The following is a 144,179-nucleotide window of genomic DNA, read 5'->3' as shown; positions in this document are numbered from 1 at the left end:
ATTTAGCTCTTTTTCTGCCAAAAAGCCCTAATCTAAAATAAAACCCACCCAATAAACCCTTAAAAAGACCTAACACTAACCCCCGAAGATCCACTTACAGTTTTTGAAGACCCAACATCCATCCTCAACGAAGCCGGCAGAAGTCCTCAATGAAGCGGCAGAAGTCTTCATCCAACCGGGCAGAAGTCTTCATCCAGACGGCATCTTCTATCTTCATCCATCCGGCGCGGAGCGGGTCCATCTTCAAGACATCCGGCGCGGAGCATCCTCTTCTTACGACGACTCTTCCAGAATGAAGGTTCCTTTAAATGACGTCCCTTGAATTCCGAATGGCTGATAGAATTCTATAGAATATTTAGCGCAACTTGAGACCTGAAGTAAAGTGTAAAAATCACAAAACACAGCACAAACATATCAATATAAAGCATTACACACATAGAAACAATTTTTAATAATAATATAATATACATATTTAGTGTTTGACTGGAAAGGGCTCCAATATATATACTGTGTGTGTGTTGTGTGTATATATATATATATATATATATATATATATATATATATATATATATATATATTAAAACAAAAAAGAAACCCTGTAAAAGAGAAAACTATCAAGACATAATCATCACCTCACAAGTAGAATAACCTATCCAGCACAATAATAATATGGAATTCAAATATTATTTAGGATAATAAGCTATACTTAAAGAATATGTTTATATACAATTAAATAGGGAGCTCCTCAACCAAGAACTATTCACAAAATGTAGCTTAAATAAACAGTACTAGCTATAAATATGTAAATAACAAAATGGCAACTACATGCCAAAAAAGGGACAGTGCTGATCAGACTTGTCTGGTGAATTTTACCGGCATGCCTAAAAATGAAATAAGTAGGCATGCATGCATTGAAGTAGTCAGTCAAATTGTCACTTAATAACAGTTCCAGCTTTATGTTAAGCAAACAGATTACTGTTAAGTGCTGTATTAGTGATGATGTCCAGACAGGCTGATTTTAGTATATGCCATGTGTGTTTGTTAGTACTGTAGTAAGCAAAAAGCCGTATAAGTTAGAAAACAATTCACGGTCAGTTGTTACTTTTTAACATTCCTGGTTAGCAGTATGAATCCCAGCAAGACTGCAATTAGCTAAATTTGTGTACAGGTTCATAACAAAATTTCTTCCCAGTAAGGTTTAAACAGATTCCGACTTTTACTTCTGAACACCCTAATGTTTCCCCTTTACTAATGCAAATCGCCCGACAAGGGCTGCAGGAAAATCATAGTGGTCAAAGGATGACTTGAGTAGTGTAGATGTAAACTTGGAATGCGGGACATAATACATATCACAGTGGTCTGTCCAGGTGCAGAAAATTTTTCCTCAATTGCTGAGTTGTGCAACGTTACTGTTTTACCTTGAAGCAAATTTGAAGTGTGTGGGCTCCCAGTCGAGCATCCATTTGACTCATGCTCAGGAAAAAGAGTCAATCTTTTCATTTCTTTTTGAGAGTAGCATGTTTTACCCTTAGCTAAGTGCATTTCACCCTTTCAGGCTTGGGTTTCTTCCGACTTGAGTTCATAGTGACATAATGGAGGAATCTCCCTTTGGTAGGCAGTTTTAGTCAAACTCCTCCTTCTTCTGGTTTTTAAGTCTTCAGTTACCGGCTTTTATATTCAGGTGAAATAATTCAATTAATACTAAACAATTTATTTTCCTATAATAACAACATGGTTTGGCTTCTAAAAAAAATTATGCTTAACTGATAAATTTCTTTCTTTCCGGATATGGAGAGTCCTCAACGTCATTCAATTACTAGTGGGAATATTACTCCTGGCCAGCAGGAGGAGGCAAAGAGCACCACAGCAAAGCTGTTAAGTGTCACTCCCCTACCCATAATCCCCAGTCATTCAACCGAAGGAAAATTGAAAAGAATAACATAAAGGTGTAGAGGTGCCTGAGGTTTAGTAAAAAATAACTTTCATAATAAAGGGTGGGGTCGTAGATTCTCCATATCCAGTAAGAAAGAAATGTATCAGATAAGCATATATTTTGTTTTCTTTCCTAAGATATGGAGAGTCCACAACCTCATTCAATTACTAGTGGGAACCAATACCCAAGCTAGAGAACACAGAATGAACAGGGAGGGAGAACAAGACAGGCAGACCTAAACAGAAGGAACCACCACTTGAAGAACCTTTCTCCCAAAAGAGGCCTCAGCCAAGGCAAAAGTATCAAATTTGGAAAAAGTATGCAGAGAGGACCAAGTTGCGGCCTTGCAAATCTGTTCCACAGAAGCTTCATTTTTGAAAGCCCAGGAAGTGGAGACAGCCCTAGTGGAATGAGCTGTAATTCTCTCAGGAGGCTACTGTCCAACAGTCTCATAAGCAAAACGAAGTATACTTCTCAACCTGAGGGAAAGAGAAGTAGCAGTAGCCTTTTGACCCTTACGCTTTCCTGAGAAACAAACAGAGCAGAAGACTGGTGAAAATCCTTAGTTGCCTGTAGGTAGAATTTTAGAGCACGCACAACATCCAAGTTGTGCAACAGATATTCTTTATGAGAAGAAGGATTGGGACAGAGAGAAGAAACAACAATTTCCTGATTAATATTTCTATCTGAAACCACTTCAGGAAGAAACCCCAATTTAGTACGAAGAACCGCCTTAAATGCATGAAAGATAAGGTAAGGCGAATCACACTGCAAGCCGAGAGTTCCGAAACTCACCGAGTAGAAGAGATAGCAATAAGAAACAAAACCTTCAAAGATAGCAACTTAATATCTATGGAATGCATTGGCTCAAATGGAGCCTGCTGCAAAACTTTAAGAATAAGATTAAGGCTCCAAGGAGGAGCAACAGGTTTAAAGACAGGCCTGATTCTCACCAGGGACTGACAAAAAGATTGAACATATGGCACATCTGCCAGATGCTTGTGTAACAAAATAGATAATGTAGAAATCTGACCTTTCAGAGAACTGATGGACAACCCTTTCTCCAGACCTTCCTGGAGAAAAGACAAAATCCTAGGAATCCTGACCCTACTCCAAGAGTAGCCCTTAGATTCACACCAATAAAAGGTATTTACACCATACCTTAAGGTAAATTTTTCGAGTAACAGGCTTGCAAGCCTGGATCATGGTCAAAATGACTGACTTAGAAAATCCATGCTTAGCCAGAACTAAGCATTCAATCTCCAAGCAGTCAGCTTCAGAGAAACGAGATTTGGATGGAGGAATGGACCTTGAGTTAGAAGGTCCTTCCTCAGAGGTAACCTTTAAGGTGGCCAAGATGACATCTTCAATAGGTCTGCATACCAGATCCTGCAAGGCCATGCAGGAGCTATTAGAATTACCGATGCTCTCTCCTGTTTGATACGAGCAATAACTTGTGGAAGGAGCGCAAACAGAGTAAAGAGGTATGCTAGTCTAGACCGAAATCCCAAGGAACTGACAGAGCATCTATTATAGAGGCCTGAGGATATCTTGACCTTGAACCGTACCTTGGAAGCTTGGCGTTCTGCCAAGACACCTTTAGATCAAACTCCGGCACCCCCCATTTGAGGGTTAACCTGGAGAACACCTACGGATGGAGAGGCCGCTCCCCGGGATTAAATGTCTGTCTGCTCAGGAAACTCGCTTCCCAGTTGTCCACTTCAATAATGTGGATGGCAGATAGACAACAATTGTGAGCTTCTGCCGACTGAATAATCCATGCCACCTCCTTCATGGCTAAGGAACTCCAAGCGAGTTTCTCCCTGGTGGTTGATGTAAGCCACTGAGGTGATGATGTTTGACTGAAACCTGATAAACCGGGCTAAGGACAATTGAGGCCAATCCATCATAGCATTGTAAATTGCTCTCAACTCCAAGATGTTTATGGGGAGAGCAGACTCCTCCAGAGTCTATAGTATCTGCGCCTTTAATGAGTCACAGACTGCTCCCCAGCCTAGAAGGCTGGTGTCCGTGGTCACAAACACCCAGGAAGGTCTCCAGCAGCATGAGCCCTGAGACAGATGGTCCTGAGAAATCCACCATGGGAGAAAGTCTCTTGTCGACTGGTCTAGATCTATCTTCTGAGACAGATCTGATTGGTCTCCATTCCATTGCCTGAGCATGCATAATTGCAGAGCTCTTGAATGGAATTGAGCAAAGGGAATTATGTCCATGGAAGCAATCATCAGACCAATTACCTCTATGCATTGAGCCACTGTTGGCCGAACAGTAGACTGAAAAGAGAGGCAAGAGGAGAGAATTTTGGATTTTCTAACCTCCGCCAGAAAAATTTTCATAGATAGGGAATCTATTATGGTCCCTAAGGAAACTACCCTTGTAGCTGGAACAAGGCAACTCTTTTCCAGATTTACTTTCCAACCATGGGAACATAGAAAAGACAAGATCTCTGTATGAGAGTTTGCTTGTTGAAAAGATAACGCCTGAACCAATATGTCATCCAGGTATGGCTCCACTGCAATTTCCTGAGACCTGATCACTGCCCCCATAACCTTTGAGAAAATTCTGGAAGCTGAGGCAAGGCCAAACAGAAGAGCCACAAACAAAGTGTTCGTCTAGAAAGGCGAATCTCAGGAATTTGTGATGATCCCTGTGGACGGGAACATGAAGGTCTATGGTCGACATGAACTGACCCTCTTGGACCAAAGGAAGAATGGAACGAATGGTTTCCATTTTGAAGAACGGTACCCTGAGAAATTTGTTGAGGCACTTTAGGTCTAAAATGAGACAAAAAGTTTCCTCTTTTTTGGGAACCACAAACAGATTTGAATAGAATCCTAGTCCCTGTTCCCTTACTGGAACAATCACTCCCGGGGAGGAAAGGTCCTGAACGCAGTTCAAGAATACCTCTCTTTTTACCTGGTCTGCAGATAATCTTGAAAAACGGAATCTGCCCCTGGGAGGGAAAGTTTTGAATTCTATTTTGTAACCCTGAGATACTATGTCCACAGCCCATGGATCTGGGACATCTCGTCTCCATGCTTGACAAAACAGGGAAAGTCTGCCCCCCACTTGATCCAATCCCAGACCGGGGTACAACCCTTTATGCTGACTTCGACTCAGTTGAGGGTTTCTTTGATTGCTTCCCCCTATTCCAAGACTGATTGGACTTCCATGAAGACTTGGGGGACCATTTATCAAGCTCCGTATCGAGACCGCTGCTTCATAACAGGTCTGCCTGCTCTGAGGCCGTGGACAGAAATCAACCCGATCGAATACGATCGGGTTGATTGACACCTCCTGCTAGCGGCCGAATCTGCAGGGGTGGCATTGCACGAGCAGTTCACAAGAACTGCTGGTGCAATGATAAATGCCGACAGTGTATGCTGTCAGCATTTATTGCTGTGCAGCGGACATGATACGCTACACCGTATCATGTCCGCTCAGACTATGATAAATATACCCCTTGGACTGCTCCAACTTGGAAGAGGGAGAGGAAGACTTTTGACCTTTAAAATTACGAAGGGAACGAAAATTACTTTGATGTCCTTTTAGTCTGTTCTTCTTGTCTTGCGGTAGAAAAGACCCTTTTCCACCCGTAATATCAGAAATTATTTCTGCCAGTCCAGGTCCGAACAAGGTCTTACCATTGTAAGGAAGTGCCAGAAGCTTGGACTTAGAGGTAACATCTGCTGACCAAGATTTTAGCCACAATGCCCTGCGGGCTAAGACAGTGAAGCCAGACATCTTGGCTCCCAGTCTAATAACTTGCATGTTAGCATCAGAAATAAAGGAATTGGCTAGTTTGAGAGTCTTAATCCTATCTTGTATCTCCTCCAACGGAGTCTCTACTAAAATTGATTAAGACAAGGCGTTGCACCAATAAGATGCCGCTCTTGCTACTGTGGCAATACAAAGTGCAGGTTGCCATTGAAGACCTTGATTAACATACATCTTCTTCAAATAAGCTTCCCGCTTTTTGTCCATGGAATCCTTAATAAAGGAGCAGCTATCCTCTATAGGGATCATAGTTTTCTTAGCCAGAGTAGAAATAGCCTTTCTACTTTAGGCACCGTGAGCCAAGAATCTTTAATGGAGTCAGCAACAGGAAACATCTTTTTAAATACGGGAGACAGGGTGAAAGGAATCCCTGGCTTCTCCCATTCCTGTGAAATAATCTCCATCACATCTGGGACAGGAAAAACTTCAACAGAGGAAGGAACATGATAGTATTTTTTAAGTTTACTAGACTCTTAGGGTTGACAACAACAGAAGTATCAGAGTTGTCCAAAGTAGCCAATATCTCCTTTAATAGTACACAAAGATGTTCAAGCTTAAATCTGAAGTTTACTTCTTCAGTAGCAGATGAAGGAATAGAACTGTCCAAATCTGAGATTTCACCCTCAGAAGCTACTGACGTATCCTCCTCATCAGACTTATGAGGGAGGGCAACCTGCTTAGTAGTAGGTGGAACAGGAACCTTACTATCTGAATGTCTAATTTTCCTCTTGTGTTTTCCCAGCATAGGAAAAGCAGATAATGCCACAAATACCACAGAAGATACCTGTGCAGCAAAATATGCAGGCAAATAAACTCCTTCGGGAGGCTGAGAGGAACTGCAGAGCACTGTATGTGATGCCATAGATGCTTGGGACGTTTGAGGAGAAAGCTGTGGCATTGCCTGAGCAGCATCATCCTGAGAGACATTGGGCTCAGAGGGCAACAATTTATCTTTAAATTGAAGTGTTCTAGCTAAGCATGCAGCACAGAATTGCATAGGAAAAACAATTTGTGCCTCTATGCATAATAAGCATTTGTCAAAAGACACAGAGTCTTGGTCCATGTCCATAATACTAAATAAAAATTGTAGAATTTTTTTTAAATACACTGTGACTTTAAGAATTTTTAATACCCCAGCCGCTTAACGTTATGCAAAAATTATTTAAAATAATAAACCAATCAGGTCCCCTACACCTCAGACAGGCTGAGGTGCCTTACCTTATCACTTATACACAATTTGGCTGCCAGAAGTCTCTAAAACGAACGTATAGTAGATAGACACTGAAGAGACTGATATTTAATGACTCCGCTCTGTGAATATCCAACAGCAGAGAGAAGGCACATGACTGGCAGTGAGAGGAAACAATGCAGCAAGTAAAAGTCGCGCGTTTCCCTCTGCCTACAACACCAGAGCTTAATTTACCCAAACGCTCAAGCAGTCTGTCAGTTAGCCTGTTCTAGCTAAGCAAGCAAAGAAAACCAACTGCCAAATTTTAAGTTTATACATAAATCCCTGTATAAAACATAAGCCACACACACAAACTAATAAAGTGTTTCAACGAAATTAGACCAAAAAAGGAAACACGTCCCAATAAAGGGAAGATTAACCCTTAGGGGCCTATCAAGCTCCGTATGGAGCTTGATGCCCGTGATTCTGGAGAGCCTGCATACTCACCAGAAACAGCAGTTATGAAGCAGCGGTCACAAAGACCGCTGCTCCATAACCTGTCCGTCTGCTCTGAGCAGGCGGACAGACATCGCCGGAAATCAACCCGATCAAGTACGATCGGGTTGATTGACACTCCCCTGCTGGCCGCGGCGTTGCTGAATACGGAGATCAGGTCCGCCAGACTTTGTTAAATAGGGGCCCTAGTCTCAACATACATAATGTGCCCGACCACTGCCAAAGAAAATCCTGTATAAAGAATTTTAAAAATGTTCCATCTACTGCAGATGATATACTCTTCTGAAGTACAAGTCTCCAAGACCTAGAAGACAAAAGCACTTACCTGCAGTCTAGCTGTCCGGCAGGAAGACAGCTCACAAGGCGTGAAAGGACACATACTCCTTACAGAGACCTGTAGAAAAAGAAAGAACAGAGTAACCAACTCTGGCTTTCTGTACCATGGGCAGCAAAGTGTTAGGAAACAAAGCAAGGACTACCTCACAACTTCCTAACTGCTTAAAAAGCCACCACTACTCTACTGAAGAATTTGACGTGGACTCAGCTAAACCCAAATCCTTGCTTGCAGGGAAAAGCACCCAAAAAGGGAATTAATTTCTTCAGACACCAAACTTCACCTCTTCCATTGACAGAGGCAAAGAGAATGACTGGGGATTATGGGTAGGGGAGTGACACTTAACAGCTTTGCTGTGGTGCTCTTTGCCTCCTCCTGCTGGCCAGGAGTGATATTCCCACTAGTAATTGAATGACGTCGTAGACTCTCCATATCTTAGGAAAGAAATACACATTTATCCTTTATAGGTAAATTTCATGTATTATATTAGTACAACTTTACAAATATGAAAAGCATCATAGTAACTTAAACAGCTTGTTTGAGCATGCATACATAAGCATATGGGATTATAGATACAGTTAATTGGATGGGGATAGGTTGAACAGTATTTCTTTAGTAAAAAATTAATTTTAAGGAAAAAAGTAAGCAGAGGGATGAATGGGAAAAAATATATATATGTATGTGTGTATCTGATAGTTATAGGGATGTATTGTATTAACATAATTATATATATATATATATATATATATATATATATATATATATATATATATATAATATGTGTGTGTGTATATATATATATATATATATAAGTAGTAATAGTATGGAGGTTATGTCAAACTTTTTTGACAGGTGGACACGCCCCTTTCTCCTCCCCTAAACCCGCCCCTTTCCACTCCCACTTTTACGCCCCTTTTTGATATCAATTTGATATAAAATTGATATAAAAAGGGATTTTGATACGAATTTGATATAAAATCGATATTAAAGAAGTGTTTTTAATACGTATTTGATATAAAATTGATATTAAATAGTTTTTTTTTATTAGGATTTGGATTAAAAGGTTATAAGAGGTTATTAAGCTTATTTTGATATGGTTGATTAGGAGCTTTATAAAAGACTATAAAGTTTATTTAATTTAAAAAAGGTATAAAGTATACTTTGATATTGTATTCTATTAAAAGGGGGTATAAAATCTTAATATATATATCCTCTATAATGTTCAATAGGTTTAATAAGGCATGTCAGGACTTGTCTTTTGCCAGAAATTCTAACATTATGTTAGGGCCGTGTCTTTTAACCAAAAACAATGAGGCGTGCCAGGACTTATCTTTTTGTCACAAAAATGTTATGTGGCATGTTAGGACATGTATTTTACTCAAAACAGACTAATATCTCACACGTATTTCGTAAAAATCATATAAATCAATCATTTATGAAATAGCTGTATACTGCCTAAAGAATGGAGTCTGCTAACGTCAATCGTGGACTTGTATTAAGAGAATTATATCATAATCCTATAAACCCCGGGTCATTAGGCGGTGTTGAAAATCTGTACAAAGCAGCTAAAAAATATGGATTCAACAGAAAAAAAATTGTAAAATTTTTAAATCAGCAAGATGTTTATACGCTACATAAACCAGCCAGACGTATTTTTGAAAGAAATAAAATATATGCATCTTCTTTAGATATACAATGGCAAGCTGACCTGGTGTCCATGATAGATTACCATAAATATAATGACGGTATAAAGTATATTCTAACCGTTATAGATTGTTTTTCTAAATACGCTTGGGGCGTTGGATTACATAATAAAACTGGACCAAGCATCGCAAAGGGTTTTGAAACAATATTCAAAGATGGTCGTGTACCTATGAAAATACAGACTGATAAAGGCAAAGAATTTTTAAATGGAACAGTACAGAAGTTATTGAAAAAATTAAAAATTCAACATTTTGTCGCAAACAACTGTGTTAAAGCAGCAATCGTAGAACGATTTAACCGTACTTTAAAGACTAGAATGTGGCGCTATTTTACACATCACAACACACACAGATATATAAATATATTGAACAAATTAATTCATAGTTATAATAATACATACCACAGAACCATACGTTGTAAACCGGTAGAAGTGACGCAAGAAAATTCACTCGTCGTCTGGAAAAATATTTACAGTTCCTCTCCAAAAACTAAAAAGGTTAAACCTGTTTTAAAAATCGGTGACCACGTCAGGATTTCGAAACATAAGAACACGTTCACAAAAGGTTATGAGCAAAATTTCACAGATGAAATTTTTATAATTGAAGGTCTGAATACAAGAGGATTTAAACCTCTTTACAAAGTGAAAGATTTAGCTGATGAGTCTATCGAAGGTAGCTTTTACCCCGAAGAACTTCAAAAAATAACACAAGATAAAAAACGAATTTACAAAATTGAAAAAATCTTAAAACAGAAAAGTTTTAGGAGAAAGGAGTACGTTTATGTTAAATGGAAGGGCTATCCGGATAAATTTAACAGCTGGATACCCAAAAGTCAGTTAACCGCTATATAGAATAATGGAAGCATCACCATTTTACTTAACGTTACCTAGTAACGCATCGTACAACATTTTTCCTGCAAATAAGATATCTAGTTTTACAACAAAGTTAGCTAAACCCATTATATTAAAAGGAGAATGGGAAGTGGCTCTAACGGAGATACAATACCCCCATACGTGGGACACCCTAGATGCCGCTGATTCTAGAATAATTGTTACGTCACCAAACAATGTAACTACGCCGTTAGCCATAAAAGCAGGCTATTATAAAGATATAAACGATTTAATAAAAACTATCAATGAAAAATTAGTATCTCTCCAAGCCATTAACGTAGATGTAAAGCTTAAATACGACGAACTGGGTAGAGCTGTGCGTATCTTAGGTAACTCTACCATCTCAACCTCAGAAAAGTTGGCGCATATATTGGGGATTAACAATCAAGGAGTAAAGAATGATGGTGGCAAAATATATAGCGATATAAATGCCGGCTTCTACACACTCTTTATCTATACAGACATCATAGAACATCAACGTGTGGGTGACGGATATGTACCATTACTAAGAACAGTAGAAATTACAGGTGGCAATAATGAAATCATCACTCAACGGTACACCAAGCCAGACTACATACCTGTAAACAATCATCATTTTGACCGTATAACAATTGAAATTAAGAACGATCAGAACAAGAACGTGGGATTTAAATACGGAAAGGCAATCATTAAGCTACACTTTAGGCAGCGCAAGAACAACTTTTATTAAAAGAATGGTGGCTGTTAAGGTTTATGGTGACCCGGCGGTTTACAGTAATTATTATAGGACACAAGCTGGTAATGGTCTACCAGGTTTTCACGGTAGTTCGTATATGTACGGCCGTGGATTAGGCGGTATATTTCGTAATCTTTTTAGGATGGCTGTCCCACTTTTTCGACGTGGACTAGATATAGTAAAACCGCATATGAAAACAGCGGCACAAGGTATAGCAAAGGATGTTGTGGGGCGTGTTTCAACTGCTGTTATGAATAAAATGAATAGCGGGCCACAAGAGGGATCTGGTGTTGTTTATAGCAGTAACAAGAGAAAACCAAAAAGGAAGCGTCGAGCTACGTTTCCACCAATTTCATCACAATTCATAAGCAAAAAGGTGATACACAGGCCCAAAAAGAAACAGAAAACATCAAGACGCTCAGTGGATGACATCTTTTAGAAATACTGATCAAAATATGGCTTTCATACACAACGGATCATTAGAATGTACCAAATCAGAACTCAACATATTTCAAATACAGCCGACACAAACGGGTATAGAAAAATCACTGTATGTCGAAATACAGCCACTCACAGCTATAACTGAAAATGCACCCCTGGAATTTTATATAGCAGGAAGCGGCGATCATTATTTTGACCTGAACAACACTTTGATGTATATAACCTGTAAAATAGTCAAACAAGACAATACAGCTCCGCCTGCTGGAGCACGCGTTAGCCTCATCAACTATCCACTAGCCACGCTGTTTAACCAAGTCGATGTTACATTAGGAGACAGACTCATCTCACAATCAAATAACCTATACGCATACCGGTCGTACATTGAAACAATTCTCAACTACAGCACAGATGCTTTATCCACGCAATTTACAGCAGGATTGTTTTATAAAGATGCAGCAGGGTTACACGATAATTGTGAGTTAGATGGTGATAATAGTGGTTTTGTAAAGAGAGGACGTATGTTAGAGCGTGGTAAAACTATTGAATTGCTAGGTCATCTACATAGTGATCTGTTTTTCCAAGAAAAATTGTTATTGAATGGACTCGATCTGAAAATAAAACTTATAAGGAATAAAGATGCTTTTTCTATTATGAGCGCTGAAGCAGAACAGTATAAAGTTCAAATCTTAAACGCCTCTCTTTTTGTCAAAAGAGTACAGATATCCCCGGCTGTACGCATAGGACATGCGCAAGGACTCCTAACAGGAAATGCAAAATACGCTCTGGACAGAGTCGGTTTAAAGGTCTATTCCGTGGCCGCCGGCTCGCGTGTCTGCAATCAGGAAAATTTATTTCTTGGACAACTACCAAAAACCGTCGTTATTGGATTTGTTGATAACGACGCTTTCTCTGGCGCTTATGACAAGAACCCCTTATGTTTCAAACATAACTATGTGAATTGTGCAGCCTTGTATCTGGATGGTGAACAAATACCAACAAAACCTTTTCAACCAGACTTTGAAAATGGAAATGCTATACGTGAATACATATCATTAGTCAACATCGCTGGTAAACAAAATTCTGATGCTGGAATACTCATTAATAGAGAAGAGTATGTACGTGGTTACACACTTTTTGCCTTTGATTTGTCACCGGACCAAGAGTGTGGTTCACACTACTCTCTTATACGCAGTGGTAATCTCAGAGCTGAAATCCGATTTTCAAGACCACTTGAAAGAACAATTAATATGATTATTTATAGTGTATTTGATAATATTATTGAAATTAATCAAAGAAGAGAAGTCTTGTACGACTATCTATAAACAAAGATGAACACTTTGGAAATAACAAGAATCCTAACCAGAGATCCTTATACACGTTCAGTCTTTGACGGTGTATACCCGTGTGATTTATTACCAAAACAAAGACTAAGAAATAGACCTATAGGTTTTATTATTAACACCGACCCTTCCACACGTGCTGGTGAACATTGGGTAGCAATTTATTTTGATCAAAGGGGTGTTGGGTATTTTTTTGATTCGTATGGAATCTCACCGTACAACAACGTATTTCCTAAATCATTTTTAAATTTTTTAAAAAGGAATACAACTCGAATAGTATTTCAGACTAAACAGATACAAGATACATTCTCTGTGGTGTGTGGTCAATATTGTATTTTTTTATGCATTGTATGTCTAAGGGTATGAGTTTTGATAAAGTACTCAATTTCTTTTCATCAGACTTAAAAAAGAATGATAAAATAGTCTCGCAATATGTACGACGTTGTAAATTAAATTTGAGAATTAATCCTTTTTGCAATGAATATGTACAAACTTGTAGGAGTTGTTATAACAAAACATGTACGGGCTTGTAAATTTTGCTATAACAAATTATTATTGCAACTCTTGTAATGAATGTTATAATCCAAGTATGTATTTAATGTGTATTCATTTTTAAATAAACACAGACACTTTTTTCACAAACAAAATACTTTAAGCTTTATTAACAATTAAGATAAAAAAATCCATAATGAATATTACATCACAATGTATAAAATCATGTATTTTCCATGTATTAATAAATTTTCATTATTTTACATATTTGTTATGGTGTCATTTTTTTTTTTATATAAACATGGATACATTTTAAGCTTTACAAACTCAACCATGTTGAAGGATTAAAAAGCGATTTAGGTCTTTTCTTCTGCATCAGGTAACCCTGAGGTGTAAATAGCCCCCTGGTGGGTGTTGTAGGTAATGGTAAAATATCATGTTGCGGTAGTGTCTCTGGTAAATGGGTAACATCCCTAATCTCCATTTTTAGATGATCAAAGGTATCCCGGTTTCTAACATTACCAACAACAGACGTTGGAATATTCAGTTCAGCCATAGCTTTCATAAAAGTCTCCCAACCTTGCGGTGTTTTGCGCATGGTCACGTTGTGACTTTGTGTAGCGCAACGTACTAAGTCTAGTATGTTTGAACCAATGATTCTTTGGTTCTTGTAAATAAACTCCCCATTATCATTCCAACTAGTTATATCTTTGGCTTGTGCCATTTTAGAAAGAAGTAGTTCAGCATTTTTCTTAAACCGGTCATGCACATTGTTAACAACCTCATGAAATATTCTATCACCTTTTTCAAAGGATGCATCAGTTGTGTTATGATCGGTGCGTATAGATTCTCCCGGGGGCATTAATAGTGTTAACACAGATTTTTCTCTAGCGTCTTGCTTTGCATACACCAAATATTTCTGTAATACGGCGTTGTACTTTTTTATTTTCACATCCTCTGGTAAATCAAAATTATTTAATATTTCACCTATTTCAGCATCCAAACGGTTTGTCACAGCCCTGCGAATGTCTACCTCATTTTGTTGTGGTTGTTGTAAACGGTCCAACTGTTGTTTTGGGACAAGATACATTTTCTGTGCACTCTCCATCAGCTCTTAGTAAAGAGGGATGTAAGTATAGGAAGAGCAAATCCTAAAAGAGGCGCTAAAAATCCACCCCTCTGTGTCACCAAAATCTTCTTTTTACCCAGAGCAACAGCTTTATTACTAAGTGTTTTTATAATTTTACGCCACTTTTTAAGGTGTCCTTTCTGTTGCTGTGTCAAAGGTAATCTACCTTTAAGAATGTTTAGGGCTATTTCACATATAGAGGCTATTAAATCATTAGAGGCATCGCGTAAAATAGTCTTTCTTTGTTGAGGTGTTGCACGTCTTAAGGTTTTTAAAACCTGCCAGTTACGGATTAGTCTGCTAGACATGTTTACACGCCGCTAATGGTTGACAATGTATGACTAATAAATTAAAATGTACCCTTTTTAAATCAGATTTTTTTTAATTTTTTTTTTAAAATGTATGCGGCGGGTATATCAGGTGGAAAGAGACCGGTTCTTAACCGGTACTCATCGGGTGTAGCGGTTCTTAAGTCTACTAATAAATAACCATATGGTAATCGAGTGGCATCTTCAAAAGCTTCTAAAAAGAAATGTGACTTACCCGGGTACATTTGTTTTGCCAAAGTGTTGATTTGTAACTTATCCCGTGGGCTTTTAAAGAGAACCATATAGTTTGTGTTTAGTGTGATAGTTCTGTTTTTTTTACCCTGGCAAAACACATTTTGTACAAGATACATAATACTTAGATTTCTGTGGTGTACGTATTTTGTAAAAGCTTTTTCAATTTCACAACTATCACTGGCAACCTCCATCAGATCATCAACAATTGTTAAATTAATTTTACTAGGTGGAAATAAATCATCATCGACAAATGTATTTGGTAGACCCTCTATAAATTTTATATATGGAAAAGACTTTAAAAGTTCATCATACAATCTCTGCCAACAGGCATAAAACCAAACAATATTATCAGGTCTGTGGGACAGAAGCGTGTCAGAGTGATGTAACAGCTGTCTAACAAAATAACTTTTTCCAGAATTTGAAGGACCGGCTAAAATACAGGAAAAGGGGTGTTGCAAACGTGTGTCCATGATTCTCAATTAGTAACCAAAAGGTAGCGTTGTAAAGTCCTGTGATAATAGTCTCTTTGTGTAAACACACTTTTGTGTTTTCCTCAGCGGGCGTGTCTCAATTTGCCAGTATTGCTTGTTTCTGACAATAGACTTCTGCTCTATAAAAAGTTTCTTTTGTGTGTCTACACGAGAATTTGAAGGGTAATCCAACACTAGATCTTTTAAACTCTCAAAATTGATTATGTTGGTGTTAGCAGAGTTCAGAGTTATACCCTTTACTTTTAAATTCGTTTTTCCATTATTCAGTTTGTACCCGTAAGTTTTGGGGCCGGCAGATACAAACTCTGTGATGTGTGTACCTGATGGTAGTTCGCTAGTTAATTCACCTAAATAGTCACCTAAAGTTGGATTCCTATCACCTTCCTTGCTAACAAAAATGACAGAGTCTGTGTCGTGGTAGAGACACCTCTCCTGCAGTCCATCCAAAACTCTGTACAATTCAAGTCTGGCATAAGCTGTAGTAAAACAAGCGATAAAGATGTTAGTATTGTTGTTAACTGTATAACGTTCTTTAGAGTACTTCCAGCTAAGCATAGCTGTTTCATCATCTAGGAAATGTAAAGCAGAGACTTCATAATAAGGTAGAAAAACATACTTGAATAACTCATCAGGGTCTGTCACTATTCTGGTGTTGGGTAAATTACTCCTTTGACCAAATTTGCCCCACAAAGAATTAAGAAACAATTTAGAGATCTGTCTTTTTGCAGGATTTACCGCTATCTGATCGGAACGCAATTCTACATCCTCTTTTTCTTTGTAATCTCTAATGTATTGTTTTTTTTTATCATCATCTGTACACCAATCCGGATACCCAGAGGCTTCCTGTTTATCTCTCAGATGTAACTTAATGTAATCTTCAAACAAGGTCTTTTTGTAGTTGTCAAAATGCCAAATTTCATAGATTTTAGAAATTTTGTACCCCTTTTCTACAGCTACCTGAATTTCATTCGTACACCATGTACCCGTCAGCGCACGCTGTTCATCGCCATGTTCGCACTGCGTCGTGTTGTTATCGGTGGCGCAGGTCAGACATAGCGGGAACATGAGTTTACCATTTAATTTCAAAGGTAGAACAGGAAAAAACAAACCTCTGGGTGGAATCATTTGTACTTTAGCAATACCAAAGTAAAAATTAATGTTCCTGAAATTCTCATAAATGATTCGTGGATGACCCACGGGGTAAGCTTTTGTCTTGTTTACAAATGGGTATAAACTGGTAAAATCATAGTAGTGTATGCTTTCACCCGGCTCTGTTTTGTGGTACAATTTAATGGCATTTGTGCGCCCACCATAAAGAGCGTCTCTGGGATCCAGGGGTTTTGGCAACTGCTTTTCAATGAGAAAAGCATGTAGTTCGGTGTCTGAGGATAACATATCTGTCCACTCGTGTTCCCAAAGCTCGCGGACCTCAAAACCGCATGACAGTAAGAAGTATTTTTTAATGAGATGTTTGTAATATAATTGTCCGTAGGTGGTACCTGTGACATTGTTTACATCATTTTCGTTGTAACAAACAGGACAACCGTGGTAAAAACATCCCTGAAATTCAAATGCCGTAGGGATGTTATTTATCACGCTGTAACCGTCCAAATAGTATTTACCCACTTTTCGTTCACCCCTATGTAAAGCGTGTTGTATGTTAATATTTTCCTTATGTGAGATGTACAGAAGCCACTGTATGGAGGATGTAGAGTACCGTTTTTGTGTCTTGTGGTAATTATCACAGGGGACTATAGCGATGGTGTTTTCAGGTAAAAAGTTGAACCGGTACATAGTCATGCATACAGATGCTAGTGTAGTGAGTTGGAAAGGGTCAATACAGTTCACAACAAAATCCTGCTCACCATTTTCTTTGTAAATAACATCTTCTTTGAGCGTCATATCCATGACGCTGTTTCTAAAACATACACAAGCCAATCTTAAAACCTCTACATCCTGCTTACAATATGTTTTAAGTTCATTCTGAAAATCAAATGTTTTATGCTTGTTCTCATCGTACCATTTCAAAAAATCTGATTTCTCTTCAGGCATCATGTATTCAACACCGTACTGATCTACGTCGGGCATAGGGCCTGTATAGTTCTGATTCTCAATTGTGTTAAAAAAATGAGGAAAAACATAATTTATGTAAGAACTTACCTGATAAATTCATTTCTTTCATATTAACAAGAGTCCATGAGCTAGTGACGTATGGGATATACATTCCTACCAGGAGGGGCAAAGTTTCCCAAACCTTAAAATGCCTATAAATACACCCCTCACCACACCCACAAATCAGTTTAACGAATAGCCAAGAAGTGGGGTGATAAGAAAAAAAGTGCGAAGCATATAAAATAAGGAATTGGAATAATTGTGCTTTATACAAAAAAATCATAACCACCACAAAAAAGGGTGGGCCTCATGGACTCTTGTTAATATGAAAGAAATGAATTTATCAGGTAAGTTCTTACATAAATTATGTTTTCTTTCATGTAATTAACAAGAGTCCATGAGCTAGTGACGTATGGGATAATGACTACCCAAGATGTGGATCTTTCCACACAAGAGTCACTAGAGAGGGAGGGATAAAATAAAGACAGCCAATTCCTGCTGAAAATAATCCACACCCAAAATAAAGTTTAACAAAAAACATAAGCAGAAGATTCAAACTGAAACCGCTGCCTGAAGAACTTTTCTACCAAAAACTGCTTCAGAAGAAGAAAATACATCAAAATGGTAGAATTTAGTAAAAGTATGCAAAGAGGACCAAGTTGCTGCTTTGCAGATCTGGTCAACCGAAGCTTCATTCCTAAACGCCCAGGAAGTAGATACTGACCTAGTAGAATGAGCTGTAATTCTCTGAGGCGGAATTTTACCCGACTCAACATAGGCAAGATGAATTAAAGATTTCAACCAAGATGCCAAAGAAATGGCAGAAGCTTTCTGGCCTTTCCTAGAACCGGAAAAGATAACAAATAGACTAGAAGTCTTACGGAAAGATTTCGTAGCTTCAACATAATATTTCAAAGCTCTAACAACATCCAAAGAATGCAACGATTCCTCCTTAGAATTCTTAGGATTAGGACATAATGAAGGAACCACAATTTCTCTACTAATGTTGTTGGAATTCACAACTTTAGGTAAAAATTCAAAAGAAGTTCGCAACACCGCCTTATCCTGATGAAAAATCAGAAAAGGAGACTCACAAGAAAGAGCAGATAATTCAGAAACTCTTCTAGCAGAAGAGATGGCCAAAAGGAACAAAACTTTCCAAGAAAGTAATTTAATGTCCAATGAATGCATAGGTTCAAACGGAGGAGCTTGAAGAGCTCCCAGAACCAAATTCAAACTCCAAGGAGGAGAAATTGACTTAATGACAGGTTTTATACGAACCAAAGCTTGTACAAAACAATGAATATCAGGAAGAATAGCAATCTTTCTGTGAAAAAGAACAGAAAGAGCGGAGATTTGTCCTTTCAAAGAACTTGCGGACAAACCCTTATCTAAACCATCCTGAAGAAACTGTAAAATTCTCGGTATTCTAAAAGAATGCCAAGAAAAATGATGAGAAAGACACCAAGAAATATAAGTCTTCCAGACTCTATAATATATCTCTCGAGATACAGATTTACGAGCCTGTAACATAGTATTAATCACGGAGTCAGAGAAACCTCTTTGACCAAGAATCAAGCGTTCAATCTCCATACCTTTAAATTTAAGGATTTCAGATCCGGATGGAAAAAAGGACCTTGTGACAGAAGGTCTGGTCTTAACGGAAGAGTCCATGGTTGGCAAGATGCCATCCGGACAAGATCCGCATACCAAAACCTGTGAGGCCATGCCGGAGCTATTAGCAGAACAAACGAGCATTCCCTCAGAATCTTGGAGATTACTCTTGGAAGAAGAACTAGAGGCGGAAAGATATAGGCAGGATGATACTTCCAAGGAAGTGATAATGCATCCACTGCCTCCGCCTGAGGATCCCGGGATCTGGACAGATACCTGGGAAGTTTCTTGTTTAGATGAGAGGCCATCAGATCTATCTCTGGGAGCCCCCACATTTGAACAATCTGAAGAAATACCTCTGGGTGAAGAGACCATTCGCCCGGATGCAACGTTTGGCGACTGAGATAATCCGCTTCCCAATTGTCTACACCTGGGATATGAACCGCAGAGATTAGACAGGAGCTGGATTCCGCCCAAACCAAAATTCGAGATACTTCTTTCATAGCCAGAGGACTGTGAGTCCCTCCTTGATGATTGATGTATGCCACAGTTGTGACATTGTCTGTCTGAAAACAAATGAACGATTCTCTCTTCAGAAGAGGCCAAAACTGAAGAGCTCTGAAAACTGCACGGAGTTCCAAGATATTGATCGGTAATCTCACCTCCTGAGATTCCCAAACTCCTTGTGCCGTCAGAGATCCCCACACAGCTCCCCAACCTGTGAGACTTGCATCTGTTGAAATTACAGTCCAGGTCGGAAGAACAAAAGAAGCCCCCTGAATTAAACGAAGGTGATCTGTCCACCACGTTAGAGAGTGTCGAACAATCGGTTTTAAAGATATTAATTGATATATCTTCGTGTAATCCCTGCACCATTGGTTCAGCATACAGAGCTGAAGAGGTCGCATGTGAAAACGAGCAAAGGGGATCGCGTCCGATGCAGCAGTCATAAGACCTAGAATTTCCATGCATAAGGCTACCGAAGGGAATGATTGAGACTGAAGGTTTCGACAAGCTGTAATCAATTTTAGACGTCTCTTGTCTGTTAAAGACAGAGTCATGGACACTGAATCTATCTGGAAACCCAGAAAGGTTACCCTTGTTTGAGGAATCAAAGAACTTTTTGGTAAATTGATCCTCCAACCATGATCTTGAAGAAACAACACAAGTCGATTCGTATGAGACTCTGCTAAATGTAAAGACTGAGCAAGTACCAAGATATCGTCCAAATAAGGAAATACCACAATACCCTGTTCTCTGATTACAGACAGAAGGGCACCGAGAATCTTTGTGAAAATTCTTGGAGCTGTAGCAAGGCCAAACGGTAGAGCCACAAATTGGTAATGCTTGTCTAGAAAAGAGAATCTCAGGAACTGATAATGATCTGGATGAATCGGAATATGCAGATATGCATCCTGTAAATCTATTGTGGACATATAATTCCCTTGCTGAACAAAAGGCAATATAGTCCTTACAGTTACCATCTTGAACGTTGGTATCCTTACAAAACGATTCAATAATTTTAGATCCAGAACTGGTCTGAAGGAATTCTCCTTCTTTGGTACAATGAAGAGATTTGAATAAAACCCCATCCCCTGTTCCGGAACTGGAACTGGCATAATTACTCCAGCCAACTCTAGATCTGAAACACAATTCAGAAATGCTTGAGCTTTCACTGGATTTACTGGGACACGGGAAAGAAAAAATCTCTTTGCAGGAGGTCTCATCTTGAAACCAATTCTGTACCCTTCTGAAACAATGTTCTGAATCCAAAGATTGTGAACAGAATTGATCCAAATTTCTTTGAAAAAACGTAACCTGCCCCCTACCAGCTGAACTGGAATGAGGGCCGTACCTTCATGTGAACTTAGAAGCAGGCTTTGCCTTTCTAGCAGGCTTGGATTTATTCCAGACTGGAGATGGTTTCCAAACTGAAACTGCTCCTGAGGATGAAGGATCAGGCTTTTGTTCTTTGTTGAAACGAAAGGAACGAAAACGATTGTTAGCCCTGTTTTTACCTTTAGACTTTTTATCCTGTGGTAAAAAAGTTCCTTTCCCACCAGTAACAGTTGAAATAATAGAATCCAACTGAGAACCAAATAATTTGTTTCCCTGGAAAGAAATGGAAAGTAGAGTTGATTTAGAAGCCATATCAGCATTCCAGGTCTTAAGCCATAAAGCTCTTCTGGCTAAGATAGCCAGAGACATAAACCTAACATCAACTCTAATAATATCAAAAATGGCATCACAGATGAAATTATTAGCATGCTGGAGAAGAATAATAATATCATGAGAATCACGATTTGTTACTTGTTGCGCTAGAGTTTCCAACCAAAAAGTTGAAGCTGCAGCAACATCAGCCAATGATATAGCAGGTCTAAGAAGATTACCTGAACATAGATAAGCTTTTCTTAGAAAAGATTCAATTTTTCTATCTAAAGGATCCTTAAACGAGGTACCATCTGACGTAGGAATGGTAGTACGTTTAGCAAGGGTAGAAATAGCCCCATCAACTTTAGGGATTTTGTCCCAAAATTCTAACCTGTCAGGCGGAACAGGATATAATTGCTTAAAACGTTTAGAAGGAGTAAATGAATTACCCAATTTATCCCATTCCTTGGAAATTACTGCAGAAATAGCATTAGGAACAGGAAAGACTTCTGGAATAACCGCAGGAGCTTTAAAAACCTTATCCAAACGTATAGAATTAGTATCAAGAGGACTAGAATCCTCTATTTCTAAAGCAATTAGTACTTCTTTAAGTAAAGAGCGAATAAATTCCATCTTAAATAAATATGAAGATTTATCAGCATCAATCTCTGAGATAGAATCCTCTGAACCAGAAGAGTCCAAAGAATCAGAATGATGGTGTTCATTTAAAAATTCATCTGTAGAGAGAGAAGATTTAAAAGACTTTTTACGTTTACTAGAAGGAGAAATAACAGACAAAGCCTTCTTTATGGATTCAGAAACAAAATCTCTTATGTTATCAGGAACATTCTGCACCTTAGATGTTGAGGGAACTGCAACAGGCAATGGTACATCACTAAAGGAAATATTATCTGCTTTAACAAGTTTGTCATGACAATTATTACAAACAACAGCTGGAGGAATAGCTACCAAAAGTTTACAGCAGATACACTTAGCTTTGGTAGATCCAGCAGGCAGTGGTTTTCCTGTAGTATCTTCTGGCTCAGATGCAACGTGAGACATCTTGCAATATGTAAGAGAAAAAACAACATATAAAGCAAAATAGATCAAATTCCTTATAAGACAGTTTCAGGAATGGGAAAAAATGCCAGACATCAAGCTTCTAGCAACCAGAAGCAAATGAAAAATGAGACTGAAATAATGTGGAGACAAAAGCGACGCCCATATTTTTTAGCGCCAAATAAGACGCCCACATTATTTGGCGCCTAAATGCTTTTGGCGCCAAAAATGACGCCACATCCGGAACGCCGACATTTTTGGCGCAAAATAACGTCAAAAAATGACGCAACTTCCGGCGACACGTATGACGCCGGAAACGGAAAAGAATTTTTGCGCCAAAAAAGTCCGCGCCAAGAATGACGCAATAAAATGAAGCATTTTTAGCCCCCGCGAGCCTAACAGCCCACAGGGAAAAAAGTCAAATTTTTGAGGTAAGAAAAATATGATAATTCAATGCATAATCCCAAATATGAAACTGACTGTCTGGAAATAAGGAAAGTTGAACATTCTGAGTCAAGGCAAATAAATGTTTGAATACATATATTTAGAACTTTATAAATAAAGTGCCCAACCATAGCTTAGAGTGTCACAGAAAATAAGACTTACTTACCCCAGGACACTCATCTACATGTTTGTAGAAAGCCAAACCAGTACTGAAACGAGAATCAGTAGAGGAAATGGTAAATATAAGAGTATATCGTCGATCTGAAAAGGGAGGTAAGAGATGAATCTCTACGACCGATAACAGAGAACCTTATGAAATAGACCCCGTAGAAGGAGATCACTGCATTCAATAGGCAATACTCTCTTCACATCCCTCTGACATTCACTGCACGCTGAGAGGAAAACCGGGCTCCAACTTGCTGCGGAGCGCATATCAACGTAGAATCTAGCACAAACTTACTTCACCACCTCCCTTGGAGGCAAAGTTTGTAAAACTGATTTGTGGGTGTGGTGAGGGGTGTATTTATAGGCATTTTAAGGTTTGGGAAACTTTGCCCCTCCTGGTAGGAATGTATATCCCATACGTCACTAGCTCATGGACTCTTGTTAATTACATGAAAGAAATAGCCTTTAGATTCTTTAAAACCTAAGGCTTTTGGTAGTTTGCTCAGTTTCATCGGCAAAAAATTTAGAGAGTCTATAAAACGTATGTGTAAGTCAGACACTGTGACACACAACAGTTTACCACCTTGAGCCAACAACTTGACATCTACTCTCTCTTTTACCAACTGTTGCACTACAAAATAAGAATCATACCTACCACCGTTATGCGCTATAAACGTGTGTTTAGAAAATTTGCTTCTAATGAAATGTCTGACAAAATCTTGCACACAATCAGTGTTCTAGAATCAGCGGCATCTAGGGTGTCCCACGTATGGGGGTATTGTATCTCCGTTAGAGCCACTTCCCATTCTCCTTTTAATATAATGGGTTTAGCTAACTTTGTTGTAAAACTAGATATCTTATTTGCAGGAAAAATGTTGTACGATGCGTTACTAGGTAACGTTAAGTAAAATGGTGATGCTTCCATTATTCTATATAGCGGTTAACTGACTTTTGGGTATCCAGCTGTTAAATTTATCCGGATAGCCCTTCCATTTAACATAAACGTACTCCTTTCTCCTAAAACTTTTCTGTTTTAAGATTTTTTCAATTTTGTAAATTCGTTTTTTATCTTGTGTTATTTTTTGAAGTTCTTCGGGGTAAAAGCTACCTTCGATAGACTCATCAGCTAAATCTTTCACTTTGTAAAGAGGTTTAAATCCTCTTGTATTCAGACCTTCAATTATAAAAATTTCATCTGTGAAATTTTGCTCATAACCTTTTGTGAACGTGTTCTTATGTTTCGAAATCCTGACGTGGTCACCGATTTTTAAAACAGGTTTAACCTTTTTAGTTTTTGGAGAGGAACTGTAAATATTTTTCCAGACGACGAGTGAATTTTCTTGCGTCACTTCTACCGGTTTACAACGTATGGTTCTGTGGTATGTATTATTATAACTATGAATTAATTTGTTCAATATATTTATATATCTGTGTGTGTTGTGATGTGTAAAATAGCGCCACATTCTAGTCTTTAAAGTACGGTTAAATCGTTCTACGATTGCTGCTTTAACACAGTTGTTTGCGACAAAATGTTGAATTTTTAATTTTTTCAATAACTTCTGTACTGTTCCATTTAAAAATTCTTTGCCTTTATCAGTCTGTATTTTCATAGGTACACGACCATCTTTGAATATTGTTTCAAAACCCTTTGCGATGCTTGGTCCAGTTTTATTATGTAATCCAACGCCCCAAGCGTATTTAGAAAAACAATCTATAACGGTTAGAATATACTTTATACCGTCATTATATTTATGGTAATCTATCATGGACACCAGGTCAGCTTGCCATTGTATATCTAAAGAAGATGCATATATTTTATTTCTTTCAAAAATACGTCTGGCTGGTTTATGTAGCGTATAAACATCTTGCTGATTTAAAAATTTTACAATTTTTTTTCTGTTGAATCCATATTTTTTAGCTGCTTTGTACAGATTTTCAACACCGCCTAATGACCCGGGGTTTATAGGATTATGATATAATTCTCTTAATACAAGTCCACGATTGACGTTAGCAGACTCCATTCTTTAGGCAGTATACAGCTATTTCATAAATGATTGATTTATATGATTTTTACGAAATACGTGTGAGATATTAGTCTGTTTTGAGTAAAATACATGTCCTAACATGCCACATAACATTTTTGTGACAAAAAGATAAGTCCTGGCACGCCTCATTGTTTTTGGTTAAAAGACACGGCCCTAACATAATGTTAGAATTTCTGGCAAAAGACAAGTCCTGACATGCCTTATTAAACCTATTGAACATTATAGAGGATATATATATTAAGATTTTATACCCCCTTTTAATAGAATACAATATCAAAGTATACTTTATACCTTTTTTAAATTAAATAAACTTTATAGTCTTTTATAAAGCTCCTAATCAACCATATCAAAATAAGCTTAATAACCTCTTATAACCTTTTAATCCAAATCCTAATAAAAAAAACTATTTAATATCAATTTTATATCAAATACGTATTAAAAACACTTCTTTAATATCGATTTTATATCAAATTCGTATCAAAATCCCTTTTTATATCAATTTTATATCAAATTGATATCAAAAAGGGGCGTAAAAGTGGGAGTGGAAAGGGGCGGGTTTAGGGGAGGAGAAAGGGGCGTGTCCACCTGTCAAAAAAGTTTGACATAACCTCCATACTATTACTACTTATATATATATATATATATATATATATATATATGTCTGAATATGTATATACGTATACATGTCTATTTATTTGTATCCATGTGCTTATATGTGCATATATGTATGTGTGTGTATATATATATATATATATATATATATATATATATATATATATATATATATATATATATATATATATATATATATATATATATATATAGGTATACCTCACTTTACAGCGCTTCACTTTACAGCGATTCGCTAATAAAGCGCTTTGTGGAGCTGAAGTTCAACCTCCAAGGATTTTGAAACAGTGCTTTAATCATTGTGAGATTGCAAGAAAAGTGACTGGCACCATTTTGTTATGCGCAGTTCACTCTTATAGCATTGCAGTGCAATCTGTGTCTCAGTGCTATAGTCTGGCAAATTTTACTACAGTAATTGTAACAATTTTACAGGTACAATATTTATTGAATACTAATTGAATACTTGCTGTGCTAGTGTTAAACTAAACATAGCACAATTGCACCCCTAATATATGTTAGTTCAAACATGTTTTAAGGATTTTAAACACTGAAAAGAAAGCTAAAACTGCCTTGTTTCACTTTAAGGCGGTTTTCATTTTACATCGGGGCTCTGGTCCCTAACCCGCTGTATGAGCGGGGTATACCTGTATATATACACATACATACATACATACATATTCTCCCATATTCTCCGGTATTTAAATCCACATAGTCTGTACTGCATAAACTGCATTAACATTTTCGGGATTGCTCCCGTCCTCAGACACCTATTTTTTTAAAATATATACATATACATATATATATATATATACATATAAATATATATATATACATACACACACATCTACATATATATCTATATCTGTATGTATTCATATAGATGAGTATAGATATATATTTTACTAAATTTTATATATATATATATATATATATATATATACACATACATACATATATACACACACACACACAGGTAGCCCTCAGTTTACGCCGGGGTTAGGTTCCAGAAGGAATGGTTGTAAATCAAAACCATTGTAAATTGAAACCAAGTTTATAATGTAAGTCAATGGGAAGTGAGGGAGTTAGGTTCCAGGCCCCTCTCAAAATTGTCATAAGTAACATCTAATACATTATTTTTAAAGCTTTGAAATGAAGACTTTAAATGCTAAACAGCATTATAAACCTAATAATATAGATTGTATCATCATCAAACTAAGTTTAATGAACAAAAACATTTGCTAACAGCGCCTAATAAAATAATTACACAACAGACTGCATCATCATCAATGATGATGAACAAAAACGTTTTTTACTTGCATTTTTCTACAAACAGTTCTCTGCATTGTTAGCATGTTAGATAATATTGCGTCTGCACCTATTCTATGCATTTCAATCTGCAGTGATTAATAAGCAGTTAGGCACCCTCACCTCAAGCAGCTGGGCAGAAAGATAATAGGGAAGTGGCTGCTAGATCTTGTTGCTCGATAGATCTGGTCTGCTCTGTGTACACAGATCAATTTCAGTCTGCTAAGTTACATAACTTTGCTGCAACACAAGCGGACAGCTTCACCTACTGGCTATTTTAATTAGTGCACTGCTTTCCAATGCTTTCCAATAGCAGTCACATGACTGGAAAAAAGGTTGTTATTCTGAAACGGTGCAAATTGAACCTGTGTAAACCGAGGGCCACCTGTATATGTAATAAAATAAAGCAGTGGCACTAGCGCTAAAGCCGATCTCCTGAATGATGCTTTAGAATGATTAACAATCTAACTTAAATGTGGTTCTATTGCAATAAACCTACTGTACGTGATTGCCCAATATTTTACAAATATGGCAATGTATGTGGAGATGTTTGTGCAGCTGAATATTGATACAATGTACCCGTGACACTGTTATAAAAGTGAAAATCAATAGACAATCAATAATAATAAGACCTAGCACACAGTAACAAACTCTCAGTTAATGATCTGTGTTTTACATATAACAGTCTATATTGTAGGAACTGTATGTAAGCAATCACTTAGGCCTAGATTTGGAGTTTGGCGGTAAAAGGGCTGTTAACGCTCCGCGGGCTTTTTTCTGGCCGCACCATAAAATTAACTCTGGTATCGAGAGTTCAAACAAATGCTGCGTTAGGCTCCAAAAAAGGAGCGTAGAGCATTTTTACCGCAAATGGAACTCTCGATACCAGAGTTGCTTACGGACGCGGCCGGCCTCAAAAACGTGCTCGTGCACGATTCCCCCTTAGGAAACAATGGGGCTGTTTGAGCTGAAAAAAAACCTAACACCTGCAAAAAAGCAGCGTTCAGCTCCTAACGCAGCCCCATTGTTTCCTATGGGGAAACACTTCCTACGTCTGCACCTAACACTCTAACATGTACCCCGAGTCTAAACACCCCTAACCTTACACTTATTAACCCCTAATCTGCCGCCCCCGCTATCGCTGACCCCTGCATATTTTTTTAAACCCCTAATCTGCCGCTCCGTAAACCGCCGCAACCTACGTTATCCCTATGTACCCCTAATCTGCTACCCCTAACACCGCCGACCCCTATATTATATTTATTAACCCCTAATCTGCCCCCCTCAACGTCGCCGACACCTGCTTACACTTATTAACCCCTAATCTGCCGAGCGGACCTGAGCGCTACTATAATAAAGTTATTAACCCCTAATCCGCCTCACTAACCCTATCATAAATAGTATTAACCCCTAATCTGCCCTCCCTAACATCGCCGACACCTAACTTCAATTATTAACCCCTAATCTGCCGACCGGAGCTCACCGCTATTCTAATAAATGGATTAACCCCTAAAGCTAAGTCTAACCCTAACACTAACACCCCCCTAAATTAAATATAATTTTTATCTAACGAAATAAATTAACTCTTATTAAATAAATTATTCCTATTTAAAGCTAAATACTTACCTGTAAAATAAATCCTAATATAGCTACAATATAAATTATAATTATATTATAGCTATTTTAGGATTAATATTTATTTTACAGGCAACTTTGTAATTATTTTAACCAGGTACAATAGCTATTAAATAGTTAAGAACTATTTAATAGTTACCTAGTTAAAATAATAACAAATTTACCTGTAAAATAAATCCTAACCTAAGATATAATTAAACCTAACACTACCCTATCAATAAAATAATTAAATAAACTACCTACAATTACCTACAATTAACCTAACACTACACTATCAATAAATTAATTAAACACAATTCCTACAAATAAATACAATTAAATAAACTAGCTAAAGTACAAAAAATAAAAAAGAACTAAGTTACAGAAAATAAAAAAATATTTACAAACATAAGAAAAATATTACAACAATTTTAAACTAATTACACCTACTCTAAGCCCCCTAATAAAATAACAAAGCCCCCCAAAATAAAAAATTCCCTACCCTATTCTAAGTTAAAAAAGTTACAAGCTCTTTTACCTTACCAGCCCTGAACAGGGCCCTTTGCGGGGCATGCCCCAAGAATTTCAGCTCTTTTGCCTGTAAAAAAAAAACATACAATACCCCCCCCCCCCAACATTACAACCCACCACCCACATACCCCTAATCTAACCCAAACCCCCCTTAAATAAACCTAACACTAATCCCCTGAAGATCTTCCTACCTTGTCTTCACCATCCAGGTATCACCGATCCGTCCTGGCTCCAAGATCTTCATCCAACCCAAGCGGGGGTTGGCGATCCATAATCCGGTGCTGAAGAGGTCCAGAAGAGGCTCCAAAGTCTTCCTCCTATCCGGCAAGAAGAGGACATCCGGACCGGCAAACATCTTCTCCAAGCGGCATCTTCGATCTTCTTCCATCCGGAGCGAAGCGGCAGGATCCTGAAGACCTCCAGCGCGGAACATCCATCCGGACCGACGACTGAACGACGAATGACTGTTCCTTTAAGGGACATCATCCAAGATGGCGTCCCTCGAATTCTGATTGGCTGATAGGATTCTATCAGCCAATCGGAATTAAGGTAGGAATTTTCTGATTGGCTGATGGAATCAGCCAATCAGAATCAAGTTCAATCCGATTGGCTGATCCAATCAGCCAATCAGATTGAGCTCGCATTCTATTGGCTGTTCCGATCAGCCAATAGAATGCGAGCTCAATCTGATTGGCTGATTTATAAAGAGCTTGTAACTTTTTTAATTTAGAATAGGGTAGGGAATTTTTTATTTTGGGGGGCTTTGTTATTTTATTAGGGGGCTTAGAGTAGGTGTAATTAGTTTAAAATTGTTGTAATATTTTTCTTATGTTTGTAAATATTTTTTTATTTTCTGTAACTTAGTTCTTTTTTATTTTTTGTACTTTAGCTAGTTTATTTAATTGTATTTATTTGTAGGAATTGTGTTTATTGATAGGGTAGTGTTAGGTTTAATTATATCTTAGGTTAGGATTTATTTTACAGGTAAATTTGTTATTATTTTAACTAGGTAACTATTAAATAGTTCTTAACTATTTAATAGCTATTTTACCTGGTTAAAATAATTACAAAGTTGCCTGCAAAATAAATATTAATCCTAAAATAGCTATAATATAATTATAATTTATATTGTAGCTATATTAGGATTTATTTTACAGGTAAGTATTTAGCTTTAAATAGGAATAATTTATTTAATAAGAGTTAATTTATTTCGTTAGATAAAAATTATATTTAACTTAGGGGGGTGTTAGTGTTAGGGTTAGACTTAGCTTTAGGGGTTAATACATTTATTAGAATAGCGGTGAGCTCCGGTCGGCAGATTAGGGGTTAATAATTGAAGTTAGGTGTCGGCGATGTTAGGGAGGGCAGATTAGGGGTTAATACTATTTATGATAGGGTTAGTGAGGCGGATTAGGGGTTAATAACTGTATTATAGTAGCGCTCAGGTCCGCTCGGCAGATTAGGGGTTAATAAATATAATATAGGGGTCGGCGATGTTAGGGCAGCAGATTAGGGGTACATAGGGATAACGTAGGTGGCGGCGATTTGCGGTCGGAAGATTAGGGGTTAATTATTTTAAGTAGCTGGCGGCGACATTGTGGGGGGCAAGTTAGGGATTAATAAATGTAATACAGGGGTCGGCGGGGTTAGGGGCAGCAGATTAGGGGTACATAAGTATAACGTAGGTGGCGGTCGGCAGATTAGGGGTTAAAAATTTTAATCGAGTGGCGGCGGTGTGGGGGGACCTCGGTTTAGGGGTACATAGGTAGTTTATGGGTGTTAGTGTACTTTAGGGTACAGTAGTTAAGAGCTTTATGAACCGGCGTTAGCCAGAAAGCTCTTAACTCCTGCTATTTTCAGGCGGCTGGAATCTTGTCGTTAGAGCTCTAACGCTCACTTCAGACACGACTCTAAATACCAGCGTTAGAAAGATCCCATTGAAAATATAGGCTACGCAAATGGCGTAGGGGGATCTGCGGTATGGAAAAGTCGCGGCTGAAAAGTGAGCGTTAGACCCTTTAATCACTGACTCCAAATACCAGCGGGCGGCCAAAACCAGCGTTAGGAGCCTCTAACGCTGGTTTTGACGGCTACCGCCGAACTCCAAATCTAGGCCACTTAGTTCGTAGATCCAAAATAAACTGATGTATTTAGATGAATGGATATCTGCTTACCAGATTAAACCTCAATCTTATGAGGTATGGTATCAGCTCTATGTGAGTCTGGAGGATCTTCCTATTTCCCCGTCGTCCAGAACTTGCGTGTTTTCTCCACTTTAGAGTTTCTTCCCTATGGTCTTGTCTTTGTGTGTATCAAAGAGATGTTTCAAATGAGCTATTAGCTATTTTCTCCAATTCGGCCCTTAGGTAGATGTTGCTTTTAAATCCAAAAGAGCTGGAACGTGGTGTCCTCAGGAGTATGGATAATGGGAGCCTTATCCCAGTAGTAGAAACTTTTGTATAAAAATTGTTCTTTGTTCCACGCTCCCCAGAGAAGCTGCAAAGCAAAATCTGCAACCTAGGTTTATAAAATGCTGCAAATTGCTTTATCCACTGATTTTCACACCTGTCCTCAGGCCTCCCCAACAGGCCAACTTTTCAGGATTACCTTGGTTAGGCTTGCATCCTATCTGAGAAATTTCAGATAGGATGCAAGCCTAACCAAGGTAATCCTGAAAAAAAATTTATACAAAAGTTTCTACTACTCCCAGTTACCAACTGGGAGTAGCTTCTTTTAGCCTAATTGTGCTTTTCATAGAAAAAAAACTTTCCTGAAGTATATCAGTCTGATCCCGCGTAACAATGTCAGTCCAGTCCCAGTAATTCTCAGTACCAGGCAATTCTCCTCTGAACAAGATTGAGGTTTAAGCTGGTAAGCAGATATCGATTCATCTAAATCAGTTTATTTTGGATCTACGAACTAAGCGATTGCATATATATATATATGTGTGTGTGTGTGTGTGTATATATATATAAAAAAATAAAAAAACTTTTTTTTTTCCAATTGAGGAACATAGGAATTTAAAGTATTCCTAACATATTTGTACAGTATTGGGTTAGCATAATTTAGTACAGTATTGGGTTAGTATGTGAGCAATAAATACGAAAGTTTTTTTTTTTTAGCGAAAACCCATTGAAGTCTGTGGGGAGAGGGAGTTAGCAAGGTCACGATATCCGATGTCCTGAAGTTAGCATGCCTGTCTTTCGCTTGTGTGCTAACTTCTTACTTTCAATTTGTAATAAGCTTGCTAATCCGAGCCATGCAAATGTTTTACATTGAGCGCAGTTAGCATTTGGGGCAAAAAAAAAAAGTAGAACAGCACTTGTAATCTAGGCCTTAATGTTTAGATCTTAAAAAGAAAGGAATTGAAAATTGCATTGGTTAGCAGGAACAGACTTAGGGGCCGAATTAATAATGTCTGTCCGGCATGATATGCTGTAGCATCACGACATACGCTGACGGCATTTAACATTGCACAAGCAGTTCTAGTGAACTGCTTGAGCAATGCCGCCCGTACAGATTCACGGCCAATCAGCTGCTAGTAGGGGATGTCAATTAGCCCGATCATATAGGATCGGGCGGATTGATGTCCGCAGCCTCAGAGCAGGTGGACAAGTTAAGGAGCAGTGGTCTTAAGACTGCTGCTTCATAACTGCTATTTCCAGTGAGCCTTCAGGCTCACGTGGAAACATGGGCATCAAAAGCCATTCAGCCCTTGATAAATTGGTCCCTTAGTATGACCAGAGATGACAGAATTGTTTCATAGTACACAGTAGTAGTGTTGAAATAGTAGAGGTGAGAGTAAGGTAATATGAAATGTGAAATGGGACAAGAACAGAGGTTCGCTGAGGGTAATAAGGATGGAATCTCTTAGCAGTAAGATTCCTTTCAGTAAAACAAGAGATAGAATGATCTGACTCTTCATTCTTCTAAAGCTAACTTGACTGCAAGTAGATTTTGACCTGTCACATCATAATTTCTCTCTCTATAAAACAAATTCAAGAAAAATAAGTCACTGGATAAAGCATACTTTTGGAAGATTGCTTTTGGAAAAGTCACATCCTTTTCAGATGAATCCTACAGTGTAAGGATCAAAAGGGACAAGACAGGCTAATATTGAAGTGGAAATAAAAAGCTTATATTCCAAAATGTTTGTCCCCTTCTGTCCACTAAAAGTTGAAATGGTAATAGGAAGGAAACCATTTAAAAAATGAATACAAATACAAACAGAAAGAGAAGCAGTCTGCTGTTTCGGCCTCCTTTTGGGCCTCATATGCAGCCATATCCCTCTAAGCACATTGAGCAAAGAGTCCACGTCTGGTTTCCTCCATATCACCCTTAGGAAGACTTTCCCCAGGGTCATAATACAAATACAAACAGAAAGAGAAGCAGACTGCCATGAACGAACAACAACTCAGTGGCTTGTTATATGGCCCAGTTACCAACTGGGAGTAGTTACTTTTAGCCTAATTGTGCTTTTCATAGAGAAAAACTTTCCTGAAGTATATCAGTCTGATCCCGCGTAACAAGGTCAGTCCAGCGCCGGTAAGTCTCAGTACCAGGCAATTCTTCTCTGAACAAGGGAAATGGCAACCCCAGACGATCGTTTCGGCCTCTTTTGGCCCTGTGAGTGAGGTGCAGTCATATCCCTCTAAGCACATTGGGCAAAGAGTCCACGTCTGGTTTCCCCTATCACCCTTAGGAAGAGTTTCCCCAGAGTCATAATACAATTATGTGAACTCCTTGCCCAATGTGCTTAGAGGAATATGGCTACATCTCACTGACGAGGCCCAATGATCATCTGGGGTTGCCATATTCCTTGTTCAGAGAAGGATTGCCTGGTATTTTGGGACTGGACTGACCTTATTAGGCAGTATCCGACTGATATACTTGAGGAAAGTTCTCTGTGAAAAGCACAATTGGGCTAAAAGTGGCTGCTTCTGGGTGGTATCTCGCCATAGAACAAGCTACTGAGCTGTTCATTCCTAGTAGCTTCTCTTTCTGTATGCATTTAAAAAAATTAACCTGCAGTAGAGGCTTTCAAACCCCAGTGGGTTTCTAGTTAGTAGTTTAACCCCTTAATGACAACTGACGTACCAGGTACGTCATGCATTAACTTACAGTTAATGACAATAGACGTACCTGGTACGTCAGTTGTCTAAGAGAGTGCTGGAAGCGATCGCAATCGCTTCCAGCAGCTCTCAGGGTATTGCAGTGATGCCTCCATATGGAGGCATCCTGCAATACCCTTTCAGAAGACTCCGATGCAGAGAGAGCCACTCTGTGGCCCTCTCTGCACCGGTAGCGATGGTGCCGGTTCGTTGGTGGGTGGGAGCGCAACAGGGAGGCGGGTGGGCGGCCCATCGCTACCCGGCATCCGGCTCCTGTAAGTGCAATGTGCACGCCGGGTGCCGGGAGCGTGCGTGCGCGCGATTAGATACCCACTGACACCAATGAGGAGGGAAGAGGGGGGAAAAAATAAATATATAAGGATCTGGGAGGGGGAGGGGGTTGGGGTATTGTGGGGGGCTGCTACACTACAGAAAACATTTAAAATGGCAAAAAAATATCAAAAAAACACTTGTTTTGGGGCAAATTGGGTACTGGCAGACAGCTGCCAGTACCCAAGATGGCGGCAATTAGGTAGGGGAGAGGGTTAGAGAGCTGGGGGGGGGATCATGGAGGTTGGGGCTAAGGCAGGAGTCCATCACAGCTAAAACATTTTATTTTTTCTTATTAAAAAAAAGAAAAACTCCTTTTATTTAGTACTGGCAGACTTTCTGCCAGTACTTAAGATGGCGGGGACAATTGTGGGGTGGGGGAGGGAAGAGAACTGTTTGGGAGGGATCAGGGGGTGGGATGTGTCAGGTGGGAGGCTGATCTCTACCCTAAAGCTAAAATTAACCCTGCAAGCTCCCTACAACCTACCTAATTAACCCCTTAACTGCTGGGCATAATTTACGTGTGGTGCGCAGCAGCATTTAGCGGCCTTCTACTTACCAAAAAGCAACCCCAAAGCCATATAAGTCTGCTATTTCTGAACAAAGGGGATCCCAAAGAAGCATTTACAACCATTTGTGCCTTAATTGCAGAAGCTGTTTGTAAATAATTTCAGTGGGAAACCTAAAGTTTGTGACAAAATTTGTGAAAAAGTGAACTTTTTTTTTTATTTGATGACATTTGGCGGTGAAATGGTGGCATGAAATATACCAAAATGGGCCTAGATCAATACTTTGGGTTGTCTTCTAAAAAAAAATATATACATGTCAAGGGATATTCAGGTATTCCTGACAGATATCAGGGTTCCAATGTAACTAGCGCTAATTTTGAAAAAAAGTTGTTTGGAAATAGCAAAGTGCTACTTGTATTTATGGCCCTATAACTTGCAAAAAAAGTAAAGAACATGTAAACATTGGGTATTTCTAAACTCAGGACAAAATTTAGAAACTATTTAGCATAGGTGTTTTTTGGTGATTGTAGATGTGTAACAGATTTTGGGGGTCAAAGTTAGAAAAAGTGTGTTTTTTTCAATTTTTTCCTCATATTTTATATTTTTTTTATAGGAAATTATAAGATATGATGAAAATAATGGTATCCTTAGAAAGTCCATTTAATGGCGAGAAAAACGGTATATAATATGTGTGGGTACAGTAAATGAGTAAGAGGGAAATTACAGCTAAACACAAACACTGCAGAAATGTAAAAATAGCCATTGTCATTAAGGGTAAGAAAATTGAAAAATGGTCCGGTCATTAAGGGGTTAAATGAGTATGGCAGCGCACTCTCTCCAAATGACATGTATGAATGCAAGTGAAAGCTGTACGCTGAGGAAATTCACCAACTTAATCTTCAAGGCACATTTTTTTTATTGTTCATCTTAGCTATGACTAGACAATAGATGGGTAAGCACTTGGCATAAATTCTCCCATTGTTCAGGCAGTCTAGAGAAGTAATTAACATTTATTATTGTGGTGATCCAAAAGTACCTGGACTAGTAGAAATATGTGTTTTATAGTTATCATATTTAGCCCTAGAAATAAAATCAATTTATTTTTGACAGCCCTAGGGAACATATTACTGCTGTGTGTGTCATTAAAAGCCCTAATGTTTTATTCATTGCTCTGGAAGTGCCATTAGCAAATCTAGGGTCTTAATTGATTGCTCTGTCACTGGTATTCCTAGGTTTTACATCACCACTCTTTGTGTGTGTAGCTGGAGTTGTTATATATGAACAATCATAGGGTGGGAATCTTAAGAATTCCAATATGCATACAATGTACATCTTTTTAAATCCAGCAATTTTTGTATCCGTGTAATCCATAGAGGTGAGTTATACAGTGTGTAAGATGTGCCTGGTTAACTATCATAGGTGGGTATATAAAATCTGAGCACTTAAATTTACCAGAGCAAAAAGGGAAGGCAGAAGACAGAAAGCAAAGCCAGGCTTACTAGGAATGCCACCAAAAAGTGCATGATAGGTCTGTGCATGTGGTCATGGGCATCCGGGGGGGGGGGGGGGGCATTTGTCCCTTCATAAAAGCAGACACAAGGTCTATAAAGCTCCCCACTTCCACACTGAAGGTATACTACTAAACACTCCAATTCTCAAACTGATGGCCCCTGAGACACCACCTCCAGAGTTTTCAGAAGGACCCTCAATTATGTCTGTTACTGTGGGTGCAGCTCCAGAGTATCTCATGCTGCTTGTGATACAAAGGATGATTTATGCTGGCTGCTGCCTGCCTGTACTTAGCCTGCTGTTCCATATGATCTAACCGCTAAGAACTCCCTCATTATGGCTGCCTGAAATGAAGCTGTGAAAAGCCACAGGAGTAAGAACTGAGGACTGTCTAAGTGGAAGGTAGGTGTTACAGTTGCTCCGTGCAAAGGATGTCCAGTCCTGCACTTCAAATGGCATGTAAGCAGTAAGAAAAAACAGAATTTATGTTTACCTGATAAATTACTTTCTCCAACGGTGTGTCCGGTCCACGGCGTCATCCTTACTTGTGGGATATTCTCTTCCCCAACAGGAAATGGCAAAGAGCCCAGCAAAGCTGGTCACATGATCCCTCCTAGGCTCCGCCTACCCCAGTCATTCGACCGACGTTAAGGAGGAATATTTGCATAGGAGAAACCATATGAAACCGTGGTGACTGTAGTTAAAGAAAATAAATTATCAGACCTGATTAAAAAACCAGGGCGGGCCGTGGACCGGACACACCGTTGGAGAAAGTAATTTATCAGGTAAACATAAATTCTGTTTTCTCCAACATAGGTGTGTCCGGTCCACGGCGTCATCCTTACTTGTGGGAACCAATACCAAAGCTTTAGGACACGGATGATGGGAGGGAGCAAATCAGGTCACCTAGATGGAAGGCACCACGGCTTGCAAAACCTTTCTCCCAAAAATAGCCTCAGAAGAAGCAAAAGTATCAAACTTGTAAAATTTGGTAAAAGTGTGCAGTGAAGACCAAGTCGCTGCCCTACATATCTGATCAACAGAAGCCTCGTTCTTGAAGGCCCATGTGGAAGCCACAGCCCTAGTGGAATGAGCTGTGATTCTTTCGGGAGGCTGCCGTCCGGCAGTCTCGTAAGCCAATCTGATGATGCTTTTAGTCCAAAAAGAGAGAGAGGTAGAAGTTGCTTTTTGACCTCTCCTTTTACCGGAATAAACAACAAACAAGGAAGATGTTTGTCTAAAATCCTTTGTAGCATCTAAATAGAATTTTAGAGCGCGAACAACATCCAAATTGTGCAACAAACGTTCCTTCTTCGAAACTGGTTTCGGACACAGAGAAGGTACGATAATCTCCTGGTTAATGTTTTTGTTAGAAACAACTTTTGGAAGAAAACCAGGTTTAGTACGTAAAACCACCTTATCTGCATGGAACACCAGATAAGGAGGAGAACACTGCAGAGCAGATAATTCTGAAACTCTTCTAGCAGAAGAAATTGCAACCAAAAACAAAACTTTCCAAGATAATAACTTAATATCAACGGAATGTAAGGGTTCAAACGGAACCCCCTGAAGAACTGAAAGAACTAAGTTGAGACTCCAAGGAGGAGTCAAAGGTTTGTAAACAGGCTTGATTCTAACCAGAGCCTGAACAAAGGCTTGAACATCTGGCACAGCTGCCAGCTTTTTATGAAGTAACACAGACAAGGCAGAAATCTGTCCCTTCAGGGAACTTGCAGATAATCCTTTTTCCAATCCTTCTTGAAGGAAGGATAGAATCTTAGGAATCTTAACCTTGTCCCAAGGGAATCCTTTAGATTCACACCAACAGATATATTTTTTCCAAATTTTGTGGTAAATCTTTCTAGTTACAGGCTTTCTGGCCTGAACAAGAGTATCGATAACAGAATCTGAGAACCCTCGCTTCGATAAGATCAAGCGTTCAATCTCCAAGCAGTCAGCTGGAGTGAGACCAGATTCGGATGTTCGAACGGACCTTGAACAAGAAGGTCTCGTCTCAAAGGTAGCTTCCATGGTGGAGCCGATGACATATTCACCAGATCTGCATACCAAGTCCTGCGTGGCCACGCAGAAGCTATCAAGATCACCAACGCCCTTTCCTGATTGATCCTGGCTACCAGCCTGGGGATGAGAGGAAACGGCGGGAATACATAAGCTAGTTTGAAGGTCCAAGGTGCTACTAGTGCATCCACTAGAGCCGCCTTGGGATCCCTGGATCTGGACCCGTAGCAAGGAACCTTGAAGTTCTGACGAGAGGCCATCAGATCCATGTCTGGAATGCCCCACAGTTGAGTGACTTGGGCAAAGATTTCCGGATGGAGTTCCCACTCCCCCGGATGCAATGTCTGACGACTCAGAAAATCCGCTTCCCAATTTTCCACTCCTGGGATGTGGATAGCAGACAGGTGGCAGGAGTGAGACTCCGCCCATAGAATGATTTTGGTCACTTCTTCCATCGCCAGGGAACTCCTTGTTCCCCCCTGATGGTTGATGTACGCAACAGTTGTCATGTTGTCTGATTGAAACCGTATGAACTTGGCCCTCGCTAGCTGAGGCCAAGCCTTGAGAGCATTGAATATCGCTCTCAGTTCCAGAATATTTATCGGTAGAAGAGATTCTTCCCGAGACCAAAGACCCTGAGCTTTCAGGGATCCCCAGACCGCGCCCCAGCCCATCAGACTGGCGTCGGTCGTGACAATGACCCACTCTGGTCTGCGGAAGGTCATCCCTTGTGACAGGTTGTCCAGGGACAGCCACCAACGGAGTGAGTCTCTGGTCCTCTGATTTACTTGTATCCTCGGAGACAAGTTTGTATAGTCCCCATTCCACTGACTGAGCATGCACAGTTGTAATGGTCTTAGATGAATGCGCGCAAAAGGAACTATGTCCATTGCCGCTACCATCAAACCTATCACTTCCATGCACTGCGCTATGGAAGGAAGAGGAACGGAATGAAGTATCCGACAAGAGTCTAGAAGTTTTGTTTTTCTGGCCTCTGTCAGAAAAATCCTCATTTCTAAGGAGTCTATTATTGTCCCCAAGAAGGGAACCCTTGTTGACGGAGATAGAGAACTCTTTTCCACGTTCACTTTCCATCCGTGAGATCTGAGAAAGGCCAGGACAATGTCCGTGTGAGCCTTTGCTTGAGGAAGGGACGACGCTTGAATCAGAATGTCGTCCAAGTAAGGTACTACAGCAATGCCCCTTGGTCTTAGCACAGCTAGAAGGGACCCTAGTACCTTTGTGAAAATCCTTGGAGCAGTGGCTAATCCGAAAGGAAGCGCCACGAACTGGTAATGCTTGTCCAGGAATGCGAACCTTAGGAACCGATGATGTTCCTTGTGGATAGGAATATGTAGATATGCATCCTTTAAATCCACCGTGGTCATGAATTGACCTTCCTGGATGGAAGGAAGAATTGTTCGAATGGTTTCCATTTTGAACGATGGAACCTTGAGAAACTTGTTTAAGATCTTGAGATCTAAGATTGGTCTGAACGTTCCCTCTTTTTTGGGAACTATGAACAGATTGGAGTAGAACCCCATCCCTTGTTCTCCTAATTGAACAGGATGAATCACTCCCATTTGTAACAGGTCTTCTACACAACGTAAGAATGCCTGTCTTTTTATGTGGTCTGAAGACAACTGAGACCTGTGGAACCTCCCCCTTGGGGGAAGCCCCTTGAATTCCAGAAGATAACCTTGGGAGACTATTTCTAGCGCCCAAGGATCCAGAACATCTCTTGCCCAAGCCCGAGCGAAGAGAGAGAGTCTGCCCCCCACCAGATCCGGTCCCGGATCGGGGGCCAACATTTCATGCTGTCTTGGTAGCAGTGGCAGGTTTCTTGGCCTGCTTTCCCTTGTTCCAGCCTTGCATTGGTCTCCAAGCTGGCTTGGCTTGAGAAGTATTACCCTCTTGCTTAGAGGACGTAGCACTTTGGGCTGGTCCGTTTCTACGAAAGGGACGAAAATTAGGTTTATTTTTGGCCTTGAAAGGCCGATCCTGAGGAAGGGCATGGCCCTTACCCCCAGTGATATCAGAGATAATCTCTTTCAAGTCAGGGCCAAACAGCGTTTTCCCCTTGAAAGGAATGTTAAGTAGCTTGTTCTTGGAAGACGCATCAGCTGACCAAGATTTCAACCAAAGCGCTCTGCGCGCCACAATAGCAAACCCAGAATTCTTAGCCGCTAACCTAGCCAATTGCAAAGTGGCGTCTAGGGTGAAAGAATTAGCCAATTTGAGAGCATTGATTCTGTCCATAATCTCCTCATAAGGAGGAGAATCACTATCGACCGCCTTTACCAGCTCATCGAACCAGAAACACGCGGCTGTAGCGACAGGGACAATGCATGAAATTGGTTGTAGAAGGTAACCCTGCTGAACAAACATCTTTTTAAGTAAACCTTCTAATTTTTTATCCATAGGATCTTTGAAAGCACAACTATCTTCTATGGGTATAGTGGTGCGTTTGTTTAAAGTGGAAACCGCTCCCTCGACCTTGGGGACTGTCTGCCATAAGTCCTTTCTGGGGTCGACCATAGGAAACAATTTTTTAAATATGGGGGGAGGGACGAAAGGAATACCGGGCCTTTCCCATTCTTTATTTACAATGTCCGCCACCCGCTTGGGTATAGGAAAAGCTTCTGGGAGCCCCGGGACCTCTAGGAACTTGTCCATTTTACATAGTTTCTCTGGGATGACCAACTTGTCACAATCATCCAGAGTGGATAATACCTCCTTAAGCAGAATGCGGAGATGTTCCAACTTAAATTTAAACGTAATCACATCAGGTTCAGCTTGTTGAGAAATGTTCCCTGAATCAGTAATTTCTCCCTCAGACAAAACCTCCCTGGCCCCATCAGACTGGTTTAGGGGCCCTTCAGAACCATTATTATCAGCGTCGTCATGCTCTTCAGTATCTAAAACAGAGCAGTCGCGCTTACGCTGATAAGTGTGCATTTTGGCTAAAATGTTTTTGACAGAATTATCCATTACAGCCGTTAATTGTTGCATAGTAAGGAGTATTGGCGCGCTAGATGTACTAGGGGCCTCCTGAGTGGGCAAGACTAGTGTAGACGAAGGAGGGAATGATGCAGTACCATGCTTACTCCCCTCACTTGAGGAATCATCTTGGGCATCATTGTCATTGTCACATAAATCACATTTATTTAAATGAGAAGGAACTCTGGCTTCCCCACATTCAGAACACAGTCTATCTGGTAGTTCAGACATGTTAAACAGGCATAAACTTGATAACAAAGTACAAAAAACGTTTTAAAATAAAACCGTTACTGTCACTTTAAATTTTAAACTGAACACACTTTATTACTGCAATTGCGAAAAAATATGAAGGAATTGTTCAAAATTCACCAAAATTTCACCACAGTGTCTTAAAGCCTTAAAAGTATTGCACCCCAAATTTGGAAGCTTTAACCCTTAAAATAACGGAACCGGAGCCGTTCTTAACTTTAACCCCTTTACAGTCCCTGGTGTCTGCTTTGCTGAGACCCAACCAAGCCCAAAGGGGAATACGATACCAAATGACGCCTTCAGAAAGTCTTTTCTATGTATCAGAGCTCCTCACACATGCGACTGCATGTCATGCCTCTCAAAAACAAGTGCGCAACACCGGCGCGAAAATGAGGCTCTGCCTATGATTTGGGAAAGCCCCTAAAGAGAAAGGTGTCTAAAAAAGTGCCTGCCGATATAAACTTATCAAAATACCCAGATTAAATGATTCCTCAAGGCTAAATATGTGTTAATAATGAATCGATTTAGCCCAGAAAAAGTCTACAGTCTTAATAAGCCCTTGTGAAGCCCTTATTTACAATCTTAATAAACATGGCTTACCGGATCCCATAGGGAAAATGACAGCTTCCAGCATTACATCGTCTTGTTAGAATGTGTCATACCTCAAGCAGCAAGAGACTGCTCACTGTTCCCCCAACTGAAGTTAATTTCTCTCAACAGTCCTGTGTGGAACAGCCATGGATTTTAGTAACGGTTGCTAAAATCATTTTCCTCATACAAACAGAAATCTTCATCTCTTTTCTGTTTCTGAGTAAATAGTACATACCAGCACTATTTTAAAATAACAAACTCTTGATTGAATAATAAAAACTACAGTTAAACACAAAAAAACTCTAAGCCATCTCCGTGGAGATGTTGCCTGTACAACGGCAAAGAGAATGACTGGGGTAGGCGGAGCCTAGGAGGGATCATGTGACCAGCTTTGCTGGGCTCTTTGCCATTTCCTGTTGGGGAAGAGAATATCCCACAAGTAAGGATGACGCCGTGGACCGGACACACCTATGTTGGAGAAACATTTAGCTTTAAATAAATTATTTTCACAAGGGTTTGCAAATTTTCAAACATGGAGTGCCTCTTTAGTGCTACCAGCGTGAAAGCTTTCTGTCCAAACACAGTTTTTTAGGGGTTTTAGACACACATAAAAAAACAACTCTGCAAAGGAATTATGGTTTTGGTTGGTTGGTTGTTATTTAAATACTTTTTCCAAAGAAAACGTTTATTAAGCTAGTAAGCTGGGTAAAAAATATGTGCAAACTTAAAAGTGGTTATGTACACATTATTTAATGTGTTACTATATGGTTTATTTACAGAGATAGGGACCAGGAGATCATCATATGGTGTTAGTGTGCCTGGATAAAGGTACGTGCAGGTCTAGCATAATGCCATTGTGTGTCTTGTTATACCACTCCCCATATCATAGATTCCAGTTTGTCTGTGTAACAACCCTGAGGTATGTAAGACACTCTCCCATTGGAGGAAGAATACTGAGCAGTGTGTGTCAATGAATCCCCAAGGTTAACCAACAGTTGCCATAGCTGTGTTGTTAACCCTTATGATCCGATATGCAAATATCATAGACACTGTACTATTTTTATTTGGTATTCTTGGGTACATACTGTATACAAAGTATAATTGATAACAAAAGTGAATCTAAAAATGACACACTCTATCTGAATTATGAAAATTGAATTTAGAACTCCCTAACCCTTTACTCAATTAGTATGGCCAAATAATAATATTAGTATTTTATGTGCTTGTTTTGTGGTGGATTGGAGTGGGCAGAGCTATGTAAACCATACATGTCCCTGGAAATTGCATTTCAAATATTGGCAACTATACACCATGTTTATTATTATGCCTATCTTGTGCATGCAATGAGCAACTGTCTGCTCCACATGTTGCCACTTATATTTTTATCCTTAGATATATTTTTGTTGCCCCGCTATGGGAAATTTTCAGTGGACAACCATGTGTGGTTACATTTTAATTCTTCACATTTAAAGTATGTACAAACAGGGCTGTATTCTCCACAAGGAGAAACATTGGTAAATATCACATTACAAAATCTTGTTATCTAAAATATTGTCCCAGGAGACGTACCTCCTTAAGCTGGGGAAAATTGAGGTAAGGGGAGTAAGAAGATAACATGGAAAAACAGCAAACTGATTATGGAATCACCAGGAAGAGCAAGTAGAGAAGAAACTATTGCTACTGAAAGGTATCTTCAAGGTAAGCATTAGAATGTCATGTGGGAAGCTAGAATCAGGTCCAAAAGGGTGAAGCCAGATTAAACAAAAGCTGGATGTCAGAAAGAAGATTCAGAAGAAATGAACAAAGTTCTAAACAAAGCTGAAAGAACATCTGAAAGTTATCATAAGCAACCTTGAAAGAGTTAGGAAAATCAGTAAGGAAAAACAGCTATACACAACCAGCGCCTAAGTAACTTCTTATGGTGAGGCCAATAAAATATAAGGCATAAAACTTGTGAGCTACAGAATATTTAATTTGATATATTTTAAGAGTGAGCTTTTACCCATGTAAATTTGTCTCTTAAATAAAGCATTGAAGACTTGCATTCCCTGTATTTTCCTCTTAGTGTATAGTTTTTGACTGGCTGTACTGCACTATTGTGGTTCTCTTCCTTTTGATGTCGTCTGAGAGAAAACGTTTCTTGGTCTGAGCCCTGTGAAGTCTGAGCTGCCAGTGGAAACAAAAGCTGAGATACAATCAAGGAGAAATTGAGGCAGGCAGCAACTTTTCTATGGAAAAGTAACTACATTCAATTTGATTTAGCTATATGCACTGCATATTTTACTTTATTGCTTGACACAAAATCTGAACGCAGGGGAAAGAGAAAAGGGTAGCCCACATATATTGTGGCCTGAAAACCAAAACATCTTAAAATAGAATGGGGCACTAAAAATTGTTTGTTGATGCTCTAACTTATCTTGCTCAAGACTATGGTAAATCGAGGGGAAATGTAGGCTAGAGAAAGTTCCAAGGAATGGTCAGTTAATCTTCAAGACCACTTGAAAATCTTTGTTTTCAGAGGGAGTTAAATTTGAATTTAGAGCAATATTCAAGGATGGAGATACCAGTCTCAGGGACAGAGTTTTTGGTGGCTCAGGTAACATAGTAGATGAGGTTGAAAGAAGACAGTAGTCCATTAAGATCAACCGATACAGATCCTACCTGATTTACAATAAAAGCTCCAATTGAGATTATTCCCATTGAAAAGGTGGCCCATTTAGCAAAAGCAATCATATTCCTGAATTATGTTTCTAGCCAGAAATGTATCTAAGGTATTTGCATTCACCACCTCCTTCGGCAATGAGTTTCACAATTTGATTGCTCTTACAGTGAAAAAACATAATTTATGCTTACCTAATAAATTTATTTCTCTTGTGGTGTATCCAGTCCACGGATCATCCATTACTTGTGGGAAATTGTCCTTCTCAACAGGAAGTTGCAAGAGGATCACCCACAGCAGAGCTGCTATATAGCTCCTCCTCTAACTGCCATATCCAGTCATTCGACCGAAACTAGCCGAGAAAGGAGAAACCATAGGGTGCAGTGGTGACTGTAGTTTAAAATTTAGACCTGCCTTAAAAGGACAGGGCGGGCCGTGGACTGGATACACCACAAGAGAAATAAATTTATCAGGTAAGCATAAATTATGTTTTCTCTTGTTAGGTGTATCCAGTCCATGGATCATCCATTACTTGTGGGATACCAATACCAAAGCTAAAGTACACGGATGAAGGGAGGGACAAGGCAGGTACTTAAACGGAAAGGACCACTGCCTGTAGAACCTTTCTCCCAAAAATAGCCTCCGAAGAAGCAAAAGTATCAAATTTGTAAAATTTTGAAAAGGTATGAAGTGAAGACCAAGTCGCCGCCTTGCAAATCTGTTCAACAGAAGCCTCATTTTTAAAGGCCCAGGTGGAAGCCACAGCTCTAGTAGAATGAGCTGTAATCCTTTCAGGGGGCTGCTGTCCAGCAGTCTCATAGGCTAAGCGTATTACGCTCCGAAGCCAAAAAGAAAGAGAGGTTGCCGAAGCCTTTTGACCTCTCCTCTGTCCAGAGTAAACAACAAACAGGGAAGATGTTTGACGAAAATCTTTAGTCGCTTGTAAGTAAAACTTTAAAGCACGGACTACGTCCAAATTATGTAAAAGACGTTCCTTCTTTGAAGAAGGATTAGGACACAATGATGGAACAACAATCTCTTGATTGATATTCTTGTTGGAAACTACCTTAGGTAAAAACCCAGGTTTTGTACGCAGAACTACTTTATCTGTATGGAAAATCAGATAAAGAGAATCACATTGTAAAGCTGATAACTCAGAGACTCTACGAGCCAAGGAAATAGCCATCAAAAAGAGAACTTTCCAAGATAAAAGTTTGATATCAATGGAATGAAGGGGTTCAAACGGAGCTCCTTGAAGAACCTTAAGAACCAAGGTTAAGCTCCATGGAGGAGCAACAGGTTTAAACACAGGCTTAATTCTAACCAAAGCCTGACAAAATGCCTGGACGTCTTTAACCTCTGCCAGACGCTTGTGCAAAAGGATAGACAGAGCAGAAATCTGTCCCTTTAAAGAACTAGCTGATAATCCTTTATCCAAACCCTCTTGGAGAAAGGACAATATCCTAGGAATCCTAACCTTACTCCATGAGTAATTCTTGGATTCACAACAATGAAGATATTTGCGCCATATCTTATGGTAGATTTTCCTGGTTACAGGCTTTCGTGCCTGTATTAAGGTATCAATGACTGACTCTGAGAAGCCACGCCTTGATAAAATCAAGCGTTCAATCTCCAGGCAGTCAGTCTCAGAGAAATTGGATTTGGATGATTGAAAGGACCTTGTAGTAGAAGGTCTTGTCTCAGAGGCAGAGACCAAGGTGGAAAGGATGACATGTCCACCAGGTCTGCATACCAGGTCCTGCGTGGCCACGCAGGCGCAATCAAGATCACCGATGCTCTCTCCTGTTTGATTTTGGCAATCAGTCGAGGGAGGAAACGGTGGAAACACATAAGCCAGGTTGAAGAACCACGGTGCTGCTAGAGCATCTATCAGCGTCGCTTCTGGGTCCCTGGACCTGGATCCGTAACAAGGAAACTTGGCGTTCTGGCGAGACGCCATGAGATCCAATTCTGGTGTGCCCCAACGATGAACCAATTGAGCAAACACCTCCGGATGGAGTTCCCACTCCCCCGGATGAAAAGTCTGATGACTTAGAAAATCCGCCTCCCAGTTCTCTACACCTGGGATATGGATCGCTGATAGATGGCAAGAGTGAGTCTCTGCCCAGCGAATTATGTTGGAGACTTCTAACATCGCTAGGGAGCTCCTGGTCCCCCCTTGATGGTTGATGTAAGCCACAGTCGTGATGTTGTCCGACTGAAATCTGATGAACCTCAGGGTTGCTAACTGAGGCCAAGCTAGAAGAGCATTGAATATTGCTCTTAACTCCAGAATATTTATTGGGAGGAGTTTCTCCTCCTGAGTCCACGATCCCTGAGCCTTCAGGGAATTCCAGACTGCACCCCAACCTAGAAGGCTGGCATATGTTGTTACAATTGTCCAATCTGGCCTGCGAAAGGACATACCTTTGGACAGATGGACTCGAGATAGCCACCAGAGAAGAGAATCTCTGGTCTCTTGATCCAGATTTAGCAGAGGGGACAAATCTGTGTAATCCCCATTCCACTGACTGAGCATGCATAATTGCAGCGGTCTGAGATGTAGGCGCGCAAATGGCACTATGTCCATCGCCGCTACCATTAAGCCGATCACTTCCATGCACTGAGCCACCAAAGGGCGCGGAATGTAGTGAAGAACACGGCAGGAATTTAGAAGCTTTGATAACCTGGACTCAGTCAGGTAAATTTTCATTTCTACAGAATCTATCAGAGTTCCTAGGAAGGAAACCCTTGTGAGGGGTGATAGAGAACTCTTTCCCTCGTTCACTTTCCACGCATGCGACCTCAGAAATGCCAACACTATGTCCGTATGAGATTTGGCAATTTGGAAGTTTGACGCCTGTATCAGGATGTAGTCTAGATAAGGGGCCACTGCTATGCCCCGTGGTCTTAGGACCTCCAGAAGAGAACCCAGAACCTTTGTAAAAATTCTTGGGGCTGTAGCTAACCCGAAGGGAAGAGCCACAAACTGGTAATGCCTGTCTAGAAAGGCAAACCTTAGGAACCGATGATGATCTTTGTGAAAGGTGAAATCTCCCTTGTGGGGGGGAAGCTTTGAAGTCCAGAAGATATCCCTGAGATATGATCTCCAACGCCCAGGGATCCTGAACATCTCTTGCCCACGTCTGGGCGAAGAGAGAAAGTCTGCCCCCTACTAGATCCGTTGCCGGATAGGGGGCCGTTCCTTCATGCTGTCTTAGAGGCAGCAGCAGGCTTTCTGGCCTGCTTGCCTTTGCTCCAGGCCTGGTTAGATTTCCAGGCCGGCTTGGATTGCGCAAAAGTTCCCTCTTGTTTTGTAGCAGAGGAAGTTGATGCTGCACCTGCCTTGAAGTTTCGAAAGGCACGAAAATTAGACTGTTTGGCCCTGTCCTGAGGAAGGGTATGACCCTTACCTCCAGTAATGTCAGCAATAATTTTCTTCAAACCAGGCCCGAATAGGGTCTGCCCCTTGAAGGGAATGTTAAGTAATTTAGACTTTGAAGTCACGTCAGCTGACCAAGATTTAAGCCATAGCGCCCTACGCGCCTGGATGGCGAATCCAGAATTCTTAGCCGTTAGTTTAGCCAAATGAACAATGGCATCAGAAACAAAAGAATTAGCTAGCTTAAGTGTTCTAAGCTTGTCAAGTATTTTAGTCAATGGAGTAGCTGTCTGAAAGGCCTCTTCCAGAGACTCAAACCAGAACGCCGCAGCAGCAGTGACAGGAGCAATGCATGCAAGGGGCTGCAGGATAAAACCTTGTTGAATAAACTTTTTCTTAAGGTAACCTAATTTTTTTATCCATTGGATCTGAAAAAGCACAACTGTCCTCGACAGGGATAGTGGTACGCTTTGCTAAAGTAGAAACTGCTCCCTCCACCTTAGGGACCGTCTGCCATAAGTCCCGTGTGGTGGCGTCTATTGGAAACATTTTTCTAAAAATAGGAGGGGGGAAAACGGCACACCGGGTCTGTCCCACTCCTTAGTAATAATTTCTGTAAACCTTTTAGGTATTGGAAAAACGTCAGTACACACCGGCACCGCGTAGTATTTATCCAGTCTACACAATTTCTCTGGCACTGCAATTGTGTCACAGTCATTCAGAGCAGCTAAAACCTCTCCAAGCAACACCCGGAGGTTCTCAAGCTTAAATTTAAAAGTAGACATATCTGAATCAGGTTTCCCCGAGTCAGAGACGTCACCCACAGACTGAAGCTCTTCCTCAGCTTCTGCATATTGTGACGCAGTATCAGACATGGGCCTTAAAACATCTGCGCGCTCTGTATTACGTCTAACCCCAGAGCTATCGCGCTTTCCTCTGAATTCAGGCAGTCTGGCTAATACCGCTGACAGGGTATTAACCATGATTGCCGCCATGTCCTGCAAAGTAATCGCTATGGGCGTCTTTGATGTACTTGGCGCCATTTTAGCGTGAGTCCCTTGAGCGGGAGTCAAAGGGTCCGAAACGTGGGGAGAGTTAGTCGGCATAACTTCCCCCTCGTCAGAATCCTCTGGTGATAATTCTTTTAAAGATAATAGCTGATCTTTATTGTTTAAAGTGAAATCAATACATTTAGTACACATTCTCCTATGGGGTTCCACCATGGCTTTTAAACATAATGAACAAGGAGTTTCCTCTATGTCAGACATGTTTATACAGACTAGCAATGAGACTAGCAAGCTTGGAAAACACTTTAAATCAAGTTAACAAGCAATATGAAAAAACGTTACTGTGCCTTTAAGAGAAACAAATTTTGCCAAAATTTGAAATAACAGTGAAAAAAGGCAGTTAAACTAACGAAATTTTTACAGTGTATGTAACAAGCTAGCAGAGCATTGCACCCACTTGCAAATGGATGATTAACCCCTTAATACAAAAAACAGATTAACAAAACGAAAAATATGTTTTTTAAACAGTCATAACAACTGCCACAGCTCCTACTTTTGAAGCCTTTTGAGCCCTTCAGAGATGTCCTATAGCATGCAGGGGACTGCTGAGGGAAGCTGAATGTCACAGTTTGTAATTTTAACTGCACCAACTGTATCTTTTATACTATAACAGTGGAAAGCCTCAGGAAACTGTTTCTAGGCAAAAATAAAGCCAGCCATGTGGAAAAAACTAGGCCCCAATAAGTTTTATCACCAAAGCATATATAAAAACGATTAAACATGCCAGCAAACGTTTTATATTGCACATTAATCAGAGTATATACCTCTGATAGCAAGCCTGATACTAGTCGCTATTAAATCACTGTATTTAGGCTTTAACTTACATTAATCCGGTATCAGCAGCATTTTCTAGCAAATTCCATCCCTAGAAAAACTTAACTGCACATACCTTATTGCAGGATACCCTGCACGCCATTCTCCCTCTCAGACATATGTGAGAACGGCAGTGGATCTTAGTTACTTCTGCTAAGATCATAGAAAAACGCAGGCAGATTCTTCTTCTAAATGCTGCCTGAGATAAAATAGTACACTCCGGTACCATTTAAAAACAATAAACTTTTGATTGAAGAAAAAACTAACTATATTTTACCACTTTCCTCTAACTACCTCCAGCTATGTTGAGAGCTTGCAAGAGAATGACTGTATATGGCAGTTAGGGGAGGAGCTATATAGCAGCTCTGCTGTGGGTGATCCTCTTGCAACTTCCTGCTGGGAAGGAGAATATCCCACAAGTAATGGATGATCCGTGGACTGGATACACCTAACAAGAGAAAATGTTTACGTTGCTGGAGATTAAACCGCCTTTCCTTAAATTGTGACAACTCTGTATACGGGCATTGAATATATTTATATAAAGAAAACAGACCCAGTTTGGCTACATTTTCCTCATAGTTTAAATACTCCATTCCCCTTTTTAGTTTTGTGGCCCTTATTTGAACATTTTCTAAGTCTGCAATGTCATTTTTTTTAGATCCCCAGAACTGCACTCCATACTCAAGAGAGGTCTTATCAGGGATTTATATAGTGACAGAATTATTCCGTCCTCCCTTGCATCAATGCCTCTTAATACGTGCTAGTATTTGTTTTTAGCCTTAGAAGCCGCTGCCCTGCATTGTGCACCCATTTTTAGTTTGTCATCTATAAATATCTATAAATATGCTCAAATCCCTTTTCTTGTCTGTTTTGCTAAGCCTATTCCCTTTTAAATAATAGGTTGCCTGCTTATTTTTACTTTCAAAATGTAGAAACTTACTGCTAGATTACGAGTCTTGCGCTAGCCTTAAAAATCAGCGTTGAGAGGTCCCAACGCTGCTTTTTAACGCCCGCAGGTATTACGAGTCTGGCAGGTACAGGTGTACCGCTCACTTTTCTTCCGCGACTCGAGCATACCGCAAATCCACTTACGTAAATTGCGTATCCTATCATTTCAATGGGATTTTCCTAACGCCGGTATTACGAGTGTTGGAAGAAGTGAGCGGTACAGCCTCTCCTGTCAAGACTGATACCGCATTTAAGTCAGTAGTTAAGAGTTTTATGGGGTAACGCCGTAACATAAAACTCTTAACTAAAGTGATAAAAAGTACACTAACACCCATAAACTACCTATTAACCCCTAAACCGAGGCCAACCCCACATCGCAAACACTTAAATACATTTTTAACCCCTAATCTGCCTACCAGACATCGCTGCCACTATAATAAACATATTAACCGCTAAACCGCCGCACTCCCGCCTCGCAAACACTAGTTAAATTTTATTAACCCCTAATCTGCCGTCCCTAACATCGCCGACACCCAACTACTTTTATTAACCCCTAGTCTGCCGCCCCCAACATCGCCGCAACTATATTAAATGTATTAACCCCTAAGTCTAACCCTAACTTAAATATAATTTAAATAAAACGAAATAAAATTACTACAATTAAATAAATTATTCCCATTTAAAACTAAATACTTACCGATAAAATAAACCCTAAGCTAGCTACAATATAACTAATAGTTACATTGTATCTAGCTTAGGTTTTATTTTACAGGCAAATTTGTATTTATTTTAACTAGGTAGAATAGTTATTAAATAGTTATTAACTATTTAATAGCTACCTAGTTAAAACAAAGACAAATTTACCTGTAAAATAAATCCTAACCTAAATTACAATTACACACTACACTATAATTAAAATAATTTCCTAAATTAACTACAATTAACTTAAATAAACTAAAGTACGAAAAAAAACCCCACTAAATTACAGAAAATAATAAAATAAATATTTTAAACTAATTACACCTAATCTAATCCCCCTAATAAAATAAAAAAGCCCCCCAAAATAATAAAAATCCCTTCCCTATACTAAATTACAAATAGCCCTTAAAAGGGCTTTTTGCGGGGCATTGCCCCAAAGTAATCAGCTCTTTTACCTGTAAAAAAATACAATAACCCCCAACATTACAACCCACCACCCACACACCCAACCCTACTCTAAAACCCACCCAATCCCCACTTAATAAAACCTAACACTACCCCCTTGAAGATCACCCTACCTTGAGACGTCTTGAGACGAAAATGTAACTTAGTTATATTGTAGCTATCTTAGGGTTTATTTTATAGGTAAGTATTTAGTTTTAAATAGGAATTTATTTAATTGTAGTAATTTTATTTAGATGTATTTAAATTATATTTAAGTTAGGGGGGTTAGGGTTAGACTTAGGGGTTAATAACTTTAATATAGTGGCGACGTTGGCGGCGGCAGATTAGGGGTTAATAAATAAAAAGTAGGTGTCGCGAAGTTGGAGGCAGCAGATTAGGGGTTCATAGGGATAATGTAGGTGGCGGCTTTGTCGGGGGCGTCAGATTAGGGGTTAAAAAGTGTAATATTAGGGGTGTTTAGACTCGGGGTTCATGTTAGGGTGTTAGGTGTAGACATAAAATGTATTTCCCCATAGGAATCAATGAGGCTGCGTTAGAAGCTGAACGCTGCTTTTTTGCAGGTGTTTGGGGTTTTTTCAGCCGAAACTGCCCCATTGATTCCTATGGGGAAATCGTGCACGAGCACGTTCAGCCAGCTCACCGCTGACTTAAGCAGCGCTGGTATTGAGGTGAGATGTGGAGCTAAATTTTGCTCTCCGCTCACTTTTTAGAGGCTAACGCCGGGTTGAAAAAAAAACCGTAATACCAGCATTGTCTGTAGGCGAGCGGTGAGCTGAAACTGAGCGTTAGCACCGCACCCCTGTTATCACAAAACTCATATTCTCGCTGTTAAATATTTTCCATTTTCCAGTCCATTCTTCCAATTTTTGTACATCCCCTTGCAAAGCCATTTCATTTTGTATTGACCTAATGAGGCCAATTTATCATAGGTCTTGCGGACCTGATCCGACAGTGAGGATCAGGTCCGCAAGACCTCGCTGAATGAAATCAATACGCTCTCCATATTCAGCATTGCACCGGCAGCTCACAAGAGCTTCTGGTGCAACTCCGCCGCCAGCAGGGAGGTGTCAATCAACCCGATTATACTCGATCGGGTTGAATTGTGGCGATTCCTGTCCGCCTGCTCAGAGCAGGCGGACAGGGTTATGGAGCAGCGGTCTTTAGACCGCTGCTTCATAACTGCTGTTTCTGGCGAGTCTGAAGAAACACGGGCCCACAAGCTCCATACAGAGCTTGATAAATGGGCTTCAATGTCTTTACACAACTTTGTATCATCTGCAAAAATAGAGATGTTGCTATTTAATCCTTGCTCCTGATCCCTGGCGGACTACACTGATTACCTTTGTCCAATCTGAGTACGATCCGTTTACAACTACTCGTTGCGCCCTGTCTAAGTCATTTATCCATAAGCTAACATTTTCAGCTATTCAATTTTGTACAACAACATCTCATGTGGCACTGTATCAAAAGCCTTTGCAAAATCCAAGTATGTCAACATCAACTGATTCCCCTTTATATATATTTTTACTTACTTCCTCATAGAATCTAATAAGATTAGTTTGAGATGATCTACTTCTCTTAAAGCCATGCTGATTTGAACTCAATTTTAGTTAAACAAACAAAATCATCAATATAATCCCTTCAAGTACCGCTGTCAGACTAAATGGTCTATAGCTTCCGGGATCAGCTCTGCTTCCCTTATTAAGAAGTGGTACCACATCAGCTTTACACCAGGCCTGGGGTACTTTGCCCAGGGATAATGAGTTATGGTCATCTTAATACTACTGGATACAAAAACAATGTTAGACAATTGACAGCTTCCAATTTTGTGGCAACAGTTTGGAGAAGACCCTTTTTTGTTCCAGCATAACTGTGCACCTAAACACAAAGCAAGGTCCACGAAGACACGGTTCAATGAGTTTTGTGCAGACGACTGGAGTTTCTCCACACCAAAGCTAAGACCTCAACCCCAATGAAATATTTTGGAATTGGAATGCCGATTGCAAGCTATACCTTCTTGTTCAAAATTAGTGCCTGACCTCATAAATGCTCTTTTTGGCTGAATGGTACAAATACCAACTATCATACTCCAAAATGTTGTGGAAAGCCTTCCCATAAGAGTGGCAAATCCCTATTAATACCCAGGATTTTGGAAATGGGATGCCCAACAAGTTCATATGGATGTGATGATCAGGTGTCCACATACTTTTGATTATATAGTGTATGTAAACTCCACCCAAGTCAGGATCTTGCAGATTTTACACATAGCCGTAAGAGCAAGTATGTCTGTCTGAAAATGTATGTAAGCTACAGAGGCGGCATTGTACAATTTGGCCTAAATAAAAGGAGAGTGATTTCTGCCAATGGAGGAGTTTCAAATTGATTGTCTTGAGTTCCTGAACCATATACATTGCATTAAACTGTCCTACAACACTGTACATCCCCTACACCTGACAACTGTGGTGAGAACCACCCAACTGTGGATCTGGAAACAGGGACCTGCCCAGTTCAACCCAACTGAGTAAATTCAACTCTGTGAGAGAAAGGAAAATTACTTATGATGAATACTTACAAGTGCAGTTCCAGTGTTGGTAAAGATCAAGCTGTACAAGGCACCAGTTAAAGTCATCATGTTAAATTGGAAAAACAAAGTTTATGCTTTCCTGATAAATTTATTTATTTATTTCCGGATATAGTGAGTCCACGGCTTGAGTAATTACTGTTGGGAATATCCCTCCAGGCCAACAGGAGGAGGCAAAGAGCACCACAGTTAAACTGCTAAGTATCACTCCCTTACCCACATCCCCCAGTCATTCGACCAAAGGGAAATGGAGAAAAAGGAGTAACACAAGATTTAGAGGTGTCTGAGGTTAAAGTCAAAAGAACAACTGTCTTAAAATAAAGATTGGGGGCGTGGACTCACCATATCCGGAAAGAAAGAAACATATCAGGTAAGTGTATATTTTGTTTTTCTTTCCTAAGATATGGGGAGTCCACGGCTTGAGTAATTACTGTTGGGAACCAATACTCAAGCTAGAGGACATGAATAAATAGGGAGGGACAAGACAGGCAGTCCTAAACAGAAGGCACCAGCGCTTGAAAAACCTTTCTCCCAAAAGAAGCCTCAGCCGAGGCAAAAGTATCAAATTTGGAAAATTTGGAAAAAGTATGTAGAGAAGACCAAGTTGCAGCCTTGCAAATTTGTTCCACAGAAGCTTCATTTTTGAAAGCCCAAGGAAGCGTTCAATCTTCAAGCAGTCAGCTTGAGCGAAACGAGATTTGGATGAAAGAAGGTACCCTGAATCAGGAGGTCCTTCCTCAGAGGAAACCTCCAAGGTGGCAGAGAAGACATCTTTACTAGGTCTGCACACCAGATCCTGCGAGGCCATGCAGGGGCTATAAGAATTACGGACGTTTTCTCCTGTTTGATACGAGCAATGACTCGTGGAAGGAGCGCAAATGGAGGAAACATATGCTAGACCGAACACCCAAGGAACCGCCAGAGCATTTATCAGAGCTGCCTGCTGATCTCTTGATCTTGAACCGTACCTTGGAAGCTTGGCGTTCTGCAGAGACGCCATCAGATCCAACTCCGGCACCCGCTATTTGAGGGTTAACCTGGAGAACACCTCCGGATGGAGACCCCACTCCCCGGGATGAAATGTCTGTCTGCTCAGGAAATCCGCTTCCCAGTCCACTCCTTGAATGTGGATGGCAGAGAGACAACATTTGTGGCCTTCCGTCCAACTGAATAATCTGAGCCACTTCCCTCATGGCTAAGGAACTCTGAGTTCCTCCCTGGTGGTTAATGTAAGCCACTGAGGTGATGTTGTCCGAGTGGAACCTGATAAACCGGGCTAAGGACAATTGAGGCCAAGCATTGTAAATCGCTCTCAACTCCAAGATGTTTATGGGGAGAGAAGACTCCTCTCGAGTCCATAGTCCCTGCACCTTTAACGCGTTCCAGACTGCTCCCCAGCCTAGCAGGCTGGCGTCCGTGGTCATGATTACCCAGGAAGGTCTACGGAAGCATGTGCCCTGAGACAGATGCACCTGAGAAAGCCACGACAGGAGAGGCTCTTGTCAACTGGTCTAAATCTGTCCTCTGAGATAGATCTGAATGGTTTCCGTTCCATTGTCTGAGCATGCATAACTGCAGAGCTCTTAAATGGAATCAAGCAAAGGGAATGATGTCCATGTAAGTGACCATCAGACCAATTACCTCCATACATTGAGCCACTGATGGCTAAACAGTAGACTGTAGAGAGAGGCAAGAGGAGAGAATTTTGGATTTTCTGACATCTGTCAGAATTTTTTTTATAGATAGGGAATCTATTATGGTCCCTAAGAAAACCACCCCTGTAGCTCGAACAAAGGAACTCTTTTCCAGATTCACTTTCCATCTCTGTATGAGAGTTTGCTTGTTGAAAAGATGGAGCCTGAAACAATTTGTTGCCCAGGTAGGGCACCACTGCAATTCCCAGAGACCTGACCACTGCCAAGAGAGCCCCCAGAACCTTGAAGAAAATTCTGGGAGCTGTGGCAAGGTCAAACAGAAGAGCCACAAACTGAAAGTGCTTGTCTAGAAAAGTGAATCTCAAGAATTTGTGATGACCCCTGTGGATGGAAACATGAAGATACATATCCTCCAGGTCTATGGTTGTCATGAATTGACCCTCTTAAACCAAAGGAAGAATGGAACGAATGGTTTCCATTTTGAAGGACAGTACCCTGAGAAATTTGTTAAGGAACTTTAGGTCTAAAATGGGTCGAAAAGTTCCCTCTATTTTTGGAAACCACGCACAGATTTGAATAAAATCCTAGACCCTGTTCCCTTACTGGAACTGGAACAATCACTCCCAGGGAGGAAAGGTCCTGAACGTAGTTTAAGAATGCCTCTCTTTTTACTTGGTCTGCAGATAATCTTGAGAGGTGGAATCTGCCCCTGGGAGGGAAAGCTTTTAATTCTATTTTGTAGCACTGAGATACTATTTCCACAGCCCAGGGATCTGGGACATCTCATACCCATGCTTGACAAAACAGGGAAAGTCTGCCGCCCACTTGATCCGATCCCAGATCGGGGACCAACCCTTCATGCTGACAGACTCAGCTGAGGTTTTTTTTTTATTGCTTCCCCTTATTTCCAAGACTGATTGGGCTTCCAAAACTTGGAATGCTCCTGCTTGGAATAGGGAGAGGAAGACTTTTGATCTTTGAAGTTACGAAAGAAAAGAAAAAATTAATTTGACGTCCCTTAGGTCTATTCTTCTTGTCTTGTGGTAGAAAAGACACTTTTCCACCCGTAATATCAGAAATTATTTCTGCCAGACCAGGTCCAAACAAGGTCTTACTCTTGTAAGGAAGTGCCAGAAGCTTGGACTTAGAGGTAACATCAGCTGACCAGGATTTTAGCCACAAAGCCCTGCGGGCTAAGACAGTTAAGCCAGACATCTTGGCTCCCAGTCTAATAATTTGTATGTTAAGATCAGCTAACTTGAGAGCCTTAATCCTATCTCGGATCTCCTCCAATGGAGTCTCTACTAAAAATTGATTCAGACAAGGCATCTCCCCAATAAGATGCAGCTCTTGCTACTGTGGCAATACAAACTGCAGGTTGCCATTGAAGACCCTGATGAACATACATCTTTTCAAATAAGCTTTCAGTTTCTTATCCATGGTATCCTTAAAGGAGCAGCTATCATCTAAAGGGATCTTAGTTCTCTTGGCCAGAGTAGAAATAGCCCCTTCTACTTTAGGCACCGTGCACCATGAATCTTTAATGGAATCAGAAAACATTTTTAAAGACAGGAGACAGGGAGAAAGGTATCCCTGGCTTCTCCTATTCCTGTGAAATAATCTCCGTCACACGGCCAGGAAACACTTCCACAGAGGAAGGAACATCACAGTATTTATTATGTTTACTAGAGTTCTTAGGGTTGACAACGACAATAGTATCTGAGTCGTCCAAAGTAGCCAATACCTCCTTTAACAGTACACAAAGGTGTTCAAGCTTAAATCTGAAGTTTACTTCTTCAGTATCAGATGAAGGAATTATACTGTCAGAATCTGAGATTTATCATCATCAGACTTATGAGGGAGGGCAACCTGCGCAGCAGAAGGAGGAACAGAAACCTTACTATCTGAATTTTCCTCTTGCGTTTTCCCAGCATAAGAAAAACATAAATTATGTTTACCTGATAATTTAATTTCCATCTGTAGGAGAGTCCATGGCTTCATTCATTACTTGTGGGAATTAAGATCCTGGCCACCAGAAGGAGGCAAAGACACCTCAGCCAAAGAGTCTTCTTCATCAGCGGATAATCTATCAGAGACATCCAACGCAGTAGATGACCCCTGGGACTGATAGCTATGTTTCATCTTTCGCTTAGCAGGGCATGATAAGGCATTAAAGGCCGCCGTTTGTAACTGATCAGCGAAATCTGGTGGCCAAAGGACCCCGCAGGAGGATTAGTAGTGCCCTGAGGAGCTGCATGTGGAATGTAGGGAACGCACCTCGCGGAACGGAGAACCCTCAGAGGTGGACGGCTTAATTGTACTAAATATATTATTCTTTTTAGATATTGCAATCTTATCAAAGCATGTGGAACACAGTTGAGTAAGCGGATCCACCGGAACCTCCTCACAATAAACACAGGAATTAGATTTGGTTAAAGAGGGAGTACCCTCTAACATATCAGAGTCCTCCATAGCTTGCGCTTTTATTACGGACTAGATAGAAATTAAATGGCACCTTTATACCCCAATGGCCGGGGCACTCACCACCTCCTATGACCCGGACCACAGAGAAACCAATTTGTCTCCTGCAACCGCCGGTCAAGAAAGAGGAAGTTAAAGAGGTCACACCTGGTCACATGGAGTGCCATGCAGGACCACCCCTGCACTAATGAGAAAACGTGCCAAAAGGCAGCGTCAAAATCTCTCTAATCTGACTGTTCACACATTGACAGAGCCTCATCTCACACATGTCGTAGCATTAAACACACAAAAGAATATTATGCATAAATCCCCCCCTGTTCAATAATCCCCTTTCCAAGGATATTAACCCCTGATTCTATACAGATAAAAGGAGACACACTGTGACCCTGTCTTCTTGCGTTATCAAATGTGTATAAATGAAACGATCTTACCAGAATCTATGCCGTGGAACAGGAACATGGCCTTTCAAGTGTTACAGGGAAGTAGCATTGCTCCTGACATTAACTTGAGTGCAGAAAGCAGGCAGCGAAACTCGTCAACGCTGATTGCTTATGGAGCTGTTAATCTGAGTCAGGATGGGTTCGCAGAAAGACTCTCCCTGCATCTCCGGACTCCAACTTTCATCCAAGCTCTCACTGACAGGCTGACAGGACTACTTAAAACTCCAGTCCCATTCCGAAGAGTACTACCCTCCATAAGAGACTACTCCGAATCTTACGACATTTCTCTGGCAACCTCCTGTGACGAAAGGCAAAGAATGACTGGGGGATGAGGGAAGTGGGGGAGGTATTTAAGCCTTTGGCTGGGGTGTCTTTGCCTCATCCTGGTGGCCAGGTTCTTAATTCCCACAAGTAATGAATGAAGCTGTGGACTCTCCTCCCATTAAAATGGAAAACAGATAATGTTAAAGTACTGTAGAAGATACCTGTGCAGCAAAATCTGCAGGCAAATAAACTCCTCCTGGAGGCTGAGAGAAACTGCAGGGCACTGTATGTGACGCCATAGAGGCTTGGGACGATGGAGGAGAAATCTGTGATATTGCCTGAACAGTATCATCCTGAGGGACATTTGGCTCAGAGGGCAATAATTTATCCTTACATTCAAGCGTTCTAGCTAAACATGGGGCGCAAAATTGCATGGGCAAAACAATTTGGGCCTCTATGCATAGTAAGCATTTATCAAAGGAAATAGCATCAGGTTATATGTCTATAGCTAAAAATAATAATCCCCACAGTAAAAGAAAAGAAAGAAAAAAACCTTTAAATAGCTGTATGACGCTTTGAGGCACAAAGTTTATAAGTTTACCTACCACCTCTACACCTCACTTAGACTGAGATGCCTATTGTACATGCAGAGGATTCACCAATAAATTCTATGTCTCCCAACGATAACTGTACACAGAGACTGCTTGCGATAGACTGCACAGCAAGTCAACACCAAAACACAGGGGAAAAGTGACGCTGCTCCTCTCCGTATCGGAAGAGCGAGAAGTCATATGACTGGCAACCAGGAACTGCGCAGCAAACAAAAAATTGTGCATTCCAACTGCCTCCTCAGTGAAATAAAAGTGTCCTTTGATCCTTTCAATAACGGACTTCACAGCAAGCCGTCTTTAACTTGTTAGCCGCAATAAACTAGCCAAAAAAAGCAGAAACAAAGCCCAGCACTCAAATAATTAGAAAAATATCAAGTTTTATTGGTATACATTAAAAATGGATATTACAAAGAGAGTGTATACCTTCCAGCAGAACTGACTAACACGTTTCGGCTGGGAAAGCCGTACTCATAGTCATTAAAACCATTTAATACACACCGGCTTAAATATCCAGTGCTCAAATTTCATTGGAGGATATGTTGATCATTCTTTAAAGGGACAGAATTAGTATATGCAAATACATCTTTCACATTTCTACTTAACATAAACAATTCATTGGTCCTATTCACAAGATAATGAATAAATAAATTGATATATACACCATAAATACTATTGATTCTATAATTATTATAACAGTCAAATTAATCAAATTCAAAATGAAAAAATAATAATAATAATGTTCCTATTACTTATAAACACTTACACTGAAACCATGGAGCTAACTTTGTATCCTCATAGATTAACAGTTTTTTATTATTGTTTATATATGTGAATACGATATTAAAAATAAAATCTAACTTTACACCTATTTGTTAAATCACCAAGACCACCAAGCTGACCTTGCATCTTAATAACTCGTGGGTATATAACATGTCTGAGATAGTTTGTTCTTAGTAACTATATCACTAAATGGATAGTGAATATTAGGCAGACTATTGCCAAAGCATTTTAAGACTATACATAGTACCATACACACATAGCTTTAATCATAAGTACTAGGACCAATGGTTAATAAAGTCGTACTCGGAATTCAGGCCCCTAGGTCTCTTAGTTTGGAGCCTGAAAATCCAGTACATTTCTTGTCGTGACAAGATTTTAAAATCGATCCCCACCCCTCTTCTGGGGTAGGATTTTCTCAGTTATCATCCATCTAAGTGACTGGTAGTCTTTATCATGGTACTGTACTAAGTGTGATACCAGTGTGGTGCTACTCTTGCCCACCCGGATCGTGGACAAATGTTCCCGTATCCTCGAGCGGACATCCCTGGTGGTCAACCCTACGTACTGCAAATTACAAGAGGAGCACCACAACAAGTAAACACAGTACGTAGATTTACAATTTACGCAGGAGATTTCAATAAACAGCCGCAATAAACTGCCAAACTGTGAAAAACACTATGCCCAGTAAAAGTCTTGTCACATTACAAGAAACAAGTAACCATAGGTGCCAAAATATCCCCAGAATAAGGGAAGATAACCCTTCACATACATATGCCTGCACCTGCCCCATAAATCCTAAACATAAAGAATTATTAAGTCCCGTTTATATTATGCAGAGTTAACTGAATGCCATATCCTTACTGTAGAGTAATCTATCTTCATGAAGTGCAAGTCTCCATATCTAGAAGACAAAAAGCACTTACCTGCAATCTAGCTGTCCGGCAGAAAGACAGCTCACAAGGCTTGAAAGGTCACATACTCCTTACAGAGACCTGTAGAAAAAAGAAAGAACAGAGTAACCCACTCTGGCTTTCTATAACTAGGCAGCAATATGTTAGAAAGTTGTGAGGTGGTCCTTGCTTTGTTTCCTAACTGCTTAAAAGCCACCACTACTCTACTGAAGAGATTGACGTGGACTCAGCTAAACCCAGATCCTTACTTGCAGGGAAAAAGTAACCAAAAAAGGAATTAATTTCTTCAGACACCAAACTTCACCTCCTCCATTGACAGAGGCAAAGAGAATAACTGGGGATTATGGGTAGGGGAGTGACACTTAACAGCTTTGCTGTGGTGCTCTTTGCCTCCTCCTGCTGGCCAGGAGTGATATTCCCACTAGCAATTGGAATGACGTTGTGGACTCTCCATATCTTAGGAAAGAAATCCTTAGTAGCTTGTAAGTAAAAATTTAGAGCACACACAACATCCAAGTTATGTAAAAGACGTTCCTTATAAAAAGCAACTGCGTTGCTTCCCGCATCGTAAACACTAGTTAAATATTATTAACTCCTAATCTGCCGTCTCTAACATCGCCGCCACCTTCATTACTTTTATTAACCCCTAATCTGCTGTACCTAACATCGCCGCCACTATACTAAAGTTATTAACCCCTTACCCTAACTTTAATATAATTAAAATAAATCTAAATAAAAATTTCTATCATTAACTAAATAATTCCTATTTAAAACTAAATACTTACCTATAAGTTAAACCCTAAGCTAGCTACAATATAACTAGATTGTATCTAGCTTAAGTTTTATTTTTATTTCACAGGCAAGTTTGTATTTATTTTAACTAGGTAGACTAGTTAATAAACAGTTAACTATTTACTAGCTACCTAGCTAAAATAAATACAAATGTACCTTTAAAATAAAACCTAACCAGAGTTACACTAACACCTAACCTTACACTACAATTAAATAAATTACATTAAATACAATTAACTAAATTACAAAAACAAAACAAAAAAACACTAAATTACACAAAATAAAAAAAGAAATTATCAAATATTTTAACTAATTACGCCTAATCTAATAGCCCTATCAAAATAAAAAAGCCCCCCCCCCCAAAATAAAAAAAACATAGCCTACACTAAACTACCAATAGCCCTTAAAAGGGCCTTTTGCAGGGCATTGCCCCAAAGAAATTAGCTCTTTTACCTGTAAAAAGAATAATACAAACAACCCTCCAACAGTAAAACCCACCACCCACAAAACCAAACCCCCAAATAAAAACTAACCAAAAAAATCTAAAAAACCTAAGCTCCCCATTGCCCTGAAAAGGGCATTTGTATGGGCATTGCCCTTAAAAGGACATTTAGCTCTTTTTCCGCCCAAACCCTAAGCTAAAAATAAAACCCACCCAATAAACCCTTAAAAAAACCTAAACACTAACCCCCGAAGATCCACTTACAGTTTTTGAAGAACCCAACATCCATCCTCAACGAAGCGGCAGAAGTCCTCAGCAAAGCCGGCAGAAGTCTTCATCCAAGCGGGCCGAAGTCTTCATCCAACCGGGCAGAAGTCTTCATCCAGACGGCATCTTCTGTCTTCATCCATCCGGCGCGGCACCATCTTCAAGACATCCGGCTCGGAGCACCCTCTTTTTACGATGGCTCTTCTCGAATGAAGGTTCCTTTAAGTGACGTCATCCAAGATGGTGTCCCTTGAATTCCGATTGGCTGATAGAATTCTATCAGCCAATCGGAATTAAAGGTGAAAAAATCCTATCACAAAAAGATTTGAATAGTACCCTAGACCCCTTTCTGCTTGGGGTACTGGTGTGATAACACCTAGGGAGTAGAGATCTCTCACACATTCTAGAAAAGCTTCTCTCTTTTCCGGTCTTGAAGACCGGTTTGATAGGAGGAATCCCCTTCATGCCGATTTGGTCTCGGCGGCTTCTTGCTCTGCTTAGACTTGATCCAAGAATGAGCCAGTATCCAAGTTCCGTTGGACTGGTCCGCTTTCACGGCGGGCTGCTGGCGCCGGGCCTTGTCCGCATGAAATGGGCGAAAAGTAGATCCTTTAGGCTTAGCCTTCTTATCCTTTGGTAGAAAAGCTCACTTACCTCCCGTAACCGTGGATATGATCGAATCCAATCTTGGACCGAACAGAATCTTCCCTTGAAAAGGCAGGGACAATAGCCTCGACTTAGAGGTCATGTCCACATACCAAGACTTTAGCCACAGAGCCCTGCGAGCTAAAACGGAAAAACCTGACACCTTAGCGTTCAAGCGAATAATTTGCATATTTGCTTCACATATCAAAGAATTTGGTGATCCTCAGCGTCTTAATCTTATCCTGTATCTCATCGATGGAAGTCTCCCCCTCGACCATATCATACAGGGATTCACACCAATATGTTGCAGCACCAGCGACTGCGGCTACAGCCACTGCCGGCTGAAAAACAAACCCTGTGTGTTGAAACATTTTTCTTAACATGTTTTACAACTTTTTATCCATGGGCTCTTTAAACGACGAACTATCCTCGAGGGGAATAGTTGTCCGCTTTGTGAGCGTGGAGATAGCACCATCCACCTTAGGGACAGTACCCCACAGCTCCAGCCGAGAGCTGGGACGGCGAACAGTTTCTTAAAGGAAGGGGAAAAGGAAGAACCTAATCGCTCCCATTCATTCTTAATAATATTTGCCATCTTAACAGGAACCGGGAAGGCCTACTTCCAGAGTAGCAAGCACTTGTTTCAGCAAAAAGCGCAAATTTTCCATCCTAAACCTGCTTAGACTGCAGCCGGAGGTTTAGATGACACTGATTCCGACCCAGAAGGGGTCTCCTCCGAAGTGTCAGAGTGGGCCTCGTCGTCGTATAACGCCTCAGAATTTTCCACAGGCATAGACAACCCCTGTGCCGGGCCACCATGATACGACCTACGCTTGCGCTTAGCAGGTAAGGCATGGATCACTTTCGATACCGCCGTTTGCAGTTGATCCTCAAAATCTTACGGCCAACGAATCTCTCCCGCAGGAGTAATGGTTGGACCCTGGGGTGCTGCATGTGCAATAGGAGATGGTAGTAGGGAACGCACCTCATGGGACGGGGACCCCTCAGAGGTGGATGGCTCAGTAGTACTAGACATCCAAGGGGAGCAGGCTGATCTACCAGAACCTCTAATATGTCAGAGTCCTCCATAGCTTGCACTGTAATTAAGGACTAGATTAACTTAATAAATAGGCACCTTTATAACCTTCAATGGCCGGGGTACTCACCACCTCCTATGACCCGGACTACAGAAACCGTTTTGTCTCCTGCGCCGCTAATCAACAGAGGAAGAGAGATAGCCACACCCGGTCACATGGAATGCCCGGCAGTACCGCCCCTGCCTAAGGAGAAAACGCGACAAAAAAGGGCGTGCCATACGTCCGTAAGTCACCTGAAAGTTCCACACATTGCCAGAGCCGCATTTAACACATAACACAGCAATGACACAATAAACAATATTTTGTATAAACCCCCCTGTTCAATAATCCCCCTTCTAGGAATATTAACCCTTGATTCTATAAAGATAAAAAGGCATCACACTGTGACCCTGTCTTCCGTGTTATCATTATGTAATAAAAAATGAAAAGATCTTACCAGAATCTAAGCCGTGCAACAGGAACACGGCCCTTCAAGTGCGACAGGTTAGAAGCCTCGCTCCTTACATGGACTTGAGTGTAAAAAGCAGGCAGCAAAACTTGTCAACGCTGATTGCTTGTGGAGCTGTTAATATGAGTCAGGACGGTTTCACAGAAAGACTCTCCCTGCATCTCTGGACTCTAACTTTCACCCAGGCTCTCACTGACAGGACTACTTAAAACTCCAGTCCCAATGCTAAGAGTACTACCCTCCATAAGAAACTACTCCGATCTTCGGCACTTCTCTGCCGTCCTCCTGAGACAAAAGGCAAAGAATGACTGGGGGATGAGGGAAGTGGGGGAGGTATTTAAGCCTTTGGCTGGGGTGTCTGCCTCCTCCTGGTGGCCAGGTTTTTAATTACCAACAGTAATGAATGAAGCCGTGGACTCTCCTCCCCTTTAGATGGAAAGCAGACTAGAGGGAAAGTCAAGAAGCAAGAAGTTTGGCTCTTCTGACGTCAGTCAGGAAAATCTTCATGGACAGGGAATCTATGAATGTACCTAGGAAACACACTCTTGTAGTTGGAACTAGAGAACTCTTTTCCAGATTCACCTTCCACCCGGGGCAACGTAGAAAAGACAAAAACACCTCTGTATTAGATTTTGCTAGTTGAAAAGATGAGACCTGAAATAAGATGTCGTCTAGATAAGGCACCATAGCAATTCCTTGGGATCTGATCACTGCCAATAAGGCTCTCAGAACCTTTGTGAATATTCTAAGAACTGTAGCAAGACCAAAAGGAAGGGCAATAAACTCTAAATGCTTGTCCAGATGGCAAACCTTAGAAACTAGTAATGATCTCTGTAAATGGGAAAGTGTAAATACGCATCCTTCAGGTACGGTCATCATGGACTGACCTTCCTGAACCAATGGAAAAATGGAACAAATCGTTTCCATCTTGAGTGACGGAACCCTGAGGAATTTGCTGGGACACTGTAGATCTAGGATGGGACGAATAGTTCCCTCCTTTTTGGGAACCACAAATAGATTTGAATAGAATCCTAGACCTTGTTCCTTTAGAGGGACTGGTACAATAACTCCCAGGTAGGATAGGTCCTTTACGCAATTTAAGAAACCTCCCTCTTTACCTGGTTTATGAATAGTCTTGACAGGAGAAATCTGCCCCTTGGAGGGCAACACTTGAATCCTATTTTGTAACCCTGGGATACTATATACACAACCACGGATCTGGGACATTGTGTATCCAAGCCAGTCAAAAAAGAGAAAGCCTGCCCCACACCTGATCCGAAATCGGATCGGGGGCAGCCCTTTTATGCCGATTTGATGAGTCAGCAGAAGGCTTTTTGTTTTGCTTTCCCTTGTTCCAGGGCTGGCTGGATTTCCAATTGGACCTGAATTGGTCTGCTAAGGAAGAGGAGGACTTCTGTCCTTTAAAGTTGCGAAAGAAATGAAAATTAGAAGTCTGTTGACCCTTAGGTCTATTCTTCTTGTCCAGGGGAGGAAAGATCCTTTTCCACCAGTAATCTCTGAAATGATTTCCATCAGAGCAGGCCCAAACAGAGTTTTACCCTTATAAGGTAAAGCCAAAAGCTTGGTCTTTGAAGAAACATCAGCTGACCAAGATTTGAACCACAGAGCTAGGACAGTGAAGCTAGGCAACCTAGCTCCCAGTCTAATTACCTGCATGTTGGCATTGCAGGTAAAAGTATTGGTTAATTTAAGAGCCTTGATCCTATCTTGGATCTCCTCAATCGTAGTCTCCTCTGATATCAAAGCAGACAGGGCATTGAAAGGAGAAAAAAGGAAAAGATTCCTGAAAAAATATGTATGTTTAGCAGATAAAGCATAGGAAAATCGAAAGAGCAAAAACCAAAAGACAGGCCTGAACTTAGGACCTTTAATCAAACTTACACGCAATAGTGCAAAGTAGACTCAGCTCTAGAAAATTCCTATTTTATCTTACCCGTATAGGTAATCAAGCCAATAGCTCTCAGCTATTAAACAGCTTACTTAACCACCAAGCTATTTTGGCAATAAAACAAAAAAACAAAACAAACTTACAACCAACAAGCAGAGATACTGCTTATAACACAAATACAAGGAAAAAAATGTTTACAGTAGCAAGAAAGGGATAGGCAAGAGAAAGAAATAATCCCCAAACATACCCTTAATCTGTCCAGCAGACAAAGAATAAAATAAGCGAGTAAAGCTTAAAATTTTATCTAAAAAAATAAAAAAATATGCTACTGAAAAAAAGGGTGTAGGCATAATATATGAAAAGCAATAGTCCCTAAATACCTCCCCCCCAAGTATGCTGGGGGATGAACCCCTAACAATCCCCTGAATATATTAATATATATAGCAGACAATATCCAGAATATAAATTAATAAACTAGATAAAAAATTATTTTCAGAAGAAAGGAATATCTGCAGAAGGGAATTACTAGAAACTGCCCCTACGTGGCAGCCCAGGACAAGAAATCCCTGATAATATCGTAAAAGTATTTCTCAAGTCCCATAAAACTATACTAAAATTTAAAAACACCTAAAGTGCCCCAAATTAGATAGGCACAACTAAAAGATGTTCAAGTTATTAAAGAATGCCCTAGAAATAAACCCATAAGATGGGTAACATGCACCAGATCTCCTAGGAGTATAGAAGCATACGTGCCAAAGATTAGTTTGCGGCTAGAAGCATAGACTGCGTATACACTCAAAATGGCGACTCAGTCATCCAGGATAATAGGAGAACATCAATGCTTGGGGCAGAATAAGTCTCTAAGTTAAAGAGACCACTCTGAGATAGGCCGCTCTCTAGATAAGGCCATCTATCCCAAGCACGACAAAACCTCCAAACGGTGACTATTGTGAGGTAAACGTATCCCTGCCACTGTCTCCCATAACAGAGTGTGAAGTCGCGTAACCATATTATTAACCCATTTTGCTTTCCCCTTCATTTTTGAAAGTCAAACGCTTAAAATGGATAATAACGAATGCAGCAGCAGAAATGAATTGTGGGGTTGTCCGGACATACTATATTGCCATTGTGTGAGAGTAATTCACCCATAATGCTAGAACATGAATCCCAGCAGTAACTCTGGATCCCACACACTGTAAAGCCTGAGTCTGACCACTAAAAGACTCGTAGGTAGGCTATAATGCAGCATAAATCTTTGTCACTGATTATCAGCAATGTGCCTGCTGCAAAATATCCCAAACCTGTGGATATAATTACAATACATACATACTCTTCCTAAGGGTAGCAGGTCCCACCAGGTCCCTAACTTCTCAGTCCTTCCTCCTTCATTCTGTAAATAAATAATAAGAAAGGACTTACCATCCAGAGACCTCTGCTGTGTGGGACATTACAGCCGCTGCAGGTCTGTCAGCCTCATCTCGCAACTGACAGGGACCTGAAAGTAAAAGAAAGAACAGAGTAACCAACCCTAGCTTTCTATAAAGGGGTAGCAATGTTAGAAATAAAGCAAAGACAACCTTGCTGTTATCTAACTGCTAACAGCCACCATTACTCTTACTAAAGAGATTGACATGGACCCAGTATAACCCCAATCCTTGCTTGCAGAGGCAAAGACAGAGACAGAGGCAAAGAGAATGACTGGGGATTATGGGTAAGGGAAGTTACACTTAACAGCTTTGCTGGGGTGCTCTTTGCCTCCTCCTGCTGGCCAGGAGTTGAATATCCCACTAGTAATTGAAATGACGTTGTGGACTCTCCGTGGCATAGGAAAGAAAGGAGAAAAGGAGAGTTAAGGAGAGAAAAGTAAAGGAAAGAAAATATCTAAAATCCCAGAGGTCAACCTGTGTGGGAAGATATGTGAGACATTTTTGTACAGAAATTCTTTACCATAGGAGGTACAGTAAAAACTTTGCATTTTGTCTGAAAGGAAAATGAGCAAAACATCAAGGATATCAGCTGTGGCTTAATATTAATCCAATGGACAGGAATAACCTTGCCTCAATGTGCTGTCAGAATGAACATGAAAGAAATACATTTCAACGGACAACTGTACAATTTCTCACACTCTAATTGTACATGCATGTTTTTTTTACACGTTAAAGGTGAAGCAATGACAAGGTGACTTTAGGTTTTTAATATTTCTTTACTGCCAAGTTAATTTGCAGCATGTTGACTGGTCAAAATAATAAGTAAAAATATAGTTTTGCTGTTATCAAAAATTACAAACAACGTAATCTAATGACAAGATATGTAATGAAATACAAAAGTGCCTAATACCAGAATTTTACAAACAAAAACAAAATAGTTTTTTAATCTCATACTTTAAAAAAAAATATGAAAGTGATGAAAATGTAATTCAAAGACTAGACCACTTTCAAATTACTCAATTTTGTAAGCAGATAAACTCATTTGTGTTGTGTCATAAATCTATGTTGCACATAAGCAACAGGGTGGCAATATCAGGCTATACAGAGGTGCATCATGGTACATTAAAATTAGAGTGAAAGGATTTTCAACACATTTGTCTGTGATAGAATATTTGTGTGTTCTCAGCTGATAACATTTGCTTATAAGCTGCTCTTTATGATGATCTGTTACCAAAAATACAGTGTTGTCAAATGAATGGATAACTGTGTGATAAAGATAATGCATTTTTTTGTTTGTTTTAACAGAAGAGAAACAAATTGAAAACTGTCAAAGCACAAAAATGTACACTTTTTACAAAGTGGATTTATAATGGTAAAATGTTTCTCTGATGTCGCTCTCTATCCAGCAGTATCATATCCTTTTATTTTTAAGTCTGGCTATGAAATTCTTTCTGCTGCTGGCTATAAGTCATCAAAAAAAAAAAAAAAAAAAAAAGGATTCACTCCACAGTCATTTCAGCTGCACGACAACCTGTCAATAAGATAAGATAAAATAATTATTACACTTAAAAAAAACTATAAGACTTCTAAGCTGCAAAATTAGAACAAAATGAATATTTATGAAAATGCAAATTAGTTTTAAAGGGAATGTTAATGTGTACAATTTATATAGCTATCTCCTCCCCTCAGTTAAAGGGACAGTAAAGACTTTGTAATTAGATGACGCTTCTGTCGTCTTACTATAGAATAACATTATTAAAACAGATTAAGCTCTTGTTTGCTGCAATTGTTTTTCAATTGCCAAACTCCACCACCACTTGCTTCATTTAGAAGAGACAATCATGCAGGGTGTATTTGATTTAAATCAAATAGGTTTAAATCACAATTTAAATCACTAGTCTGTAAGACCGATTTTAAATTGATTTAAATCATAGTTTTAATTTTTAGAATAGTAAGTTTTCAGATAATTGTTTCCACTTATATCAGACCATTACTGATTTGGTTATATATCATTAGATCTGCATAGATAGATCATTGAAATGAATGAAATTATTTGAAGGTGAACTATGTTTAATTCTTCACCTGTACTTTATTGGAACAAGAAAAATGATTACATTAATAACAATTAAAATAGTTTTATTTAACTAAAACTAATATTTTTCATTTGTAATGCTTGCCCCTCCCTCCCACACTTAGGTCCTTGCGCAGATCTATTCCACTCCGAACTATCTTCTATTGATTGAGCTTCTTGAAACTTAGTATGGGTTGATTCTGTGTACATAGATTTGCAGCGGAGCATTGCATTAAAGAGACAGTAAAGTCAAAAATTAAAAACTTTCACATGCAATTTATAACAATTTTCTAATTGACTTATTTTATCTAATTTGCTTTGTTCTCCTGGTATCCATTGTTGAAAAGTTTAATATGGGGAGCACTGGATATCTTGCATAAAAACGAAATATATGCTTACCTGATAAATTTCTCTTTTTCTTGACACAGAGTCCCCGGATCATCATTAATTACTGTTGGGAATATCACTCCTGGCCAGCAGGAGGCGGCAAAGAGCACCACAGCAAAGCTGTTAAATATCACTCCCCTACCCACAATCCCCCAGTCATTTGACCAAAGGGAAAGGAGAGAAAGGAAGTAACACAAGGTGCGGAGGTGCCTGAGGTTTAGATAAAAAGAAACTGTCTGAATACAGGGCGGGCCGTGAACTCCCTGTGTCAAGAAATAAATACATTTATCAGGTAAGCATACATTTTGTTTTCTTTCTAATGACACAGAGTCCACGGATCATCATCAATTACTGTTGGGAACCAATACCCAAGCCAGAGAACACAGATGATTAGGGAGGGACAAGACAGGAAACTAAACAGAAGGCACCACTGCTTGAAGAACCTTTCTCCCAAAAGAAGCCTCAGCCGAGGCAAAAGTATCAAATTTATAGAATTTGGAAAAAGTGTGCAAAGATGACCAAGTTGCAGCCTTGCAAATCTGTTCCACAGAAGCTTCATTTTTGAAGGCCCAGGAAGAAGAAACAGCCCTTGTGGAATGAGCTATGATTTTCTCCAGGGGTTGCTGTCCAGCAGTCTCATATGCCAAGAGAATAACGCTCTTTAGCCAAAGGGAAAGTGAAGTAGCCGTAGCTTTCTGACCCTTGCGTTTCCCAGAAAAGCAAACAAACAATGCAGAAGACTGACGAAAGTCCTTAAGTTGCCTGCAAATAAAATTTTAGCGCTCGGAACATCCAAATTATGTAACAAGTGTTCTTTGTGAGAAGGAGGATTAGGACAAAGAAGGTACAACGATTTGCTGATTAATATTCTTGACCGAAACAACCTTGGGCAGGAAACCAAACTTAGTACGCAGAACCACCTTATCAGAGTGAAATATAAGATAAGGGGAATCACACTGTAAAGCAGAGAGTTCAGAAACTCTGAGCAGAGGAAATAGCAACAAGAAACAAAACTTTCCCAGATAACATCTTAATATCTAAAGAATACATAGGCTCAAACGGAGCATGTTGTAAAACTTTAAGAACAAGGTTAAGACTCCATGGAGGAGTAACAGCTTTTAACACAGGCCAAATTCTAACCAAGGCCTGACAATACGATTGCACGTCTGGCACATCCCCCAAGCACTTATGTATAGACAATGCCGCAATCTGACCCTTTAGAGAACTTGACAACAAACTTCTCCAGACCATCCTGGAGAAAGGACAAAATCCTAGGAATCCTTACTCTACTCCAAGAGTATCCTTTGGATTCACACCAATACAAGTATTTACGCCATTTCTTATGGTAAATCCTGCAAGTCACAGGCTTACAAGCCTGAATCAAGGTCTCAATGACCGACTCTGAAAATCCACGCTTAGAAAAAACTAAGCGTTTAATCTCCAAGCAGTCAGCTTCAGAGAAACGAGATTTGGATGAAGGAAGGGACCCTGAAGTAGAAGGTCCTTCCTCAGAGGCAGTCTCAAAGGTGGAAAGGATGACATTTCCACTAGGTCTGCATACCAAATCCTGCGAGGCCACGCCAGGCCTCAATCCAACCAATCCTGCTTGATTCGAGTAATGACTCTTGGAAGGAGAGCGAACGGAGGAAACTGGTATGCTAGACTGAAGTTCCAAGGAACTGACAGAGCAACGATAAGGAATGCCTGTGGATCTCTTGACCACGAGCCGTATCTCGGAAGTTTGGCATTCTGACGAGAAGACATGAGATCCAACTCCGGCTGCCCACATTTGAGGGTCAAGCTGGAAAAATACATCCAAATGAAGTTCCCACTACACTAACGGTGGTACAGGGTATGCTACTGCAGCATGCGCCATAATGGTTGAGTCAGCACAAATGTTGGTACTATCACATCCTTTAACATTGCATACATCACATCAAGTCTTGCAAGTGTTAAACAATCTTACTACACAACACATGACTGCACAAAGGAGGTCAGGCTATGAAACAATTCTCACATCCACTGTTAATCTCACTATCAAATAAATCACACCTACGGGAGGCCCTGCACCCTTTTTACATGCATTGATTTCTAATGGCCCTTTGGAACACATTGGTGACCACAACTGCATAGACACTATACACACTGAGACATCTCCTCGTCTCGACTTACAAACAACTCCACTAGAGGAGGAGGGAAATGGTTTTGTAGATGGGTCATGTTCTAAACCTGCTGATGGTGTTTATCTTACAGGCTTTTCCATGGTACAGTTGCCTAACACAGCGATTACGGCTGGTTCCTTGCCCTTTGTGTCAGCCGAAGCAGCTGAACTGGTAGCCCTAGCTCAGGCATGTAGAGCATTTGCAATAAAATGTGACCATTTACACTGATTCCAGGTATGCGTTTGGAGTAGTGCATGATTTTGGAGTTATCTGGCAGAATAGAGGTTTTGTTGCTGCTGATGGTAAGAGTATCTCACACTCTACACTTGTACAGGAACTCTTGGATGCAATCAAATTGCCACACAAAACTAGCAATTGTTAAATGTAAAGGTCACAGTACTGACTCCACTGATGTCAGTTTAGGTAATGATTTTGCAAACACCATAGCTAAAGAAGCTGCGCTTAATGGACCGCCACACCCTGATTACCTCACCACTAATACACATGAACAGATATATGGTAATGATTCCTGCATTAGCCTCTGATGTTGATGTGCAGATGCTTCAATTAGGTGCAACTGAAACTGACTTACAGACTTGGGCATCTGCAGGTCTGACCAAGGGTCAAGATGGCCTATGGTCAGATGGGGAAGGGAGAGTAGGAATACCACAAATAGCTGCACCTTTGTTTATTAGTCATTTCCATGGTTTTGGGCACATAAGTAAACAACAGACCAGGAATTTAATGACATCCAAATAAGTCATTAAAGACCTTTCACACATGATTGATAGACAACTGGATAGATGTCTAACCTGTGCCAGAAATAATCCTGGAGGCCTTGTGCATGGTAAACATGAGCACTTGCAACCCCAGATGGCCCCATGCAGGTATTGCAGATTGGTGGGTACAAGTATATTTTAGTCATTGTAGATCAATTCAGTAAGTGGGTTGAAGCATTTCCAACCACTAGAGAAAATGCCCATACTGTAGCTAAAATACTGTGCAAAGAAATTATTCCTTGTTTTGGTTGTCCATTACAGATAAACAGTGATAAAGGAGCTCCTTTCACCTCACATATTACACAAATGGTTTGTACTATGTTATCCATTGATTGTAAGTTTCATATTCCTCATCACCCACAGTCTTCAGGGCAGGTGGAGCAAATGAACAGAACCATTAAAGATAAATTCAGGAAGGGAACTGGTGGTACAATTACTAATTGGCCTGAACATTTACCTTCGATATTGGCAGAAATCAGAATGACCCCTAGCGCCACTACGGGTTATTCACTTTTTGAAATTTTGATGGGCAGACCTTTTCCAACCCCATGGTGTAAACAAAAGGGTTCTCCTGTGGTAAGGGGAGACAAAAATGTTGTAAGGGAAGAATATGTGAGTAAATTGATTGAAACATTGAATGGCATCTACGGTGATGTTTCTTCTACCCTCCCTCAACCCACAGGTACCCTGACAGACCCGCTCCAGCCAGGAGATAGTCCGCGTGAAACAGCTCCACAAGAATAAGTCGTTGGATCCTCCTTTCGACCTGCCAACCATGGTGATTGCTGTGATGTGAACCGCTGTCCTCACGGAGGAAGCCCCAGTATGGATCCATGCAAGCCGGATAAAGAAAGCACCAGACATCAGCCCTGGCCCTTCCATGATTCCATCGTGTCCTGAGCAGTATGGTACCTCTTGCCAGTAGTGCACCCCCTGCACAGGCCCAAGCCATTCCCTAGTCCTGGTGTGCCCCGGCACAACAATAGTAAAAATGTAATTGACAATGTCACTAATCCCTTATTCATCACTCTCACCGTGACACAACAGAGTTGCACGTGTCGTCGTGGGAAAATGACAATGCATTTGTTAAGACTGCAACAAACTTATACAAGGTGGCCAATAAGACTGAGTCTTGCTGGGTTTGTGGCTATGTGCCTCATGGGGAGAAATTGAGATATCCTTATATTGGTTTTGCTATCACCACAGAGAACTTGACACAGATGATACTTGATGATACCATGTGGAATTTGACACCAATAATTAATATTGGAAAAGGTTTTGAAAAGGATAGGGTACACTTGGTTAACTGTGTAAAAAAACGGTGTTATCTTATCCCATAATCTTAATGGTACTTTTTTCTACAGTCTCCTTAATCTATAATGCAGCTACAAGAGTTAATACTACACTATTAAATATATGGGATGGGTCTTACCTTTCTTTTGAGTATATTTGCAATTTTACTGTCAATCACACTGAACTGCATAACACAATTTGTAAATAGTTTTGGCGTAACAATAGAAATATAGGTAAACAGGTGCTTCTCCAGAAACCAAAATAAGAAGATTCCCTTCTTGTCATCCATTTATTAAGTTACCTTATGGTTATTATTGGCTTTGAGAAAGATGGGCAGTTAAAATTATACCATGCAGTCATCTGTCACCCTGTTGTTTAGGTTACATATCCCCAGCATTAAGTATTCATGATACACTCCCTAGTGGTAAACTGCGCACACTTAGAGCTTCCAGCCTCACAGTTAAGTCTACTAATGCAGAAATTGCTTTTATGTCCTGGTTTCCTACTGCAGCTGCAATGCGATTATATTATAAGCTTAATTTGTTTGCAACACTTGTAGATGCAGCTTTTAATGCCACCTCAGATGCTATAGTCATTAACTATGCGCCAAGAACAAATAGCTCAACTGCTCTCCAGAATAGAATGGCTCTAGATTATTTGTTAGCTGCAGAAGGAGGTGTGTGTAAGCGCATAGGTTCTCCTTGCTGTGTTTTTATCATGAATAACACTGGTAGAATACACCATGATCTTGATAATTTGCATGAAGTACAATCACAAATACGTCAACAAGCTAAAGGTCTCGTTGATGGTATGGATTGGTCCTTTGGTTTGGGTTCTTGGCTAGGAGCCCTTGGTATGAAGATTTTAATGGGTATTGTATTTATTATTTTTATTATTCTTGCTTTATTTTTGACATATAAACTTATTGTGTGTTTTATTAGCAAAATTACCAGTACTAACACTGCTTCTCAACATTCTCTATTCCACAATGCAACTTCTCAGCAATCTCTCTCTAAGGTTGTTTATATTCATTAATTTTCTCTTTCTATCTTTTCATTTTATGTTATTATGGTAGAATAAAAGGGTGGAATGTTAGATTATATTTAGCAATACTGACGCCATTTTGTCTTTAGTCATCCATTTTGTCAAGAATGGTTTATAATAGTTTATTATACCAACTTATTATGGTGTGAAGAAATATGCTGATGTTAGGAAAACTTGTATATCAAGAATGGCTTTGGAAATATCCTTGGCGATGCGCCCGGATACACCGTTATCTTAAAAAAATGTTAAGTTTCTTAGGATGAATCTTTGTCTTATATTTTACTGTGCTTTATTGTTCTAACTCATGCTGTGTAAAATGGTGTGATTTATGATACGTCATTGTTTAACCCTATATGCTGTAACCATTTTCTTTAAAAATATTGTGCACCGTATAATAAAAAGAACAGAACAGTGATTAGACTGATTTGCTGCGTGTCTGATTTCTGTTCCTGAGATATCTCGTCAGGTAACCCATTCAGTTCCAGGTGAAGGTTACGGCTAAGTACTGACCGACACTCCCCCCTGAAAATAACACCTAACACGAGCAAATGGAATGATGTCCATGGAAGCCACCACCAGACCGATTACCTCCATACATTGAGCATTGATGGCCGTGGAGAGGACTGAAGGACAAAACAAGAGTCGAAAATCTTTCTTTTTCTGACCTCCATCAGAAAAATCTTCATTAACAGGGAGTCCCCAAAAATACGACCCTTGTAGCTGGAACCAGATAACTTCTTTCCCTATTCCCCTTCCATCCGTGGGATCGAAGAAAAGACAACAACAAGATTTCCTTATGAGATTCTGCTTGTTGAAAAGATGGCGCCTGAACCAGAATGTCACCCAGATATGGTGCCACTGCAATGCCCTGAGATCGAAGCACAGCTAAAAGAGCCCCCAGAATCTTTGAAAAAATTCTGGGAGCTGTGGCAAGGCCGAATAGAAGGGCCACGAACTGGAAAGGATTGTCCAAAAAGGCGAATCTCAGAAACTTGTGATGGTCCCTGTGAATGGGAACATGAAGGTATGCATCCTTTAGGTCTATGGTTGTCATGAACTGACCCTCTTGTACCAAGGGAAGAATGGAGCGTATAGTCTCCATCTTGAAGGATGGCACTCTGAGAAACTTGTTTAAACATTTTAGATCTAGGATTTTTCGAAAAATTCCCTCCTTTTTGGGAACTACGATTCCTGAAAGGGAACTGGAACTATTACCCCCAGGGCAGCAAGGTCCTTGACACAAAGTAAGAACGCCTCTCTTTTTATCTGGTCTACAGAAAATCTGGAGAGGAGAAACCTGCCTCTGGGAGGAAAAGATTTGAAGTCTATTTTGTATCCCTGGGAGACAATGTTCATCACCCAGGGACTCGGTACATCTCTTATCCAAGCCTGGGAAAAAAAAAAGAGAGAGAGTCTGCCCCCTACAAGATCCGCTCCCGGATCAGGGGCCAACCCTTCATGCTGAATTGGAATCAGCTGAAGGCTTTATAGATTGATTTCCCTTATTCCAGGACTGGTTGGGTTTCCAGGAAGGCTTAGCTTGATCTTGCTTGGAGGAATTGGAGGAAGACTTGCCTTTAAAGTTACAAAAGGAACGAAAATTACTCTGACGTCCCTTCTGCTTATTCTTTTTATCTTGAGGAAGAAAAAACCAGGTCCAAACAAGGTCTTACCCTTGTAAGGAATAGCCATGAGCTTAGATTTAGATGAAACATCCACAGACCAAGACTTCAACCACAAGGCCCTGCAAGCTAGGACCGCAAAACCAGACATTTTGGCTTCCAGTTTAATAACCTGTAAGGAAGCATCTGTAATGAAGGAATTGGCTAACTTGAGAGCCTTAATCCTGTCCTGGATCTCATCAAAAGGGGTATCCGTCTGAAGAGATTCAGACAACGCATCAAACCAGTAAGCCACAGCGGGGGTAACAGTGGCGATACACACTACAAGTTGCCATTGTAGACCCTGGTGGACATACATCTTTTTTAGTAAAGCCTCCAATTTTTTATCCATTGGATCTTTAAAAGAACAACTATCCTCTATGGGAATAGTAGTCCTCTTGGCTAAAGTGGAGATCGCTCCTTCTACCTTAGGAACCGTCTGCCACGACTCCTTAATAGGATCCGCTATGGGAAACATCTTCTTAAAAATAGGAGATGGAGAAAAGGGAATACCAGGTCTTTCCCATTCTCGAGCAATTATCTCTGCAGCACGGTCAGGAACCGGAAAACCCCCCACCGTGGAGGGAACATCAAAGTATTTGTTCAATTTACTAGACTTTTTAGGATTGACTACGATAGTTGTGTCAGAGTCGTCCAAAGTAGCCAAAACCTCCTTAATAAGCAAAGGTGTTCTAGCTTAAATCTGAAGGATACCACTTCAGCATCAGAAGAAGGAATTACACCGAGTCTGAGATTTCCCTCTCAGATGCTACCGACATGTTTTCTTCCTCAGGCTTATGGGAAGGGAAACTCTGGATAGCCAGAACTTAATCAGAAACCTTACTGTTACCTTAAATTTCCTTTTACGCCTTCCCTGCAACATGGGGAAAGCTGACAAGGCCTCAGATACTGCAAGGGATACCTGGGAAGCAATGTCTTGCAAAGAAAATCCTACAGGATCGCAAGAGGAAACACAGGGCACTGCATGTGGAGACTGAAAAAGTTGGGACGCTTGAGGAGAAAGCTGTGGCATATCTGCAACAGGAGACACCTGAACAGCATTTGCCTGGGATAATGGTGGCTCATGGTCAAATATTTTATCTCTATAACTTAAAATGCATGAGGAACAAAAATGAACTGGGGGATCCACCTGAGCATTAAAACATAACTGACAAGAAGCAACTTCGCCTGGGATAACGGTTTGAAAAGCCTCTTGATCCATAAGGATAAAGTGTAAAAATTCTTTATTTGAAAATAAAAAATAAATGTGTACTGTGTCTTTAAATAGAAATGTGTGTTAGCGCAACAAACCAAATAGACCTCAGGCGCTTTACTGAGGTGCCTACCTGTCCTGCAGATCACAGAGTGACTTCCCTCACAGAAGAAACAATCCCCTTTTCAAATATAGAGCGGTTACAGAGCCCTAACTGCGAAAAAAACGGCTTACAACAGTAATCTCCATGACCAAAAGTTAAAGTATAAAAACTACTATAAAACACACTGAGCCACCATAAATCACCTCACAGTCTCAATGCCCAAACTGCCTAAAAGAAACCGCAAACATGAAGGTTTAATAAAGTCCCATATTAAATAAGACAGCTTTAGCTGTAACAAGTGCCAACAATCTCCTTGCAAAAGACAATGAAAATGGCACTTACCTGAAAGTGCTGTCCGGCAGCAGGACAGCTCACCTGGTTTGAGAGAGTACAGCACCTTCCATGGATCTGTGAAGAGAGAAAAACTGAGTAAACCTACTCAGGTTTTCCAGTTAGGGCAGCAGATTCTTGAGAAAGAACGCAGTGAGGATTGTACCTCACAAGTTCTCAAGTGCTCAAAAGCCACCACTGCCCTACTGAAGAGACAGATGTGGACTAGGCTAGACCCCAGAAAGTAAGAGAGTAAGCTTACTTTGCTAAAAAAAAAAAAAATCTTGATTGAAGAAAACTTCTCAGACACCTAAACTTCACCTCCTCCTTGCACTACAGGCAAAGCGAATGACTGGGGGATTGTGGGTAGGGAGTGATATTTAACAGCTTTGCTGTGGTGCTCTTTGCCTCCTCCTGCTGGCCAGGAGTGATATTCCCAACAGAAATTGATGATGATCCCTGTACTCACCGTGTCATTAGAAAGAAAAAGGTCACTCTGTGTTGGGTGCGTAGACATTTACCAATGTGACAGTTCGATGAAATAATAATCTGACTAAAATTAATATCCTACCCTCTTTGTCAGTGACTTTATTTAGGACTTGGAGCTAAATCTGGTTGTCGAATAGTATCTCTACACCTTTTTTGTGTTCTAAAAAGAGTGAAAATACGCTATTGGAAAGTTTTGGAGGTGAACTTAGGTTTGGCTTCTTTTAAAAATGGAGTCTCTTGACCAATCATATTCAGGAATTAATTTCAGGAAGAAATGTATAGCTTCCAGACCTGCTGAATGTGGTATTGAGGAGTACATTGATCAGATATCAACTGTCACCCATTGATACAATGTTTCCCACTTAAAGGAATACATTTCCACCAATAGTTGTTTTGCGTCAGCTGATCCCATCTGACTTCATGATTCAGACCTAATATTGCCCCCTATGTATGCGTTTTAATGTTGCAATATGGCAATTTCCAATAAACATTACGTTTTATGCCAGATCCGGTGCTCCCCGTATTACACTATTGATTTGATTGGGGCTGGAGGGGTGAACACGGACTGCAATGACACTTCCAATTTACAAGAAGACCTCCGCTTTTTGAAAACCAATGTCACAGGACTGCAGCGTAATAATGTAATCAGGGGCTGCCAAGGACTGCGAGTGAAGGACGCTGGCGGCAAGATTTACAATCCCATGGCTTCAAGATTGGACCCAAGGTGGGAGTATAGTCACTACGGCAATGAATTCCGCTGTACATAAACACACTAAGTGGGCTGGATTGATAACGACTCTCCTGAATGTCGGAGCTTCACTAGCTTTGGGTAAGCAGTCCACTGGGTACATTGTTTATATACAAGGTACTATTTGACGTACTGCCTCTGAGTTTGGAGACATACACACTTGACAGTCCAATAAATCATACGATATAAAGGGTGAGGTCCTATAAAGGCTGTCTATTAAATGAACATATTATTAAGCACACAGGTGACCGAGGCATTTTGTGAGTGCCCAAGTAACCAATTAACTTGCTAAATCCATTGTTGAAAAGCCTGCATAGGTAGGCTCAAAAGCAATCCACTACTGTGAGCTAGCTGCTCGTCACCATCTCACCCAATGCATTGCTCTCCTTCAACAAAGGATTCCAAGAGAGTGACGCAAATCTGATAATAGAATTAAATCTGAAAATTGTATGCTCTATCTGAAACCCAAAAATTATCTTTCATTATTTATGTCCCTTTAAGGTCTATTTATTAACTATGTATGTTAATTTAATAACATTAACCTGTGAAGAAGGGGCATGTTATTTCTGCAGACACAAATTCAAAGTTTTGAGAACTACAAAAAACAATATTATGTGATAATATCTTCAAGATAGAGAAATTGTCCAAAATAATCTGACAGAAACCTTTGGGAAAGCATGACATTGTGAATGGATTAATGGAATTCTGCACATTACAGCCATGAATATACAGCATCTTACTATATAATTAAAAACTAATCTAGAATTTCAGGATGAATAACCTTTGGATTATAACGTATCTTAAATAGAAACCATCTATAGATAGATTTTTGCTCAAAAAGCATTTTATTTTAAAAAAATCTAATTTAAATAAAAAAAAAAAAAAAAAAAAAAATGTATCCACCCTGCAATCAGGCCTTGGATCTGCAGCTGACAAGGCTAGCCCATGTTATAACCCTAGTATAAAAATTCACATTTAAAACTTTAGATTCCATGAAGAGGGGCAAAACAATTCATGAAAGTCTACTCCAAAGTTGTTTTACAATACATAATTGAACTTTTTAATATTAATATCTCAAAGTGTTAATGTCCCTTTAAAAACTGGGTTAACACTGATATCGGATTAGTTTGTGGAGGGGTAGCAGATTTCCCAGTGCCTTGGCAAGAACAAAAACTAAATAAGCCACTGTATAATATAGTAAATATAGTAGATTTAATTACAAAGAAACAAAAACATCAGGTAGCTTTAAATCTAATGATTTTACAAATATATTAAGTTTCATGCTTGTGAAGCATGTTACTAATAAATCTGAGGGAGTTATCAGCCAGTGAGCTTTTATACCAGCGATGGCTAACCTTGGCACCCTTGATGTTTGGGAACTTCCTTTCCCACAATGCTCAATTAGACTGTAGAGTGCCTAAGCATCATGGGAAATGTAGTTCCAAAACATCGGGGGGGGGAGCAAGGTTAGCCATCACTGTTCTATACTATGGCCCAGTTATACATGCACTTCCTCAGTTTCAAAATGAAATCAAACTGCTTTAAATGTAATATGTTGGTGTTTTGTTGTATGCATGGACAATCACAGACCTTGATTAATAATGGTATTCATATAGGTAATAAAATAAATCGAGTAGACTTAATGTCAATACTATTTCTATCCTACAAAAAAAAATTAGAGAAAAAAAGACATGCTCTCATTTGTTAGACCCTACAAATCTATATGTCAAGCCCCTGTGAAGAGGTTCAGTACAACTCAGAAGACACAGAGAACTCCCAAGTGGAACAACCCAGCTGTGCTGATTGGCTCAGAGGCTGTTTCTGCTTAGAACCAGCAATTCTCTGTGGCTACTGAGTGGTACTTTAACTATGTGTTTAATCCCTTTGCAAAGATTAAAAACGTATAGACCTGAAGGGTCCAAGTAATAAAATTACATGCTGGGTTAATTGGATCAGCAGTTCTCTGTGGCTCCTGAGCAATAATGTACCTATGGTGTTACCCCTATGTAGGGATTAAACACGTAGATTTGCAGGGTCGGTAGTGATAAAATGACATAATCTAACCAATGAGAAAATGACGTTTTTACTTTAATGGCCCTTTAAGATAAAGTTAAAATTAAGATTAAAAAAACATACCTTGTTTGCAGCCTCTAGCGAATTTATAAAATTCTGAAGTTCTTCTTTGCTCATTTCGATAGAAACAGGTGTAATACTGCCATTTTCTCGAATATCAAGATCTAAATTTACAAGGGGCATCTGCAGTGTTGAGATCTTATCACTTGACAAGGCGAGCTACAGGATAGAAAACCAAATCACTGTAATATGCAGCTAGTGGAATGTTTCTGAACCTATCATTCTACAAGTAGTAACTTGTGTAAACAACCAGTATTAAAAATAGCAGCATATGCAAAAACGAATTAGATTTCTCAAACCACAAAGCTATTGGGACATAGTTACAAAGTGTATTAACCCTTTCAATGCTGAGTCATTTTCACACCCCTGTGTTTTTGGTTGCTTGGCCTTCATTGCATTTACAAATACATTTTAAACTATTATTGACACACATTTAGCATTAGTGCACCTTCCCAAAGTAATATCATTTATGATTTTGTACAATGTACAGTTAAAAAAGATATTTATAAATATACAAATTTTGTTACTAAATATGCACCATCTTGCAATGTAAGCAGAACATTAGTAGGTATAAAATATGAGATCAATTTAAAATTACACAAAATTCTGAATTCCCAGAGGGGAGGCTTTTTGAAATTGTATGCCTATTTCTATCCCTGTCCAAAAAATAAACAAAACAACTGTTCCAATAGTCATCGTTTATAGAATTTAACAAAATATCAAGGGTCCCTTTTATAGTCAAAAGGACTGTAAAAGGCACCAAGTATACAGGTGATGGCTATTTCTATGGCAGTCACCTATTTAAAAAGGGCATGAGACCACTCATTTGAGTATGGGCAATCTCCTCTTTTTCATGTGAGGAGTATTGTGTGTATGTGTGTTGCATGCTGTATTTAAGGGGTAGGGGCACTATTGGGAGCATTGCCCCAATACAGTAAATACATCAAGTAGGTGACTGGCATAAAAATATCAATCACGGGGGCGGAGCCAACTGGGAAGGAGAGCGGCTGCATTTTTATGGAGCTCCAGGAGTTATCAATGTTATATGGGGTCATATAGATAGAGCTTTAACGTAGGTGGAGAACGCTGCAATCAGTGCCACATCTGATGTGAATTACCCTAACTTTGAAGCAGAATAGCTTGAGTGCAGATCGCTGCTATAAGGGTCGAAAATCACCTGATGGGCCTGCAATTGGCACGGCCTTCGCTGGACACGTCATCTTGCTTTATTGTGCTAAAGAGTTTTAAGGTACAAAACTACAGCCGACAGTCACACAGACGCATTAGTCAGAGAACAGACCTGACATCGGTGATCCAGGAAGCGCCTTGTGAAAACGCAGGAGCATTATCTGCATTCAATTATCAACACCTGCATAGATACAGGAACCCGATCAGAAGCCTTAGCGTAACTGACATGGCAGGCACCCACGTGGAGAAGCTCTAAAACATCTGCAGGTATACGCACTGAGCATTGGCCACTTACTGTATTCAAAGAATGCCACTTAGCACCCAAGTATCCTAAGGACATCGGGGACTCAGTAACTCTCTGCCAGCAGTAGGAACCTTCGAGATACACATTAGAATTAAACAAGCTTCTGTTTATAAACCGCATACATCGGCTGCTCTCCTTCCCACAATTATAGTTTCCTAGGAAAAGTAGTATAAAGTGCTAAAGAATGGTACCAGAAGCCTACTAAACATAGGGGACAATTTTTATTTACTTATTTATGTGTATTTTGGTTTCCACAATATGGCAGCAGCTATTATTAATGCTCTATGCAACTTAATGACCATGCTGGATACTCAGCATAATGCTCTTCTTCAGGAGACGTGGTCTACTTCCAGCTCAGACCAAAGTGGGTTAGCTCAATGTATCAAAGAGATGGATGGTAGTTTACCCCCATGGATGCTGCAGACCGCCAGCAGATTGATTTTCAACTCCTAAGAAAGGATGGCCCTGGTGTTAGCCATGACAAGGTAACATCTCCCGCAAGCCTGTTCCGGAGGACTATAGGACAGGACACTCAAGATTCCCTACACCAATTAGGCCCCCACTACGTGGTTGGATTTATATCCCAATTTCCCTTATCGCATGAATGGGGGACTCTAGTCTGAAATCGGAAAAATACCTGAAGGTCTCCACCAAGCTTGCTGTGGCTCATATCTGCTGTTTTCAACTACTTAGGGTCTGCATAAGTTAGCACCAGTAACAGTACTTTATCATAGACACAGTGGACATTTTATATTTGAACGGTGCAGTCCCTTATGACTACTTATATGGTCTCCTCTCTATTTTGACAACTTTGACTATATGGGAAATGGATGTTAATGTTAAATGTTATTGTGTTCATACCTGATTGTTCCATTCTAGTTTACCACATATCTATGCCCTAAAAGTATACATAGCTATTACTAAGACCGAAATTAAAGAAGATACACCATGTAAGAGCAGGAGTTGGTTAGTTAATCAGTTCACATTTTAATTAAATGGACGGCTAGAGGTCAGATATAACACTTATAGGCATGCGGATAATGTAGACACTTGCCCATATAACCTGTTATCAGATGAGTGAGGTCTCCCCTTTCTACAGCTCATTACGTTACTAAAGATTGAAAGTTCCAAGGTTAATTTATTTACCATGTATGTTAGTATATCCATTTTGGTTGTGTATGTACGTAATACTAAATTTAGGCCCCTTACTTTGTGCAATGACATTCTGACAAGTTTTATTATACTGAAACGTTCTGTGTTTTATCACAGAGTTTAAGGCAACATTATATTACAAGGTTGTTGCATGCTTCTTTACATAGTCGGGATAAGGTTTGTCTTTTTACCGATTATTCATAGGAGACATAACCCCCTCTTCTCCCTCAGCCGGCGAGGGAGTGGGATCACGAATCACAGTGTGTAGTAGTGATGGTTATATGTATAGTTAAGCCTATTTACTTCATGTCATATACAATTCAGTAATAGTTTAAGGTGAAATGTATACATGATATATTGGTAGAATCATTGATCTATGTTACATAAATGTAGACAAACCCATCTCATCTGCCTCCATTTAGGATGCATCTAAAAAACCTTGTAAAGCACTTTTTTAGTGCATTTGAGTCCTCTAAGTATGAAATTTCCTTTAGTTGATAAGTTACATAGAACATAATTATGGCGCCCTGGTGTCAAACCAGTAAAATAATAGATGTGTATCACAAGGTGCGCAATGTTCCTATCCTTAAATCATTAACACTGTATTATTTCACCCCCCCCACAATTGACTAAGATTTTCAGTCTTCATTCACTCACTATGGTGAATACATTAGCGGTATTAATTCGCTACGTTGGTTTTATTGTTACAAGTTGTCACAACTGAGACATGGTTTATGGAGTCAGTTAAAACCATCAAGCTAAGGCCCAAGAATATATCAGGGTGTGTATAAACATTAAACGGATGTAATACTCATAGTAGAGACATAATATAATTGTGTATAAAGTGTAACTCTTCTCCCCTCCTCCCCCATTATAGTTAAGATAATCTAGTCTTGAGTATGGTATAAGTGATCTGAGCAACCTTGAATTATTGGCGACTGACTCCGTTACTGTAATATATAAATAGTTACAACTTTTCATTATTCCCTTCTTATTCAAGTAATCTCGACTTTTCATTTTTCACAATCTCCTGCAAAGTAACACCCCACAAGACGACTTAATTCATCATAGAATAAAGATCAATTTTATAACCTTAGAAAAAGAGGTATCATACTATTATGTGCACTTTGCAGTCAAGTAAGAATGGTTGAACATACAGATTTGGCTATATGTTGGTTTTAATTATTAGTTGTTTTTTGACATGTTAATCAGAAGTGTTTACGTGAAGAATAATGTTCCGCCATACAGGGAGTGAAGAATTATTAGGCAAATGAGTATTTTGACCACATCATCCTCTTTATGCATGTTGTCTTACTCCAAGCTGTATAGGCTCGAAAGCCTACTACCAATTAAGCATATTAGGTGATGTGCATCTCTGTAATGAGAAGGGGTGTGGTCTAATGACATCAACACCCTATATCAGGTGTGCATAATTATTAGGCAACTTCCTTTCCTTTGGCAAAATTGGTCAAAAGAAGGACTTGACAGGCTCAGAAAAGTAAAAGATAGTGAGATATCTTGCAGAGGGATGCAGCACTCTTAAAATTGCAAAGCTTCTGAAGCGTGATCATCGAACAATCAAGCGTTTCATTCAAAATAGTCAACAGGGTCGCAAGAAGCGTGTGGAAAAACCAAGGCGCAAAATAACTGCCCATGAACTGAGAAAAGTCAAGTGTGCAGCTGCCAAGATGCCACTTGCCACCAGTTTGGCCATATTTCAGAGCTGCAACATCACTGGAGTGCCCAAAAGCACAAGGTGTGCAATACTCAGAGACATGGCCAAGGTAAGAAAGGCTGAAAGACGACCACCACTGAACAAGACACACAAGCTGAAACGTCAAGACTGGGCCAAGAAATATCTCAAGACTGATTTTTCTAAGGTTTTATGGACTGATGAAATGAGAGTGAGTCTTGATGGGCCAGATGGATGGGCCCGTGGCTGGATTGGTAAAGGGCAGAGAGCTCCAGTCCGACTCAGACGCCAGCAAGGTGGAGGTGGAGTACTGGTTTGGGCTGGTATCATCAAAGATGAGCTTGTGGGGCCTTTTCGGGTTGAGGATGGAGTCAAGCTCAACTCCCAGTCCTACTGCCAGTTTCTGGAAGACACCTTCAAGCAGTGGTACAGGAAGAAGCCTGCATCCTTCAAGAAAAACATGATTTTCATGCAGGACAATGCTCCATCACACGCGTCCAAGTACTCCACAGCGTGGCTGGCAAGAAAGGGTATAAAAGAAGAAAATCTAATGACATGGCCTCCTTGTTCACCTGATCTGAACCCCATTGAGAACCTGTGGTCCATCATCAAATGTGAGATTTACAAGGAGGGAAAAACATAATTTATGCTTACCTGATAAATTCCTTTCTTCTGTTGTGTGATCAGTCCACGGGTCATCATTACTTCTGGGATATTATCTGCTCCCCTACAGGAAGTGCAAGAGGATTCACCCAGCAGAGTTGCTATATAGCTCCTCCCCTCTACGTCACCTCCAGTCATTCGACCAAAGACCAACGAGAAAGGAGAAGCCAAGGGTGTAGTGGTGACTGGATTATAATTTAAAAAATATTTACCTGCCTTAAAAAACAGGGCGGGCCGTGGACTGATCACACAACAGAAGAAAGGAATTTATCAGGTAAGCATAAATTATGTTTTCTTCTGTTATGTGTGATCAGTCCACGGGTCATCATTACTTCTGGGATACCAATACCAAAGCAAAAGTACACGGATGACGGGAGGGATAGGCAGGCTCATTATACAGAAGGAAACACTGCCTGAAGAACCTTTCTCCCAAAAATAGCCTCCGAAGAAGCAAAAGTGTCAAATTTGTAAAATTTGGAAAAAGTATGAAGCGAAGACCAAGTTGCAGCCTTGCAAATCTGTTCAACAGAGGCCTCATTCTTAAAGGCCCAAGTGGAAGCCACAGCTCTAGTAGAATGAGCTGTAATTCTTTCAGGAGGCTGCTGTCCAGCAGTCTCATAGGCTAAACGAATTATGCTACGAAGCCAGAAGGAGAGAGAGGTAGCCGAAGCCTTATGACCTCTCCTCTGACCAGAGTACACGACAAACAGGGAAGACGTTTGTCGAAAATCCTTAGTTGCCTGCAAGTAGAACTTGAGGGCACGAACTACATCCAGATTGTGTAGAAGACGTTCCTTCTTTGAAGAAGGATTTGGACACAAGGATGGAACAACAATCTCTTGATTGATATTCCTGTTAGTGACTACCTTAGGTAAGAACCCAGGTTTAGTACGCAGAACTACCTTGTCTGAGTGAAAGATCAGATAAGGAGAATCACAATGTAAGGCTGATAATTCAGAGACTCTTCGAGCCGAGGAAATAGCCATTAAAAATAGAACTTTCCAAGATAACAATTTTATATCAATGGAATGAAGGGGTTCGAACGGAACACCCTGTAAAACGTTAAGAACTAAGTTTAAACTCCATGGCGGAGCAACCGTTTTAAACACAGGCTTGATCCTAGCTAAAGCCTGACAAAATGCCTGGACGTCTGGATTTTCTGACAGACGCTTGTGTAACAAGATGGACAGAGCTGAGATCTGTCCCTTTAATGAGCTAGCCGATAAACCCTTTTCTAAACCTTCTTGTAGAAAGGACAATATCCTAGGAATCCTAACCTTACTCCAGGAGTAATCTTTGGATTCACACCAGTATAGGTATTTACGCCATATTTTATGGTAAATCTTTCTGGTAACAGGCTTCCTAGCCTGTATCAGGGTATCAATAACCGACTCAGAAAAACCACGTTTTGATAAAATCAAGCGTTCAATTTCCAAGCAGTCAGCTTCAGAGAAGTTAGATTTTGATGTTTGAATGGACCCTGTATCAGAAGGTCCTGTCTTAGAGGTAGAGACCAAGGCGGACAGGATGACATGTCCACTAGATCTGCATACCAAGTCCTGCGTGGCCATGCAGGTGCTATTAGAATCACTGATGCTCTCTCCTGTTTGATTTTGGCAATCAATCGAGGAAGCAGCGGGAAGGGTGGAAACACATAAGCCATCCTGAAGTTCCAAGGTGCTGTCAAAGCATCTATCAGAACCGCTCCCGGATCCCTGGATCTGGATCCGTAGCGAGGAAGTTTGGCGTTCTGGCGAGACGCCATGAGATCTATATCTGGTTTGCCCCAACGTCGAAGTATTTGGGCAAAGACCTCCGGATGAAGTTCCCACTCCCCCGGATGAAACGTCTGGCGACTCAAGAAATCCGCCTCCCAGTTCTCCACTCCCGGGATGTGGATTGCTGACAGGTGGCAAGAGTGAGACTCTGCCCAGCGAAATATCTTTGATACTTCCATCATTGCTAGGGAGCTTCTTGTCCCTCCCTGATGGTTGATGTAAGCTACAGTCGTGATGTTGTCCGACTGAAACCTGATGAACCCCCGAGTTTTTAACTGGGGCCAAGCTAGAAGGGCATTGAGAACTGCTCTCAATTCCAGAATGTTTATCGGCAGGAGACTTTCCTCCTGACTCCATTGTCCCTGAGCCTTCAGAGAATTCCAGACAGCGCCCCAACCTAGTAGGCTGGCGTCTGTTGTTACAATTGTCCAGTCCGGCCTGCTGAATGGCATCCCCCTGGACAGATGTGGCCGAGAAAGCCACCATAGAAGAGAGTTTCTGGTCTCTTGATCCAGATTCAGAGTGGGGGACAAATCTGAGTAATCCCCATTCCACTGACTCAGCATGCACAATTGCAGCGGTCTGAGATGTAGGCGTGCAAAGGGTACTATGTCCATTGCTGCTACCATTAAGCCGATCACCTCCATGCATTGAGCTACTGACGGGAGTTGAATAGAATGAAGGACACGGCATGCATTTAGAAGCTTTGTTAATCTGTCTTCTGTCAGATAAATCTTCATTTCTACAGAATCTATAAGAGTCCCCAAGAATTGAACTCTTGTGAGAGGAAAGAGAGAACTCTTCTTTTCGTTCACTTTCCATCCATGCGACCTTAGAAATGCCAGAACTAACTCTGTATGAGACTTGGCAGTTTGAAAGCTTGAAGCTTGTATCAGAATGTCGTCTAGGTACGGAGCTACCGAAATTCCTCGCGGTCTTAGTACCGCCAGAAGGGCACCCAGAACCTTTGTGAAGATTCTTGGAGCCGTAGCCAATCCGAATGGAAGGGCTACAAACTGGTAATGCCTGTTTAAGAAGGCAAACCTTAGATACCGGTAATGATCTTTGTGAATCGGTATGTGAAGGTAAGCATCCTTTAAATCCACTGTGGTCATGTACTGACCCTTTTGGATCATGGGTAAGATTGTCCGAATAGTTTCCATTTTGAACGATGGAACTCTTAGGAATTTGTTTAGGATCTTTAAATCCAAGATTGGCCTGAAAGTTCCCTCTTTTTTGGGAACCACAAACAGGTTTGAGTAAAACCCTTGTCCTTGTTCCGACCGCGGAACCGGATGGATCACTCCCATTAATAATAGATCTTGTACACAGCGTAGAAACGCGTCTTTCTTTATTTGGTTTGTTGACAACCTTGACAGATGAAATCTCCCTCTTGGGGGAGAGAATTTGAAGTCTAGAAGGTATCCCTGAGATATGATCTCTAGCGCCCAGGGATCCTGGACATCTCTTGCCCAAGCCTGGGCGAAGAGAGAGAGTCTGCCCCCCACTAGATCCGGTCCCGGATCGGGGGCCCTCGGTTCATGCTGTCTTAGGGGCAGCAGCAGGTTTCCTGGCCTGCTTGCCCTTATTCCAGGACTGGTTAGGTTTCCAGCCTTGTCTGTAACGAGCAACAGCTCCTTCCTGTTTTGGTGCAGTGGAAGTTGATGCTGTTCCTGCTTTGAAATTCCGAAAGGGACGAAAAATAGACTGTCTAGCCTTAGCTTTGGCTTTGTCTTGAGGTAGAGCGTGGCCCTTACCCCCTGTAATGTCAGCAATAATTTCTTTCAAACCGGGCCCAAATAAAGTTTGCCCCTTGAAAGGTATATTAAGTAATTTGGACTTAGAAGTTACATCAGCCGACCAGGATTTTAGCCACAGCGCCCTACGTGCCTGAATGGCGAATCCTGAATTCTTAGCCGTAAGTTTGGTTAAATGTACTACGGCCTCCGAAATGAATGAATTAGCTAGTTTAAGGACTCTAAGCCTGTCCGTAATGTCGTCCAGCGTAGCTGAACTAAGGTTCTCTTCCAGAGACTCAATCCAAAATGCTGCCGCAGCCGTAATCGGCGCGATGCATGCAAGGGGTTGCAATATAAAACCTTGTTGAACAAACATTTTCTTAAGGTAACCCTCTAATTTTTTATCCATAGGATCTGAAAAAGCACAGCTATCCTCCACCGGGATAGTGGTGCGCTTAGCTAAAGTAGAAACTGCTCCCTCCACCTTAGGGACCGTTTGCCATAAGTCCCGTGTGGTGGCGTCTATTGGAAACATCTTTCTAAATATTGGAGGGGGTGAGAACGGCACACCGGGTCTATCCCACTCCTTAGTAACAATTTCAGTTAATCTCTTAGGTATAGGAAAAACGTCAGTACTCGCCGGTACCGCAAAGTATTTATCCAACCTACACATTTTCTCTGGTATTGCAACAGTGTTACAATCGTTAAGAGCCGCTAAGACCTCCCCTAGTAATACACGGAGGTTTTCCAATTTAAATTTAAAATTTGAAATATCTGAATCCAATCTGCTTGGATCAGAACCGTCACCTACAGAATGAAGCTCTCCGTCCTCATGCTCTGCAAGCTGTGACGCAGTATCAGACATGGCCCTAGAATTATCAGCGCACTCTGTTCTCACCCCAGAGTGATCACGCTTGCCTCTTAGTTCTGGTAATTTAGCCAAAACTTCAGTCATAACAGTAGCCATATCTTGTAATGTTATCTGTAATGGCTGCCCAGATGTACTAGGCGCCATAATATCACGCACCTCCCGGGCGGGAGATGCAGGTACTGACACGTGAGGCGAGTTAGTCGGCATAACTCTCCCCTCGCTGTTTGGTGAAATTTGTTCAATTTGTACAGATTGGCTTTTATTTAAAGTAGCATCAATACAGTTAGTACATAAATTTCTATTGGGCTCCACCTTGGCATTGGAACAAATGACACAGGTATCTTCCTCTGAATCAGACATGTTTAACCCACTAGCAATAAACATGCAACTCGGTTACAATCTTATTTAACAAAAACGTACTGTGCCACAAGAAGCACTAAACGATTAAATGACAGTTGAAATAATGAACTGAAAAACAGTTATAGCATCACACTTTAAAAACAACACAACTTTTTAGCAAAGGTTTGTTCCCATTAGTAAAATAACACTAATTAAATTTTAAACATAAAAATTACAGAGCAACGTTTTAAATCACAGTCACTATATAAGTCTCACAGCTCTGCTGAGAGAATCTACCTCCCTTCAAAGAAGTTTGAAGACCTCTGAGTTCTGTTAGAGATGAACCGGATCATGCAGAAAATACAAGAGTAACTGACTGGAAATTTTTGATGCGTAGCAAAGAGCGCCAAAAACGGCCCCTCCCTCTCACACACAGCAGTGAGAGATAAACGAAACTGTCATAATTAAAACAAGCAAACTGCCAAGTGGAAAAATAATGCCCAAATATTTATTCACTCAGTACCTCATTAATGCAAACGATTCTACATTCCAGCAAAAACGTTTAACATGAAAAATACCTATTAAAAGGTTTAATGTACTTTTACAGAGTAATTCCGGTGAAATACCATCCCCAGAATACTAAAGTGTAGAGTATACATACATGTTCATTATAACGGTATGGCAGGATCTTTTCATCAATTCCATTCAGAAAATAAAAACTGCTACATACCTCAATGCAGATTCAACTGCCCGCTGTCCCCTGATCTGAAGTTTTTTACCTCCCTCAGATGGCCGAGAAACAGCAATATGATCTTAACTACTCCGGTTAAAATCATAAGAAAAACTCTGGTAGATTCTTCTTCAAACTCTGCCAGAGAGGTAATAACACGCTCCGGTGCTATTGTAAAATAACAAACTTTTGATTGAAGTTCTAAAAACTAAGTATAATCACCATAGTCCTCTCACACCTCCTATCTAGTCTTTGGGTGCAAGAGAATGACTGGGGGTGACGTAGAGGGGAGGAGCTATATAGCAACTCTGCTGGGTGAATCCTCTTGCACTTCCTGTAGGGGAGCAGATAATATCCCAGAAGTAATGATGACCCGTGGACTGATCACACATAACAGAAGAAACAGTACACCTCTCTGAACAGTGTCTGGGAGGCTGTGGTTGGTGCTGCACGCAATGTTGATGGTGAACAGATCAAAACACTGACAGAATCCATGGATGGCAGGCTTTTGAGTGTCCTTGCAAAGAAAGGTGGCTATATTGGTCACTGATTTGTTTTTGAATGTCAGAAATGTATATTTGTGAATTTTGAGATGTTATATTGGTTTCACTGGTAAAAATAAATAATTGAAATGGGTATATATTTGTTTTTTGTTAAGTTGCCTAATAATTATGCACAGTAATAGTCACCTGCACACACAGATATCCCCCTAAAATAGCTATAACTAAAAACAAACTAAAAACTACTTCCAAAACTATTCAGCTTTGATATTAATTAGTTTTTTGGGTTCATTGAGAACATGGTTGTTGTTCAATAATAAAATTAATCCTCAAAAATACAACTTGCCTAATAATTCTGCACTCCCTGTACTTTGCTGTTTAGTTTAATATAACTAGTTGAGCATATTTTTGTCAACCTACATTTATTATTGGCTTGTCCAATATATGTCAATAGAATGTGATTGTTATTTTATGTAATACCTCAATAAAAAAAAAAACTTTGATTATTAAAATAAAAAAAAAAAAAAGTCAATCACCTATTAATGGCAGGCCATAAAACCCCACGCTGGAAACAGTAGGTTCAATCTTTTATACTGTGGTCTTATACCACTTTGTGTTTTAAGGGAAAAATGGGGTTTCTAAAAGTGCCCTCTCCCTCAACAAAGTACAAATGTCTACTTGGAGCAGGTGAACAGCATTCTTTGTAACCCCTCTTTTGAAACAGGGGTATTCTTATTTGAAAGAGCAGACTCTTCTCTTCCAAATAAAGGGTAAATTGCCCCTCTAACCCAAAACTGGGGGGGGGGGGGCAGGGGCTCTGTTAGAGCTGGATAAAACATATTTTAAATGCTGCTGCAGTTATTCACAGTTTTTACGCCGATCCCCTGCAACTAAATCGGGCAGACTCCCCTCTTTCAAATGAGCTAAATTTGTCCCTGTAAGTAGCCTGGGTGCTGAGATACAGGCTTTTAATCCCCTATTCCCAGCCACCTGGCTTTCTGTATCACACATATTCACAGGTATTCCTGTTCCCTTGTGACATCACCTGTGTTTGTCACCTGCACTGAAGAAGAGTTGTGCATGACGAGAGTGGTCTATTTTTAATATAAAAAATAATGAATGCTCTGTGTTGGTTTGCAAATAAATTTGGCCCACATAAAACACAAACCTATTGCATACATGGGAACAATTTTTTTTTCAAAAGTATTTTTTACTTTCCAAATATTATTGGAATTGCATGTTCCAAGTGGTATTTCATGGAGTGTTTGAATTGTTTATTTCAATATTACAATTATTAATTTTATTTTGTGATTCAGACAGAGCATAAGTTTAAAATGTTTCCCATTTACTTTTATTATCAAATTTGCTTTCTTCCTATATTCTGTGTTAAAGAGATACCTAGGTAGGCACCGGGAGCACTGCATGACAGGAAATAGTGCTGCCTTCTAGTGCTCTTGCAAATCTTCTGCCATATAGTGCTCCAGAAATGGTCCCTGCTTTTCAACAAAAGATACAAAGAAAAGTTAACAGAAGCAAATAAGAAAAATTGTTTAAAATCGCATGCTCTATCTGAATCATGAAATAAAAATGTTGAGTTTCATGTCCCTTTAAAAGGGACAGTGTACTATGCAACAATTTTCATATAACTGCATATAATAGACACTACTATAAAGAAGAATATGCAGATACTGATCTAAAAATCCAGCATAAAATGTACGTAGAAGCTCCCAGTTTAGCACCGTTGATGAGGTTAAGCTGAGAAACACAGTAAAAGGGTCTGGGAAAACCAGAAGAGCAGACAACCCTTTGAAAAGACAGATTGCACAAACTAGAGCAAGCCGTAATCTGTAGACTTCAGTCTACATCTGATACTTGGTTAGGAGTCTGAAAATCAGCACAATGTAATTAAAGGATCAGTAAATACAGTAGATTTGCCTAAACAAACACACAACAAGAGGAGCTTGACCACATGCGCTGCTTCTGCGCATGCTTTGAAGAGCTCAATGACGCGCAAATCACAAGACCACCTTACCAGTTTGTAACGTACGCTACACCATGGCAGCCATCTGTTGGATCCATAGGTGGCAGTTTCACTAATAAACATTAGATGCCAGATTTATTCCGCGTCAGGTGGGCTGGTAATATTTTTGTCATTATAAAACTTTGTAGCATGCATGTTATTTAAAAAGAGTGCCGATTTCAAGATCTGGGTTGTGTTCAGCATCCCTTTAAGGGTCTGCAGGGTAATTATTTATTAATTCTTAGATCTATTGAATAAAAAAAAAAAAAAAAAAAAAAAAAAAAAAAAAAAAAGGTAATTCGCTTTCTCCCTGAAAAATATTTATAAGCTAAGAAAATAAATATACTAAAATGTTTCAACACCTTGGGTATTAATTTTAAACTGAGGATATCCATTTAGCAAAGAGATTGACACTGGACTAGGTCAAACATTTTAGAAATTATTAAATAAAACAAAACAAGATAATAATAAAAACAATTCAGATGACACTGCATAGATAGTTCTGCCTTTACCATAAAATAACTAGAAGCCACTCTCATATTTCCCAACCAATTTAAAGTGAGATAAAACAGGTTCAGATCTGTGCATATCCTAAAAGGGTTAATTAATTAAAAATAGTCTGCATAATTTTTTTTTACAAAAATTGCTAGCAAGTATTTTAAAATAAATTTTCAAAAATAAGTAAAATTAAGTACATAGCCAAGCTGCATGGAGCAGCCAACTCCACCCCTCTTATCAGTGTTTAGACACAGGCTTCTAGGAATGCTCCAGCAGATAAACCCTATGCATTTTTGCATTCTACCAAAACAACAATAGATATAGATACAGCCATAGAAGGAAATGTGTGGGGGGAGTTAGAGCTTAAGAATTCAAAAACTAAAAAGAAAGGGTTAATGGCGAGGCACTGCAGTATAACATTTGCAGGTAAAGTAATTAAAGTACATATAATATTTTGTCTCTAACCCAACTTGTTTTATGTCCCTTTAATGCCAATCCATTCAGCCATTTGGGCTAAAACTGTGGCTATATTCATTCACTACATAGTCAGTAAAGAAACTCATTTAATTAATCAATTTTACTTCAAATTTGATAACTTGAGTAGTTATTTGGCTGCCTTTGGTAGTGTTTGCTATTCATTCAATTAAAAAGTCAAATTTCAACCACATTGGTCATTGCATACATGGATTATGGGCATTTCAAAAACAATCAACCAATAAATAGAAGCAACTTGCCACTATATGCCTATATATAAGTATGTAGCTGAACACACACACACCTATATACATTTACACTTACAAACTGAAAAGTAAAAAAAAAAATGCTAAACAAAACAACCCAGTGTATTTCAACATTTGGCAGCAGTTTTGGCACTTACAACTACTTATTTTGCATTTAATGACTGAATGCAGCAAATAAACGTTATATGTAGTTTTTAAAAAACAAGAAGGCTTAAAGTGGACATATTTCACCTACTATCACCAGGGATGTCTTTAATATTGACTGGACCCTGGGCAAAAAAAATCTTGGGCCCCCCCCCCACCCCATGCAATTTTGCTCTCTACCCAAACATCCCAAAAAACAACTAAATCAAATTTTTATAATTTTTTTAAAATTATTAGCCCAGCAGTGGATCATCCACTGCTGGGCTAATCATTTAAAAAAAAAATGAAATAAATTGCAATATGTGAAACTTGACGTAAGCAGTACTAATAAGTAAATAAATATAAATTCCTCCACTGTGGATTCATTTAATATTCTTTTGAATGTGATTCTGGTGTGAGGTTAGCTGGTTAAAGAGATTTAGGGCAGCCAACAGGAACAAAGCAAGGTAAAGACTGAGGAGGAAGCATGGAGGTGCAGACAAATATAAGTTTACTGACTGGAACAGCAGAACTACTATGGGAAGCTGTAAAATCTGAGACAGAGAGAAAACAAAAACTATAACAATAAACCTTACATTAATGTGTGAAGTATCCACATGACACTATACATCAGCCACAGCAGCACATGTCACTTCTTTGCTAGGAACAAGTTCCCTCTCACCCTGCACTAGACAATGCTGCATGGGGAGGGGCGTGTGTGCACTCACTTATTCTTCCCACTGACACCTTTCTACAAAACACTGTTCCACTGACAAACTTCAGTTAGTTGATCTTAGGGTCACAGCAGAAAGAGCAGGGCTAAGGGGACCAGCAGACTGGATGCTGTCTGCCCAAGGCTGAATTGACACAGTGTGAGATGAGTCACACAGCCTCAAGACTGAAGTGAGCAATGTTTGCAGCTGCACAGATGCTAAAATCCTCACATGCCTGCCGCTCCAGCTTTCTGCTGCATGCGCCTACAGTCAGCCTTACCCAGAAACAATCCCCACCACCAGAGCAGTTACCTGGTAACATTGGTAACCCCAGTAGGACCTTTTCTGATGCAATGGGAATGGCTGTATGCAGAGTTAGGGCTTTGCATTCAGTGCTGCACAGTGCACATCTAAAACAGCACATGGCAATATCTTGGCATGTCACATGACACTGGCACGGTCTGGCACAGTTTTTTTTTAAATATAAGCAGAGTACTTTTGACTGTGACAGTATTAGGACTGAATGTGTGTGTTCCCCATGTCACATCAGCAGTCTGGTTGAACCATAAAAATTTTTTTTTTATTTTTTTTTATTTCTTTTTTTAGGACTCTTGGGCCCCTCAACAGAGACTGGGCCCTGGGCAGCTGCCCCTTTTGCCCTGTGTTAAAGACGGTCCTGACTATCACAACACTCATTAATCCTCAATATCTTACAGCTTCAAGTTTTTTCAGAGCACACAGTCAGGAAGAGTTTCTGTTTAATCAAGTGAGATTGTGTATAGAACATGAGGAGAACAGACATGAATATAAGAGATAAATCACAATGCTTGGCTGAGCTTCTATTCTTCAATCCCAGTGACTTCTGTATTTATATTTGTATGCTACTGGTAAAATCCTGGCAAAGAAAACATCTCCCATAATCCAGCTCTAATCATTTTTATTTATAAAGAATAATGGACCAGTGCATTTCTACAGAAATGTTTCAGGTATTCACTATTCACTTTTGTGTAAGCAAGAATTACTGTTTAGAAGCTGCACAAATGACTTTAATACACTGCGTCATTTTATTTAGGATTCTCAGCTGCATCGTTGTTTCAATTATTGGTAACATTCTTTGACCTGCAGATAATGAGATGGGGGGGGTCCCTATGGAACGTATTGCTTTCGATCTGATGCACCTTTCTTGAAATGAATTGCAAATGTAATATAGTTCAGAGTACAGTTCTCACAAAAGCTTTTATTACATTGTGTTTTTCACCCATAGCTAACAAGAAGCTTTCCCATCTGAAACAAATGGAATATTGAGAATGTTGAATTTGAAGCTAATTTCAGGAGGGAAATGACACACACAAATAATGTAAACCTCGTGGTACGCTGCAGTTAATCTTCAATGTAGTGATGTCAGAAATCTAAACTAAAGAATGCAAGAAAACAATTAAACTGTGGAATTTCAGTTCATTTCAGAGATTTATCTAAAGATATTACTATTTTGAAATATATAAAATATATGGTATATTTAAAGGAACAGCAAAGTCAAAATTAAACATTCACAATTCAGATAGAGCATGCAATTTTCAACAACTTTCCAATTTACTTCTTTTATAAAATGTGCTTAAATTCTCTTGGTATCCTTTGTTAAAAGGCATACTTAGGGGGGCGGAGCCAACGCCGATACTGAGCAGTCGCATGCTAGCATACCTCTAGCAACTTTTCATCTATAAATATGTAATAAATTGCTCAAATCAGCCTAACTGCCAAAATATCTTATAGCCAGAGAATCAGAGATCCTGAATGTGACATGTGGGAACCAGAAGGCGCCTGCAAATAGCAGAATTCCATTTCATAAATGAGACTGGCCTGCGTAGGCTGAGTGAAGCGGCCATTTTTAAGACCCTGCAGGGGAAACAACGGAATACCTACGCAATGGCGCTTTTCAATCATACCTTTCTTGAAGAGCTACAATGCCTACTTAACAAACATTTTCTACGCCTGGAGGGGTGCTTGGAGGAAATGTTGGAAAAAAGTGTAAATGCCAAAACACACCGCATTGCCCCAGCAACCCCGGGCTGTCACCTTGATGTTACAATTTAAGGCCAGGCAGACGACTTGGGTGGCGGATGACTTAACTAACCCTGAGCCACAGCAGACAGCGACGGCCACACAGAATACTGCCAGTGAACATTACCAACAGTGACAGATGAAGACAGTAAACTGGCAGCGAGGTAACGTAAGAGAGGATGGGAAGGTCACCACGAGCCATACTTACCCTGATCATCTAACAGTAAAGGCTCTCAGCACAGACATCTGCAACAGTGAGAGCAGCATCGGCGGGCCACCCGGCTCGACATAAGGCACTCCACTTGAGGGTAGTGAAGCAGAATAGGAGTAGCGTGTCCCTTCAGATGAGACAACTTTGTAAGTTTACTCCAGAACCATCTCTGCAGTGGGCTATGGCTAAGCGCAGCGCAACACAGGACAAACTTGCAGCACTTCTACTGTGTTCCTTAAGAAGCCCTAACGATGTTAGCGGTCACACCGATATTTCACCCACAGTAGTAATATTTGACACTCCAGACTTACTGAACCTTAGGAAAGGAATTGGTTAATTTGGACACCGCTGCAGTGTCCCCAGCAGAGGAAACACCTCCACAGAGAATAAAGATGTGTTTTAGCCCAAATCTGGCCATCGCATTAGTGCTCATGAGACAGGCCTGTTTATAAAAATTACACTCATTATTTGGAGGACTCCACCATGCTTTCTTTAGTATAGGCGTCACGCATTATATTGTGGACATGCACCTTCTATATGTATATAGTTTAGCACTGACACGAAATTGAGCTGCATGTCCTTTTGTTTGTCTCTTATGCTAACGTTTGACTGCTAATGTTTAAATATATTTTATTCTTAAAGTGTTCAATTTAGGGCAATGCCTTAACGTAATTATGTTTAGATGTCTGTGGCTCAGGATTCTTGTGTGGTTTAGCCTCATGTATTTCTATGAATGTTACACTGTCTTGTTGTTGCCCCACACCAGTTTTTTGTGTTCCTTAATACGAGAATAACAGCAATGCCTCAGAACCCAAGAGCAGATTGTACACTTATTCCTGTCTCCAGCCGCTGGGCTGTAAATAAGATTATACTAAATATCCTGCCCTTGTGGTCCACAAATAGTGACCACTGGTATCACAACGATAGGGGTAGCGTGTTGCCTTTAAACTCCACAGTAGGTGATGCATGTTTTCCCCTCTAGCTATTGGGTATTTATCTAATGTTAAGACATACTTAGGCCGGGTATAGGGCCCATACCTGGCCAGTAGAGTTTACTACGTTACACCATATTTAGACATGGTCACACTAATACCCTGTTTGCTTTAATAATCTAAGCACTACCGCATCCAACTGATCTACTGAGCTCTATCTTATTACATTCTGGCTAACAATCCCCTGTTGGGAGAATGATTTATGTGAACCCTAGTGACAGGCAACAATACCCATTTCTCAACTAGCCCTTCCTTGAAGGTCCTCTTTAGTCCAGGTTCTAGTGCAACTCCCAGACCAGCTGTGGCGCTTTACTTACCTATCTTGCCTACCATACTTACCTTATCACCTCGTCCCACAGTGTCATAACTCCTATTCCATGAGGGTGGGTGGTGTGGCTTCCCTAACCAATATTGCGCCGTAGTTTAACACAGTGTCTTCAGAGCAGGCAGGTCCTGCATTATTACTATTCCCATTTCATATTTGAGACACTGCCTCAGCTTAGGCGTTATTAATACATTTGCACATCTAATATACCCCCCAACACCTCCTCACCCCCCACCCTCACCCTCTCCTTTTTCTTTTTTAAAACACTCCTCCTAATTTAGGAGGATTAATGCAGCGACCTATCTAGCCTATATCGCTTCCTACCTACCTCTCTTATTCCTATAAATTACAGTGTTACATAACACTAACTATGCCATTTCTGGATGCATAATATACCTCCTATTTCGCAATTTGTCCACCGCATGTAACTTACCACCTCCCCCCCTTAATATACCTCCTATTCCTAGGAGAGTGAATAATGTGGTTTTTCTCGTCGATACCACACCTTATTTCCCCCTTTTACAATTATATCTTGCACTCCGAAATTGCATTGGTACTACTTTTCCTCCCAGGCTGTGCAGGATCGGTTAGTACTATCTTTTGCAGAGTTTTACTCACAGGTTTCTAACACTATACCACTTTGTTAAATTAAATTTACTTACTTAAGTGTATTTTATACCAATCCTATAGCGCAATTATACTAAAAATTTGAGGTTTTCATGATGGGCCCGAAAGAGGCCTCTAACCTTTGGAGATACCTTCCGTTATAAATGTTTAATATAGTTTGTTATGAGGCTCAAGAGCAGCCCATTAGATTAACATGAAGGTTCTATAGTTTTTATTTTTTGGCATTCCTGTGAACTACTGTATTACTCGTCTTTTATCCATGTGGTAGATGAAGATGTTTTACGTCTTGCTTAGTGCGATAGAGACCACATGTACTGTTTATCAACCTAGAATTTACGTATTGTACCCTGTTATAAGCAAATCTATATTTCTATTGTATACTGCTGCAATTTTTTGTCTGTATGCCAACTTTTCACCTCAATAAAAATTTATAAAAAAAAAAAAAAAAAAGGCATACTTAGGTAGGCCCATAAGCAGCAATGAAAGCTAGCTGGTAATTAGTGGCTGCACATACAGTATAAGCCTCTAATATGCTCCCTTGATGCGTTCAGCTAGCTTTCAGTATTGGGTTGCTGCATTATGGCTCCTAGATATACTTTTTATTATTATTATTATTATCGATTATTTGTAGAGCGCCAACAGATTCCGCAGCGCTATACTTTTCAACAAAGAATACCAAGAGAACAAAGCAAATATTTGATAATAGAAGTAAACTTGCAAGTTGTTTAAAATTTAAAATGTTCTGTAATGCTTTTCACAGAGTAGAACTTTCCTGTAGTATATCAGTCTGATCCCACCTATTACGGTCAGTCCAGCGACAAAACACCAGGCAATTCCTCTCTGAACAAGGAACACAGCAACCATAGATGATCGTTTAAGCCCTGTAATAGGCAGGAATTATACTCTGTGAAAAGCATTACTGAGCTAAAAGAAGTTGCACCCAGGTGGTAAATCGCCATAGAACAGGCTTACAATAGTATTGAGCTGGTTCGTTCCTGCGAGTGCACTTTTTTTTTTTTTTTTCTCTCTTTCTCTCTCTACACATTATATATATATATATATATATATATATATATATATATATATATATATATATATATATATATATATATATATATATATATATATATATATATATATATATATATATATATATATATATATATATATAGGCACTCCCTGGTCTTTTAAGTAAATAGTTTTAATAAATCAGGTGTGACGTTTTGTGGACACACTACCCTTCCTCAGGTCTGTGTCCACGAAACGTCACACTTGATTTATTAAAACTATTTACTTAAAAGACCAGAGAGTGCCTTCCTTCATCTATATACTTACCTGCTGGCACCCTGGCATTTATCTTTGGAAGTGAGAGTGCTCTCTTTGAACAGTGTGTATGTATGTATGTATATATATATATATTTTATATATACATACACACATACACAGAGAAAAGTGCCCTCACAGGAATGAACAACCAGCTCAATACCATTGTAAGGCTGTTCTATGGCGAAAAATAAATATAAATATAAATATATATATATATATATATAAATATATATATATATATATAACCAATTCTTCAAAGGAGAGGTATGTGCACTCTCACCAGCTTCCAACATTCGCCAGGGTGCTCTGTAGGGATAATCAAACAGTAGATAGAAGAAAGCACTCACTAGACTTCAGCATTCTTAGCGACAAAAAATATTTATTTGTGACGTTTCGGAACAGCAAACGTCCCTTTCTCTAAATTTTTGTTAAACCAAAAACTAAATTCTCAATTGGTTATAAGGTTGTTTAATACTTTAAGATTCTGTACAGTTGAATGCATTTTTTATTTAAAAATGTATGTTTAACAATAATTTAAAAAAAAAATCACGATTAAAATCACATTCGCGATATTTCATGGCCAGAATCGTGATACTAATAACATAATTTATGCTTACCTGATAAATTCCTTTCTTCTGTAGTGTGATCAGTCCACAGGTCATCATTACTTCTGGGATATTACTCCTCCCCAACAGGAAGTGCAAGAGGATTCACCCAGCAGAGCTGCATATAGCTCCTCCCCTCTACGTCACTCCCAGTCATTCGACCAAGGACCAACGAGAAAGGAAAAGCCAAGGGTGAAGTGGTGACTGGAGTATAAATCAAAAAATATTTACCTGCCTTAAAAACAGGGCGGGCCGTGGACTGATCACACTACAGAAGAAAGGAATTTATCAGGTAAGCATAAATTATGTTTTCTTACTTCTGGGATACCAATACCAAAGCAAAAGTACACGGATGACGGGAGGGATAGGCAGGCTCTTTATACAGAAGGAACCACTGCCTGAAGAACCTTTCTCCCAAAAATAGCCTCCGATGAAGCAAAAGTGTCAAATTTGTAAAATTTGGAAAAAGTATGAAGCGAAGACCAAGTTGCAGCCTTGCAAATCTGTTCAACAGAGGCCTCATTCTTGAAGGCCCAAGTGGAAGCCACAGCTCTAGTAGAATGAGCTGTAATTCTTTCAGGAGGCTGCTGTCCAGCAGTCTCATAAGCTAAACGAATTATGCTACGAAGCCAAAAAGAAAGAGAGGTAGCGGAAGCTTTTTGACCTCTCCTCTGCCCAGAGTAAATGACAAACAGAGAAGACGTTTGTCGAAATTCCTTAGTTGCCTGTAAGTAAAATTTTAGAGCACGGACTACATCCAGGTTGTGCAGTAGACGTTCCTTCTTTGAAGAAGGATTTGGGCATAAGGAAGGAACAACAATCTCTTGATTGATATTCCTGTTAGTAACTACCTTAGGTAAGAACCCAGGTTTAGTACGCAGGACTACCTTATCCGAATGAAAAATCAAATAAGGAGAATCACAATGTAAGGCTGATAATTCAGAGACTCTTCGAGCCGAGGAAATAGCCATTAAAAATAGAACTTTCCAAGATAACAACTTTATATCAATGGAATGAAGGGGTTCAAACGGAACGCCCTGTAAAACATTAAGAACAAGGTTTAAACTCCATGGTGGAGCAACAGTTTTAAACACAGGCTTAATTCTGGCCAAAGCCTGACAAAAAGCCTGGACGTCAGGAACTTCTGACAGACGTTTGTGTAACAGAATGGACAGAGCTGAGATCTGTCCCTTTAATGAACTAGCAGATAAACCCTTTTCTAAACCTTCTTGTAGAAAAGACAATATCCTAGGAATCCTAACCTTACTCCAAGAGTAACCTTTGGATTCACACCAATATAGGTATTTACGCCATATCTTATGGTAAATCTTTCTGGTAACAGGTTTCCTAGCCTGTATTAAGGTATCAATAACTGACTCAGAAAATCCACGTCTTGATAAAATCAAGCGTTCAATTTCCAAGCAGTCAGCTTCAGAGAAGTTAGATTTTGATGTTTGAAGGGACCCTGTATCAGAAGGTCCTGTTTCAGAGGTAGAGACCAAGGTGGACAGGATGACATGTCCACCAGGTCTGCATACCAAGTCCTGCGTGGCCACGCAGGTGCTATTAGAATCACTGATGCTCTCTCTTGTTTGATTCTGGCAATCAATCGAGGAAGCAACGGGAAGGGTGGAAACACGTAAGCCATCCTGAAGTCCCAAGGTGCTGTCAGAGCATCTATCAGGACTGCTCCTGGATCCCTGGATCTGGACCCGTAACGAGGAAGCTTGGCGTTCTGTCGAGACGCCATGAGATCTATCTCTGGTTTGCCCCAACGTCGAAGTATTTGGGCAAAGACCTCCGGATGAAGTTCCCACTCCCCCGGATGAAAAGTCTGACGACTTAAGAAATCCGCCTCCCAGTTCTCCACTCCCGGGATGTGGATTGCTGACAGGTGGCAAGAGTGAGACTCTGCCCAGCAAATTATCTTTGATACTTCCATCATAGCTAGGGAGCTTCTTGTCCCTCCCTGATGGTTGATGTAAGCTACAGTCGTGATGTTGTCCGACTGAAACCTGATGAACCCCCGAGTTGTCAACTGGGGCCAAGCCAGGAGGGCATTGAGAACTGCTCTCAATTCCAGAATGTTTATTGGCAGGAGACTCTCCTCCTGACTCCATTGTCCCTGAGCCTTCAGAGAATTCCAGACGGCACCCCAACCTAGAAGGCTGGCGTCTGTTGTTACAATTGTCCAGTCTGGTCTGCTGAATGGCATCCCCCTGGACAGATGTGGCCGAGAAAGCCACCATAGAAGAGAATTTCTGGTCTCTTGATCCAGATTCAGAGAAGGGGATAAGTCTGAGTAATCCCCATTCCACTGACTTAGCATGCACAGTTGCAGTGGTCTGAGGTGTAAGCGTGCAAAGGGTACTATGTCCATTGCCGCTACCATTAAGCCGATTACCTCCATGCATTGAGCCACTGACGGGTGTTGAATGGAATGAAGGGTGCGGCAAGCACTTTGAAGTCTTGTTAGCCTGTCCTCTGTCAGGTAAATCTTCATTTCTACAGAATCTATAAGAGTCCCCAGGAAGGGAACTCTTGTGAGTGGAACGAGTGAACTTTTCTTTTCGTTCACCTTCCATCCATGTGACCTTAGAAATGCCAGCACTAACTCTGTATGAGAATTGGCAGTTTGAAAGCTTGAAGCTTGTATCAGAATGTCGTCTAGGTATGGAGCTACCGAGATTCCCCGCGGTCTTAGTACCGCCAGAAGAGCACCCAGAACCTTTGTGAAGATTCTTGGAGCTGTAGCCAATCCGAATGGAAGAGCCACAAACTGGTAATGCCTGTCTAGGAAGGCAAACCTTAGGTACCGATAATGATCTTTGTGAATCGGTATGTGAAGGTAAGCATCTTTTAAATCTACAGTGGTCATGTATTGACCCTCTTGGATCATAGGTAAAATTGTCCGAATAGTCTCCATCTTGAACGATGGAACTCTTAGGAATTTGTTTAGGATCTTTAAGTCCAGGATTGGTCTGAAAGTTCCCTCTTTTTTTGGGAACCACAAACAGATTTGAGTAAAACCCCTGTCCCTGTTACGATCGTGGAACTGGATGGATTACTCCCATTAACAAGAGCTCTTGTACGCAGCGTAGAAACGCCTCTTTCTTTGTCTGGATTGTTGACAATCTTGACAGATGAAATCTCTCTCTTGGAGGAGAGTATTTGAAGTCCAGAAGGTATCCCTGAGATATTATCTCTAGCGCCCAGGGATCCTGAACATCTCTTGCCCAAGCCTGGGCGAAGAGAGAAAGTCTGCCCCCCACTAGATCCGATCCCGGATCGGGGGCCCTCAATTCATGCTGTTTTAGGGGCAGCAGCAGGTTTCCTAGTCTGCTTGCCCTTGTTCCAGGACTGGTTAGGTTTCCAGCCTTGTCTGTAGCGAGCAACAGCTCCTTCCTGTTTTGGTGCAGAGGAAGTTGATGCTGCTCCTGCTTTGAAATTACGAAAGGAACGAAAATTAGACTGTCTAGTCTTGGCTTTGGCTTTGTCCTGAGGCAGGGCATGGCCTTTACCTCCTGTAATGTCAGCGATAATCTCTTTCAACCCGGGCCCGAATAAGGTCTGCCCTTTGAAAGGTATATTAAGCAATTTAGACTTAGAAGTAACATCAGCTGACCAGGATTTTAGCCACAGCGCCCTGCGTGCCTGAATGGCGAATCCTGAATTTTTCGCCGTAAGTTTAGTAAGATGTACTACGGCCTCCGAAATGAATGAATTAGCTAGTTTAAGGACTCTAAGCCTGTCCGTAATGTTCCAGAGTAGCTGAACCAATGTTCTCTTCCAGAGACTCAATCCAGAATGCCGCTGCAGCCGTGATCGGCGCAATGCATGCAAGGGGTTGCAATATAAAACCTTGTTGAATAAACATTTTCTTAAGGTAACCCTCTAACTTTTTATCCATTGGATCTGAAAAAGCACAGCTATCCTCCACCGGGATAGTGGTACGCTTAGCTAAGGTAGAAACTGCTCCCTCCACCTTAGGGACCGTTTGCCATAAGTCCCTTGTGGTGGCGTCTATTGGAAACATTTTTCTAAATATCGGAGGGGGTGAGAACGGCAAACCGGGTCTATCCCACTCCTTAGTAACAATTTCAGTAAGTCTCTTAGGTATAGGAAAAACCTCAGTACTCGTCGGTACCGCAAAATATTTATCCAACCTACACATTTTCTCTGGTATTGCAACTGTGTTACAATCATTCAGAGCCGCTAACACCTCCCCTAGTAATACACGGAGGTTTTCCAGTTTAAATTTAAAATTTGAAATATCTGAATCCAGTCTGTTTGGATCAGAACCGTCACCCACAGAATGAAGTTCTCCGTCCTCATGTTCTGCCACCTGTGACGCAGTGTCTGACATGGCCCTAATATTATCAGCGCACTCTGTTCTCACCCCAGAGTGATCACGCTTACCTCTTAGTTCTGGTAATTTAGCCAAAACCTCAGTCATAACAGTAGCCATATCCTGTAATGTGATTTGTAATGGCCGCCCAGATGTACTCGGCGCTACAATATCACGCACCTCCCTCTGAGCGGGAGATGTAGGTACTGACACGTGAGGCGAGTTAGTCGGCATAACTCTCCCCTCGTTGTTTGGTGAAATTTGTTCAATTTGTACAGATTGACTTTTATTTAAAGTAGCATCAATACAGTTAGTACATAAATTTCTATTGGGCTCCACTTTGGCATTGCAACAAATGACACAGGTATCATCCTCTGAATCAGACATGTTTAACACACTAGCAAATAAACTTGCAACTTGGAAATACAATTCAATTAGAACAATATTAAAATGTACTGTGCCTTTAAGAAGCACAGAAGATCTATGACAGTTGAAAATTAATAAATTGAAACAGTTATAGCCTCAATCCTTGTAAACAACACAACTTTAGCAAAGGTTTAATCCCATTAGCAAAGATAACAAATTCTGAAAGCAGGAAACAAATTACAGAATAAACGTTTTTTATCTCAGTCAAACTATAATTCTCACAGCTCTGCTGAGAGAAATTACCTCCCTCAAAATAAGTTTTGAAGACCCCTGAGCTCTGTAGAGATGAACCGGATCATGCAGGGAATACAATGAGTTGCTGACTGAAATATTTGATGCATAGAAAAAGCGCCAAAAAACGGCCCCTCCCCCTCACACACAGCAGTGAGGGAGAACAGAAACTGTCAGAAAAACAGATTAAGCAACTGCCAAGTGGAAAAATAGTGCCCAAACATTTATTCACACAGTACCTCAGCAAATGAAAACGATTTTACATTCCAGCAAAAACGTTAAACATAATCTCTAGTTATTAAACAGCTTTATGTATTTCTTACAGTGTAATTCTAGTGAAGTACCATTCCCCAGAATACTGAAGTGTAAAGTATACATACATGACATTATATCGGTATGGCAGGATTTTCTCATCAATTCCATTGTCAGAAAATAAAAACTGCTACATACCTCTATGCAGATTCATCTGCCCGCTGTCCCCTGATCTGAAGTTTACCTCACTCCTCAGATGGCCGAGAACAGCAATATGATCTTAACTACTCCGGCTAAAATCATAGCAAAACTCTGGTAGATTCTTCTTCAAACTCTGCCAGAGAGGTAATAACACACTCCGGTGCTATTTTAAAATAACAAACTTTTGATTGAAGATTTAAAACTAAGTATAATCACCATAGTCCTCTCACACATCCTATCTAGTCGTTGGGTGCAAGAGAATGACTGGGAGTGACGTAGAGGGGAGGAGCTATATGCAGCTCTGCTGGGTGAATCCTCTTGCACTTCCTGTTGGGGAGGAGTAATATCCCAGAAGTAATGATGACCCGTGGACTGATCACACTTAACAGAAGAAATATATATATATATATATATTGCTGTGAATCTGCTAGTGAGTGCTGGTTTTTTTTGTGTTTTGTGTTAATGTTTGTAATGCTCCCCTGCGGACCTGGCACCCAGGTTGCTCTGGGGTTAACTGCCTGGGTTGCTGGGAACTTTGCAGCTGTCTGTCAGTGTTCAGGGCTGTGGAGTTAACAGTGGCTTAGGATGTGTACCCAGTCCAGTCTGAGTGCGGTCCATGCCTGTGTTTTGTATTTACATAGGGGAGGTTACAAAAGCCTGTGTCACCCTGGGAGGTTCCCAGTTGGTTTGTTTGGAAGTATGCATTGTGTGGGTGCTGGTTTAGGGTCCCAGGAAGGGGGAGACCTTGTTGTGGTCCTGGGCTTGATCCTTTGGCGCCAAATGTAACTGACTTCCCCCAGTTTTGCTTTTAAACATTGCTGTGAATCTGCTAGTGAGTGCTGGGTTTTTATTTATATATATATATATATATATATATATATATATATATATATATATATATATATATATATATATATATATATATACATATATACACACACAGTATCTAGTATCTCACAAAGTAAACCCCTCACATTTTTGTAAATATTTTATTATATATTTTCATGTGACAACACTGAAGAAATGACAACATCACGGAGCTGGTGGAGACCTTGTGCTCCCCCACATTCCATTTGAGGATGCCCCACAGATGCTTAATAGGGTTTATTTCTGGAGACATGCTTGGCCAGTCCATCACTTTTATCCTCAGCTTCTTTAGCAAGGCAGTGGTCCTATTGGAGGTGTGTGTTGGAGTCTTTATCATGTTGGAATACTACCCTGTGGCCCAGTCTCCGAAGGGAGGGGATCATGCTCTGCTTCAGTATGTCACAGTACATGTTGGCATTCATGGTTCCCTTAATGAACTGTAGCTCCCCAGTGCCGGCAGCACTCATGCAGGCCCAGACCATGCTGGACTGTAGGCAAGACACACTTGTCTTTGTACTCCTCAGCTGGTTGCCGCCACACACGCTTGACATTATCTGAACCAAATAAGTTTATCTTGGTCTCATCGGACCACAGGATATGGTTTCATCAATCCATGTCCTTAGTCTGCTTGTCTTCAGCAAACTGTTTGCGGGCTTTCTTGTGCATCATCTTTAGAAGAGGCTTCCTTCTGGGATGACAGCCATGCAGACCAATTTGATGCAGTGTGCAGCGTATGGTCTGAGAACTGACAGGCTAACCGCCCAACCCTTTAACCTCTGCAGCAATGCTGGCAGAAGTCATATGTCTATTTCCCAAAAACAACCTCTGGATGTGATGCTGAGCACGTGCATTTAACTTATTTGGTCGACCACCATGGCGAGACCTGTTCTGAGTGAAACCTGCCCTGTGAAACCGCTGAATAGTCTTGACAACCATGCTGCAGCTCAGTTTCAGGGTCTTGGCAATCTTCTTATAGCCTAGGGCAGGCCATCTTTATATAGAGCAACAATTCTTTTTTTCAGATCCTCAGAGTTATTTGCCATGAGGTGCCATGTTGAACTTCCAGTGACCAGTATGAGAGAGTGTGAGAGCGATAACACCAAATTTAACACAACTTCTCCCCATTCACACCTGAGACCTTGTAACACTAACAAGTCACATGACACCAGGGAGGGGAAATGGCTAATTGGGTCCAATATGGACATTTCTACTTAGGGGTGTACTGTTGTCAACAGTTTAGACATGAATGGCTGTGTGTTGAGTTATTTTGAGGGGACAGGAAATTTAAACTGTTATAGCTGTACACACACTACTTTACATTGTAGTAAAGTGTCATTTCTTCAGTGTTGTCACATGAAAAGATATGAAATATTTACAAAAATGTGAAGAGTGTACTCACTTTTGTGATATACTGTATCTCTATCTAATCTTTATAAAAGAAATATAATGAATAAGAATATTTTTCAACTATACAGCATACTCCCCTAAGCAACTCTTACTAACCCATAATACTGCTGAAAGTACCTTGTTTTATGAATATTTCTATCAGTATAATAGAAAATTTATAAACTATTGCAGAGTACTTCGCTCCTCAGCAATCATTCCCAAACCACTTAATAATAGTTCAATTAGATTACATATTAAATCATTAGGCGACATCACAATACATTTTGCATATATGCAATATAAAGATGCATTTGACCACACACAAATCACTTTCTGCTTAGCCTGTCCCCTGTGCTACCTAAATAATTCTAGTGTTCTATTTATTAGTAAAGAAACAAACTATACTTAAGCACTATTTAAATTTAACAGCCCAAAGACTGATTCATTTAGCATTGTAATGACTCACTACTCCCTATTTAGTTTATCAAGCACTTCTGGCTGTAGGAATGAGTCAGCTAAGACGTGTTGCTTTGCACACACTGTTTTCAATTTCAGTTAATGAGTATTCTCCTTGTATGAGCCCATTTAGTTTAATTGTATTTCACAGGTGTGAGGTTTACTAACAATATGGCCTAACATCACCATCTGTTTGAATACTGGAGGTCCCTTCTTGATAGAAAGGCCAGAGATATAAGTTGTGTATAGGTGCTTTAAAGAAGGGATATCACATTTATTTCAACTGTAAGAAAACAAATATATGGAAAAGCCAAAATTAAACTTATTGTAGGAGTTAAGCAAGTGAGTTTCCATAAATATATTGAATAGTGAATTGTGTGCACATAATGACTGACAGAGAGACAGACAGACAGACATACTTCGGACTGCCTTAAGGCCTTTTCCAGGTCAAAGTTATAACCACAGTAGTGTACACCATACATTTAACACCAACGTCATCTAATGGTTAAATCTAAAACTGTTATTCCCTTATTACATTCTACATGTGTACTGTGCAGATCCATTCCATTTATTTATTTTTTACTTTATTTCTTTTCACTGCTGGCATGCAGCAACCAGGCAGAAAAAAGGTGTATATTAGTTATATTATCTGTAGAAATAATGTTTAGAAAATGAGTATTAAATGATAAGAAAGTGAGCCCATTAAAGTGAAAGTAAATTCTAGCGTTTTACAAACGCTAGGATTGACTTTTGAAACAAATAAAAGGGGACTTTCATTCATGAAGTATAAGATACTTCATGTAGAAATCTCCTTTATTTGTTTTAACCGATCAACGTTTTTAGCTGCTACAGCAGCCCACAGCTAAAAAAAAAAATTTTGCTAAGAGGTGACGTTTTCACCTTTTAGCCAATAGCCGTGCAGTAAATCCGGCTTGGCGGCCATGGGAGCCGGATAAACCGCACGGCTATTGGCTAAGAGGTGAAAATGTCACCTCTTAGCAAAAAAAAATTTCAGCCTTTCAATGCAGAATGGGACTAATTTGTCTACATCAAAACAAAGTTCCAATGTAAACAAATTGAAATCATGGGATCCTTCATGCAATCGTGTGATTTTAATGATGGGATCGGGTCAGGGAGGAGTGCCTATGACGCTAGGCAACCTCTCCAGCCCGCGATCCCATTTAACAAGCTGCTATGGCTTCAGGACAGCCAAACGGCTAGGACGATCCATTCCGTCCTAACGGCTCTAAAGCCCAGCGCAGTTAGGACAGCATGGAACGTCCCAATGGTGGGAACTAGTTAAGGTCCCTTTAATTTGGCCACTTTGATGAATATCACACCACTGGATTTTCTGACCATTCACCACCTAGGATTTACCACATAAACATTTTATTTTATAGAGGACATATTTAAATACACATGAATAGTAAATAGTATATTTGTTGTCTTAACATGATATAACACCCATAATGATATTCTAGCCTGTTGGACAAATCTGGCATTTATACACTCCTGGCTGCTTACCCAAAAGTGTGGTGGCCTATTTTTGTATTTCTGATAAGGATCCATCTCAACTAAAAAAAATATTTTATTCTTGCCATAAATAAATGTAAAAAAAATTAAATAAATTAAAAAAAAATAAAAAAATTAATTCACCCTTTTATATTACTTAAAAGGGATATTGTGTATGTGTCAGGATGCCAGGAATCAGACAGACGAGAAGTGCAAAAATAATCACACCTTTATTAATAGCAAAAAATAATAAAAAGTCCACAAGTCAAATAAGCCAGGAATCAAAACCAGAGCTGGTAGTTAGACGAGCCGAGTCAGGAGCCAAAGCGAGTAGTCAGACGAGCCGGAATCAGGAGAACAACAACAAGCCAGGGATCAGGAACCAGGATAGACGTCAGACAGCCAGGTAATACACAGGAGCTCTCACAAACAGGTTTGAGACAACGCAAGGGCAAAGCATACTGAACAGAGGCCCTTTAAATAATAAGTGATGACATCACAATTCTGAGACTGCATCCTGTCTCACACGGATGATGTACACCAGTCTGGACATAAAAGGAAGTGCAGGAAATGAGCAGCATCACACAGTATGCACCAGAGTCAGCAAGAGAGGTGAGTAAAATGGCTGCCAGCAGCACATGGCAAACAAAACAGGGAAAAAACCTTGACAATACCCTCCCCTCAACGACCCCTCCCCCGCAGGACAAAAGGCTTATTGGGGTAACTGGCATGGAAGGCCCAGAGGAGGGCGGGAGCATGAACATCAGAGGAGGGAACCCATGAATGCTCCTCCAGACCGTAGCCCCTCCAGTGAACCAAATACTGTATGCGGCCCCTGGACATACTAGAGTCAATAATGCTGCTAACCACATACTCCTCATGGCTGTCAACAAAGATAGGATGGGGACGAGGCAAGACAGTGGTAAACCGATTACAAACCAATGTTTCAAGAGGCAGACATGAAAAACAATGAAGATGCGCATTGCAGGAGGAAGATCAAGAGCGTAGGCCACAGGATTGACCCGTCGGAGTATTCGAAAAGGACCAACATAACGGGGAGCCAGTTTATTGGAAGGCACACGAAGGGTCAAGTTGCAAGAGGACAGCAAAACCCTCACACCAACCTGGTAGGAAGGCGCGGGCAGACGCCTACGATCAGCCTGGAACTTTTGGCGCTGCATAGAACGATGAAGGCAATCCTGAATCTGCACCCACATGGAACGGAGTTGCCGGAGATGCTCCTCTAAAGCCGGAATACCCTGAGACATGAATGAATCGGGCAACAAGGATGGTTGAAACCCATAATTCGCCATGAACGGGAATAACTTGGAGGAAGCATTAATAGCACTATTACGAGGGAACTCTGCCCAAGGTAACAGTTCAGACCAATTATTGTGGTGATCTGAGACATAGCAACGGAGGAACTATTCCAATGCTTGATTAGACCGTTCCGCAGCCCTATTGGATTGAGGGTGATATGCAGAGGAGAAGGAAAGCTGGATCCCCATTTGAGCACAAAAGGAATGCCAAAATCTGGAGACAAACTGGCTACCCCGGTCCGACACGATCTCCTTGGGTAACCCATGTAAACGGAAGACCTCCCGAGCAAAAATTGAAGCAAGCTCCTGAGCGGTAGGCAACTTCTTCAAGGGAATGCAATGTGACATTTTAGAAAAACGGTCAACCACCATAAGGATAACAGTATTGCCATTGGAAACAGGGAGCTCGACAATGAAGTCCATGGAAAGATGTGTCCAAGGACGCTCACCATTAGCAATAGGTTGAAGAAGACCCACAGGAAGACGTTGAGGAGTCTTATTCTGTGCACAAACTGAGCAGGAGGCAACATACGCAGCAACAGAACGAAGACCTGGCCACCAGAATTGTCGAGTGACAGACCAAATCATTTGGTTCTTGCCTGGGTGACCAATGGAGTGGATCATTCTCTTTACGGGTCATGTCAGTGATAGCTTTGACCAAAGAAGAAAAGTTTTTAATAAACTTTCTATAGTAATTGGCAAACCCCAAAAAACATTGAATAGACCGAAGACCAACTGGGCGAGGCCACTGCAGAACTGCAGATAACTTGTCAGGATCCATGGAGAACCCTACAACGGAGATAACATAACCTAGGAAGATTACTGGAGTCTGATGGAACATTTCTCGAGTTTACAAAACCGTTTTCACGTAGTCTCTATAGAACCCGTGTAACATCAGAACGATGAGCCTCAAGTGTGGGTGAGTGTATGAGGATGTCGTCTAAGTACACCACAACACACTATTGCAACATATCTTGTAGGACATCATTAATAAATTACTGGAAAACAGCAAGGCCAAACATAGGCCAAAGGGCATTACAAGATACTCATAATGCCCGCTCTTGATGATAAATGCTGTTTTTCTTTCGTGGCCCTCCTTGATCCTAACGAGATTGTACGCTCCTCTCAAATCAAGTTTAGTAAAGACCGTAGCTCCCTTGAGGCGGTCAAAGAGTTCCGTAATGAGCGGAATAGGGTAAGCATTCTTAATGGTAAGACGATTAAGACCCCTATAATCGATGCATGGTCTTAACTCACCATCCTTTTTCTTCACAAAGAAGAAGCCAGCCCCTGCAGGAGAGCAGGATTTGCGGATGATCCCCCGCGACAGAGCATCGGCAACATACTCCTCCATAGCACAATTCTCCGCAACAGACAGAGGGTAAACCCAACACCGAGGAAGAATGGCTCCGGGTTGCAGGTCTATGGCACAATCATAAGACCAGTGAGGAGGCAACATACCGGCACGCACCTTGTCAAAAACGTCTAAGAACTCTTGGTACTACATTGCGGAGACCCCGACAAAATTTCGGACCTGCGCCAGTCGAGACTGGGATTGTGCTTTTGGAGCCAGGGATAACCCAGAACAACCGGAAAATGCAGAGAGTTTATCACCTGGAACTGGAGGGTTTCAAAATGGAGAGCCCCAACAGCCATGGATAAAGGAGCAGTTTCGTGAGTAATGAGTGCGGGCTGAAGGGGCCTGCCATCAATGGCCTCAATAGCAAGCGGAACCGACCGAGGCAAAACAGGAATGGAGTGCTTCGATACAAAAGCACTGTCAATAAAATAGCCCACAGCACCGGAGTCAACAAGAGCCTGGGTGACTATGGAGGAGTCCACCCAGGAAAGGACAACCGTGACCAAAGGTTTCTCCTTTAGCGGTTCCGGGGATTAGGATAAACCACCCTGCCCTCGACAGGACCTTAGGTGTGAGCGTTTCCCGGCCGTGTAGGACAAGACTTCAAAAGGTGGCCCTGTAACCCACAATAGAGGCAGAGCCCCTCCCTCCTCCTAAAGGCTCTCTCCGCCGCAGAGAGACGCGTGAATCCCAACTGCATCGGCTTAGCAGTACCTGGTGACTCGGGACCAGGAGGCATGGGAGGAGAGGGAGGCATGAGTGGGAACGAACACGTAGGAGACAACGGAAAAGAAGGCTTCCGCAAGCGCTCCTTGAAAGAGGGCCTCTCTCCGAGTCTGATGTCAATTAGGATCATAAAAGACAGCAATGCCTCGAGATCCTCTGGTAAATCTCTGGCAGCAACTTCGTCTTTAATCGCATCAGAGAGCCCATGAAAGAAGGCGGCAACAAGGGCTTCATTGTTCCAACCTACCTCTGTGGTAAGCGTATGGAACTCAATGGCATACTGAGCAACAGATCTTGTACCTTGCTGAATGGACATGAGTCGTTTAGCAGCAGAGGAGGAGCGAGCCGGAACATCAAATACCCTTCGAAAGGAGGCCACAAATTCAAGGTAATTGGAGATCACAGGTTTATTAGTCTCCCACAAGGGATTAGCCCAGGCAAGAGCTGTGTTAGAGAGTAACGAGATGAGAAATCCCACCTTAGCTCTGTCAGAGGGAAATGCCTGAGGCAACATCTCAAAGTAAATGCCCAGCTGGTTCAAAAACCCTCTGCACTGATTAGGATCGCCTCCATAATCGCTGAGGTAGAGGTGCAGAACCGGACATGTTCCTGGTAGACATAGGTGCAGCAGCGGAAACAGGAGCAGCCATAACTTGCGGGGCACTTTGGTCCAAATGTGCAGTGCGAGTCAGCAGGGTTTGCAGGGCTAGTGCAAATTGATCCAAGCGGTGATCCTGTTCATCCATCCTGGAAATTATGGCAGGTAAAGGTGGATTATTAGCACCATCAGGATTCATGGCCCTTGCATAATGTCAGGATGCCAGGAATCAGACTGAGACGAGAAGTGCAAAAATAATCACACCTTTATTAATAGCAAAAAATAATAAAAAGTCCACAAGTCAAATAACAAGCCAGGAATCAAAACAAGAGCTGGTAGTCAGACGAGCCGAGTCAGGAGCCAAAGCGAGTAGTCAGACGAGCCGGAAGCAGGAACAAGGAGAACAACAACAAGCCAGGGATCAGGAGGGACGTCAGACAGCCAGGTAATACACAGGAGCTCTCACAAACAGGTCTGAGACAACACAAGGACAAAGCATACTGAACAGAGGCCCTTTAAATAATAAGTGATGACATCACAATTCTGAGACTGCATCCTGTCTCACACGGATGATGTGCACCAGTCTGGACATAAAAGGAAGTGCAGGAAATGAGCAGCATCACACAGTATGCACCAGAGTCAGCAAGAGAGGTGAGTAAAATGGCTGCCTGCAGCACATGGCAAACAAAACAGGGAAAAAACCCTGACAGTATGAGAATGTAATACAAAAAGTTAAATTATGTGTAGTTAAATTTTTCAATATATTTTCATAATTTATTTTGTCCCCTTTTCCTGTAATATAACTCTGAAAATTGTTGGTCTTCTAAATTTCACTGAGTTTCTATAAAGTAATGGGTGTTGCCATTTTTTAACTTAAATTGCCCTTTATAGGTTTCCCTTGCTGAAGACAATAGGACAGATATAAAGCAGGCAATACAAGAGACTGTCCAAACATGGCTGTGTGAAACATAGGATAATCTTAAAAGGGATTCCAAAGCTTTGTTTATACAGAGAAAAAAAATAGAAAACTAGTTCACACATGGCACGCCCATTAATTTATATAAACTAAACCTTTACACTTTCAATATTTAAAATGACAGTAATTTTTCATCTTGCAACATTCTCACTGTACATCTAAAGTTATCTTTTTTGTCTATATACACATTACATATTTCAATTGTACAAATATACAAGTTCCACTGCCCAAAAAAAATGCTCCAGTAATTCACTGAGTCGCACGACCAACCTGTATTTCTGAACATGCGCACGTTAATGAATCTGCAGTTAAGAGTTAGTAAATTCCTACAGCATGGCCTCAACCATCTTCTAGCTAGTATACAGATGGTTACACTGTGTTTTACAGGTCCAACCTCCACTTGACTCACTTGATTTATAACTGACTACAGTGACTCAATAAAGGAGACACTGCGTTTTCTTTTTGTTGTGTGTGATCGGAACACTGAAAGCGGCCTCCCAGAGAAGATAACGATCTGTATAAAAGGGGCGTAAAACGTATGCTGGAATTGTAATAAAACATAAGGATAGGCAAGAAAGAACATATGATTTCCAATAAATAAATGTAATATATATATGTTACACTCTTTGCTTCTATTACATATTAAGTAAATAATCAGAGCATGATGCGAGCGACACTGTGAAGCACATTGCTAAATTGGCCTCTCTTCAATTGACTGACACACTAGCAGAGCTGGTATACCAGTTTCTCTGCTAGCTGTCAGTCAGTATTGTAGTAGGAAGTCTTTGAATACATTATTATGTATAGCATATATTTATTGTTTAACGCCCCTTTAATGTCCTGCAATACATTTCAATTAATCAAAACCACTTGTTTTAATTTCCATATATTCTTACTATAAAAAGTAATTAGAAAAATCTTCTTTAGTATGGTATCAATACACTGTTTATTTTTATTTTCAACATCCTCTCAGGATACAATATGAGAACTGCATTTAGTAGAAGAAATTACAGAATATATAGCAAGGTGTTGCAGTTCTAGAATTAGCCATGGGGTGGCAATAGTGCATAAGTAGAACTACTAACATCTCTTTGTACAGTCTTAGTATTTGGCTCCAAATTTTGGGCCCAAATCATCAGAATACAACGGCAGAGATATATTTTATTTATTTTAAAAAGACAAAAGGTGGGGAGCGGAGCCAACTAGCAATGAGCATGGACGCATCTTTGTAAAGCTCCTCCGAATGATACGTTATAGAAGCTACAACTTAGCCACCAAGAATGCAGGTAACACTAAAAAAAGTCACTGGGACATCGCTAGAAGCAGGAACATTGAGATGTTCACCAGTTACGACCCTCCTACCGTTTTATTAAAGCTTGGCCATATTATACAGGAGAGATGGGCCTAAGACGGCAAATTTGGTATACCGCAGATCTAAACTAAGCCCTGTGTGCTTCTGAGGACCCGCAGAACTGCAGGCTGTGGTTTACCGAGGAAGCAACATACAGAAACAGAGCCAGGCAGGTCTGAGGTTAATCTCTAGTTAGAGGAGTGAAGAAACAAATAGCGTGAAACCCGCCATTGATATAGACGACGAGTATCATGGATACAGTGCGGCTAGTGAATCGATGGGAGACACGGATGCTACAGCTCCTTAACGATCATTATTGCAACCTCAGGCAGCAACTTTTGGAGGGTTTGCTCCCTCTGTTTGACACTCATAGTATACCAGATGACAACCACGACACCTACCGATGGTCTGAGCAAATCGGAGAAGCGCATGGAGAGGAGATCATCCGAGATGACCCACAGAAACTGGAAAATGCCTCCGCACCAAACCTCGGCTGTCCACAGGGGATCGCAATATGCCTTCTGGGAGGAGAGGTCGATGTGACCATACCGGCCTCAGTGGTTTTAACATTTGCCGTTAAGGGAGATCTAGCTGAGCTCGGTGCCATATATCCCAGAGAATATGAAAGCCATCTGACCCACGCCAAAATAATGCCTTTGGCGCATCAGGTATCTCAACATCGACTTGGTTCATCTTGGCTCTCTTTAATTAAACGGTCAGTCAGTTACACACCGCTTGAGCCAGCATATACTACTCTCACATCGGAGACTGACTGTCACTTGAATTCTAAAAGAACTGGTGTGGGGTAATTTCGTGAAGACTTGATAGCATTTGCAGTGGGCTATTATTTAATACTGTTGTCGGCCTTATACTACCTAGCCCCTGTTATTTTAGTTTTAAAGTTTAGTTCATAGGCCCTTATACATACCATACCCCTCAATATGTTTTATGCTAGTTACTCTGATCTACTTGGAGGTTGGGTTTATTTTTGTTTGCTCATGCTGTATCTCTGATATGTATTGGTGTCATTTGCAAGGAGCATATCTATACTCTTACAACTGAGTCATTTATCTATAATTTCTGGTCACTGTTATATGTATAGGCTATGAAAGTTCTTGGTTAGTGTTTATATTTCACTGGAGAAATTTTTATTACAGTTAATATTTCTTTAGTTCCGCACAGTGTACAGTCACATTATACAACCCACACTGATATATACCTATAGCAGCCTATGGTAATATTCTGTTTGCTAAAACTAAAAAAATGCAAGCCTGGAGTATTTCCCTGCAAGACCACTCAAGAATAGATGAAACCTCATTCTTTAACCCCTTAATGACCACAGCACTTTTCCATTTTCTGTCCGTTTGGGACCAAGGCTATTTTTACATTTCTGCGGTGTTTGTGTTTAGCTGTAATTTTCTTCTTACTCATTTACTGTACCCACACATATTATATACCGTTTTTCTCGCCACTAAATGGACTTTCTAAAGATACCATTATTTTCATCATATCTTATAATTTACTATAAAAAAAATATAAAATATGAGGAAAAATTGAAAAAAAAAACACACTTTTTCTAACTTTGACCCCCAAAATCTGTTACATATCTACAACCACCAAAAAACACCCATGCTAAATAGTTTCAAAATTTTGTCCTGAGTTTAGAAATACCCAATGTTTACATGTTCTTTGCTTTTTTTGCAAGTTATAGGGCCATAAATACAAGTAGCACTTTGCTATTTCCAAACCACTTTTTTCCAAAATTAGCGCTAGTTACATTAGAACACTAATATCTTTCAGGAATCCCTGAATATCCCTTGACATGTATATATTTTTTTTTAGTAGACATCCCAAAGTATTGATCTAGGACAATTTTGGTATATTTCATACCACCATTTCACCGCCAAATGCGATCAAATACAAAAAATCGTTCACTTTTTCACAAACTTTTGGTTTCTCACTGAAATTATTTACAAACAACTTGTGCAATTATGGCATAAATGGTTGTAAATTCTTCTCTGGGATCCCCTTTGTTCAGAAATAGCAGACATAAATGGCTTTGGCGTTGCTTTTTGGTAATTAGAAGGCCGCTAAATGCCACTGCGCACCACAAGTGTATTATGCCCAGCAGTTAAGGGGTTAATTAGGGAGCTTTTAGGGAGCTTGTAGGGTTAATTTTAGCTTTAGTGTAGTATAGTCGACAACCCCAAGTATTGATCTAGGCACATTTTGGTATATTTCATGCCACCATTTCACCGCCAAATGCGATCAAATTGAAAAAAACGTTAAATTTTTCACAATTTTAGGTTTCTCACTGAAATAATTTACAAACAGCTTGTGCAATTATGGCACAAATGGTTGTAAATACTTGTCTGGGATCCCCTTTGTTCAGAAATAGCAGACATATATGACTTTGGCGTTGCTTTCTGGTAATTAGAAGGCCGCTAAATCCTGCTGCGCCTCACACGTGTATTATGGCTAGCAGTGAAGGGGTTAATTAGGGAGTTTGTAGGGAGCTTGCAGGGTTAATTTTAGCTTTAGTGTAGAGATCAGCCTCCCACCTGACACATCCCACCCCCTGATCCCTCCCAAACAGCTCCCTTCCCTCCCCCACCCCACAATTGTCCCCGCCATCTTAAGTACTGGCAGAAAGTCTGCCAGTACTAAAATAAAAGGGTTTTTAAAAAAAAAAAAAAAAAAATTTTTTTTTAGCATATTTACATATGCTAGGGTGTAGGATCCCCCCCTTAGCCCCCAACCTCCCTGATCCCCCCCAAAACCGCTCTCTAACCCTCCCCTCTGCTTCATTGGGGGCTGTCTGCCAGTACCCAGTTTGCAAAAAAAAGTGCTTTTTTTATTTTTGTTTGGCTTTTTTCTGTAGTGTAGCTTCCCCCCCCCACACAGACAAACCCCCACCACCTTGCTGATCTTTTTTTTTTTTTTTAAATATTTAGACATTTATACTTTTTTTATTAATACATTTTCTGTAGTGTAGCGGTTCCCACCCGCTCCCTCCCCGTGCAAGCGCCCGCCCCCCGCCCTCCCCGTGCACACGCGCGCGGCCGTGTGCGCCCCCCGCTCATCCCCGCCCACGATCCCGCCCCCCCCTGCACATAACCAGGGCCATCGATGGCCGCCACCCGCCTCCCGGTCCGGCTCCCACCCACCAACGCAGGGAGCCACCGATCTCCGGTGCAGAGAGGGCCACAGAGTGGCTCTCTCTGCACCGGATGGCTACCAAAGGTTATTGCAGGATGCCTCCATATCGAGGCATCACTGCAATAACCGGAAAGCAGCTGGAAGCGAGCAGGATCGCTTCCAGTTGCTTTCCACACCGAGGACGTGCAGGGTACGTTCTCAGGCATTAACTGCCTTTTTTTTTTTGAGGACGTACCCTGCACGTCCTCGGTCGTTAAGGGGTTAATTAGCCCAAGATTGCCCCTGTTCTCAGTTGCTACTTATAATCCATGGTCCTCCACACCATACTTTTTTCCCAGCACTATATATTTTGTGCACTAGGGTTGGAATTCCATTGTGGCCTTTGGGTATAGGTGTTATATATTTTTTGGTGCATTATAGCACTTATGTATCATAGCGTTATAGTTGGCACACCATCTAATATGTGATATGTGGCCATATTTCTCAAGACACTATGTTGGGTTTACTTGTGTTTTAGGTTGAGTCCAGTATATAGGATCTTGTTTTCTCTCACAATCGCAATGGCTCGTAAGCTCCTCATAGCAGAGGATCCAAAGCAATCTTTTTCGAGGTTAATCAAGGTTTTATAGTTTTATACCTAATATGAGTAGTCTTCTTATATTCTTGTGGGGTTTTCCTGTGCATACCAATGTAAATTATATTCTATATATATCCTCATAATTTAGGTTATCTTGACCGGCTCCGTATTACCCCCTAAGGGTTTTCCCTTAGTATTGCTTTTTATTCACCCTTTTTGGTGATTATTTTGCGGTATTTACCCGCTCATGGTATAAACTTTATTTCATAACTAATTAATGAATACTAATAGTATAGTTAATATCTTATATAGTACCCTTCAGGGAAAAATTATTTTTCATTCATGTTAAGTTTTCTATGTTTGTCAACTTAAAATATCATTCTAATAGGCAGTAACTTTAGATAATAGGGTACCTCAATAGCATCTTATAAAAAATAAAATCATAAGGTATCAATGTAAACTTTGCAATGTATATATCTATGACAGGCTAATAATGCAATCTGATATGCTGGATGTATGAATGATGTCATGATCTACTTTTATTATCAGACATGTTTATTTTGCTGTATCTTATATTTATGGCTATTGTCTTACTAAATAACTTAATAAAAAACTTTGATTTAAAAAAAAAAAAAAAAAAATCATGTATAAATTCACTGAAATATGGCTTCCCAGATCGATTAATTTACTCATGACTCTGTGCTGTGAAAATGTGGAAGTGTTGAAAAACAAGAAAACTATTTCATGTATAATCTACCAATACTGACTTCCTCAAACTAAAGGCCTGTAGCTAATTTTTCCATATGATTTACTGAATAAGAGCTTTCAGCAGGACAAATGTATGTAGTGCATTACAAGAATATTTCAGTTCAGTGGACAGTTTGCTAATAATGTAAGAGGCACTGTACTCAAAACAATTCTATCATCTTTAGCAAAGAGCAACATGACAATATTTTTTTTCCTGAAAAAAAATAAATGGAAGTAAATCCTGCATAACTTGAAAATAAACCATCACAGCAGTATACAATGAATTTCTTACTTGTCTTTTAGTTAAATAAAAAGGGATAGAAAAGGTCAAACTTGAAATGTGCATGAATGGATTTCAATTTTATACAGAAGCATTTTTGCAATAATTAGCAAAAATTCTTCAAGTAAAAGTTACTTCTTTTCTGCGGCATACGCACATATGGTGTGAGGGCATGTCCACCAGCTCAGAGAGTTGGCAGTGGTGTGTATTGTGCCTGTGAATACTTCATTTGTGTCATACAAGTCACTGCTAACTCTCTGAGAATATGTAGTGTTTGAATACTTGTGAACAGGGAAAAATAAAATAAAATCCTGACCTTAAAAGGGACACTGAACCCAAATTTTTTCTTTCATGATTCAGATAGAGCATGCAATTTTAAGCAACTTTCTAATTTACTCCAATTATCATTTTGTCTTCGTGCTATCTTTATTTGAAAAAAGAAGGCATCTAAGCTTTTTTGAGGTTCAGAACTCTGGATAGCACTTTTTATTGGTGGATGAATTTATCCACCAATCAGCAAGGACAACTCAGGTTGTTTACCAAAAATGGGCCGGCATCTAAACTTAGATTCTTGCATTTCAAATAAAGATACCAAGAGAATGAAGAAAATGTGATAATAGGAGTATATTAGAAAGTTGCTTAAAATGTCATGCTCTATCTGAATCATGAAAGAAAAAACTTGGGTTCAGTGTCCCTTTAACATTCAAGACCCTCAATAACACTATATCTCTCTGTCTCCAGATACTCTATCCCCTATCTTGTGGCCTCGCTCCACAAGACTCTCCCCTAGTTTTCAAGCGCTCTTTAAATACTCAACTGTTAAGGAATCCATACAATATGCGCTAACCTTTTCTTACCTCAGTTCCTCGCCTCTTGTCATCCCCTTTGATCCGCCTTAGCACCTAAACATACAAGCCCATCTGTACTGTAGATCACCTTTATGTAAAGTGATCTACAACAGTTGGCAACTCTTGGCAGGGCCCTCTACCCATTTACTTCTTATAAATGTCACCTTTGCATATTATACCTTTGTTTATAGCGCTGCAAAATATGTTGGCACTATACAAATAACTGATGATATTAATAATAATAATAATAATAATAATAATAAGTCACAGCAACATTTTTAAAATTATACTAAAATGTTCCTTAATTTTTTTCTGACATTTTCTAACAGATAAAAAGTAATATTAAATGAAAATCAAATGAACACACACCTTGAGCTGCCAGTCAAAATCCTGTAAGTATGCGTGCGACATCGCACACGCCTCTTCCGTGACAGCAGCGGCCACTTCCGGTTTCCTACTTTTTAAACACTTCAGTATCACCTCTTGATGATCTGGACTAAGTCCAATTAATTGATTAGAAACCTTTTAAAAAAAAAAAAATTGTTTCGAGTGCAGTCATTTTTGGAAGAGCTATCATTAATGATTTTCTATACTTGTATTGTGCAGGTAAATTGAAAGTAAACAAGTATAGCATTCCACACACAATGTTACAGGGACATTTCCTAATAAAGTTCATTCATGAAGTTGCTATTTAAAAGATACAAATGTACATTTAAAGGGACAGTCTACAATATAATTTTTATTGTTTTAAAAAGATAGATAATCCCTTTATTACCCAATGCCCAGTTTTGCATAACAACAAAGTTATATAATATTATACTTTTCACCTCTGTGATTACATTGTATCTAAGCGTCTTCTGACAGTCCCCTGATCACATGACATTTTTTGTTTATTATTATCTATTGACTTGCATTTAGTACTGTGTTGTGCTAAATATTAAATAATTCCTCGGGCATGAACACAATGTTATCTATATGGCCCACATGAACTAGCAGTGTCCTGTTGTGAAAAGCAAATAAAAAAGCATGCAATAAGAGGCTGTCTTTAGTGGCTTAGAAACAGGCAGAAATTTAGAGGTTTAAATGTTATAAAGTATATTAATATAACAATGTTGGTTGTGCAAAGCTGGGGAATGGGTAGTAAAGGCGTTATCTATCTTTTTAAACTATAACAATTTCAGTGTAGACTGTTCCTTTAAGTATTAACAGTTGTATGCAGTTTATTTTCTCCTAAATAACCTACATAAAACACTTAAAGGGCCACTAAAGTAAAAAATAAAAGGTTTTTTTATGGTTTACATAAAGCATGCAATTTAAAAATAAAAGGAAACACAACAACTTTCCAATATACTTTCGATATATATGCACACTTTCAGAGGTACCAGCTACGGAGCATGTGTAAGAATTTACAGTATATACCTATATCTAAATCTTATTTTATTCTGTGCATCATATACACTAAAGAACGGACAAATGAGGAGATGCAGTAAATGTCTACATAGAATAATGCAGTGATTTGAGATACTAGAGAATGAATCTACACTGCTGTGTATAAAATGTTATTATAGATAAACCCTACAGCACAGGGGGTATCAAGTCAAGAACAATCTTGACTACAAGAAAGCGTTAATGAATACCAGAGAGGCACATGCTGCTACTTCATCTAGAATACTCATTAAGCTTTTTATTAATAGTCCCCAGGCGAGAGCTGACCATTTGAGTTGATGGAGTTTGATTGTATCTTCCCATACATCTAGCATCACTATAATGAATGCCCAGAATCCTTAAAGGGGCATGAAACACAAAGATTTTCTTTCACATGATGCAGATAGCGCATACAATTTTACTTCTAATTTGCTTTGTTCTCTTGGTATCCTTTGTTTAAAAGGATTCCTAGGTAAACTCAGGAGCAAGCTGCTGATTTGTGGTTGCTCATATTTGCCTGTAGTCTTTGGCTTACAGATTTGTTTAGTTACCTCCCAGAAGTGCATTGCTGCTCCTTCAGTAAAAGGGTACCAAGAAAATAAAGCAAAATTGATCATAGAAGCAAATTAAAAAGTTGTTTAACATTGTATGCTGTATCTTTTTTTAAAAAATAAACATTTTGAGCCTCATATCCCTTTAATACCATAATGGGAGTGCATATAAATTAGATATCCTCTCTAGCAAACCCTGAATTGCACAATCCATAGCTTACCTCTTCCGCAGATTCATCTTTGCTAGCGGTAGATTTAAAAAAAGTTGTAGACTCTTCTAGAACATCAAGCCACTCCCTCAAGTTCCAAATATTGCCATAATCCTTAAAACGAGGCTGTGCGCGACCACACACTCCATCTATTACTTTATGGAGAAACTGAGAGAGATTTTTACAAATGGTAAACATTCTGCAAGTAGGAATGGCCAAAATTTTGGGAATTCGGCATTAGTTTACTAAATGAATACCGAATATGTATGCAGGCAGAAGCATTTGTTTCAGTGCTGGATAGATCAGTGTGAAAGAGTAACACATAGATCTTTGTGTGTTGCACTTTCATACTCATATATACAACCCCAAAATGAACGCTTCTGCCTATATCCATATTTCGCAAACGAATGCTGAATCTTGAAATTTTGCCCTTATGTCAAATCTTATTAGGGAGTTAGCAGACACATACAACAATGATCATTAAATGTAGCATGCAAATTAAATGAGCATGGTAATAAAAAAATAAAACTGCTGCATAAGTGAGAGGTTTACTTTCAGACAAACTTTCTCATCATTTTACTTTGTGCTAAGGCAAGAAAGAAATTATGAAAAACGGATATATATTCCTCATCTAATATACTTAGAAAACATTAAGTGGAGTCAGAACTAACAGAAAATAACAAGCCCAGTCTAGGATTTGTTTTTTAAATTCATATAGAAATAAAGGAATACGTATTTACTGATCAAAATAATATTTTCCCAACTATATACTAAAAATGAGATTGAGATAAGATATTGGTTGTGGTGTCCTCCTTAAAGCTAGCCATATTCCCAAGTGAGATCTCATACCTGATGCATGGCCCCTGTAGTCCCCTCATGCTAACAATATGCTCAAATTAGATCCCAGTCACCACCTCATGCAATCTACATATCCAAACTTGACCTTATAGCCATCTCATATCTGATGCATGGCCCCTGTAGCCCCCTCATGCTAACAATATGCTCAAATTAGATCCCAGTCACCACCTCATGCAATCTACATATCCAAACTTGACCTTATAGCCATCTCATATCTGATGCATGGCCCCTGCAGTCCCTTCATGCTAACAATATGCTCAAATTAAATCCCAGTCACCACCTCATGCAATCTACATATCCAAACTTGACCTTATAGCCATCTCATATCTGATGCATGGCCCCTGCAGCCCCCTCATGCTAACAATATGCTCAAATTAAATCCCAGTCACCACCTCATGCAATCTACATATCCAAACTTGACCTTATAGCCATCTCATATCTGATGCATGGCCCCTGCAGCCCCCTCATGCTAACAATATGCTCAAATTAAATCCCAGTCACCACCTCATGCAATCTACATATCCAAACTTGACCTTATAGCCATCTCATATCTGATGCATGGCCCCTGCAGCCCCCTCATGCTAACAATATGCTCAAATTAAATCCCAGTCACCACCTCATGAAATCTACATATCCAAACTTGACCTCACAGCCATAGCCCCTATAGTCTATTTATAACAGCTATATGCCTTAAACAGACATCATTTCAGTTTCTTAAAACCCTGTAGCTCCCTTCTGCAAACTATGGGCTTAATTAAAAGTGGAGCACAAAATTGCGCTAATGCGAGCACAACATTTGAGATCCACTCGTAAAACCAGCGCATGCAAATATGTGCTTGTATTTGAAGTCCCTGCAATGCAATTGCATGGAAGCTTTGCGCTCAATAGAGTGCTCTGGAGCCTCGTTCTCATGCCGTGAGACACAGCATGAGAACTAGCGCAGCAAAGAGGGTAAGTCGGGCAGCAGTTTTAAATATATATGTATATACACATATTAACACAATATATATATATATATATATATATATATATATATATATATATATATATATATATATATATATATATATATATATATATATATATATATATATATATATATATATATATATATATATGTTTTTCTTTCTTTCTTTCAAATATCCGGTGGCCCAGTACTCCAACCTCTGTGACACAATAGTAACGTGGATGCAGTCCTCAAAATTCAAACTCTTTCACTCTCCGTCGGGAGCACGGCTGTGTAACCGGTTCAAGATCTAAATTAGTCCTGAAGAAGGCTCATTGTATGAGCCGAAACGTCGACCATGACATTTCATTAAAATTATGGGGGGAGATAAAAAACTAATTAAAATCCTCCATGTCTCAAAATTAAATCAATGTAAATATTTGCATAGGAAATTAGCACATCTAGGCAAGATTCCCCGCTTGCTTTTTCCCATAAATACCTCATATACAATGTTACCAATGCACAAGAGAATTCTAGGTAAGATATACATATTAGATATGCAAATTCTCAGTTTTTTTGCTTCAAAATACAGTTTTAACACAGCTATCCTTTTAATAGTATTATTGCAGCAAACCAGAAATCACTCACTAAACAGCCTGTTTCGTTCTTTTTGGAACTCATCAGTAGGAGATAGATTTCTGGTTGCAACCAAGCAAAAAAACTGAGAATTTGCATATCTTACCCAGAATTCTCTTGTGCATTGGTAACATTGTATATGAGGTATTTCTAGGAAAAAGCAAGCGGGGAATCTTGCCTAGATGTGCTAATTTCCTATGCAAATATTTACATTATATATATATATATATATATATATATATATATATATATATATATATATATATACACATATATACACACATATACATATATACACACATATACATATACATACACACTATGAACACACAGTTCCCCATAGACTGCAATGTAAAGGCACTTTAACCCCTTAATGACCACAGCACTTTTCCATTTTCTGTCCGTTTGGGACCAAGGCTATTTTTACATTTCTGCTGTGTTTGTGTTTAGCTGTAATTTTCCTCTTACTCATTTACTGTACCCACACATATTATATACCGTTTTTCTCGCCATTAAATGGACTTTCTAAAGATACCATTATTTTTATCATATCTTATAATTTACTATAAAAAAAATTATAAATATGAGTAAAAACTTGAAAAAAACACACTTTTTCTAACTTTGACCCCCAAAATCTGTTACACATCTACAACCACCAAAAAACACCCATGCTAAATAGTTTCTAAATTTTGTCCTGAGTTTAGAAATACCCAATGTTTACATGTTCTTTGCTTTTTTTGTAAGTTATAGGGCCATAAATACAAGTAGCACTTTGCTATTTCCAAACCATTATTTTTCAAAATTAGCGCTAGTTACATTAGAACACTAATATCTTTCAGGAATCTCTGAATATCCATTGACATGTATATATTTTTTTTTAGTAGACATCCCAAAGTATTCATCTAGGCCCATTTTGGTATATTTCATGCCACCATTTCACCACCAAATGCGATTAAATACAAAAAATCGTTCACTTTTTTTACTAATTTTTTCACAAACTTTTGGTTTCTCACTGAAATTATGGCTTAAATGGTTGTAAATGCTTCTCTGGGATCCCCTTTGTTCAGAAATAGCAGACATATATGTCTTTGGCGTTGCTTTTTAGTAATTAGAAGGCTGCTAAATGCCACTGCGCACTACACGTGTATTATGCCCAGCAGGAAGGGGTTAATTATGGAACATGTAGGGAGCTTTTAGGGATACTTTTAGCTTTAGTGTAGTAGACAACCCTAAGTATTGATCTAGGCCAATTTTGGTATATTTCATGCCACCATTTCACCGCCAAATGCGATCAAATTAAAAAAAACGTTAAATTTTTCACAATTTTAGGTTTCTCACTGAAATCATTTACAAACAGCTTGTGCAATTATAGCGCTAGTTACATTAGAACACTAATATCTTTCAGGAATCTCTGAATATCCATTGACATGTATATATTTTTTTTTAGTAGACATCCCAAAGTATTCATCTAGGCCCATTTTGGTATATTTCATGCCACCATTTCACCACCAAATGCGATTAAATACAAAAAATCGTTCACTTTTTTTACTAATTTTTTCACAAACTTTTGGTTTCTCACTGAAATTATGGCACAAATGGTTGTAAATGCTTCTCTGGGATCCCCTTTGTTCAGAAATAGCAGACATATATGGCTTTGGCGTCGCTTTTTGGTAATTAGAAGGCCGCCAAATGCCGCTGCATTTCACACGTGTATTATGGCTAGCAGTGAAGGGGTTAATTATGTAGCTTGCAGGGTTAATTTTAGCTTTAGTGTAGAGCTCAGCCTCCCACCTGAAACATGAGACCCCCTGATCCCTCCCAAACAGCTCTCTTCCCTCCCCCACCCCACAATTATCCCCGCCATCTTAAGTACTGGCAGAAACTCTGCCAGTACTAAAATAAAAGCTATACTTGGGCTTTTTTTTGCTTTTTTTTTGTGGCATATTTACATATGCTGCTGTGTAGGATCCCCCCTTAGTCCCCAACCTCACTGATCCCCCACCAAACAGCTCTCTAACCCTCCCCCTCTGCCTTAATGGGCGCCATCTTGGGTACTGGCAGCTGTCTGCCAGTACCCAGTTTAGTAACAAATGTGCCTTTTTTTTTAAAAAAAAATTCCTTTTCTGTAGTGTAGCTTTCCCCCCCCCCAAGACCATCCCCCCACCCCTTCCAGATCCCTTAGCTGTTTATTTGTAATATTTTAAAATTTTTATTTTAACTTTTCACAGCCTTATTTTTCCGTAGTGTAGCGGTTCCCTCCCGCTCCCGCCTCGTGCACGCACCCGCCCGCCGCCCCCCGTGCACGCGCACGCTCCCGTGCGCGCTCCCAACGGTTCCGATCCCGCCCCCCTTCTCTCCACATCGATGGCCGCCCACCCGCCTCCCAGACTTGCTCCCACCCACCAACGATACCGGCCACCGATGTCCGGTGCAGAGAGGGCCACAGAGTGGCTCTCTCTGCATCGGATGGCCAAGGGGGGTTATTGCAGGATGCCTCCATATCGAGGCATCACTGCCATAACCGGAAAGCAGCTGGAAGCGAGCAGGATCGCTTCCAGCTGCTTTCCAGACCAAGGACGTACGCCACACGTCCTCGGTCATTAACTGTATTTTTTTTTTTTTTTGAGGACGTGTGTCGTACGTCCTTGGTCATTAAGGGGTTAAAGAAAAAAAATCTAACACCACATAGCCACCAACTTTAGCCCCAAAAACTGTCTAGTACAGTTATTTATTTAATTTCTTAAAGAGACGCTACTTTTTTTTTTTTTTCTTTCTTAAAAATAGCCACTACACATTTGGGGGTGGGGGCAGTTGGTTAATTATTTTGAGCGCTAATTGCTACTGCAAGCTCGCGGTAGCAATAACCAGCCACTTGTAATGGCTGGTTATTTATCATGCACCTGTAAACGTGTAGTCACTGTAAGTTCAGCTGGAGCTACCATTATGCATATGTAATTGTGTCTTGGGTATGGTAAATCAAAACTGCTTGAGATTCATACATTTTACTAATCCAGAAGATTGTAAGTGAATCTGATCAGTGTTTTTTTATTTGATTAAAGGGGCAGTAAACCTACACATAGTGCAGAATTATATAACATTATTTGAGCGCCAACTTTATATTACAAAGTATTTCAAAGATTTTTTATCTGGAAGTAGAATTTAGTAGAACGCCACTCCTGGCTCTACTGAGCAGGTCTGTTTTTTTCAGAAGCGCATTGTGGCACGCTGTCTAGTCACAGCCGGCCTGATCGCGCCATTAAACTCAATGTAGCTCGCTCCCGCTCTAGTCTGGTAGCGGGAGCAAGCTACATTGAGTTTATTGGCGCGATCTGGTAGCGGGAGCAAGCTACATTGAGTTTAATGGCGCAATCTGGTAGCGGGAGCAAGCTAAATAGAGTTTAATGGCGCAATCTGGTAGCGGGAGCAAGCTAAATAGAGTTTAATGGCGCGATCGGGCCGGCTATGAATTTAAAATATTTTTTTTGGTTTTTATTGAAAAAATGGCTGTAGAAGTTTTTATGGGGAAGAAAATGGTTAGTGCTGCACATGTGCATTTATTTTATTAATTGGAAATCAATTGTCATAGTTTTTTTAAATAGCATATATGTGCAGGTTTGTATTTTAACATAAAAAAATTAAATCTTCCATAAAGGGACACAAAACCCCAAAAAAATGTTTTCATGATTTGTTAAGAGCAAATGATTTAAACAACTTTCCAATTTACTTCTATTATCAAATTGTCTTCATTTTCTAGTTATCCTTAGTTGAAAATCAGGGATGTAAGCTCAGGAGTGTGCACATGTCTGCAGCACTAAATGGCAGCAGTTTTGCAACAGTGATTACATTAGCAGGAGCACTAGATGGCAGCACTATTTCCTGTCATGTAGTGCTTCAGGCATGTGCACGCTACCTACCTAGGTGTCTCTTCAACAAAGAATAACATGAGCAAAAAGCAAGTTTGATAACAGAAGAAACTTGGAAACTTTTTTTTTTTTTAATTCTATTCTCTGTCTGTATAATAAAAGAAAAATTTGAGGTTTCACGTCCCTTTAAAACATACAAACGTAATGCAATTGCAATTGCTTTTTAGGTAAGGAGCTGAGAGTTTTTTGGGAAATTTGGCAACAGCAGAGTTTAAAGAGACATCCTAAAGCAAAAACGTCACGCTCTAATAACTAAGCGCTTGCTAAAACATAAGAGTGTTTATTATGCATTTCACCCCTATAAAGTGGGTGAGCAGTTTGATAAAGGAGCTACAAACAACTCTTCAGGCTCTGTGAGCTGTCCCCAACCTGTCACCATATCCCACCAATATATAGATACTGATTCTTCTACAAGCACAAACAACTAACCCCTACACTAGTTGTCTATCATCCTCTAGTTGTCTAGAGTCTGTACAATATTTGGAGCTGGGCCTTCCTTGTCCTCCATCAGTTTGAATATTTAAACCTATTGTAATATATGTTGTACATGGTGATCATATAATCAGTAGTGTGGCATACAGTTGTACTTAAAGGGCCATAATACCCAAATGTTTAAACACTTGAATGTGATGCAGTATGGCTGTAAAAAGCTGACTAGAAAATATCACCTGAACATCTCTATGTAAAAAAGAAAGATATTTTACCTCAAAAGTTTCTCAGTAGCCACATCCCATTATAAAAGACTTCTAAGCAACAAATCAGTATGTCTGTCCTGGGACAGCGGAAGAAGTGAGCTTACGTGCACACTCATTTCCCTATTCAGTGTAAACTAAAGAAGTTTACTATGAAATCTCATGAGATCACAGTAAAAGAGTTCATGACTTCAGCAATGTTTTACCTGCAGCTGGGAGCAGTTGAGTATAACTTTTTACACAGAACTTACTCTGCTGAGCTGAGGAGATTGTAAGGTAAAATATCTTCCTTTTTTACATAGAGATGCTCAGGTGATATTTTCCTGTCAGCTTTTTACAGTTATACTGCATCAGTTTCAAGTGATTTAGCATATGAGTATTATGTCCCTTTAAATTAATGAGGATGATGATAATAATAATATAAAACGGTAAACATATTAGTTTTCCACAGTTTTTTAAATCCGTTTAAACATATTTAGGTTAGAAGCTACTAGGTTGTTCGTAACATAAAAATATAATTTTGAAATTATAGGTTTCTTCTAAGACTGTAGATACTGTGAATGATCTAGACCTGGCACTCATCTATGAATATCGGCTATGCTATGCAGCACATTCCTGGCACAGTTAAGAGCTACTCTGCGGGGCTATAACACAGATTTCCGTTCTCCTCCCTACCTGCGGGCACTGAGCAGCGGGAAGCTTTTCAAGTAATTGCAGGCCGCCAGAACTTGCACTCTCCATCATTAGATGCCTCACCAGGTCACATGACAAACAGAGACGTTAGTTCACAGCGTATAACCCAATAAACAACAAGTAAAACGTACAATGTGGCGTGTAATAGGTTGCTGTTCTGTCATGTGACTTTGACAGATGCACGTGATATACAATGGGAAGTCAGCTGACATATCTTCTTGAGGCTGCTTTTAGCAGAACTAGTGACGGATTGTGCTAAAACTGTAATGGCAATTGTGGCACTTAAAAAATATATATATATATTATGCTTAAAGGCAAATGACATTTGCAGAAATGTATGAATTGTGCGACCTAATACAGACCGAACCAGTCGTTTTAGTCAATAGTTTATAAGAAATAGCACGATGACTGAGAAGAATGTGTGTTATATGGAGTGGTAAGTGTCAGATTACGAAAAGCCACTACGAAAAGTGAATGTGTAACTAGGAAATAGAGTTTGTGTGATAAATACTATAAACTGGGAAAGTCTGTTGTATGACTGCTAATATGATTAGAAAAATAGTGTCATAAATAATGATGAGACAGAATGGGATGTGGTGGCACAATATGTGATATGTTTTGCACAGTGACAACAGTGAAAACAAGTCACATTACTGTATGATAGTGAAAGTAAACAATGTACTGAATTGGGTCATACCCGAAGATACTACAAATAAACTAGCTTGTCGCATTGCTTATTTAATATTAAAGAAGTGTTGGTATGCAGATTTCTTATTTGCTATTTTCACATTTGATGTCAGATAGCTATTGATGGTGGACACAAAATACAATGCCAGTGGTGCATTTCCCTATATACCTATGTAAAGCTGCCAAGTATCATTGGACAATACTCACAATGTAATACAATATACTCCTCAAGACAGATCAAATAACAGATGACATATGCAACATACATAATACTTTAAAAAGATAGCAAAGTCAAATTTTCTTTGTTGCAGCTAAAATAATGTCTTTGCAAAATGTATTAGAGATTTTTCTTCCTGGCTGAAAAGGTAAAACCTTAGGGCTAGATTACAAGGTAAGCAGATAAATAAAAACTGTTTGGAGCATTGACATAGCTTGAAAGAAAAAATACTGCTATCATTTTTGTGCTGATATAACCAAATTAATTGTTATTATTTATTTTGAAATTATTAGTATAGTGTTCTTTAAATTATTCATGTTGGATAATGCAGGTTTGTAAAGCCGGTGTGTGTAAGTGTGTTAAAGTGTGCGCAAGAGGCACCAGGCTACTCCAACCCTAAAGTCCCTCAAATTAGGGAAAAAAGATAAGTGAAAGTATGAAAATGAGGAGAAGCGCTAAAAAAGCTAAAGGTGCTAAACAGTTTAAAAATAATTGCTATACAGACAAAATAGAAATAAATAGGATCAGTTTACTAGTTATAATTTAAAACAAACAATCACATTGATATATGTCCTAAAAAAGGAAAAAACATAGATCATTTAAGAATCGGACGTCTCCGATGTATAAAAAACACACAATAAAAACTGTTGTTGCCAATATACACCTTATCTCAGTATTATGAGGGAGAAGTCAGCATCAAATCTAAAGTCCTCAGATGATTCAAAGGAGAACCAGAGCCGGGTTAGTGTAGACCCGTTTTACCTTTAGGTGTACCGTCCGTGTATCAAGAGGCACCTCCGTGAGGCGTGTACGTGTCCCGTGACGTCACAAATCGGGAGGCGTCGTCTCTGTATGGGCAATCCTATTGGTCAGGATAGCTTGAAGGTGAACTATAGCGGCCGCTATAATAAAGATGGTGAACTCCGCTCTTAGTGCAGGATCGCACGCAGGGTCACAAAATGACCAGATTTCCTCTGTAGATCTAATAATAAAAGGACCATTAGTGTGTGATTTGAGACTGGCTTCAATTTAAGCGCCTGGCCCTTCACAGCTGTAAGTCAGTAGAAGCCGGATGGAATTTGTTCCTGTCATCTGTTTCTAAAGGGAAGGCTTGGCTGTTGCTGACACATTAGTAGTACAGGATTCTTCAGCTACCCACGGACAAAACGAGGACTACACTGTGAAGGGCCAGGCGCTTAAATTGAAGCCAGTCTCAAGTCACACACTAATGGTCCTCATTTTCATTCTTTCACTTAGGTTTGTAAAGCCGTTTTAACACTTTAATATCCTGCAGTTATTAGATTTCTATTAAGGTCCACACTAAAATGTGTTCAGTTCTTCTGCTCAGATAGTTTAGCTTTTATTTATTCATTTTGCTGTATACGTTCCATGTTAGCGTAATGATAAATATTAGATTTTACATAAATAGAAGTACATATATAAGCATAGAAAGTAGTATTTTGGATAGCTCCCCAGAACAAAACAAAATGAGCAAGGTACTATTGCTTTGCTCTTTCCATTTAAAGTATAGGGAATGTTATATATGTAGCGGGCACAAACAAAAATCAACAACTTGTAATGCCAAATCAAGTGATACCAATTGTGTGGGGCCAAGTGCAAAGTAACACACAATGCTTAATAATCTGAGTACTATTTAACAGTTTTCCTTATCTACCAGTGAGTAATCCATCCTACAGACCAGTTGTGCATAAAACTTACATTTCCCATTCGTTTCAAAATCAATATAAACAGTTTTAATGTACATTTTTTGATGTAAAAAGTATTCTTCAAATTCAAAAATTGGTTTATTCTGTTTTTTGCATATTATGTTCATAAATATTTAGTAACCAATGACTCCATGCTCCATGACCCTGAATACAAATAAATTACTGTTCGATAAAAATAATGTGTTGTCATTAGTGAAATGTGATATTCTGGGGAACATATTTGCATTTTATAAGTTTGTTAGCATTTATTTCTTAGGAGCTTAATGAATATTACTAATACTTTATGAATTATACTATCTCTAACCTGTCACTATAATAAGCAGTGTACAATTCAAACATCCACTAGATGGTAGTGTTTAACAGACAACAGAAATGTGACACTATTTTTCCAAGGTTTATAATCTAAATAGACTTGACTTTCCTATCTAATCATAAGGTGAAAAGGTGCTAACTAAAGGCAATGTAGGATGCAAAAATTAAAATATATATGTTCTTAGAAATTAGGCACAAATATACACTTTTTATTCAGTGTTAAAGGGACACTAAACTTGAAAAAATAAATGCAATTAGAAGCGCATATATAAGTTTGTAGCTGTTAACAAAGTGCAATACAAATATGCATTTTTGTCTCTAAATGTCTTTTCTTTTACATATAACGCAGATCACCCCAGTGTCAACAGCTTTTTATTTATTTTTTTGGGGGTAGTATAGCCAATCACAAGGGGTACCATCTGTAAGATAGAAAGAATTATGCGCTGTCATACCAAACCTTCCAAAAACTGCTGTATCTGAGGCGCCGGGTGCACTTCATTTTCTGTTTATGGCACAGTTGGTATGTCACAGCTATACTGCCCAGTGAATCTCTTTGAAAAAGTGTGGCATGAGAATAAGGCCACACTAGCATTAGTTACTACATTAAAGGGACACGAAACCCAAATTTCTTTAGATATTTTAAAAAGTTTTTTTTTTTTTTTAAATATTTCGATTTATTAATCTAAAAGCTCTGTTTTCCAGTTTCACGCGACCTGCATCTGAAAACAAGAAGACTACAGGTTTCTATTAAAACGACTTATGTCATCTTTTAAAACTATAGTTTAACAGTTCTGAAACTGTAAATGTGAAACCGCTACATTGCAATATTGTATCCGCAAAGAAAATGTTCAAACGAGATTGCACTTCTTTTAAAGCAAATTCCAAACATGTTCACAGTACTTGTGTCCTGGGCTGCCACTAGAAATACTGGGGCTCCTTACTAAACCATTAGTCGGAGCCCCACCACCTTTTGACCTTTGCAATTTGGGAAAGTGACTAAAATGTGCGCACACTTTATTCTTGAGTGTAGTCAGACCTGAAAATGTTGTAAAGGTAGTAACACACATACACAAACAGGAAACAATCATACAAGCTCACACACAAAAACACATTCACATAGAAACAGTTACACACAATAACACAAATGCACAGAAACACTAGAGGCTATCAGTGAAATAACCAAATCACAAACACTGCCATCTTCAGATAGGTATTTACCCCATGTTGATTAGCTACTGGTTATAAAGTAATCAATACATTGCTCCGCTGTGTGACGTTTAGTACTTTGCTCAGTGGTTTGACAATCACTACAACTGTAGCAGTAAACGTATTGCAGTACTCTGTAGTGAGAGTTATCAGTATGATAGTCTGCTTTGTTGTGTGTCACCACTCATGACAATGCTTAAGAGTGAAATCTCAGAAATTGTAACATATTAAAATAGGTGGACCTGTAACATGTACAAAAACCTGGTATACTAAATATAGCGTTGAAGAACCCAGAGATCAGGGATATGATATCATGAAGTTGTAGCAAACATCAATCATGGTGTATATATGTCTACTTTACAGTGTCTGTAAAGTGCTGCCTTTACAAGGAACATATACCCATCATTTAATACTCTTCACTGTCTACAGCAACAAGTAATTGGGAATACATTAAAGAGACAAGGAACCAAAAAGGTTCTTGCATGATTTTGATAGAGCACAACATTTTAAACAACTTCCCAATTTAAATCTATTATCACATTTGTTTTGTTTTCTTGTTATCCTTTGTTGAAGGAGCAGCCCTGCTCTACTAGGAGCTAGCTGAACACATCAGGTGAGTCAATCACAGAAGGCATATATGTACAGCCACAAATTAGCAGAGTTTCTCCTGAGTGTACCTAGGTATGCTTTTCAACAAAAGATACTGTGAGAACAAAGCAAATTAGATCATCAAAGTAAATAGGAAAGTTGTTTAAACAGAAGTGTGTCTGCCAACCTACAGTTAGTTCTGTATTTCGTGTTAAAAAGGTTTCCGCTAGGTCTCCCTCCACCACAAACTCACACACTGACACATAGTCACACACATACATGCACACACAATGACACATACTGACGCATAGTCACACATACATGCACACAAAATGACACATACTGACGCATAGTCACACACATACATGCACACGCAATGACACATACTGACGCATAGTCACACACATACATGCACACATACTGACACATAGTCACACACATACATGCACACACAATGACACATACTGATGCATAGTCACACACATACATGCACACACAATGACACATACTGACACATAGTCACACACATACATGCACACACAATGACACATACTGACGCATAGTCACACACATACATGCACACATACTGACACATAGTCACACACAACATGCACACATACTGACACATAGTCACACACATGCACACGCACTGACACATAGTCACACACACACTACATGCACACACAATGACACATACTGACGCATAGTCACACACATACATGCACACATACTGACACATAGTCACACACATACATGCACATACTGACACATAGTCACACACATACATGCACACACACTGACACATAGTCACACACAACATGCACACACAATGACACATAGTCACACACATACATGCACACGCACTGACATATAGTCACACACATACATGCACATACTGACACATAGTCACACACATACATGCACACATACTGACACATACACACATACTGACACATAGTCATACACATACATGCACACACACTGACACATACTTACATACTGACACATAGTCATACACATACATGCACACACACTGACACATACTTACATACTGACACATAGTCATACACATACATGCACATGCACTGACACATACTTACATACTGACACATAGTCATACACATACATGCACACACACTGACACATACACACATACTGACACATAGTCACACACATACATGCACACACACTGACACATACTTACATACTGACACATAGTCATACACATACATGCACTGACACATACTTACATACTGACACATAGTCATACACAAATACATGCACATGCACTGACACATACACACATACTGACACATACTTACATACTGACACATAGTCATACACATACATGCACACACACTGACACATACACACATACTGACACATAGTCATACACATACATGCACACACACTGACACATACTTACATACTGACACATAGTCATACACATACATGCACACACACTGACACATACACACATACTGACACATAGTCATACACATACATGCACACATACTTACATACTGACACATAGTCATACACATACATGCACACACACTGACACATACTTACATACTGACACATAGTCATACACATACATGCACATGCACTGACACATACACACATACTGACACATAGTCACACACATGCACACACACTGACACATACTTACATACTGACACATAGTCATACACATACATGCACACACACTGATACATACTTACATACTGACACATAGTCATACACATACATGCACATGCACTGACACATACACACATACTGACACATAGTCATACACATACATGCACACACACTGACACATACACACATACTGACACATAGTCATACACATACATGCACATGCACTGACACATACACACATACTGACACATAGTCATACACATACATGCACACACACTGACACATACTTACATACTGACACATAGTCATACACATACATGCACATGCACTGACACATACACACATACTGACACATAGTCATACACATACATGCACACACACTGACACATACACACATACTGACACATAGTCATACACATACATGCACACACACTGACACATACTGACACATAGTCATACACATACATACACACAATGACACATACTGACACATAGTCATACACATACATGCACACACACTGACACATACTTACATACTGACACATAGTCATACACATACATGCACACACACTGACACATACTTACATACTGACACATAGTCATACACATACATGCACACACACACTGACACATACACACATACTGACACATAGTCATACACATACATGCACACACACTGACACATACTTACATACTGACACATAGTCATACACATACATGCACATGCACTGACACATACACACATACTGACACATAGTCATACACATACATGCACACCCACTGACACATACTTACACACTGACACATAGTCACACACATACATGCACACACACTGACACATACACACACACTGACACATAGTCACACACATACATGCACACGCACTGACACATAGTCATACACATACATGCACATGCACTGACACATACATACTGACACATAGTCATACACATACATGCACACACACTGACACATACACACATACTGACACATAGTCATAACATACATCACACACACTGACACATACATACATACTGACACATAGTCATACACATACATGCACACCACTGACACATGACACATACACACACACAGACACATAGTCACACACATACATGCACACACACTGACACATAGTCACACACATACATGCACACGCACTGACACATACACACACACTGACACATAGTCATACACATACATGCACACGCACTGACACATAACATACTGACATAGTCATACACATACATGTACTGACACATACACACACTGACACATAGTCATACACATACATGCACATGCACTGACACATACACACATACTGACACATAGTCATACACATACATGCACACGCAC

At 39.9% G+C, this 144,179-nt stretch overlaps 2 protein-coding genes across 2 annotated transcripts; one reads left to right on the top strand and one right to left on the bottom strand.

Moving 5' to 3' along the window:
• The first annotated feature begins 11,512 nt into the window (after positions 1–11,512).
• LOC128647481 (uncharacterized protein F54H12.2-like) lies at positions 11,513–12,820 on the top strand. Its single transcript, XM_053700266.1, has one exon. It carries the CDS (start codon positions 11,513–11,515, stop codon positions 12,818–12,820), a length of 1,308 nt encoding a protein of 435 aa, XP_053556241.1.
• A 57,220-nt stretch (positions 12,821–70,040) lies between these two features.
• COMMD8 (COMM domain containing 8) lies at positions 70,041–136,542 on the bottom strand. The gene is made up of 5 exons (XM_053703993.1): positions 136,428–136,542; positions 128,710–128,865; positions 126,882–127,034; positions 83,701–83,856; positions 70,041–70,815 (listed from the first exon to the last, which is right to left on the bottom strand). Exons 1-5 carry the CDS (start codon positions 136,494–136,496, stop codon positions 70,795–70,797), a joined length of 555 nt encoding a protein of 184 aa, XP_053559968.1. The 5' UTR covers positions 136,497–136,542; the 3' UTR covers positions 70,041–70,794.
• Between the last annotated feature and the right edge of the window lie 7,637 nt (positions 136,543–144,179).

Source organism: Bombina bombina, chromosome 2, assembly GCF_027579735.1.
Source record: "Bombina bombina isolate aBomBom1 chromosome 2, aBomBom1.pri, whole genome shotgun sequence".
Taxonomy (NCBI): domain Eukaryota; kingdom Metazoa; phylum Chordata; class Amphibia; order Anura; family Bombinatoridae; genus Bombina; species Bombina bombina.
The sequence above is the reverse complement of the archived record's forward strand: the minus strand, read 5'-3'. Positions and strand labels throughout refer to the sequence as shown.

Excerpts from the sequence above, each read along its gene's own strand:
- LOC128647481 (XM_053700266.1), top strand. The coding sequence starts at position 11,513 with ATGGCTTTCATACACAACGGATCATTAGAATGTACCAAATCAGAACTC.
- COMMD8 (XM_053703993.1), bottom strand. The coding sequence starts at position 136,496 with ATGATGGAGAGTGCAAGTTCTGGCGGCCTGCAATTACTTGAAAAGCTT. Across the intron at positions 128,866-136,427 it reads CCGCTGCTCAGTGCCCGCAG|TTTCTCCATAAAGTAATAGA; the intron begins GTAGGGAGGAGA and ends AATCTCTCTCAG. Across the intron at positions 83,857-126,881 it reads ATTTTGACTGGCAGCTCAAG|CTCGCCTTGTCAAGTGATAA; the intron begins GTGTGTGTTCAT and ends TCTATCCTGTAG.